Source organism: Mus musculus, chromosome 8 (genome assembly GCF_000001635.26).
Source record: "Mus musculus strain C57BL/6J chromosome 8, GRCm38.p6 C57BL/6J".
In the NCBI taxonomy this organism is placed as follows: Eukaryota; Metazoa; Chordata; class Mammalia; order Rodentia; family Muridae; genus Mus; species Mus musculus.
This window is the reverse complement of record NC_000074.6, coordinates 18,902,531-19,046,709: the sequence shown is the minus strand read 5'-3', so window position 1 is coordinate 19,046,709 and position 144,179 is coordinate 18,902,531. Positions and strand designations below refer to the sequence as shown.

General features: G+C 42.6%; 4 protein-coding genes, 2 long non-coding RNA genes and 1 pseudogene across 11 annotated transcripts; 5 read left to right on the top strand and 2 right to left on the bottom strand.

Moving 5' to 3' along the window:
• The first annotated feature begins 1,277 nt into the window (after window positions 1–1,277).
• On the top strand, window positions 1,278–11,489 carry Gm15366 (annotated as a pseudogene).
• An 8,652-nt stretch (window positions 11,490–20,141) lies between these two features.
• Window positions 20,142–23,306, top strand: Defb38 (defensin beta 38). Its single transcript, NM_183036.2, has 2 exons — window positions 20,142–20,241; window positions 23,116–23,306. Exons 1-2 carry the CDS (start codon window positions 20,181–20,183, stop codon window positions 23,244–23,246), a joined length of 192 nt encoding a protein of 63 aa, NP_898857.1. The 5' UTR covers window positions 20,142–20,180; the 3' UTR covers window positions 23,247–23,306.
• A 24,750-nt stretch (window positions 23,307–48,056) lies between these two features.
• Gm39138 lies at window positions 48,057–57,674 on the bottom strand. The gene is made up of 2 exons (XR_870174.3): window positions 57,336–57,674; window positions 48,057–48,470 (listed from the first exon to the last, which is right to left on the bottom strand). It is a non-coding gene; the product is annotated as a predicted gene, 39138 (long non-coding RNA).
• Window positions 55,655–60,477, top strand: Defb37 (defensin beta 37). The gene is made up of 2 exons (NM_181683.2): window positions 55,655–55,797; window positions 60,269–60,477. The coding sequence occupies exons 1-2, from the start codon at window positions 55,737–55,739 to the stop codon at window positions 60,394–60,396; spliced, it is 189 nt and encodes a 62-aa protein (NP_859011.1). The 5' UTR covers window positions 55,655–55,736; the 3' UTR covers window positions 60,397–60,477.
• Window positions 60,478–68,488: 8,011 nt separating this feature from the next.
• Defb40 (defensin beta 40) lies at window positions 68,489–71,796 on the top strand. The gene is made up of 2 exons (NM_183039.4): window positions 68,489–68,654; window positions 71,583–71,796. Exons 1-2 carry the CDS (start codon window positions 68,594–68,596, stop codon window positions 71,741–71,743), a joined length of 222 nt encoding a protein of 73 aa, NP_898860.3. The 5' UTR covers window positions 68,489–68,593; the 3' UTR covers window positions 71,744–71,796.
• A 4,229-nt stretch (window positions 71,797–76,025) lies between these two features.
• On the bottom strand, window positions 76,026–96,443 carry Gm40464. The gene is made up of 3 exons (XR_870173.3): window positions 96,280–96,443; window positions 76,667–77,278; window positions 76,026–76,123 (listed from the first exon to the last, which is right to left on the bottom strand). It is a non-coding gene; the product is annotated as a predicted gene, 40464 (long non-coding RNA).
• Window positions 95,605–122,558, top strand: Xkr5 (X-linked Kx blood group related 5). 6 transcript variants are annotated; one of them, XM_006508818.4, is made up of 7 exons: window positions 95,605–95,834; window positions 97,968–98,151; window positions 104,581–104,765; window positions 105,888–106,097; window positions 107,473–107,642; window positions 109,372–109,483; window positions 121,865–122,558. In XM_006508818.4, exons 1-7 carry the CDS (start codon window positions 95,777–95,779, stop codon window positions 121,873–121,875), a joined length of 930 nt encoding a protein of 309 aa, XP_006508881.1. In that variant the 5' UTR covers window positions 95,605–95,776; the 3' UTR covers window positions 121,876–122,558. The 6 variants fall into 6 exon arrangements, with proteins under 6 accessions (XP_006508881.1, XP_011240367.1, NP_001106821.1 ...); XM_011242065.3 differs by lacking the exon at window positions 121,865–122,558 and adding an exon at window positions 112,133–112,544; NM_001113350.2 differs by lacking the exon at window positions 121,865–122,558 and adding an exon at window positions 112,105–113,981 and having other exon boundaries at window positions 95,735–95,834.
• Window positions 122,559–144,179: the final 21,621 nt, after the last annotated feature.

Sequence of the window (144,179 nt, the reverse complement as noted above, 5' to 3'; positions counted from 1 at the left end):
TCATGGCACATAACTAAACATAATAGAAGCAATATATAGCAAACCAAAAGCCAACATCAAATTAAATGGAAAGAAACTAGAAGCAATCCCACTAAAATCAGAAACAAGTCAAGGCTTCCCACTCTCTCCCTATCTATTCAATATAGTACTTGAAGTTCTAGATAGAGCAATTAAAGACAACAAAAGATAATCAAGGGGATAGAAATTGGAAAGGAAGACGTCAAAGAATCACTATTTGCAGGTGATATAATAGTATACCTAAGCAACCCCAAAAATTCTACCAGAGAACTACTTACAGCTGATAAACAACTTCAGCAAAGTGGCAAAATATAAAATTAACTCAAACAAATTAGTAGGTTTATTTTATACAAATGAAAAACAGGCTGAGAAAGAAATTAGGGAAACAACACCCTTCACAATAGCCACAAAATAGTATAAAATATCTTGGTATAGCTCTTACCAAGCAAATAAAAGATCTGTAAAACAAGAACTTCAAGTCACTGAAGAAAGAAATCAAAGAAGACCTCAGAAGATGGAAAGCTCTCCCATGCTCATGGATTTGTAGGACTGACATAGTAAAAATGTCCATCTTATCAAAAGCACCCTACAGATTCAATACAATTCCCATCAACATTTTAACACAATTCTTCTCAGACATGGAAAGAGCAATTCTAAATGTCATATGGGAAAAAAAAATCCAGGATAGCCAAAATAATTCTCAACAATAAAAGATCTTCTAGGGGAATCATCATCCCTGACTTCAAGCTGTACTACAAAGCAATAGTGACAAATACCACATGGTATTGGTACACAGACAGGTTGATTAATGGAATAGAATTGAAGAACCAGAAGTAAACCCTCACACGTATGGACACTTGATCTTTGGCAAAGCCAAAAACATACAGTGGAAGAAAGAGAGCATCTTCAATAAATGGTGCTGGTCTCACTGGCAGTCTGCATGTAGATTAATGAAAATATTTATCATTTTGCATACACCTCAAGTCCAAGTGGATCAAGGACCTCAACAAAAAACTAGATACACTGAATCTAATAAAAAAGAAGGTGGGAAAGAGACTCAAACTCAATGGCTCAGGCTCTAATATCAACAATAGATAAATGGGACCACATGAAACTGAAAAGCTTCTGTAAGGCAAAAGACACGGTCAGCAGGAAAAATCGGCCACCTACAGATTGGGGGAAAAAAAACTTCACTAACTCGGAACATGCGCAGACAGAGCTTGTCGCCATACAGGAAACTTCCGCCCAGGGTTGGCAGAAGTCGGGAGTCTCCAATTCAGTGCCGGATCCGGTTTTGTACCTCACTTAGGAATCAGTAAACCATGGCATCTAAGAAATTTGCCGTTAAATGTGGGAACTTGAGCAGCAGCGGTCGCCATCTTGGTTCCGGGACTCAGCAGAACTTAGGAAATTAGTCTGAACAGGTTAGAGGGTGCGCCAGAAAACCAGACAGCTTCTGGGACGGGCAGAAGCACAGAGCCGCTGAGGCAGCACCCTTGGCGGGCCGCAGACAGCCGGCCACCGCCCGGACCAGAGGACAGGTGTCCGCCTGGCTTGGGAGGCGGCCTCAGCCTCAGCAGCAGCGGTCGCCATCTTGGTTCCAGGACTCAGCAGAACTTAGGAAATTAGTCTGAAAAGGTTAGAGGGTGCGCCAGAGAACTGGACAGTTTCTGGGACGGGCAGAAGCACAGAGCCGCTGAGGCAGCACCCTTGGCGGGCCGCAGACAGCCGGCCACCGTCCGGACCAGAGGACAGGTGTCTGCCTGGCTTGGGAGGCGGCCTCAGCCTCAGCAGCAGCGGACGCCATCTGGGTTCCAGGACTCCGCGGGACCTAGGAAATTAGTCTGAACAGGTTAGAGGGTGCACCAGAGAACCGGACAGCTTCTGGGACGGGCAGAAGCACAGAGCCGCTGAGGCAGCACCCTTGGCGGGCGGCAGACAGCCGGCCACCGTCCGGACCAGAGGACAGGTGTCTGCCTGTCTTGGGAGGCGGCCTCAGCCTCAGCAGCAGCGGTCGCCATCTGGGTTCCGGGACTCCGCGGGACCTAGGAAATTAGTCTGAACAGGTTAGAGGGTGCGCCAGAGAACCGGACAGCTTCTGGGACAGGCTGAAGCACAGAGCCGCTGAGGCAGTACCCTTTGCAGGCTGCAGACAGTCGGCCACCATCCGGACCAGAGGACAGGTGTCCGCCTGGCTCGGGAGGCGGCCTCAGCCTCAGGAGCAGCGGTCGCCATCTTGGTTCCAGGACTCCCGGGAACTTAGGAATTTAGTCTGCACAGGTGAGAGTCTGCACCACAGAAGCTGACAGCTTCTGGGAACTGCCAAAGCAACACAGCTTCTGAGAGAGCCTTTGGGCCTTCTTCTTTGACCAGGAGGAGGTCCAAAAACAAGATATCTGCGCACCTTCCCTGTAAGAGAGCTTGCCAGCAGAGAGTGCTCTGAGCACTGAAACTCAGAGAAGAGAATCTGTCTCCCAGGTCTGCTGAGAGACGGTAACAGAATCACCAGAAGAACAATCTCTAAACAGAGTCAACTATAACTACTAACTCCAGAGATTACCAGATGGCGAAAGGTAAACGTAGGAATCCTACTAACAGGAACCAAGACCACTCACCATCATCAGAACCCAGCACTCCCACTTTGCCCAGTCCAGGGCACCCCAACACACCCGAAAACCTAGACCTAGATTTAAAAGCATATCTCATGATGATGGTAGAGGACATCAAGAAGGACTTTAATAAATCACTTAAAGAAATACAGGAGAACACTGCTAAAGAGTTACAAGTCCTTAAAGAAAAACAGGAAAACACAATCAAACAGGTAGAAGTCCTTACAGAAAAAGAGGAAAAAACATACAAACAGGTGATGGAAATGAACAAAACCATACTAGACCTAAAAAGGGAAGTAGACACAATAAAGAAAACTCAAAGTGAGGCAACACTGGAGATAGAAACCCTAGGAAAGAAATCTGGAACCATAGATTTGAGCATCAGCAACAGAATACAAGAGATGGAAGAGAGAATCTCAGGTGCAGAAGATTCCATAGAGAACATCGGCACAACAATCAAAGAAAATGGAAAATGCAAAAAGATCCTAACTCAAAATATCCAGGAAATCCAGGACACAATGAGAAGACCAAACCTACGGATAATAGGAGTGGATGAGAATGAAGATTTTCAACTCAAAGGACCAGCAAATATCTTCAACAAAATTATGGAAGAAAACTTCCCAAATATAAAGAAAGAGATACCTATGAACATACAAGAAGCCTACAGAACTCCAAATAGACTGGACCAGAAAAGAAATTCTTCCCGACACATAATAATCAGAACAACAAATGCACTAAATAAAGATAGAATACTAAAAGCAGTAAGGGAAAAAGGTCAAGTAACATACAAAGGCAAGCCTATCAGAATTACACCAGATTTTTCACCAGAGACTATGAAAGCCAGAAGAGCCTGGACAGATGTTATACAGACACTAAGAGAACACAAATTCCAGCCCAGGCTACTATACCCAGCCAAACTCTCAATTACCATAGATGGAGAAACCAAAGTATTCCACGACAAAACCAAATTCACACATTATCTCTCCACGAATCCAGCCCTTCAAAGGTTAATAACAGAAAAAAACCAATACAAGAACGGGAACAATGCCCTAGAAAAAACAAGAAGGTAATCCCTCAACAAACCTAAAAGAAGACAGCCACAAGAACAGAATGCCAACTTTAACAACAAAAATAACAGGAAGCAACAATTACTTTTCCTTAATATCTCTTAACATCAATGGTCTCAACTCCCCAATAAAAAGACATAGACTAACAAACTGGCTACACAAACAAGACCCAACATTTTGCTGTTTACAGGAGACACATCTCAGAGAAAAAGATAGACACTACCTCAGAATAAAAGGCTGGAAAACAATTTTCCAAACAAATGGTATGAAGAAACAAGCTGGAATAGCCATCCTAATATCTGATAAGATTGACTTCCAACCCAAAGTCATCAAAAAAGACAAGGAGGGGCACTTCGTTCTCATCAAAGGCAAAATCCTCCAAGAGGAACTCTCAATTCTGAATATCTATGCTCCAAATACAAGGGCAGCCACATTCATTAAAGAAACTTTAGTAAAGCTCAAAGCACACATTGCACCTCACACAATAATAGTGGGAGACTTCAACACACCACTTTCACCAATGGACAGATCATGGAAACAGAAACTAAACAGGGACACACTGAAACTAACAGAAGTGATGAAACAAATGGATCTGACAGATATCTACAGAACATTTTATCCTAAAACAAAAGGATATACCTTCTTCTCAGCACCTCATGGTACCTTCTCCAAAATTGACTACATAATAGGTCACAAAACAGGCCTCAACAGATTCAAAAATATTGAAATTGTCCCATGTATCCTATCAGATCACCATGCACTAAGGCTGATCTTCAATAACAAAAAAAATAACAGAAAGCCAACACTCACGTGGAAACTGAACAACACTCTTCTCAATGATACCTTGGTCAAGGAAGGAATAAAGAAAGAAATTAAAGACTTTTTAGAGTTTAATGAAAACGAAGCCACAATGTACCCAAACCTTTGGGACACAATGAAAGCATTTCTAAGAGGGAAACTCATAGCTCTGAGTGCCTCCAAGAAGAAATGGGAGAGAGCACATACTAGCAGCTTGACAACACATCTAAAAGCTCTAGAAAAAAAGGAAGCAAATTCACCCAAGAGGAGTAGACGGCAGGAAATAATCAAACTCAGGGGTGAAATCAACCAAGTGGAAACAAGAAGAACTATTCAAATAATTAACCAAACGAGGAGTTGGTTCTTTGAGAAAATCAACAAGATAGATAAACCCTTAGCTAGACTCACTAGAGGGCACAGAGACAAAATCCTAATTAACAAAATCAGAACTGAAAAGGGAGACATAACAACTGATCCTGAAGAAATCCAAAACACCATCAGATCCTTCTACAAAAGGCTATACTCAACAAAACTGGAAAACCTGGACGAAATGGACAAATTTCTGGACAGATACCAGGTACCAAAGTTGAATCAGGATCAAGTTGACCTTCTAAACAGTCCCATATCCCCTAAAGAAATAGAAGCAGTTATCAATAGTCTCCCAGCCAAAAAAAGCCCAGGACCAGATGGGTTTAGTGCAGAGTTCTATCAGACCTTCAAAGAAGATCTAATTCCAGTTCTGCACAAACTTTTTCACAAGATAGAAGTAGAAGGTACTCTACCCAACTCATTTTATGAAGCCACTATTACTCTGATACCTAAACCACAGAAAGATCCAACAAAGATAGAGAACTTCAGACCAATTTCTCTTATGAATATCGATGCAAAAATCCTCAATAAAATTCTCGCTAACCGAATCCAAGAACACATTAAAGCAATCATCCATCCTGACCAAGTAGGTTTTATTCCAGGGATGCAGGGATGGTTTAATATACGAAAATCCATCAATGTAATCCACTATATAAACAAACTCAAAGACAAAAACCACATGATCATCTCGTTAGATGCAGAAAAAGCATTTGACAAGATCCAACACCCATTCATGATAAAAGTTCTGGAAAGATCAGGAATTCAAGGCCCATACCTAAACATGATAAAAGCAATCTACAGCAAACCAGTAGCCAACATCAAAGTAAATGGAGAGAAGCTGGAAGCAATCCCACTAAAATCAGGGTCTAGACAAGGCTGCCCACTTTCTCCCTACCTTTTCAACATAGTACTTGAAGTATTAGCCAGAGCAATTCGACAACAAAAGGAGATCAAGGGGATACAAATTGGAAAGGAGGAAGTCAAAATATCTCTTTTTGCAGATGATATGATAGTATATATAAGTGACCCTAAAAATTCTACCAGAGAACTCCTAAACCTGATAAACAGCTTCGGTGAAGTAGCTGGATATAAAATTAACTCAAACAAGTCAATGGCCTTTCTCTACACAAAGAATAAACAGGCTGAGAAAGAAATTAGGGAAACAACACCCTTCTCAATAGTCACAAATAATATAAAATATCTCGGCGTGACTCTAACTAAGGAAGTGAAAGATCTGTATGATAAAAACTTCAAGTCTCTGAAGAAAGAAATTAAAGAAGATCTCAGAAGATGGAAAGATCTCCCATGCTCATGGATTGGCAGGATCAACATTGTAAAAATGGCTATCTTGCCAAAAGCAATCTACAGATTCAATGCAATCCCCATCAAAATTCCAACTCAATTCTTCAACGAATTAGAAGGAGCAATTTGCAAATTCATCTGGAATAACAAAAAACCTAGGATAGCAAAAAGTCTTCTCAAGGATGAAAGAACCTCTGGTGGAATCACCATGCCTGACCTAAAGCTTTACTACAGAGCAATTGTGGTAAAAACTGCATGGTACTGGTATAGAGACAGAGAAGTAGACCAATGGAATAGAATTGAAGACCCAGAAATGAACCCACACACCTATGGTCACTTGATCTTCGACAAGGGAGCTAAAACCATCCAGTGGAAGAAAGACAGCATTTTCAACAATTGGTGCTGGCACAACTGGTTGTTATCATGTAGAAGAATGCGCATCGATCCATACTTATCTCCTTGTACTAAGGTCAAATCTAAATGGATCAAAGAACTTCACATAAAACCAGAGACACTGAAACTTATAGAGGAGAAAGTGGGGAAAAGCCTTGAAGATATGGGCACAGGGGAAAAATTCCTGAACAGAACAGCAATGGCTTGTGCTGTAAGATCGAGAATTGACAAATGGGACCTAATGAAACTCCAAAGTTTCTGCAAGGCAAAAGACACCATCAATAAGACAAAGAGACCACCAACAGATTGGGAAAGGATCTTTACCTATCCTAAATCAGATAGGGGACTAATATCCAACATATATAAAGAACTCAAGAAGGTGGACTTCAGAAAATCAAATAACCCCATTAAAAAATGGGGCTCAGAACTGAACAAAGAATTCTCACCTGAGGAATACCGAATGGCAGAGAAGCACCTGAAAAAATGTTCAACATCCTTAATCATCAGGGAAATGCAAATCAAAACAACCCTGAGATTCCACCTCACACCAGTCAGAATGGCTAAGATCAAAAATTCAGGTGACAGCAGATGCTGGAGAGGATGTGGAGAAAGAGGAACACTCCTCCATTGTTGGTGGGATTGCAGGCTTGTACAACCACTCTGGAAATCCGTCTGGCGGTTCCTCAGAAAATTGGACATAGTACTACTGGAGGATCCAGCAATACCTCTCCTGGGCATATATCCAGAAGATGCCCCAACTGGTAAGAAGGACACATGCTCCACTATGTTCATAGCAGCCTTATTTATAATAGCCAGAAGCTGGAAAGAACCCAGATGCCCCTCAACAGAGGAATGGATACAGAAAATATGGTATATTTACACAATGGAGTACTACTCAGCTATTAAAAACAATGAATTTATGAAATTCCTAGCCAAATGGATGGACCTGGAGGGCATCATCCTGAGTGAGGTAACACATTCACAAAGGAACTCGCACAATATGTACTCATTGATAAGTGGATATTAGCCCAAAACCTAGGATACCCAAGATATAAGATATAATTTCCTAAACACATGAAACTCAAGAAAAATGAAGACTGAAGTGTGGACACTATGCCCCTCCTTAGAAGTGGGAACAAAACACCCTTGGAAGGAGTTACAGAGACAAAGTTTGGAGCTGAGATGAAAGGATGGACCATGTAGAGACTGCCATATCCAGGGATCCACCCCATAATCAGCATCCAAACGCTGACACCATTGCATACACTAGCAAGATTTTATTGAAAGGACCCAGATGTAGCTGTCTCTTGTGAGACTATGCCGGGGCCTAGCAAACACATAAGTGGATGCTCACAGTCAGCTAATGGATGGATCACAGGGCTCCCAATGGAGGAGCTAGAGAAAGTACCCAAGGAGCTAAAGGGATCTGCAACCCTATAGGTGGAACAACATTATGAACTAACCAGTACCCCGGAGCCCTTGACTCTAGCTGCATATGTATCAAAAGATGGCCTAGTCGGCCATCACTGGAAAGAGAGGCCCATTGGACACGCAAACTTTATATGCCCCAGAACAGGGGAACGCCAGGGCCAAAAAGGGGGAGTGGGCGGGTAGGGGAGTGGGGGTGGATGGGTATGGGGGACTTTTGGTATAGCATTGGAAATGTAAATGAGCTAAATACCTAATAAAAAATGGAACGAAAAAAAAAAATGTGGGAACTTCGCAGTCCTGGTGGATCTTCATGTATTGCCACAAGGTTCAAACAGAGACTCCAGTTGGTTTTCTGAAAAGAAGAAAGAGGGAGTTTGTTTGCTGTTAAAAGAAACCATTGATTCTAGAGTTAAGGAGTACGTGGGCATTTATAAGCAGCGCAAGCCATCAAGTGCAGAATTCACAAGATCCAGTCCCTTGTCCTTAAAAGGTTATGGCTTTCAGATCACAGCTTATTTCCTCAAGAGAGGAATACACCTTCACTGTATCCAGAGCTCCCAGAATACTGTGTGAGAAGAACTAAATCAAAAGGCACTGATGTAAGCAAACCACAGCCCGGCAGGGACCTCGTGGGAAGATCTAGTGACTCAGTAATTACTGTGGTACCATGGAGGAGGGATGCCTCGGCCATTCTCCTGTCAGAATCTGTGGGTCAAGCACAAGATGACATAAGAGCAGCCAAGAGCCACCAGGAGCTTCCTGTTCAAAAGTTGGAAAATGTTTCTCAGACTCAGCCAGGAGACACTCGCAGCCAGCAGCAACTTCATCCTGGGGAGTGGTTAAAGACGGGGCTTCTAAGCAGGAGCCCTGTGTATAACTATGAGTCAGCATCACCAGGTCCAAAGCAAAGTCTGAGAGCAAAGACACAGCAGAAACACAGGAATTGTGGCTCTGTGGAAGACTCTGACCACCGCAGAAGAGTTTCTCTTGGAAATGAAGGATTAGTCCCGAAGGACTCGGCCGGGTAAAGGAGCGTACCTGTCAGGGTTTTGCCCGTCTTAGAGTTGTCAGATCCTGGGTTGCTTTTGAAACAAGATTTGGCAAAAGCCACAGCTAAGGAAGAACTACATGCTTTGGAAAATCTCTCCTCCAGACATCTTATGACAAACAACCCGGGGCAGGCACAGCAGACCGACTCAGCTGCAATTACTGAACGATTAGCTACAGATCAGGGCGGCCCCAGCAAGAAAAGAAAGAAACTGCAAAGTTACAACAGAGGATGTAGTGGCAAAAAAACGGAGGATACAGTACCTGGAGTACTGGAAGGAATTAGGGCAATTACTTTAAATAAATAAATATTTAGGAGCTAGAGTTATGTCTCAGCTTTTAAGAGCACTTAGTGCTCTTGCAGAGGACCCAAGTTTAGGTTCCAAGCACCTAGAAGGTGACTTACAACCATCGTGAACTCTAGACCCAGAAGACCCAATACACTCTTTGACCTCCATGGGCACCAGGCATGCGCATGGTAATCTTTTTGTAAAATTGAAATGGACTAAAGTTGAAAACAGCTCCCTAGAACTTACATCCTACAGCCTAGTTACCATGGTTTCCATCAGCTGGGGACACATGTGGAAATGTACACCCCCGTGCTTCCTTCAGACTTGGATTTGGGGTGTGAGTCACTTTGTTCCCAGGTTCATATACTATAGAATGGACACAATGCCTAAGTCGCTCTTATATCTGGAGTTACCAGAAATGTATGCGTAATTCATCCCAGTCTGAGATGAAGACATGGAAGAGGTGTGTCCTGTGTAGCACAAGTTCGACCCTGTCCTTGTCCACACCCCCCATATTCTGGTTGCAGTTAAGACAGACCAGAATCCAAAGCTAGGGCAGTGGCCATTCCAGTTCCCAATTTGGAAAATTTCCCAGGGCATTTAAATGTCCTCTTCAGTTGTGTAGTCAGTCCTCAAGAAAGACAGGAAGCCAGAGTTATCAGCCTGGACGCTTCATCTGCTCACCCCAACCTCAAAGGACCAGAAACTGCTTGCTGGTGTCCCTCTCCTTTCCCGCCTAGCTTTTTTTGTTTTCTTGAGAGCTGATTCCAAGATGTTGAGTCCTCAATGTAAGCATGAGTAGTCACCATTGTACAGAGCTAAGATATTCTGACCTGGAATAGACGGGATTTGAATTGTTTAAGGGCTAAGGTCATATTCTGTACTTAATTGTACTTATACGAAGAATGTGCTTTCAAGAAGTGTTTTGCTTTTCAAATCTGTTCCATTATATTATAGGAAAGAGTGATTATTGTGACCAATGATTTATTAAAAAGAAAAAGTATGTTAGGGTTGTAGATAGATGTGGCTTTGTAGCAGCCTTCATACACAATGGATTTTAACAGGATTAGCAGAGCTCTGGGCTTCCATACTCTGCCATATGTTTAAGGAATTTTGCCCTTAATCATTTTCCTTCAGCATGTTTGAAACACCTCTCCATGTCCTGTTTCTTGGATGATTTTACAATTCCTTGAATATATGCATAAAGGGGCAAATTAATCCCCAATGTTTTGTTACTTATCAGGTGGGACATGAATTATTGTCTCCTGTTGGGAATGGTATGAGTTTTTATATTCTTAATTACTGTAACAATTTAGCATTTGAAAGTCTGAGGCAGTGTCAGGATTGATAGTCAAAACCAAGTTCTTCAACCCTTTCATCCTCCAAATTAAATGTATATTTAGGTTCCTGTGATTCTGATTCTGAGAGGAAGTATTCACCCAATCCGTGGATAACTGAACTCAAGACTCCTCAGTACCTGCGATGCTAAGCCCCTCCATGTACTATCAAATGACATTTCAATAGATGAAAGCTAGTGAGGTCCTTTTGTATTTTCTTTCTTTCTCCCTCCTCCCCCAATTTAAAAACATGGAAAAGGTGGCCTGGTGGCACATGCCTTTAATCCTAGCACTTGGGAGGCAGAGGCAGGTAGATCTCTGAGTGGGAGGCCAGACTGGTCTACATAATAAGTTAGTGAACAGACAAAACTACATAGTGAGACCTTGTCTCAGAACAAACAAACAAATCAGTATGGGAATCATCTGTGATTTTTCTTGCATACGTGCTTTTCTTTGCCACTGGAGGTTAACTCACCAAGACATGCATATGACTTGTGCAGTGTAAAGAAGCACTTGGTGCTGGAATAGTATGGAAATGTATTTAATTTTTTAAAAAACAAGACCCATGAGTCTTGAATACTTGGTGAAGGGGGTGTTCTGCATGTGCAGTGACCACTAAGACACCAATAAGAAAGAAAAAGACACAAAAAGTCTCCGTATTTTGATGTTTGAAGAATCCAGTTCATCTCTGGATGGACCTTCTCAAAGTGGATCTTAGTGGTGATGATGCAGTCTCAGTATAATTGTTTTATGTTTGATGTCATGTTTTGATTTCAGCTGAAATTGTACCTCTCATTGGCCTTTGACTTCAGAAAAAGCCCCGACTAGGACAGACACATAGGGAAGGAAGCATCTATGCCCAAGAGAATGACCTAGGATCAGTGTCAGCCTTCGTAGTTTTTTTAAGCTCCTTGGCAGGTCGTACTGTAATATTTCCACAAAACAGTAGTGAATGGCCCTCTGAATAATAAGCAACTTTTCAAGAGCCAAAACACTCACTGTGCAGCATGCTGGGGCTGGAATATGGAAATTGTTTTAATTTCTTCTTTTCTCTTATGAGGAAATCACTGCACTTGGTTTGTCAAGACAAGACAGTTCATTCCCCTGTACTGAAACAGTGATGAATTGAAACATGTTGGAGCAAGTTTTTAAAGAAAATCAAAATTAAACTGGTTTTTCTTAAATAGCTTAAAGCTTTCCACAGTACACAATAAATGAAGCATTGTAAAATGAAGTGAATGCAAATAACCACTTAAGACAGAAGTCTAAGCAGATACATATACATATACATATACATATACATATACATATACATATACATATACATCATCAGCCTTGCAGTTCCAGGCTATAATTCATTCTCAGAAACCTGCTGAATTCCCTTTAATTTTGTTTCTATATATACTTAAGACAGGGAGCAAATGTGTGTCAATATGTAGCATGACAAAGAGAACTTGGGTGAAGTTTTCTACTTTGAGGACCCATTGGGACTGGGCTTGAAATATCTCTGGGTAAGTCTCATATGTGGCACAGTGTCCCCACACTACATTAAGGCTTCCATAACCATTCTAAGCAAAGACTGAGCTTTTGTTTATTGAAGTAAAATCAGTAAAAGCGTGCAGTTGGCTCCCCAAGGCAGATGACCGGTGCTAACATTCTCAGAATGAGTTTCCAGATGGAATTAGACAGTACCACAATCTCCAGGAGAGCCCTGGTCCTCTCATTCAAGTATGTTTAATAGACTGAGCGTCCACAGAATAAAAACACTTTTGTAGTGAAAATGTACCTGTTTTATGAATAAACGTGGGTTTTGTGAATTTAAAAAAAAAAAAAAAAAAACCTTCACTAACTCTACATCGGATAGAGGGCTAATATCCAAAATATATAAGAGGTTAAAAAGTTAACCTCCACAAAGCCCCAAATAACTCAATTAAGAAATGGGATTCAGGCGGGCAGTGGTGGCTCATGCCTGTAATCCCAGCACTTGGGAGGCAGAGCCAGTCAGATTTCTGAGTTCGAGGCCAGCCTGGTCTACAGAGTGAGTTCCAGGACAGCCAGGACTGCACAGAGAAACCCTGTCTCGAAAAACCATTAAAAAGGAAAGAAAGAAATGGGGTTCGGAGCTAAACAGGAAATTCACAACAGGAGAATCTTGAATGGCTGACACACACTTAAAAAAATGTTCAAAGTTCTTAGTCATCAGGGAAATGTAAATCAAAACTACACTGAAATTCCACCTTACATCAATCAAAAGGGCTACAATCAAAAACTCAAGCAACAGCACATGCTGGTAAGTATATGTGGAAAGAGGACCACTCCTCCATTGCTGATGGGATTACAAACTGGTACAATCACTCTGGAAATCAATGTGTGGGTTTCTCAGAAAACTGAAAAGAGTTCTACCTGAAGATCCAACTATACCACTCTGAGCATATACCCAAAATATGCTCCACCATACCACAAGGACACATGCCCCACTCTGTTCATAGCAGCCTTATTTGTAATAACCAGAAGCTGGAAACAACTTCTAAGTTGTTGATGGGTGAGGAAGGGTGGTATGTGAGCTTTAATAGAAAACATATGAGGCTGTGGGTGGTTTGAATAAGAATGGCCCCCACAGTTTGAATATTTGGTCATAGGAAAGGATACTATTAAGAGGTGTGGCCTTCTTAGAGAAAGTGTGTCACCATGGGGGTGGGCTTTGAGGTCTAAGAAGCACAAGTCTGACCAGAATGGCAATCTTCTGCTGCTGCCTGTGCATCACCAGCTCTGTGACCTGCACACCACCGTGCTTCTTGCCACGAAGACAATGAACTGAACCTCTGAAACCAGAGCCAGGCGCAGCAAAATCTTTCCCTTTGTAAGAGTTGCCATGGTCATGGTGTCTCTTCACAGCAATAAAACCCCAACAAGGCAGAGATCCTTCTCAGAAACCAGACACTGCACGGGCACAGAGCTTGTCTTCTGCTGTTCTCAAGCTTCCTTGTGCCATCTCACCTACAGCTCTCAGGCTGCTCTGAGCCTGCTCTGTAACCTCATCAATTTATCCTCTCTCAGGGCTGGCCCCAGATACCCAGCTGGGTGGTTGTTACATCGATATATACATATCAATTGTGACGGTGGAAGTCAGCCCCATAACACACCTGTGCCCCTTGAGCTGTCTCTGAGTATTCTGAGGAGGAAACTGGCAACAGTTAGCTTCTCTTCCTCCATCCAGGGCTATACTGGTTGGTCACCCAGTTCCACAGAGGAATTACATTCATCCTTAATGGTAGAGTTTCAATTATGTAGTTAATATGGCATGTGGGAAAGAAAATACTATTAAGAGATCAGAGACAAACATACATCAAGAAATCATCATCACCCCATTATTTCCTTTTAACCCTTTTTACCATAAGCTCTATCTCCCCTCCTTTGAAGTCCCCTCCTCATGGCCCCTAAGTAATTTCCTGGGCTCTAGGGTTATCCCAAACATCCCAAATGAAGCACATGACTGAAGATTCAAAGCTGACATCCACAAACAAGAGGACATATGTGATGTTTGTCTGTCTGGCTCTGGGTTTGCTTCCTCAGAATGACTGCTTCCAGATCCATCCATTTACTTGCAAATTTCATTTTCCCTACTAACTGGATATTACGACATTATGTAAATACAATACATTTTAAGTGTCCTTTCATCAGCTGGCGGAAATCTGAGCTGTCAGTCCCTCAACTGAAGAATGGATACAGAAAATGTGGTTCATTTTCACACAGGAATACTATTCAGCTATTAAAAACGAAGACATCATGAATTTTTCAGGCAAATAGATAAAACTAGAATATATCAACCTGATTGAGGTAACCTAGACCCAAAAGGACATGCGTGTATGTACTCACTGATAAGTGGAAAATAGCCAAAAAGTACAGATTACCCAGGGTACAACCCACAGACCTTAAGAAGTTTTACAAGCAGGAAAGGTCAAGTGAGAATGCTTCAATCCCAAGTAAAAGGGGAAACAAAATAATCATGAGAGGCAGAGTGGGGAAGGGACTTGGGTGAGAGAGCAGGGAGGGGAACAGGATAATTTATCCTGGAGAGGACAGGAAAGAAGCTCAGAGAACCAGAAGAGTGAATGGAAATATGCCATCTCTGGGGGTAGTAATAGAGGGAACCCTCTAGAAAGTCCCAAAGAACTGGGAGGTGAGAGACTCTCAGACCTTATCCAAAATGCCCAACAACTCGGCGAGAGGAAACTCAAAGAGTCTAGTAGATAGACAGGGCCTCAGGTGGAAGGACAGGGTTACCAAGCCATAGTCAAAATTTCTGACCCAAAATCATTCCTGTCTTAAAGAACTGCAGGGACAAAAGTGAAGAATGCACTGAAGAAAGGCAGTCCAGTGACTGGAACAACTTGGGAGATCCATCTCATAGAGAGGATGCACTACTGATGCTATGTAGTGCATCCTCACTTGGGCCTCATTTATAGACAGGAGCCTAGCATAACTGTCCTCTGAGAAACCCTACCAGCAGCTGACTGAGACAGCCCTCTCAGAATGCCAAACCTCAGCTGCCTTCCTTGACCCTTTCATGTCACTGAAACCAGTAACACCTGTGTGATTCCTACACATCACCAAGACCATCTTTCAACCAAAAGTCTATATCTGGAACATACCTTCTTTGTGCCCTCAGAAAACACTTCCCAGAAAATTTCATCACAGTGGCCCAGGTCTCTTCTTAATCACTGCTAATTTCTTAGCCCCCACCAAGCAGCATCAATTATCCAAGTAACCCCTCCTTTTTTACTCTAAAGCCAGAGCCATGTGACTGAAGCTTCTGAGTTCTGCTGCTTGCTAAGGCTGGAACATGGCCCCTTGTTCTATTACATCATCACTATCTTTCTGTGTTCAACAATTTCCTTCACTGCACAAGTTTGGCTGTCCTGGAACTTGCTCTGTAGACTTAGCTTGAACTCAGAAATCTGCATTCCTCTGTCTCCTTAGTGCTGGCATTAAAGGCTCTTCGTCTGAACCAAAGTTTTTCTTTAATTCCTTTACACAAGATCTTTATAAGCTTGTCCAATGTGCTTCATTATTTGGATCCCAAGTGTGCCCTCCATTTCTGGGTTCCGGTTCATTCCAGGTCTTTCCAGATATAGTCAAGGTGACAACGAAGAATAGCCATCAAAATAGAACTCTTGTCAATTTGACACAAACTTATATCTCCAAATGAAAACAATTATCAGCTCATAATAATGCTCAACATGATGTGCCTTCCTAGTGCAAAAACAAATAATAAGCTTCAGTGGGAAAAATCTGACCCAAAATCCATCACTCCCTTAATTCCATTTAGTATCCTTGCATACTGGATTTAGCTCCATTCCACTTCCTGGAGCCTCTTTAAATACTTGAACCACACATTTTGTATTTATTCTCTCTAAGCTTCCTAGGCTGGAAAAAAAATACTCTTCATAACAGTGAACCACAGGATAGAGGCTAAGAACTAGGATATTTTTATATTTCCTTTGCCAGCAATCTAAATCTCTTCACTTTAGCCTCAGGCAGTCTCTTCAAACAAGGGCAAAAAAACAGCCACATTCTTTAAAAAATTATATCACAAGAAAAATCCCTAGGCCATATACCAAAATCCTTCTCCTGTGGAAATCTCTTCTGTCAGGCTTCCCCATTTCAAATTGACCTGAGCAACACTGATTTCCATGTTCCTACTAGGATTGAACCCCATTTTAAAGCATTCAACTGATTTTCTAATCCATAGTCCCAAAGACATATTCCTCCAAACAAAAACATGGTCAACCCTATCACAGCAATAACCCGGTCTCTGGTATGAACTGTTTCAGTTAGGATTTTAATCCAGGAAAGAGACAATATAACAAGGCAACTCCTATAAAGGTAAACATTTAATTTCAAAGCTTACTCCATTATCATCCTGGTAGGAAGCATGAAAACGTGCAAGCAGACATGGTCTTACAGGAATCAAGAATCTACATCTTGCTCTAAAGGCAGCCAGGAGGGGACTGGGCACACTGGGCAGAGCCTAAGTATAGGAGGGCTCAAAGCCCTCCAGAGTGACACAAGTCTTCCAATAAGGCCACACCTCCTAAAAGTGCCATGCACTATGGCCAAGTATTTGAACACATGAATCTCTGAGGGTCAAGTTTACCAAAACCACCACAAGGGGACAGAAAAAAGAATGTAGGAGTAAAGTAGAAGACATCTGCAGGAAATAGATATTTTCTTAACATGGCATAGCTGTTTATACATGAAAACACACTAACTTAAAAAAAAAATGCCTAAGCCATGCACAAGATAAAACCCAGCAAAATATCAACATGAGTGGAGGATCAGAACATGAAGTCCCACTCCTAGCTAAGATGCTTTTGGAAATTGATGGCAACTGGTGAAAAGGGTCAGATTTTGTCTCATGGATATGGCTCTCATACCCATGCTGTGGGAGATGGCCCTATACCCACATACATATGTGTGACACTATGTGAACTCAGAGTGGGCTTCTTTAAATGGACACACAAAGTTGGGGAAGCAAAGTAGTTCCTGGGTTGTAATCAGAATTTAAGGGGAAGGAATTTGGAGTGGATTTAATCAACACACATTACATGTTATGCTATATACATGTTGTTGCTAGGTAGAACTTTTGATTGATTCCCCTGTGACAGCTTGCATAACACCAAAAAAAGGACCTAACTCTCTCCTGCTCCCTCTCTTCCTCTGTCCAACTCAGAAGTCCCGGCTACTAGCCCAGTAATTGGCTCCTTTGTTCATTAGGGGATTGGTTCACAAGAAGCCACCTGGTACATGACTCACACCTTGTCTGCAACCCCTCCCAGGAGAGTGGAATTAGCATCAAAATACAAACAGAACCAGGTCTATCTACAAAAGGTCTAGCAGTTAACTAGGAGAAAAGGCTCACTGGAGAAGGGATGACATCATAAGTAGGCCTTGAAATATGATAATATACACTCTTACTGCCTGTTGTGTATCTGTGTTGCAATGTATGTAAGTATGTGTGTTGCATGTTTGAGAACCTATGTTAAGTCACAGATCCCAGAGAAGAATGGTAACTCTCCGACTCTATCACACTCTGCTCTTCTGCCAGAATCTCTCACTGAACTTGGAGCTCATTGTTTGCTTCCTTCCTTGCTTGCTTGCTTGCTGGATTATTGTTTGATAGATTGAAGCTGCTAGCCAGCTCTTGTGCGCACCCGACTCACCAGCAAGAACAATGCTGCAACAGGATCCTTCTGCACACATTTATTGGGAGAGCTTGATTGCAGAGGCGAAGAAACCCCAAGCCCAGAACTGGTGCTGCTTATATAGGCCTAGGAGAGGTGTGTCTCACACCCGGATTGGTTATGCATGGGTTATACTTACCACCTCATTTGCATGCCTACATCTGATTGGTTAACTTCTCTCTCATCTGATTGGTTAACTTCTCTCTCATCTGGTTGGTTAACTTCTCTCTCAAAACCTCATCTTGGCAAAAAGCTTTACTGCCTTTGTATGCGTGGTGGCCAGCGATAGCCAGCGCCACCCTGCAATGGCACATGTGGCTTCCCACAGCCAGCAAGTCCCAGTAATCCTATTGTTGTCATACAGCCCCACCCCTCCTAGCAGTAGGCTTACAAGCAAGGCAAGTAAGTCCATATACAGCTTTCAAGTGGGCACTGAAGATATAAACCCAGGTCCTTGTGCTTATACAACAATCGTTCTCCCTGACAGAGCCTTTCCCTGGTCCCTTCTGTGTTTCTTGACTATGGATTCAATGTGATTGCATGCTCCTTCATCCACACCATCTGTGCCATCACAGACTGTGTCTCTTAAACTATAAGCCAAAATATTCCCATCTTTCCCTGAGTTGTCATAGCTACAAGAAGAAAAAACACAGCATGTCAACAAAATACTCATCATATAAATGTAAGATCAGGACAATTTTCAAACATAATTAAACTATAAGTATTTTGTCCTATATACCCGATTCTTGGAAATGCCTAATGAATATTCTTTCATCATGTTGATATACTATTTCAAAAGGAAAGTATACTGTGATGAACTCGGTTACTTGATGTTGGGTGACGTGGATTTCTCAATATGGCTTAACAACATTATCTGCATTCTATCTCTATTAAAATTTGTCATAGCAAATAGGCATCAAAGAAGTAAAGAGCCAATATCATTTTATAACTCTGAATAAAATCACCAATATAGAACAACACCTGACTGTTATGAGGCCAATCTATATAAAATTCATGCTACAATGGAATAATAGAGGAATAGGCTAAGACAAACCACACCAGCCTTGGCCTTACTGAAAGATACAGTCACTACTGCACTTCCTCTTGTGAAAGACACAGACATGCTATGAAACACTCTTGCCCAGAGGTGACATTGAATATAGTTGACTTTCCAGATCTTCTTGCTATCTACAGATAGCAGGAGTGATAGAGAGCAGGAAATGATTCCTAAGACAATCAGTTCAATAGAGAGTAGGAGTCATCACAAAAAAAAAAAAAAAAACCCTAGATTTTTGTACAACCTAAAGTTAAGAGAAGGGTGAAGTATTTCACACTACAAGACAGAAAAGAGCCAAAACCAGGATGTGGCCATGTTTGGATCCACAGTAAGGTATCTGATTCTGTAGTCACCAAGGACATTTATACTCAGGGACCAACAGCATTACAATCTTAGTCATCTATAATGATGGGTTACTTTAGACAATATCAACAGCTTGACATCTGAACTGGAAAAAAGTACCATATATGGGAATCAAAAATAAATATTTTTATATTTTAAGTATTTTCATTTTGTTAGTTACTTAAACATCTGTGATAACTGTTTAGTGCTGTCCTCAGAGGTTGAAAGCATAGACAGTTGTGTGTCAGTGAAACCATAGGGACAATGGCTGACAGAAAGGGAGACAGGAGACAGGCTCCTGGTTTCCACCCTTTAGTTGGCTCTGACCATGATTTAGAATGCTACATTCATAGCAAGTTCTTGATATATATGAACATTTTTCATGGTCTTTTTCCCTCTAAAAGTTTGATATATCCACCATATTTTTTTCAATGATGGCATTTAAATCATAAAAATATGAAAGTCTGGGGAAGACGTCTCCCTCTGCCTCCTATCCATGCCTTGCACTGTAAAACAACCAAGGGACAAACTATGAGTAAAGTCAACCAAATGTGTGACTAGGATGAGTTTTAAAACCTTGGCAATAAGCATAATTTTTAAAAGTTGTCTGAGTTTCCTATGGAACATTTATGAGTCCTGTTCAGACAAGTAGCACTTAGCATTTTCAGTACGAAAACAAAATCTAGGTCCAGGCAACAGAGAAAGAATGCCTTCAGGATTTGACTTTCCTCTGGATAAACACTGTGAGGCTTAGCTATTGGACATTCACTCTAGGTTGCCACTCCTCCTTATGTCACCTCTCAGAGGTTACTTATTCCTGCCTCTCTATTAGGCCAGCTCTGGCCTTGTCTTTAATCTGCTTTGTGTGCAGCAATCATGAAGATCTCCTGCTTTCTGCTACTGATCCTCTCTCTATATTTCTTCCAGATCAACCAAGGTAAGTACCAAGACCTGCTGAACCCCTGACCAGAACTAAAGACACTGGGTCAAAGATCTGGTGATGAATGAGTTTAGGGTCTGAGGAACAATCAGCATGAGAGTATTCCTAGGGTCAGCATCCTGTGGACAATGGCCATCAGGGACTTCAGCCTGGGGCACAGTTATCAGGTCAATGAGCCTAACCAGAATGAAGAGCTAGAAATAAAGATTTCCCAAGATCTTCAACCACCTTCTTGTCATGGTCATCTAGAAAATATTTTTTGTAGAAACCATTCTTTGTTACCCTAGGAAGGCATAGCTCATCAAGAGGCAAGATTTCTATCAAGAGTCAGGCTCCTTAACAACCTTTCATGAGCCCATTTAACACATGACTGCAATGCACTTGGCTAATGGGGAATATGAACTTGATGTTTTTGATTAGGTAACTTCATGACAGATGATGCATGTCTTGAAAGAACATGTGTAAGAAGCAGAGATTTAGAATGAAGTACAAGAGCTCTCATTTTAAATTATTCCTCACAGTGTCCCTGTGAATGAAAAGGAGCCATATGCCTATTTCTTGGATAGATAGTCTACTCCAATCACATAACTTAAGTTCAGTAGGTCAAGAGGCCAATCCAAGGGATGAGGAGTCAAGTTAGCCATCAGTACTGCACAGCAAAATCTTGAATTGCTAATATAACTGAATTACTTCACACAAAACCCATTGCTAATTCTTTCTTGTGATTAACACAGTCCAGTAAAGGAAAAGTCAGAGTTTCATTCTATAGATTAGCAGAATAAGATGGCCAGCCAGAGGTGTACGTAGGAAGAATGAAAATCGAAAGAAGGGCAGGAGATTCCATCATGGTCCAAGCATTGCTTTTGTGGACTTTTTACTCTGTAAAGACAATAGACACATTTGTCATCTGTTAGATCAGGGAGACATTGAATGGACTGAGTTCTTGGTCTATCCTTGGCTCTAAAATAGTCCTATTCTGTTAAACCTCTTTTGCTTATCAATTGCTTTGGTTTCTTTTTCTGATGTGATATAATATTCTGAAAAAAAAGAAAACAACAAATGCAGAAAGTCTTTATCTCCTAGCTCAGCATATGATACACTGTGTCAGGGAAGCCAGGGCAACACACTGAATCCACCTGATGGATACTGTTGTCTTCTTGACACAATCTAGAATGGCATGGGAAGAGAATATCAATTGGGGATTGTCTAGGTTATCTATAGGTGATTTTCTTTGTTGCATTAACTGGGATAAGAAGACATGCCCATTAAGAATGTCACCATTTCCTGCTTTAGGGCCTGGATTGTAAGTGAGTGCAGAATGAGAGCTAAGTAAGCACAGGCATGCAAGTTTGTTCTCTCTCTCTCTCTCTCTCTCTCTCTCTCTCTCTCTCTCTCTCTCTCTCTCTCTCTCTCTCGCTTTCACTCTCTCTTGCTATTACACTCTCACTGTCTTGCTCTCTCCCGCCCTTGCTCTCTCCCGCCCTTGCATTCTCTCTCACACTCTCTGTCTGTCTTTTTTACTGTCTCTCAGACTGTCTTTATCTATTTCTTTAGCTTTCTCTGTGTATCTATATCTGTCTGTCTGTCTCTCTCTCTCTCTCCTTTTTATTGTGCTTATGACAAATAACTCTTTAACTTCCTGCCACCTTGATATTTTTGTACTGATAAATTGTAGCTTGTAATTATGAACTAAGCCCTTTCTCTTATAAGTTGTTTTTCTCAGGATATTTTGTCATAGAAACTATAAAAAAAATTGCAATAAGCCACAGTCCAAAATCGGAGAACAATGAATGAGTACATTATTCCTCAGTTTCTCCATTTATATGATCCATGACGCCTGCCTGGGAATGGTCCCATCCACAATTAAAATATGTTATCTCAAACTGATTAACAAAATCAAAATAATCTCAACAGGCATAACGGAGGCCCTTTTCCCAAGTTACTCTAGACTCTGTCAAGCTGATAATTTAAAACAACAGTTAAAATCAATCAAAAATAAAGAGGGGAAACATATATATCAATACATACATTAATGATGCCATTTAAAAAAACAAACACAGCAATATGCTTTCAATTTTTGATTTCTATTGCTCATCCTAGTGCCAATCAGCTGCAAGTATTTCACCAGGGAACATAGAATACACGAAGCATCCTCTTAGAGTCATGCCAGCATCTGACAGCTCAAAAAAAAAAAAAAAATCTGGAGATGGTCACTTCTGAAGAGTCTGACTACGGATGATCATTGTAGAGGCCAAGGTTAGATTTAAGGCATTGCTCTTTCAACAATCATACACAAGAGAAGACAGAACCCCCAAAATGTAGAGAAAGGCTATGAGACAGAACTCAAGAAGATGGGTTTAGTGTGAGCATGTGAGGGGCTTAGGCTCTGGTGCTTCTCAGAAATTTCTGGGGTGGGAAAGCTGAGTGTCACTCCATTTCCTCCCACTACCATAGCACCACTGTCCCACTGAACAGTTTGTAGTGATGAGAATTTTCTACAGCTAGAGATCATGATTCTTCCTTTAATCCCAACATCTAAGAGGATAAATCAAAGCCAGCATGAACTAAATAATGAATTCCAAGCCTATAGAATGAAACCATGTCTCAAAATGAATAGAAAAGAAAGTATTCTCCATTTGTTTTTTTCTAATGTAATAACCGCAACCTATATGACTATTTAGCTGTGGGACTCTCCCTTGTATGTTAGTTAAAGACAGCTCATATTTTATTACATGTCCAGAATACAAGTTATAAAATGTTTTCTTTCGTATGTACTTTCTATAGAACTCTTGTATGTTCATCAATGTGCTAAAGGTGACCGCAGCAATAGCCAAGAGACTAAGGTTTTTCTGTTCTTTTCTTTTCTAACAGCTATTGGCCCTGACACAAAAAAATGTGTCCAAAGGAAAAATGCCTGTCACTACTTTGAATGCCCATGGTTGTATTATTCTGTTGGCACCTGTTATAAAGGAAAAGGCAAGTGTTGCCAAAAACGCTATTAGTATACCAGAAGTCACATGAACAATGTGTAATCATTGCTTTAATAAAAGAAAACACGCTAAGGTGTTGCTTCTTTATACTAAAATAAGTCTCCTACAAATCAATATTGAATTAAGAAAACGTGGGTTATTTTAGGGCTGCTGCAGTGAAGGACAGACCAGTCTAAATCCCTGTCTGATAAAGTAGAAATCTGGCCATGAAATCAGCAAATATGATTCCATTTCACTTTTTCAAGAAATCTGCTAATGAGGACCACTTTACTCCAATTCATCTCAAGTGGCAAGAGGACAGAGCAGAGGCACAGAGCCACTTCTTCCTAAATTCGTTTATGGGCTTGTTCAGATCGAACCATCACAACCGCCCTGCCACCTCCTTCATATTTGTAGTTTCCAGGCAGCCACAAGGTACCTGCCCCATTTGCTTCCAATTATAATCATTGTATTTGTGTTTCTGAATCTAGTAGCCACTATTCCCACCCCAAGTTGGGACCAACAAAATGACTATGGCAACAGTCTTCAGAGATAAGGATAGCTTTAAACCTTTAATCTACTAACTTGTTTCTCACATGAATATGAAAAGACTTTATACATAACAGGCTTCCAGAGACATTGAGCAGAGAGTAAGAGTAATTTTGTGTGCTAATGTGAAGGGACAACAGATCCTTTTTAACAGTGACTACTTCTTAAATAGTGAGTAAGCTGGGCTTTGGATGTCTATCCTAATAACTACACAAAGAATTTGAGACCTTTCTGCATCACTGAGTTATAACATTAAAGGTAAAAATATCCACTAGCTAAAACTAAATTATGAAACCTGACCTTGTCCAAACTTGCATGGAAGGGCTACAGTTCTTGACAACCTTAAAATTCATTCTGATACACTATATCCAAATTAGTTTCTATGAATCAGGGAATGAGAAGAGTGTTTAAGAAGACAATGCATATCATCATGAGTTACACTTTGTGATTCATCTTGTTCCACTAGTTAGAAGTCAAGGCCTCTATGCATACTAAAGTACAAAAGATATGAGAAGGTCCTACAAAAGCCCAGGAGAGGCAAGGCCTTTACCAAAAAGTGGCCATCACCATTTTCTTAGCCAAAGAAAGAGATTTTCTCAGAAGCATTTAGAGGTTGATTCTCGGGGCTATCACAGATTTGAATTTTCCAGCTTCACAAAGATCTACATGAAGGAAAGTTTTTTAATGTACAAAGAGCTTAATCGCCTTTTCTAAACTTACTCAAGGTCTTCATAATTTAGAAGCAGAACAGCTCTACCTACCTCAAGTCTAGCATTAGGATCAAATTGTTTACCCATTAATACCCTCATTGTAATCATAGACATATTATGATACAAAAATTCAATGCAGCCTTTAACCCAGCCACACACAGGATGAAATCCTAGGTTTTTGGTTTCAGCCCTTTGTCTCTTATTATATACAAAATCAACAAATAATCTATTGAAAACTTCAATGTGAAAACACAGACTATAAAAAAAGAAACAAATATGGTACAAAATCTCTACAACACTGCTTGGAAAGATATTTCTATAGCTATGGCCCAAGAAGAATACACATTTATAGAAAATAAGCAAATGAGGGTAAATCAAACTAAAAAACATTTTTGTCACATGAAAGAAGAAAACAGTAAGAAGAATGTGAGGCCTTTTCCCTTCTGATCTCCACCTGAGCCCAGGCTGACTTGCTTGTCTGTACCTCTCTCTCAACACTACAAACCTGCAGATCTCCCAGGAGCCCTGATGCAGCCAGGAGTAAGACATCCACCAAAATAACCACAGGAGCTTAGTCCCCTGAGGAGCCCAATGGATGTGGAATCCCCTCCCCTCTGCAAGAACACCATTTCCCTTCTGGTTTGTACCTACAACTGGGCAGATCTGCTAGTGTGGCCCATTCTTTCAACACCACAACTCCCAGGAGATCTGCTGCAGACAGGGCCACAGAGTTCCCAGGAGATCTGCTAGAACCCAGAGACACATGGGACAAGCTTCAGACAGAGACACCCAGGGCAGCTAACCCCAAAGAAAACCAGATGGTGAGAGTGGTGAGAGGTAAACACAAGACAAGAACTAACCGAAAACAACATACTTTCACATTACCAGAATCCTGCTCTCCCACCCCAAAAAAAAAAAAAAAAAAAAAAAAACCCTGGATACTGCAACACACCTGAAAAGCATGATACTAACCTAAAATCCCATCTCATGAAGATAAGAGATCTTAAAGGAAGATATACACTTTGACCTAGCTGCCACTAAGGAGATTACCTAGGGTGGAGCCTCCTGCCTAGATAGCTCTATGGTTTTGCCACCTGCCACTGCTCCTCCAAGACACTGCTACCTGCTGAGAGGCCACTGAGATATTCCAGAGGAACATCCTATCATGCTGGTCGCCTACTGGCTGGCTCCAGACACCAAGAATGGACTGGCTGGGGATGGGCCTTCCCCCTTATAAGCACACTCTCTTAGTAAACTCGTGGGCCTTGAACAGAATCGTGACTTGGTCTCTATTAAATTCTCTCGCAGTCTAGTCTCTTTCAGCCCCAGCCTGCCTCCCAGGTGTACCTGGTTCAAGTAGGCCTCGGGCCGGTATACAACAACTATGCAGCTATTTAAAAACAATGAATTTATGAAATTCTTAGTCAAATGGATGGATCTGGATGATATCATCGTAAGTGTAGTTACCCAATCACAAAAGAACACACATGATATGCACTCCCTGATAAATGGATATTAGCCCAGAAGCTCAGAATACCCAAGATACAATTTGCAAAACATGAAACTCAAGAAGGTAGACCAAGGGGGCTGGTGAGATGGCTCAGTGGGTAAGAGCACCCGACTGCTCTTCCGAAGGTCCAGAGTTCAAATCCCAGCAACCACATGGTGGCTCATAACCATCCGTAACAAGATCTGACTCCCTCTTCTGGTGTGTCTGAAGACAGCTACAGTGTAGTTACATATAATAATAAATAAATCTAAAAAAAAAAAAAAAAAAAGGTAGACCAAGTATGTATACTTTCATCCTTCTTAGAAGGGTGAAACAAATACGCATGGAAGGAGTTACAGAGACAAAGTTTGGAGCAGAGACTGAAGGAATGACATTCCATAGGCTGCCACACCTGGAGATCTATCCCATAAACAACCACCAAACCCAGACACTATTGCAGATACCAACAAAATTTGTGGATAGGAGCCTGATAAAGCTGTCTCCTGAGAGGCTCGCCCAGTGCCTGACAAAAACAGAAGTGGATGCTCACAGCCATCCATTGGATGGAGCACAGGGTTCCTAATGATGGAGCTAGATAAAAGACCCAAGGATCTGAAGGGGTTTGCATACCCGTAAGAGGAACAGCAATATGAACTAACAAGTACCCCTAGAGCTCCCTTGGTCTAAACCACCAATCAAAGGAAATACATAGTGCTACTCATGGCTCTAGCTGCTTATGTAGTAGAAGATGGCACATTCATCAATGGGAGGAGGAGCCCTTAGTCCTGTGAAGGTTCTATGCCACAATATAGGGGAATGCCATGGCCATGAAGCAGGAGTGGGTGGGTTGAGAAGCAAGGGAGTGAGGAGGGGATAGGGGATTATCAGAGGTGAAACTAGGAAAAGGGATGACATTTGAAATATTAATAAAGAAAATATCTAATAAAAAAAAGAGACGAGGTGAGAGGAGGGAAGTTGGGAAAGAACTGTGAGGTGGGAAGGGTGATGAGGTGAAGTGAAGTGAAGCGATGTATAAGGAAGGGATGGGAAGACAAGAAAGAATAAAGAAAAGAAAAGGAATAAAAGAGAAAAGAAACTCCTCCTGTGACATAATAATCAAGACACTAAATGCCCAGAACAAAGAAAGAATACTGAAAGCTATAAGGTAAAAAGGGCAAGTAACATATAAAGTCAAATTGATCAGAATTACACCAGATTTATAAACGGAGACTCTAAAAACCAGAAGATCCTGGACAGATATAATCCAAACCCTAAGAAAACACAAATGCCAGCCCAAGTTATTATACCCAGGAAAACTCTAATTAATCAGATGAAAAAAAAATATTCCATGACAAACATAAACTTAAAACACTATATATCATTTTAACTTAGTTATTAATTTTTACTGGATGTTTTCTTTATTTACATTTCAGATGCTATCCCCTTTCTTAGTTTCCCCTCTGAACCCCCCTCCCCATCCCATCTCACCTCCCCCTGCTCACTAACCCACTCACTCCTGCTTCCCTTTGCTGACATTCCCCTACACTGGGGCATCAAGCCTTTACAGGACCAAGGGCCTCTGTTCTCATTGATGTCCCATAAGGCCATCCTCTGCTACATATGTAGCTGGAGACATGGGTCCCTCCATGTGTACTCTTTGATTGGTGGTTTAGCCCCTGGGAGCTCTAGGGGTACTGGTTGGTTCATATTGTTGTTCCTCCTATGGAGCTGCAAATCCCATCAGCTCTGTGGGTCCTTTCTCTAGCTCCTCTATTGGAGGACCCTTGCTGAGTCCAATGGATGACTTGAGCATCCACCTCTATGTTTGTCAGGCACTGGCAGAGCCTCTCAGGACACAGATATACCAGGCTCCTGTCATCAAGCACTTGTTGGCATATACAATACTGTTTGAGTTTGGTAACTGTATCTGGGGTGGATCCCAGGTGGGGCAGTCTCTAGATGGCCTTTCCTTCAGTTTCTGCTCCATACTTTTCTCTGCATCTCTTCTCACAGGTATTTTGAGCCCCCTTCTAAGAAGGACTGAAGAATCCATACTTTGGTCTTCCTTCTTCTTGAGCTACACATGGTCTAAGAATTGTATCTTGGGTATTCCAAGCTTTTGGGTTAATAGCCACTTATCAGTGAGTGCATACCATGTGTGTTCTTTTGTGATTGGGTTACCTCACTCAGGATGATATTTTCTAGTTCCATTCATTTACCTAAGAATTTCATGAATTCATTGTTTAAAACAGGTAAGTAGTACTCCATTGTGTAAATGATCCACGTTTTCTGTGTCCATTCCTCTGCTGAGGGACATCTGGGTTCTTTCCACCTTCTGGCTATTATAAATGAGGCTGCTATGAACATAGTGGAGCATGTGTCCTTATTACATATTGGAGCATCTACGGGGTATATGCCCAGGAGTGGTATAGCTAGGTACTATATCCAATTTTCTGAGGTAATGCCAAACTGATTTCCAGAGTGGTTATACCAGCTTGCAATCCTACCAACAAGGGAAGAGTGTCCCTCTTTCTCCACAACCTCACCAGCATTTGATGTCAACTGAGCTTTTGATCTTAGCCATTCTTACTGGTGTGAGGTGAAATCTCAGGGTTGTTTTGATTTGCATTACCCTGATGAGTAAGGATGTTGAACATTTTTTAGGTGCTTCACAGCCATTTGGTATTCCTCGGTTAAGAATTCTTTGTTTAGCTCTGTACCCCATTTTTACTAGGGTTAGTTGGTTCTCTGGGGTCTAACTTCTTGAGTTCTTTGTATATATTGGATATTAGCCCTCTATTGGATGTAGGGTTGGTAAAGACCTTTTTGAAATCTGTTGGTTGAAGTTTTTTCTTATTGACAGTGTCCTTTGCCTTACAGAAGCTTTGAAATTTCATGAGGTCCCATTTGTCAATTCTTTTTTTTTTCAACTTTTTTTATTAGATATTTTCTTTACATTTCAAATGTTAACCCCTTTCCTAGTTTCCCCTCCAAAAATCCCCTACCTCTTACCCCCTCCCCCTACTCCCCAACCCATTCACTCCCATTCCTAGTCCTGGCATTCCCCTATACTGGGGCATAGAACATTCACGGGACCTAGGGACTCTCCTCACATTGATGACCGACTAGGCCATCCTCATCTACATATACAGCTAGAGCCACATGTCCCACAATGTGTTTTCTTTGATTGATGGTTTAGTTCTAAGGAGCTCTGGGGGTACTGATTGGTTCATATCGATGTTCCTCCTAAGGGGCTTCAGACCCCTTCAGCTCCCTGGGTACTTTCTTTAGCTCCTTCACTGGGGACCTTGTGTTCTGTCCTATGGATGATTGTGAGCATCCATTTCTGTATTTGCCAGGCAGTGACAAAGGCCCTCAAGAGACAGATATATCAGGCTCCGGCCATCAGACTCTTGTTGGAATCTGCCATTAATCTTAGAGCATAAGCTATTGATGTTCTGTTCAGGAAATTTTGCCCTGTACCCATGTGCTAGAGACTCTTTCCACTTTCTTTTCTATTAGTTTCAGTGTATCTGGTTTTACATGGAGGTCTTTGATCCACTTGTGTGGGAAGCCAACTCCAAGATGGCGCCTGTTTCCAGTTGAGTTGTCATAAACAAAACCACTGTGCAGGCGTCAATTCGAATTTGGCACCAACCCCTCCCGAGCAGGTGCATGCAAATTGGGTGCCGGCAGACTGACCAATCCCAGGGGGGCACGGAGCCTTCTCCTATGCTGGGGTGCATATAAGCAGGGCTCTCTGGGCACCTGGGGTCCCCATAGAAGCATCGAGGCGTTCCTGCAATAAAGGCTGTTGAGAAGAATCCGACTGTGTCGTGTCGTTCTTGCTGGTCGAGAGCAGATGCAACACACTTGGACTTGAGCTTTGTACAAGGAGATAAGAATGGATCAATTTACATTCTTCTGCATTCTGACCACAAGTTGAACAGGCACCATTTGTTGAAAGTACTGTCTTTTTTCCACAGGATGGTTTTAGCTCCTTTGTCAAACATCAAGTGACCATAGCTGTGTGGATTCATTTCTGGGTCTTCAATTCTATTTGATCTACCTAGCTGGCTCTGTACCAATGCCTTGCAGTTTTTATCACAATTGCTCTGTAGTGTAGCTTGCAGTCCGGGATGGTGATTCACCGAGTTCTTTTACTGTTGAGAATAGTTTTTTATATCCTGGGGTTTTTATTATTCCAAATGAATATGTGAATTACTCTTTCTAACTCTATGAAGAATTGAGTTGGAATTTTGATGGGGATTGCATTGATTCTGAGGGTTGCTTTCGGCAAGATGGCCATTTTTACTGTATCAATCCTGCCAATCCATGACCATGGGAGATCTTACCATCTTTTGAGATCTTCTTGGATTTCTTTCTTCAGAGACTTGAAGTTCTTGTCATACAGATCTTTCACTTCCTTAGAGTCACACCAAGGTATTTTATATTACTTGTGACTATAGTGAAGGGTGTGGTTTCCCTAATTTCTTTTTCAGCCTGTTTATCCTTTGAGTAGAGAAAGTCCATTGACTTGTTTGAGTTAATTTTATATCCAGCCACTTTACTGAAGCTGATTATCAGGTTTAGGAGTTCTCTGGATTTTTAGGGTCAGTTAAGTAAACTATCATGACATCAGTGAATAGTGATATTTTGACTTCTTCCTTTCTGATTTGTATCCCTTTGACCTCCTTTTGTTGTCTAATTGCTCTGGCTAGGAATTCAAGTACTATATTAAACAGTTAGGGAGAGAGTGGACAGCTTTGTCTAGTCCCTGATTTAGTGGATTGCTTCAAGTTTCTCTCCACTTAGTTGATGTTGGCTACTGGTTTGCTGTATATACCTTTTACCATGTTTACATATGGGCCTTGAATTCCTGAGCTTTCCAAGTCTTTTATCATGAAGGGGTGTGGGACATTGTCAAACCATTTCTCACCATCTAATGAAATAATCATATGGATTTTTTTCTTTGAGTTTGTTTATATAGTAGATTACATTGATAGATATCCATATATTGAAACATCCCTGTATCCCTGGGATGAAGCCTACTTGATAATGATGGATGATCTTTCCGATGTGTTATTGGATTCGGTTTGTGAGAATTGATTTTTTTAGCAATGTATTTTTAAATTTGGTATTTTCTTTATTTACATTTCTAATGCTATCCCAAAACTCCCCCATGCCCTCTCCCCCCTCCAACTCCCCTACCCACCCACTCCCTCTTCTTGGGCCTGGCTTTCCCCTGTACTGAGGCATATAAAGTTTGCAAGACCAAGGGGCCTCTCTTTCCACTGATAGCCGACTAGGCCATCTTCTGATACATACGCAGCTGGAGACACAGGCTCCGGGGGTACTGGTTAGTTCATACTGTTGTTCAACCTATAGAGTTGCAGTTCCCTTTAGCTCCTTGGGTACTTTCTCTAGCTCCTCCATTGGGGTCCCTGTGATCCATCCAATAGCTGACTGTGAGCATCCACTTCCGTGTTTGCTAGGCCCCAGGATAGTCTCACAAGAGACAGCTATATCAGGGTCCTTTCACCAAAATCTTGATAGTGTATGCAATGGTGTCAGGGTTTGGAGGCTGATTATGGAAAGGATCCCCAGCTATGGCAGTCTCTAGATTGTCCATGCTTTTGTCTCAGCTCCAAACTTTATATTTGTAACTCCTTCCATGGGTGTTTTGATCACAATTCTAAGAAGTGGAAAGTGTCCACACTTTGGTCTTCGTTCTTCTTGAGTTTCATGTGTTTTGCAAATTGTATGTTATATCTTGGGTGTTCTAAGTTTCTGGGCTAATATCCACTTATCAGTGAGTACATATTGTGTGAGTTGCTTTGTGATTGGGTTACCTCACTCAGGATGATGCCCTCCAGGTCCATCCATTTGCCTAGGAATTTCATAAATTCATTCTTTTTAATAGCTGTGTAGTACTCCATTGTGTGAATGTACCACATTTTCTGTATCCATTCCTCTGTTGAGGGACATCATCTGGGTTCTTTCCAGCTTCTTGCTATTTTTTTTTTCTTTTTTCGAGACAGGGTTTCTCTGTGTAGCCCTGCCTGTCTTGGAACTCACTCTGTAGACCAGGCTGCCCTCGAACTCAGAAATTCACCTGCCTCTGCCTCCCGAGTGCTGAGATTAAAGGCGTGTGCCACCACACCCGGCACTTCTTGCTATTATAAATAAGGCTGCTATGAACATAGTGGAGCATGTGTCCTTCTTACCGGTTGGGACATCTTCTGGATATAGGCCCAGGAGAGGTATTGAGGGATCCTCCGGTAGTACTATGTCAAATTTTCTAAGGAACCACCAGACTGATTTCCAGAGTGGTTGTACAAGCTTGCAATCCCACCAACAAAGGAGGAGTGTTCCTCTTTCTCCACATCCTCGCCAGCATCTGCTGTCAACTGAATTTTTGATCTTAGCCATTCTGACCAGTGTGAGGTAGAATCTCAGGATTGTTTTGATTTGCATTTCCCTTATGATTAAGGATGCTGAACATTTTTTTCAGGTGCTTCTCAGCCATTCGGTATTCCTCAGGTGAGAATTCTTTGTTTAGCTCTGAGCCAAATTTTTACTGGGGTTATTTGATTTTTCTGGAGTCCACCTTCTTCAATTCTTTATATATATTGAATATTAGTCCCCTATCTGATTTAGGATAGGTAAAGATCCTTTCCCAATCTGTTGGTGGCCTTTTTGTCTTATTGATGGTGTCTTTTGCCTTACAGAAGCTTTGCAATTTTATGAGATCCCATTTGTTGATTCTCAATATTACAGCACAAGCCATTGCTGTTCTATTCAGGAATTTTTCCCCCGTGTCCATATCTTCAAGGCTTTTCCCCACTTTCTCCTCTATAAGTTTCACTGGCTCTGGTTTTATGTGGAGTTCCTGGATCCACTTAGATTTGACAGGAATGGATCAATTCACATTCAATTCAATTCACATGATAACTGCCAGTTGTGCCAGCACCATTTGTTGAAAATGATGTCTTTCTTCTACTTGATGGTTTTAGCTCCCTTGTCAAAGATCAAGTGACCATAGGTGTGTGGGTTCATTTCTGGGTCTTCAATTCTATTCCATTGGTCTGCTTGTCTGTCACTATACCAGTACCATGCAGTTTTTATCACAATTGCTCTGTAGTAAAGCTTTAGGTCAGGCATGGTGATTCCACCAGAGGTTCTTTTATCCTTGAGAAGACTTTTTGCTATCCTAGGTTTTTTGTTATTCCACATGAATTTGCAAATTGCTCCTTCTAATTCGTTGAAGAATTGAGTTGGAATTTTGATGGGGATTGCATTGAATCTGTAGATTGCTTTTGGCAAGATAGCCATTTTTACAATGTTGATCCTGCCAATCCATGAGCATGGGAGATCTTTCCATCTACTGAGATCTTCTTTGATTTCTTTCTTCAGAGATTTGAAGTCCTTATCATACAGATCTTTCACTTCCTTAGGTAGAGTTACACCAAGATATTTTATATTATTTGTGACTATTGAGAAGGGTGTTGTTTCCCTAATTTCTTTCTCAGCCTGTTTATCCTTTGTGTAGAGAAAGTCTGTTGACTTGTTTGAGTTAATTTTATATCCAGCTACTTCATTGAAGCTGTTTATCAGGTTTAGGAATTCTCTGGTGGAATTTTTAGGGTCACTTATATATACTATCATATCATCTGCAAAAAGTGATATTTTGACTTCGTCCTTTCCAATTTGTATCCCCTTGATCACCTTTTGTTGTCGAATTGCTCTGGCTAGGAGTTCAAGTACAATGTTGAATAGGAAGGGAGAAAGTGGGCAGCCTTGTCTAGTCCCTGATTTTAATGGGATTGCTTCCAGCTTCTCACCATTTACTTTGATGTTGGCTACTGGTTTGCTGTAGATTGCTTTTATCATGTTTAGGTATGGGCCTTGAATTCCTGATCTTACCTAGACTTTTATCATGAATGGGTGTTGGATCTTGTCAAATGCTTTCTCCGCATCTAACGATATGATCATGTGGTTTTTGTCTTTGAGTTTGTTTATATACTGGATTACATTGATGGATTTCCGTATATTGAACCATCCCTGCATCCCTGCAATGAAACCTCCTTGGTCAGAATGGATGATTGTTTTGATGTGTTCTTGGATTCGGTTGACGAGAACTTTATTGAGTGTTTATGCATTGATATTCCTAAGGGAAATTGGTCTGAAGTTCTCTTTCTTTGTTGGGTGTTTCTGTGGTTTAGGTGTCAGAGTAATTGTGGCTTCATAGAATGAATTGGGTAGAGTAACTTTGGCTTCTATTTTGTAGAATAGTTTGTGAAGAACTGGAATTAGATCTTCTTTGAAGGTCTGATAGAACTCTGCACTAAACCCATCTGGTCCTGGGCTTTTTTTTTGGTTGGAGACTTTTAATGAGTGCTTCTATTTCTTTAGGGGATATAGGACTGTTTAGATCATTTACTTGATCCTGATTTGACTTTGGTACCTGGCATCTGTCTAGGAAGTTGTCCATTTCATCCATGTTTTCCAGTTTTGTTGAGTATAGCCTTTTGTAGAAGGATCTGATGGTGTTTTGGATTTCTTCAGGATCAGTTGTTATGTCTCCCTTTTCATTTCTGATTTTGTTAAATAGGATGCTGTCCCTGTGCCCTCTAGTGAGTCTGGCTAAGGGTTTATCTATCTTGTTGATTTTCTCAAAGAACCAGCTCCTCATTTGGTTGAGTCTTTGAATAGTTCTCCTTGTTTCCATTTGGTTGATTTCGCCCCTGAGTTTGATTATTTCCTGCTATCTACTCCTCTTGGGTGAATTTGCTTCCTTTTGTTCTAGAACTTTAAGGTGCATTGACAAGCTGCTAGTGTGTGCTCTCTCTCTAGTTTCTTTTTGGAGGCACTCAGAGCTATGAGATTTCCTCTTAGAAGTGCTTTCCTTGTGTCCCATAAGTTTGGGTATGTTGTGGCTTCATTTTCATTAAACCCTAAAAAGTCTTTAATTTCTTTCTTTATTCCTTCATTGACCAAGGTATCATTGAGAAGAGTGTTGTTCAGTTTCCACGTGAATGTTGACTTTCTATTATTTATTTTGTTATTGAAGATCAGCCTTAGTCCATGGTGATCTGATAGGATGCATGGGACAATTTCAATATTTTTTTATCTGTTAAGGCCTGTTTTGTGACCAATTATATGGACAGTTTTGGAGAAGGTACCATGAGGTGCTGAGAAGAACGTATATCCTTTTGTTTTAGGAAAAATGTTCTGTAGATATCTGTTAAATCCATTTGTTTCATAACTTCTATTACTTTCACTGTGACCCTGTTTAGTTTCTGTTTCCAGGATCTGTCCATTGGTGAAAGTGGTGTGTTGAAGTCTCCCACTATTATTGTGTGAGGTGCAATGTGTGCTTTGAGCTTACTAAAGTTTCTTTAATGAATGTGGCTGCCCTTGCATTTGGAGCATAGATATTCAGAATTGAGAGTTCCTCTTGGAAGATTTTACCTTTGATGAGTATGAAGTGCCCTCCTTGTCATTTTTGATAACTTTGGGTTGGAAGTTGATTTTATTAGATATTAGAATGGCTACTCCAACTTGTTTTCTTCAGACCATTTGCTTGGAAAATTGTTTTCCAGCCTTTCATTCTGATGTAGTGTCTGTCTTTTTCCCTGAGATGGGTTTCCTGTAAGCAACAAAATGTTGGGTCCTGTTTGTGTAGCCAGTCTGTTAGTCTATGTCTTTTTATTGGGAAATTGAGGCCATTGATATTAAGAGATATTAAGGAAAACTGATTGTTGCTTCCTATTATTTTTGTTGTTAGAGTTGGCATTCTGTTCTTGTGGCTCTCTTCTTTTAGGTTTGTTGAAGAATTACTTTCTTGCTTCTTCTAGGGCATGGTTTCAGTCCTTGTATTGGTTTTTTTTTTTTTTTTTTGTTATTATCGTTTGAAGGGCTGGATTAGTGGAAAGGTAATGTGTGAAGTCGTGGAATACTTTGGTTTCTCCATCCATGGTAATTGAAAGTTTGGCTGGGTATAGTAGCCTGGGCTGGCATTTGTGTTCTCTTAGTGTCTGTATAACATCTGTTCAGGATCTTCTGACTTTCATAGTCTCTGGTGAAAAATCTGGTGTAATTCTGATAGGCTTGCCTTTATATGTTACTTGACCTTTTTCCCTTACTGCTTTTAATATTCTATCTTTATTTAGTGTATTTGTCATTCTGATTATTATGTGTCGGGAGGGATTTCTTTTCTGGTGCTGTCTATTTGGAGTTCTATAGGCTTCTTGTATGTTAATGGGTATCTCTTTCTTTAGATTTGGGAAGTTTTCTTCTATAATTTTGTTTAATGGTCCTTTAAGTTGAAAATCTTCTTTCTCATCTACTCCTATTATCTGTAGGTTTGGTCTTCTCATTGTGTCCTGGGTTCCTGGATGTTTTGATTTAGGATCTTTTTGCATTTTGCATTTTCTTTGATTGTTGTGCCGATGTTCTCTATGGAATCTTCTGCACCTGAGATTCTCTCTTCCATCTCTTGTATTCTGTTGCTGATGCTCCCATCTATGGTTCCAGATTTCTTTCCTAAGTTTTCTATCTCCAGCGTTGCCTCACTTTGGGTTTTCTTTATTGTGTCTACATCCCTTTTTAGGTCTAGTATGGTTTTGTTCATTTCTATCACTTGTTTGGATGTGTTTTCTTGTTTTTCTTTAAGGACTTGTAACTCTTTAGCAGTGTTCTCCTGTATTTCTTTAAGTGAGTTATTAAAGTCCTTTTTGATGTCCTCTACCATCATCATAAGATATGCATTTAAATCCAGGTCTAGCTTTCCAGGTGTGTTGGAGTGTCCAGGACTGGCTGAGGTGGGAGTGCTGGGTTCTGGTGATGGTGAGTGGTCTTGGTTTCTGTTAGTAAGATTCTTACGTTTGCCTTTCGCCATCTGGTAATCTCTGGAGTTAGTTGTTATAGTTGTCTCTGGTTAGAGCTTGTTCCTCTTGTGATTCTGTTAGCCTCTATTAGCAAACCTGGGAGACTAGCTCTCTCCTGAGTTTCAGTGGTTAGAGCACTCTCTGCTGGCAAGCTCTCCTCTTGCAGGGAAGGTGCACAGATATCTGGCATTCGGACCTGCCTCCTGGCAGAAGATGAAGGCCCGAAAAAGGGCCTGTACCAGAAGCTGTTAGCTTCTATAGTCCACACTCTCACCTGTGCAGACTAGTCTTGGCGAGATCTGGGAACCAAGATGGCTCTCCCGGGTGCTCTGGCAAAGTCCTCCTGGGTGGGGTGGACACCTCTCCTCTGGCAGGGAAGGTGCCCAGATGTCTTGGTTTGTGAGAATTTTATTGAGTATCTTTGCATTGATATTCACAAGGAAAATTGGTCTGAAGTTCTCTTTCCTTTTTGGGACCTTGTGTGGTTTAGGTATAAGATTAATTGTGACTTTATAGAACGAATTGGGTAGTGTTCCTTCTGTTTCTATTTTGTGGAATACTTTGAAGGGTATTGATGTTAGGTCTTCTTTGAAGGTCTGATAGAATTCTGCACTAAACCCATCTGGTCCTGGGCTTTGGTTGGGAGACTTTTAATGACTGCTTCTATTTTTTTAGGGATTATGGGACTGTTTAGATAATTTATCTGATCCTGATTTAACCTTGATACCTGGTATATGGCTAGATAATTGTCCATTTCATTCATATTTTCCAATTTTGTTTAGTATAACCTTTTGTAGTGGGATCTGATGTTTTTTTTTTTTTTTTTTTGGTTTTCCTCAGTTTCTGTTGTTATGTCTCTTTTCATTTCTGATTTTGTTGATTTGGATACTATCTCTGTGCCCTGTGGTTAGTTTGTCTAAGGGTTTATGTATCTTGTTTATTTTCTCAAAGAACCAGCTCCTGATTTGGTTGATTCTTTGTATAGTTCTTTTTGTTTCTACTTGGTTGATTTCAGTCCTGAGTTTGATTATTTCCTGCCTTCTAGTTGTCTTCTAGTTCTCTATTTGCTTCTTTTTGTTCTACAGCTTTCAGTTGTGCTGTCAAGCTGGTAGTGTATTCTCTCTCAAGTTTCTTTTTTGAGGCACTCACAGCTATGAGTTTTCCTCTTAACACTGCTTTCATTGTGTCCCATAAGTTTGGTTATGTTGTGGCTTCATTTTCATTAAATTCTAAAAAGTCTTTAATTTCTTTATTTATTTCTTCCTTGACCAAGTTATCATTGAGTAGAGTGTTCTTCAGCTTCCACATGTATGTGGGCTTCTATTATTTTTGTTGTTATTGAAGACCAGCCTTAGTCCCTGGTGATCTTATAGGATGCATGGGATTATTTCAATCTTCTTGTATCTGTTGAAGCCTGTTTTGTGACCAATTATATGGTCAATTTTGGAGACAGTAATGTGAGGTTGTGAGAAGGTATATTATTTTCTTTTAGCATAAAATGTTTTATAAATATCTGTTAAATTCATTTGGTTCATAACTTCTGTTAGTTTCACTGTGTCTCTGTTTAGTTTCTGTTTGCCATGATCTGTCCATTGATGAGAGTGGGGTGTTGAAATCTCCCACTATTATTGTGTGGGGTGCAATGTGTGCTTTGAGTTTTAAAGTTTCTTTTATGAATGTGGGTGCCATTGCATTTGGAGCATAGATGTTCAGAATTGAAAGTTCATCTTGGTAGATTTTACCTTTGATGTGTATGAAGTGTCCCTCATCTTTTTTTGATAACTTTAAGTTGAAAGTTGGTTTTATTCAATATTAGAGTGGCAACTCTAGTTTGCTTCTTTGGACCATTTGCTTGGATAAATTTTTTCCAGCCTTTTACTTTGAAGTAGTGTCTGTCTTTGTCACTGAGGTGGGTTTCCTGCATGCAGCAAAATGTTGGATCATGTTTACATATCCAGTATGTTAGTCTATACCTTTTTTTTTTTTACAGAGAATTTCCTTTTATTTTAGAGAGTGTTGGGATCATTTTTATGCAGCAAGTGGCAATTAGTGCATTGATAAAGTTGACTGTACAGAATAGAATGTGCCAGGGAGTTACAAAGATGGTTTCTTTTAAATAGAGGAATTCCAGTTCTTGGCTCATGAACAATCTTTAACACTTCCAGAATCATCATGCCCACCCCGCCCCTCTTGTTTCTGTCTTCTCACTACTTGCTTGAGACATGGAGACAAATGGGAAAAGAAATCAAAACCTATTTCATTTGATTCACTATATAAATACAGCCAAGTTACCCTGAGCCACTTTCATCACTTGAGAAGTGAGGGTAGAAATGTCTTTCCCACCAGAGAACAGAGGATACCACAGTGTTGAGACCATACAAGATACCATACATATAAGACCATACAAGATTCACAGAGCATCTGGAACACATAAAGCCAGCAACAAGTGTTGGCTCCAGTCCTTCAGAGCTGGTCTACCATGTTTTAAAACTAGAATTATAACCATCATCTCTTTGGTATCTTCCATAGGGAAATAAGTCCAAATGTCTTATCTTATCACACACCCAGAATAAAAAATGTCCATCATGGAGGTCTTGCAGGGTGGATGACGAGTTGTTGAAGTATCCACGGAATGGCAAATTCTAATTATGGGTGATGTTTGAAAGTTTGAGCCTATGCAACAGTTTTCCACAGTCACATTCTGAGGACTGGCGTACAACTTGCTTTGATTTGAATATGAATCATATTTGGGGGATTCAGTCCATTGATATTAAGAGATATTAGGGAAAAATGATTGTTGCTTCCTACTGTTTTTGTAGTTAATGGTGGGATTATATTTACTTGGCTACCTTCTTTTTGGTTTGTTAAAAAGATTATTTTCTTACTGTTTCTAGGGTATAGCTTCCTTCCTTGTTTTGGAGTTTTCCATTTATTATCCTTTTAATGGTTGGATTTCTAGAAAGATACTGTGCTAGTTTATTTTGTCATAGAATACCTTGGTTTCTCCATCTATATTAATTGAGAGTTTTGCTGGGTATAGTAGCCTGGGCTAGCATTTGTATTCTCTTAGAGTCTGTATAATATCTGCCCTGAATCTTCTGGCTTTCATAGTCTCTGGTGAGAAGTCTGGTGTAATTCTGATAGGCCTGCCTTTATATGTTACTTGACCTTTTTCCATTGCTGCTTTTAATATTCTTTCTTTGATTTGTGCATTTGGTGTTTTGATCATTATTGATAGGAGGGATTTTTCTGGTCTAGTCTATTTGGAGTTCTGTAGGTTTCTCATATGCTCATGGGCATCACTTTCTTTGGGTTAGGGAAGTTTTCTTCTAGAATTTTTTGAAGATATTTACTGGCCCTTTAAGTTGGGAATCTTCACTCTCTTCTATACCTATTATCCTTATGTTTGGTCTTCTCACTGTGTCCTGGATTTCCTGGATATTTTAGGTTAGGAGCCTTTTGCATTTTGCATTTTCTTTGACTATTGTGTCAATATTTTCTATGGTATCTTCTGCCCCTGAGATTCTCTTTTCTATCTCTTGTATTCTGTTGGTGGTGCTTGCATCTATGACTCCTGATCTCTTTCCTAGGTTTTCTATCTCCAAAGTTGTCTCCCTTTGTGATTTCTTTACTGTTTTTACTGCTATTTTTAGATCCTGAGTGATTTTATTCAATTCCTTCACCTGTTTGATTGTGTTTTCCTATAACTCTTTAAGGGATTTTTGTGTTTCCTCTTTAAGGGCTTCTACCTGTTTACCTGTGTTCTCCTGTATTTCTTTAAGGGAGTAATTTATGTCCTTCTTAAAGGCCTCTATTAGAATCATGAGATGTGATTTTAAACACAAATCTTACTTTTCTGATGTTTTGGGGTATCCAGGACTCGCTCTTGTGGGAGATCTAGGTTCTGATGATGCCAAGTAGCCTTAGTTTTTATTGGTAAGGTTCTTGTGCTTCCCTTTTGGCATCTGGTTATCTCTGGTGTTAGTTGGTCTTGCTATCTCCGGCTTAAGCTTGTCACTCCTGTGGGCCTGTAAGCCTGTGTCAGCAGTTCTGGGAGACCAGCTGCTCCACCACTCCTGGACCCTGTGTACTCCTGGCTGGTCCTACCTTAGATAGTCACTGGAGAGAAAATGGTGATCTCACTTCCAAGCCCAGGAGTCAGAGCACTCCCTGGAGACCAGCTCTCCCATGGCAGGACCTGTGCACAGAGGTCTGTTGATCGGCCCCAGCTCTTAGGTGCAGATGGTGGCCAGAAGGACCAATACATATCAAATATCCAGCTCTATAGAGGATTCTAGAAGGAAAACTCCAACACAAGGAGAGTTTCTACACCAAAGAAAAAACAAGAAATTAATCATCTCACAACAAACCCAAAAAGAGAGAATCACACACATATAATACCACTTCCAATAACAAATATAACAGGAACTAAGAATTGTCTGTCTTTAATATCTTTCAACATCTACAAACTCAATTTCACAATAAAAAAAAAAGATATAGGCTAACAGACTGGATCCAACATTTTCCTGTATACAAGAAACACACCTCAGTGACAAAGACAGCCACTACCTCAGAGTAATAGGCTGGACCCAAGCAAATGGTCCAAAGAAGCAAGCTAGAGTTGGCATTCTAATAACCAATAAAATAGCCTTTCAACCAAAAGTTATCAAATGAGAGGAGGAAGGACACTTTATATTCATCAAAGGAAAAATCCACCAAGAGGAAGTCTCAATTCTGAACATTTTTGTCACAATTGCAAGGGCACCCACATTCATAAAATAAACTTTACTAAAGGGCAAACACACATAGACCCTCACACAATAATAGTGGAAGATTTCAGCACCGAACTCTCACCAATGGACAGGTAATTAAAACAAGATCTAAACAGAGACATGGTGAAACTAATAGAAGTTACGAACCAAATGGACTAACACATATCTACAGAACATTTCACCCCCAAACAAAAGACTATACCTTCTTCTGAGCACCTCATGGTACCTTCTCTGAAACGGACCATATAATAGGCCACAAATAAGCCTCAACAGTTACAAGAAGGTTGAAATAATCCCATACATCCTATCAAATCACCACAGACTAAGGCTTCAATAACAACAACAACAACAACAAAAAATAGGAAGCCCACATACCCATGGAAACTGAACGTATCTGCCCAATGATACCTTGGTCAGGGAAGAAATAAAGAAAGGAATTAGAGACTTTTTAGAATTAAAAAAAACAAAGACAGCGTATCCAAACTTATGAGGCACAATGAAAGCAGTGCTAAGAGGAAATCCATAGCATTAAGTGCCCTCATTAAAAAAAAAAAAAAGATGGTGAGATCCTACATTAGCAACTTAGCAGCCTACCTGAAATTCCTAGAACAAAAAAATATACTCAAACACAGTCAAGAGGAGCAGACTTCAGGAAATAATCAGTAGATGACAGGAAATAATCAAACTCAGAGCAATAATTATCCAATTAGAAACAAAGAGAATGATGCCAATAATCAGTAAAACCAAAAGCTGGTTCTTTGAGGAAATCAACAAGATAAATAAACCCTTAGCCAAACTAAGAGACACAGAGACAGTATCCAAATTAACAAAATCAGAATTGAGAAAGGAAACATAATAACAGAAACTGAGGAAATTCAAAAAATCATCAGATCTTACCACAAACGCATTTATTTAAAAAACAAAACAAGGAAGTGAAAGATCTATATGATAAAAACTTCAAATCTCTGAAGAAAGAAATTAAAGAAGATCTCAGAAGATGGAAAGATCTCCCATGCTCATGGATTGGCAGGATCAACATTGTAAAAATGGCTATCTTGCCAAAAGCAATCTACAGATTCAATGCATTCCCCATCAAAATTCCAACTCAATGCTTCAACGAATTAGAAGGAGCAATTTGCAAATTCATCTGGAATAACAAAAAACCTAGGATAGCAAAAACTCTTCTCAAGGATAAAAGAACCTCTGGTGGAATCACCATGCCTGACCTAAAGCTTTACTACAGAGCAATTGTGATAAAAACTGCATGGTACTGGTATAGAGACAGACCAGTAGACCAATGGAATAGAATTGAAGACCCAGAAATGAACCCACACACCTATGGTCACTTGATCTTTGACAAGGGAGCTAAAACCATCCAGTGGAAGAAAGACAGCATTTTCAACAATTGGTGCTGGCACAACTGGTTGTTATGTAGAAGAATGTGCATCGATCCATACTTATCTCCTTGTACTAAGGTCAAATCTAAGTGGATCAAGGAACTTCACATAAAACCAGAGACACGGAAACTTATAGAGGAGAAAGTGGGGAAAAGCCTTGAAGATATGGGCACAGGGGAAAAATTCCTGAACAGAACAGCAATGGCTTGTGCTGTAAGATCGAGAATGGACAAATGGGACCTAATGAAACTCCAAAGTTTCTGCAAGGCAAAAGACACCATCAATAAGACAAAGAGACCACCAACAGATTGGGAAAGGATCTTTACCTATCCTAAATCAGATAGGGGACTAATATCCAACATATATAAAGAACTCAAGAAGGTGGACTTCAGAAAATCAAATAACCCCATTAAAAAATGGGGCTCAGAACTGAACAAAGAATTCTCACCTGAGGAATACCGAATGGCTGAGAAGCACCTGAAAAAATGTTCAACATCCTTAATCATCAGGGAAATGCAAATCAAAACAACCCTGAGATTCCACCTCACACCAGTCAGAATGGCTAAGATCAAAAATTCAGGTGACAGCAGATGCTGGCGAGGATGTGGAGAAAGAGGAACACTCCTCCATTGTTGGTGGGATTGCAGGCTTGTACAACCACTCTGGAAATCAGTCTGGTGGTTCCTCAGGAAATTGGACATAGTACTACCGGAGGATCCAGCAATACCTCTCCTGGGCATATATCCAGAAGATGCCCCAACTGGTAAGAAGGACACATGCTCCACTATGTTCATAGCAGCCTTAATTATAATAGCCAGAAGCTGGAAAGAACCCAGATGCCCCTCAACAGAGGAATGGATACAGAAAATGTGGTACATCTACACAATGGAGTACTACTCAGCTATTAAAAAGAATGAATTTATGAAATTCCTAGCCAAATGGATGGACCTGGAGGGCATCATCCTGAGTGAGGTAACACATTCACAAAGGAACTTACACAATATGTACTCACTGATAAGTGGATATTAGCCCAAAACCTAGGATACCCAAGATATAAGATACAATTTCCTAAACACATGAAACTCAAGAAAAATGAAGACTGAAGTATGGACACTATACCCCTCCTTAGAACTGGGAACAAAACACCCTTGGAAGGAGTTACAGAGACAAAGTTTGGAGCTGAGATGAAAGGATGGTCCATGTAGAGACTTCCATATCCAGGGATCCACCCCATAATCAGCATCCAAACGCTGACACCATTGCATACACTAGCAAGATTTTATCGAAAGAACCCAGATGTAGCTGTCTCTTGTCAGACTATGCCGGGGCCTAGCAAACACAGAAGTGGATGCTCACAGTCAGCTAATGGATGGATCACAGGGCTCCCAATGGAGGAGCTAGAGAAAGTAGCCAAGGAGCTAAAGGGATCTGCAACCCTATAGGCGGAACAACATTATGAACTAACCAGTACCCCAGAGCTCTTGACTCTAGCTGCATATGTATCAAAAGATGGCCTAGTCGGCCATCACTGGAAAGAGAGGCCCATTGGACATGCAAACTTTATATGCCCCAGTACAGGGGAACGCCAGGGCCAAAAAGGGGGAGTGGGTGGGTAGGGGATTGGGGGTGGGTAGGTATGGGGGACTTTTGGTATAGCATTGGAAATGTAAATGAGCTAAATACCTAATAAAAAATGGAAAAAAAAAACAAAACAAAACTGGAAATCTACATGAAAAGGATGACTTTTTAGATAGAAAGCATGTAGCTAAATTAAACCAGAGGCAGGTAAATTATCTAAACAGGCCCATATCTCCTAAGGAAATAGAAGTCGCTAAAAACCTTCCAACCAAAAAAGCCCAGAGCCAGATGGCTTTAGTGCAGAATTCTACCAGACCTTCAAAGAAGAGCTAATACCAACACTCATCAAACTGTTCCACATAATAGAAACAGAGGAAACACTACCTAATTTAAAGTTATTCTGACACTTAGACCAAACAAAGACCCCCCCAAAAAAAGAGAACTTCAGACCAATTTCACTTATGAATGTTGATGCAAAATTACTCAATAAAATCCTAGCAAACTGAATCCAAGAACACATCAAAACCATCATTCACCATGATCAAGGGATGGTTCATCCCAGGGATGATGAGATGGTTCAATTTCAAAAATCCATTAGCAAAATATACTATATAAACAAACTCAAGGGGGAAAACCACATGATCATCTCATAAAATTCTGGAAAAGCCTTCAAAAGTCTAATACCCCTTCATGCTAAAAGTCCTGGAGCAATCAGGAATTCATGGCCCATACCGAAACATAACAAAAGCAATATACAGCAAACCAACATTCAACATCAAGTTAAATAGAGAGAAATTAGAAACAATCCCACTAATATCAGGGACAAGACAAGGCTGCCCACTCTCTCCCTGTCTATTCAGTATAGTACTTGAAGTTCTAGCTAGAACAATAAAATAACGAAGGGAGATCAAAGTGATATAAATTGGAAAGAAAAAGTCAAGGTGTCACTATTTGCAGATGATATGATAATATACATAAGTGATCCCAAAAAATAAAAAATAAAAATCTCCCAGAGAACTACAGCTGATAAACAACTTCAGCAAAGTGGCTGGATATAAAATTAACTCAAACAAATCAGTAATCTTCCTTTATACAAAGAACATATGGGCTGAGAAAGAAATAAGGGAAACAACACCCTTTCACAATAGCCACAAATAGTATTAAATATCTTGGTGTAACTCTTAACAGGCAAATAAAAGATCTATACGACAAGAATTTCAAGCCTCTGAAGGAAAAAATCAAAGAAGACCTCAGGAGATATAAAGATCTCCCATGCTCATGGATTGGTAGGATTAACATAGTAAAAATGGTCATCTTACCAAAAGCAATCTACAGATTCAATGCAATCCCCATCAAGATTCCAAAACACATGAAAAGAATAATTCTCAACTTCATCTGGAAAAGCAAAAAACCCAGGATAGTGAAAACAATTCTTAACAATAAAAGAACTTCTAGGGGCATCACATCCATGACCTCAAGCTGTACTACAGAGCCATAGTGATAGAAACCACATTGTATTGGTACAGAGACAGACAGTTAGATCAATGGAATAAAAGTGAAGACCCAGAAATAAACCCATACACCTATGGTTACTTAATCTTTAACAAAGAAGCCAAAACCATCCAGTGGAAAAAACAGCATCTTCATCAAATGGTGCTGGTCTAACTGGCGGTCTGTTTGTGGAAGAATGCAAATTGATCCATTTTTATTTCCTTGTACAAAACTCAAGTCTAAGTGGATCAAGGACTTCAACACAAAACCAGATAACGCTGAATCTAATAGAAGAGAAAGTGGGAATAAGCCTCAAACACATCTGCACATGGGAAATTTTCTTAAACAGAACACCAATGGCTCAGGCTCTAAGATCAAGAATTGATAAATGGGACTCATGAAACTGAAAAGGTTCAGTAAAGCAAATAAACTGTCAATAGGACAAAATGACAACCTACTAAATGGGGAAAGATCTTTACCAACCCTACATCCTATAGAGGGCTAATATCCAAAATATACAAAGAACTCAGGAAGGTAGACTCCAGAAAACCAAATAACTCAACTAAAAAATAGGATACAAAGCTAAACAAAGAATTCTCAACTGAAGAATCTTGAATGGCCAACAAGCACCCAAAGAAATGTTCAACATCCTTAGTCTTCAGTAAAACACAAATCAAAATGACCCTGAGATTCAACCTTACACAATTCAGAATGGCTAAGATCAGAAAGTCAAGTAACAGAACATGCTGATAAGGATTTGGAGAAAGGGGATCACTCCTCCATTGCTGGTGAGATTGCAAACTGGTACAGCCACTTTGAAAATCAATCTGGCAGATTCTCAGAAAATTGGAAATAATTCTACCTGAGGACCAAGCTATACAATTCCTGAGCATTTACCCAGAAGATGCTCAAACATATAACAAGGACACATGCTCCACTATGCTCATAACAGCCTTATTTATAATAGCTAGAAGCTGGAAACAAAATGGATGTCCCTCAATGGAAGAATAGATACAGAAAATGTGATACATTTATATAATGGAATACTGCTCACCTATTAAAAATGACTTTATGAATTTTGTAGGCAAATGGATGGAACTAGAAAATATCCTGAATGAGGTAACCCAGACTCAAAAGGACATATATAGTATGCACTCACTGATACGTGGATATTAGCCCAAAAGTTCAGAATACCCATGATACAACTCACAGACCTTATGAATCTTAACAAAAAGGAAGGCAAAAGTATAGATGCTTCAGTCCCACTTAGAAGGGGAACAAAGAAATCACAGGAGGCAGAGGAGAGAGGGACCTGGGTGTGAAAGGAAAGGGGGTGGGAAAAAGGACCAGGTACGGGAAGAAACAAGAGAGAAGTCCAGAGGGCCAGGAGAATGAATAGATATAAGTAGCAGTTGGAGGTTGGGGGATGGGGAAACCCATTAGAAAGTACCAGATGCTAGGAATGTAAGGAATATCCCAGGATCTAAAGGGGTGACATTTGCTAAAATACCCAATAGTGTGGAGATAAAACCTCAAGAGACCATCTCCAGGTGGCCCCCAGTGGAGGGATGGGGCCACCCACCCATCTCAAAAATGTTAACCCAGAATTGTTGCTGTCTAAAGAAAACTCAGGGGGAAAAAATAGACTAGAGACTGAAGGACAGGCCATCCAGAAACCAACCCACCTTGGAATCCATCCCAACTGCAGACACCAAACCTCCACACTATTTGGCATAATCGAAATCATCCAAATATTACAACTCTGAAAGGATGTATTCAGTGGAGCAGTCATCTAAGGCTAGTGGCATATTTCTAAGAGCAGGTTAATAAATCTTTATGATCAATTATTGTTTAATATCTAATGCCTGATTTTTATACATCTTCAGTACATAAATTTAAACTATTTTAATTCTTTTTATTTAAGGCTTCCTTTACCATATACCAAAGCCCACCTCCAATGACACATGTGTAGCCATATGAAATTTTATTGTTGGAAAAGTTTTTCTCTATCATAATACTGTTGTATAAATTTATAAATGATTTATGAAGTAAAGCATTGGTTTCCCCAGAGATAAGGTCATGTTAGTGACCCCATCTCAAGGGATGGTTTCTTACCCACTATTCTTGCTTAAAATCTTGACCTAGGCTATGAGGAACATGTTGTAAATAAGAAAAGGAATAAAAGAAAACAAAACAGATAAATTGCCATGAGAACTACAGCTCAATATTTGTTCCAGGCAAGAGTTCCACAACCGGTTCCAGGAGGCCTCCTTCTTTTGAAGTTTTCTCCTCAGTCTGTAGATCTTGTCATACAGATTCTACTGGGGTTGGTGTGACATTCACATCAACGGAATGCATCTTAGAGCATCACTTCTGCACCTGTGGATTAAGAATAATTGCAGTAGATGAGGGACAGAAAGATTGCTGAAGACCAGAGAATTGGGAAGTTGATCATGAGTTGTGTCATCTAGAAATGACAGGGACACTACCCTCATAATACATCAACCATATGGCTGTCTAAATAAGAACTGGAAAAGGACAAAAGTAGTTGCCATGTGAATAAAGAGGCAAATCTCAAAGGACTCCACCTATGAACAAAGCACTACAACCTACTAATGAATACCAAGAGATTGGAAATAAGTCTTCCTGAGGGATGAAACCTTAAATGATTATCCAATACCAACTGGTCATCCCTGATATTATACACTTACATGTAACACTAAATTAACTCAACCAGTTTATTAATATATGTATGCATTATTATTCTTGTTTTATATACACACATATATATATGCACACACATATGTGTGAGTATATGTACATATTCATATATGTATGTTAGAGAGAGAACAAAAACAAGCATAAAATATCATACATGAATTATGAAATTCTCAACAATAAAACAAAATGAACACAAATAAAATGTATTACTATTTGGGTTGGGCATAGTTTCACTGAAAAACCTTGTTTCTTTGCTTTGATTTAAGTCTTCAAGTGAGTAAAGGAAAAGTGTGACTGCATAGAAACTAATGAAAGGAGACCTTGAGACGGACTGGTTTCTCCTTGTGCACAGCTTGTTTATTTCTCTTTCTGACCTGTAGCCTACCACTACTGTTGAGTCTGCTTTTCTCACAAATGTTCCTTAAGCCTTTAGTGGAAAGCTTCTAACACCTACTTATTTCTGTTCTTTGTCTCCTTGAGACAATGTTATATTTCCACTATTCACCTCAATATTCACTTCGACAGTAGGTGCCTAAGATGACTTCCATAAGAATGCAGGATGTGTGCTCATCAAACAGATATAAATATAGCAAGGTTTTATACTATACTGTTTTTACTATGATATGTATCTAAGAAAAATTTTTATTGTCTGTTCTCCTGATATAGTTATTTGATTTAAGCCTTTTTCACCTGCTGTAACAGTGATTGGTTTTCCTAGAGACAAATTCTCATGTAGTCCTGCCTGGCCTGGAAATTTTTCTTTTTTCTTTCTTTCTTTCTTTCTTTCTTTCTTTCTTTCTTTCTTTCTTTCTTTCTCTTTCTTTTTTTTTAAGAAAAAGATTTATTTATCATTATATCTAAGTACACTGTAGATGTCTTCAGATGCACCAGAAGAGGGTGTCAAATCTCATTATGGATGGTTGTGAGCCACCATGTGGTTGCTGGGATTTGAACTCAGGACCTCTGGAAAAGCAGCTGGTGTTCCTAACCGCTGAGCCATCTCTCCAACCGATAATTGGTTTTCCTATCCCCATGATCTCTTAGTTTCTGAGTTCACTGAATGAAGCTAAGGTTACATCTTTCTTTAGCACACACTTTCCTTTTAGAAAGGGAACAGTTATCCACTACCATTGAACTTTGTCATGATGTCATTCGTTGTTATTCTATTACATGGACTCATACTTTAAAGATTGCTTTGAGTCTCAACAGAAACATGAACATTGGACTTTTGAACAGTGCATGCACTATTAAACAGTATAAAGAGGTTTGAACCTGGAATGAGTAGATTTTGTATTATGATATATCCAGTAGCCTATGAAGCCAGCGGTTAGTTAGGAAGGAGAGGCTAACTAAAGAAGGGATGATGCCAGAAGTATGCCTTCAAATCTGATAGAAATAACCTTCTTCCTGTCTGGTGTGTGTGTGTGTGTGTGTGTGTGTGTGTGTGTGTGTGTGTGTGTGTGTGTGTGTGTGTGTATGTGTGTTGATGTGTTGGTGTTGCAATGTATAAATGTGTGTGTGGTGTATGCTTGACTATCTATGTTAGGGCACAGAGCCCACAGAAGACATTAGCTGTCCTGCACTATCATAGTTTGCTTTTCTGGTAGAATCTCTCACTAAGCCTAGAGTTTGTTGTTTGCTTTTTTGTTTATTTGGGTGAAGCTGCTAGCCAACAAGTCCCAGTGGTCCTATTATTGTGATACAGTCCCATCCCTCCTAGCAGTGGGGTCACAAGCAAGGCAAGTAAGATAGCTCTTAAATAGGTGTTGGGATACAAACCCAGACCCTAACCCTCATGCAACAATCCCTGGTTCGTTCTCTATTTCTTCACGGTGTATTCAATGTGATTACATGCTCCTTCCTCCACATCTTCTATTCCACAATGGACTGTGTCTTTTAAACTATCAAGCCAAAATACTCCCATGTGCCCTTGGATGTCATAGCTACAAGAAGAGAAACATAGCATGTCAGTAATGGACTCATCATATAAGTGTAAGATGAGGACAGTTTTCAAACATAATGTAACTATAAGTCTTTTGACCTATATACTCCATTCTTGGAAATGTCTGGTGAATATTCTCTCATCACATTGACATATTTTCAAAAGGAAAGTATACTGTGATAAATACAGTTACTTGGTATTTGGTGGTTTGGGTCACTCACTATGGCTTATTAGCATTGTCTACATTCCATCTCTAATAAAACTTTTTTCATAGTAAGTAGAACTAAAAGAAATAAAGAGGCAGGACCATTTTACAACTCTGAATCTAATCAGCAGTATAAACTATCTGATTTTTCTAAGGCCAGTCTGTAAATAGTTCATCCTAGAATGTAAGAATAAAAGACTAGGCTAAAACAAACCATACCAGAGGATCAGTTTCAGCCTGAGAAACACAGGTACTACAGCACACCCTCTGTGATAGACAAATAAGGACATGGTATGTGATGGTTTGTATATGCTTGGTCCAGGGAGTGGCACTATTAGGAGGTGTGGCTTTGTTGAAGTAGCTGTATCACTGTGGTCCTGGACTTTAAGACCCTCATCCTAGCTGCCAGGAAGCCACTCTTCTCTTAGCTGCCTTCAGGACAAGAAGTGGAACTCTCAGCTCCTCCAGCCCCACGTCTGCCTGGATGCTGTCATGCTCCTGCCTTGATGATAATGGACCAAACCTCTAAGCTTGTAGGCCAGACCCAATTAAATGTTGTTCTTTATAAGACTTGCCTTGGTCATGTGTGTCTCTTCATAGCAGTAAAACCCTAATTAAGACATGTTATGAAACACTTTTGCCCACAGATGACATTGAAACTAGATGATATTCCAGATCTTACTGCTAATCTACAGATAGCAGGAGTAAAAGAGACCAGGAGAAGCAGTCCAAGACACAGTAGTAGTCTTAGAAAAAGGACCTAGTGTTTCAAACAACCTAAAAGTAAGATAAGGGTGAGGTATTTTACACTACAAGACAGAAAAGAGCCAAAATCAGAGTGTGGTTATGTTTGGATCAACAGTGTACAGATCCCTGCATTTGTAGCACAGAGAACATTTATATTCAGGGACAAAGAGTATTAAAAGACCTAGAGTCATCTATAATAATAGGTAACATTAGAAAAGATCAACAGTCTAACACCTGAGCTTGTAAAAAGTACCCTATCAAAAAATAAAAAATCTTATAATACCCAAGATACAAGATACAATTTGCAAAACACATAAAACTCAAGAACAAAGACCAAAGTGTGGACACTTTGCCCCTTCTTAGAATTGGGAACAAAACACCCATGGAAGGAGTTAACAGAGACAAATTTTGGAGCTGAGACAAAAGGATGGACCATCTAGAGACTACCATACCCAGGGATCCATCCCATAATCAGCCTCCAAACACGGACACCATTGCATACACTAGCAAGATTTTGCTGAAAGGACCCTGATATAGCTGTCTCTTGTGAGGCTATGCCGGGGCCTAGCAAACACAGAAGTGGATGCTCACAGTCAACTATTGGATGGATCACAGGGCCCCCAATGGAGGATCTAGAGAAAGTACCCAAGGAGCTAAAGGGTCTGCAACCCTATAGGTGGAACAACAATATGAACTAACCAGTACCCCTGGAGCTCGTGTCTCTAGCTGCATATGTATCAGAAGATGGCCTAGTCAGCCATCATTGGAAACAGAGGCCCCTTGGTCTTGCAAACATTATATGCCTTAATACAGGGGAATGCCAGGGCCAAGAAGTGGGAGTGGGTGGATAGGGGGGGGGGGTAAGGGAGGCTTTTGGGATAGCATTTGAAATGTAAATGAAGAAAATACCTAATTAAATAAAATTAAATAAATAAATAATTTTTTTTAAAAAAAGAAAAACAAAGCAAAACAAAACCCATCAAACTGTACCCAGATAAAAGTATTTGTATTAATATTATTGATTCCCTTATTATGCTACCAAATTCATCCTGATCATGAGACCGGCTTTGAAGTGTTTGATGTATCTGGTGTTTTCCATTGGAGAAAATGTATTTGGTCTATTGAGGACCATAATGTTCCACATTTCTATTTAAGAGCTCTTTTTAACATATCACTGAGATATCCAGGGTGATCAGTTCCAAAAATAAGAGGATAAATGTACATAAAAAATTAAAATTCAAATCCAGAAAAAAATAAACAAACAAAAATTCAATATTTCAATATTTGATATTAGCATTTTGCTAGCTATTTAATAGTCTGTGATAAATGCCTAGTGCTGTCCACAGAGGTTGAAAAGCATAGACAGCTGTGTGTCAGTGAAACCAGACTGACAGGGGCTGACAAAAAGACAAGAACCAGGCTCCTCATTTCCAGCCTCCTTTTAGTTGCTTCTGACCAGGATTTAGAATGGTACGTTTGTAGCAAATTCTTGATATACAGGGACAATTTTCTTACTACATTTATCTAAAAGTTTGTGATGTATCCACAATATTTCTTTATTAGCTGTTTTCCTTATTGACATTTCAAATGTTATCCTCTTTCCTGAATTCCCCTCCAAAAACCACCTATCATGTCCCTCCTCCCCCTTCTCAGCAACCCACCCACTCCTGCTTCCCAGCCCTGGAATTCCACTACACTGGGGCATCAAGCCTTTACAGGACCAAGGGTCTCTCCTCCCATTGATGACTGACTAGGCAATCCTCTGCAACATATGCAGCTGGACACATGGGTCCCTCCATGTGTACTCTTTGGTTGGTGATTTAGTTCCTGGGATCTCTGAGGGTACTAGTTGGTCCATATTGTTCTTCCACCTATGGGGATGCAAACCCCTTTAGCTCCTTGGGTCTTTTCTCTAGCTCCTCCATTGGATACCTTCTGCTCAGTCCAATGGTTGGCTGAAGGCATCTACTTCTATAATTGTCAGGCACTGGCAGAGCCTCTCAGGAGACAGCTATATCAGACTCCTGTTAGCGAGCTCTTGTTGGCATCCACAATATTGGATGCCTTTCTGTATATGGGATGGAGCCCCAGGTGAGACAGTCTCTGGAGGGCCTTTCCTTCAGTCTCTGCTCTACACTTTGTCTCTTTATATCCTCCCATGGATATTTTGTTCCTCCTTCTAAGGAGGACTGAAGTATCTATCCTTTGGTCTTCCTGCTTCTTGAGCTTCATGTGGTCTATGAATTGTATCTTGGGTATTCTGAGGTTCTGGTCTAATATCTACTTATCAGTGAGTGCATACCATGTGTATTCCTTTGTGATTGGGTTACCTCACTCAGGATGATATTTTCTAGTTCCATCCATTTGCCTAAGAATTTCATGAATTCATTGTTTTTAATAGCTGAGTAGTACTCCATTGTGTAAATGATCCACGTTTTCTGTATCCATTCCTCTGTTGAGGGACATCTGGGTTCTTTCCAGCTTCTGGCTATTATAAATAAGGCTGCTATGAACATAGTGGGGCATGTGCCCTTATTACATGTTGGGCATCTTCTGGGTATATGCCCAGGAGTAGTATAACTGGATAATTTCATTAGATACTGAAAAAGCATTTGACAAAACCCAACACCCTTCATGATAAAAGTCTTGAAAAGATCAGGAATTCAGGGCCCATACATAAACATAGTAAAAGCAATATACAACAAACCAGTAGCCAACATCAAACTGAATGGAGAGAAACTTGAAGCAATTCCACTAAAATCAGGGACTAGACAAAGCTGCTCACTCTTTTCCTATCTAGTCAATATCGTGCTTGAAGTTGTAGCTAGAACAATTAGACAACAAAAGGAGATCAAAAGGATACAAATTGAAAAGGAAGAACTCAAACTATCACTATGTACTAATGACATGATAGTATACTTAAGTGATCCCAAAATTTCCACCAGAGAACTCCTAAACCTGATAAACAGCTTCAGTGCAGTAGCTGAATATAAAATTAACTCAAACAAGTCAGTGGCCTTCCTCTACTCAAAGGATAAACAGGCTGAGAAAGAAATTAGGAAAACAACACCCTTCACAATAGTCACAAATAATATAAAATACCTTGATGTGACTCTAACCAAGTAAGTGAAAGATCTGTATGATAAGAACTTCAAGTCTCTGAAGAAAGAAATCCAAGATCTCAGAAGATGGAAAGATCTCCCATTCTCATGGATTGGCAGGATTAATATAGTAAAAATGGCCATCTTGCAGAAAGCAATGTACAGAATCAATGCAATCCCCATCAAATTCCAACTCAGTTCTTCACTGAGTTAGAAAGGGCAATTCACAAATTCATCTCAAATAACAAAAAACCCTGGATATCAAAAACTATTCTCAACAATAGAAGAATTTCTGGCGGAATCATCATCCCTGACCTCTACATACAGAGCAATCGTGATTAAAAACTGCATAGTACTGGTACAGTGACAGGCAGGTAGATTAATGGAATAGAGTTGAAGACCCAGAAATGAACCCACACACCTATGATCACTTGATCTACAATATTTCTTAAATGGTGATATTTATATCATAATAACATGAAAGTCTGGGAAAGACATCGACCTCTGCCTCCTATCCATATCCTGTCCTGTAATTATACCAGGGAACCAACTATGAGTGATACCTACCAATGTGTAATTACTAGAAGTTTACAATCCTTGGCAATAACTATTATAAAGAAATTGTGTGTTTCCTATGGAACATTTATGAGTCCTGTTTAGATAAGAGGTAATTAACATTTCTGGGATGGGAGCAAAACGTAGGCACAGGCAATAAAGAAAGAACGCCCTCAGGGTTTGAGACACCTGGATAAACACTGTAGAACTTAGCTATTGGTGGAGAGATTGCCACCTCTCTTGTAATGGTCAACTTTGAGGTTACATATTCCTGCCTCTCTATTATTACAGATGCACTCTGTGTTCTGGGTTCATCTTTGAGCTAAGCTTTCTAGCTCTGGCCTTGTCTTTAATCAGCTCAGTGTGCTGCAATCATGAAGTTCTCCTACTTTCTGCTGCTGCTCCTCTCTCTATCCAACTTCCAGAACAACCCAGGTAAGTATCAAGACCTGCTAAACCCCTGACCAGAGCTGGGTGCACTGGGTTATAGAACAGGTGAAAAATGAGTATGGGATCTGAGGAGTGATTGGCAGAACATAATTCCAAGGCTCAAAAGCCTGTAGCCAACTGACAACAGGGGCTTCAGCCTTTGTCCTAGGTATCAGGAAATGAGCCTGGCCAGAATGAAGAGCTAGTAATAGAGATTTCCAAGTTCTTTAACCTCCTTCTCATGGTCATCTAGAAAGTATTCTTTGTAGAAACCATTCTTTCTTACCCCCAGGAAGGCATAGCTCACCAAGAGGCCAGATGTCTATCAAGAGACAGGCACCCACTCCTTAACGACCTTTCACAAGCCTATTTAACACATGACCGCATAAACTTGACTAATGGGGAATGTGAACTTGATGTCTTAGATTATAGGTAACTTGGAGAGAGATGATGCATGTCTTTAAAGACCAAGCGTAGGAAGCACAGACTTAAAATGATGTACAAGGACTCTCGTTTTAATTTATTCCTCAGTGTCCTTGTGAATAAAAAGGAGTCACAATCACGTGACCAGTGTTCAGTAGGTCAAGGCCCAGTAGCCATGAGTTGTGATGTGGCTATGTGGGAACTCTTAAGGTCTGGTTTTGGCACAATGCTGAAAGGAGGGTACGGAGAGGATCATGAAATCCAATGAAAAAAAACTCAAGAATTGCTTGGTGTGAGATCAAAAGGCTATATACACATAAAGTTAGAAAAAAACCTACAGGTTTTCAAGTACTGCAGAGACAAAATGGAAAGTGGAATGTTCAAATATTGATGTATTTGGGGGGAAGGATCACAGGCCAATGAGGGGTGAGCAAGAGTAGAAAAGCTGATCCACTTGGCATTCTCTCTAGCAAAAATTTTTGCCTCTCTCATTAACTGTACAACATGGCTCTAGCAAAGGCATTTTTAGATCTGCATACTCTTTCTTCCTTTCCCTAAAGGTTAAACATGCATATCATTAAGACTAAGTCCATTTTCTCCCTTGAAAATGAGTCAAAGATGAGGATTCCAGGACACAGGAGTCTGTGGCTCCAACTCCCACCTTCCCTATTCACTATGCCTCTCAACATGAGATTTCCCCATGACCTGGTCAGGCTGTCCTTCAGTTACAGGTTTCTGACAGTGGAGGACTGGAGAGGAACAAACAAAGAAGAAAGAAAATTTCAGGTCAATTGGTCTTGCATGAGCTGATGCCTCATGCCAAGCAACTTTATTAAGAAGTATAACATTTGCATAGGGTTTGCAGGAGAGAGAATCAGCAGAAAGCTATCATGAAATGTAACAAAGTTAGCAGGAAGCTAACCAATCATTGTGGCACAAAGGGATCGCAGACTATCTCAAATGTGTCACAGACTCAGCACACAGTGTCCTTGAGACTGATCAAAGCCTTGTTCTTTGAAGCCCTAACCCCCAGTGCTGACTTTGCTTTGGTCAAGAACACAGCTTTCCCTTTTATCAGAGTCTGTGAAAAAGCCTTGATTAGCCTGGCTCCCAACACTGACCTCCGAAATATCCACCAAGAATTCAGAGTCCATCTGGAGACTGTATGCCAATTTTGTAAGACCATAGCACTCCAACCTTCCATTGGTCAGGCCAGGGCAGCTGGTTAGAAGGACAAAGGGAGGTACAAATGTTGTTCATTGTGATGTCTTAACAAGAATTTCTTTCTTCCTTTCCAGTTGACTAATATCAACGGCCCATCTTCTACACACAAATTTGAGTCACCTCAAAAATAGAATTAGGAGAAGGAGAGACATGGCACTTTGAGTGCCTCTGAATACAATATCAATATTTACCCCAAGTTTCATAACAGTAAGGCAGATGTATCCCTTAGGCTAAAAACTGTTGGATTAAAGTCTACAGAAAGACATCAGATGTATAGTGACCAATCATAAACTTTCCAAGAAACCAACACATTTTTCAGGGATTTTTTTTTTCAGAAAACTAGATTTTAAACTCAGCAAAATGTGGCTTCTCTTTCATGGGCTAATTGAAAAGCATTCACTCTCTTATTCAGTCTCTGTGGTACTCATTTTATTTTTCTGCAAATAAAGAAAAAAGAAAATGGTTCTTGGAGAACAAAAGTCGGAAAAAAAAATGTCTAGTTGTCCACCAAGGAAAAATGATCAGAATTAGAATGTGAGAAATGGCTGAGATCAATCCAGCCCCTTCCTTGATAAATATGGGATGCTGCAGCCCAGACAGGCTAAGAGCATAACCAGCATCACTGCATAAGGAGTTTTGAAGCACAGAATGTAACTGAATTACTCCACACAATGCCCATAGCTATATCTTTCTTGTTAATAACACAATTCAGTAAAGGAAAAGCCAGAATTTGACTCTTTTGAAGCAGCAGGATACAGTGCTCAGCCAGGAATGTGCTTAGATAGAATGAGAATTAAAACAGGACTGGGAAAATCCATCCTTGTCCGGGCTCTGTCTTTGTGGGGTTTCTGCTCTGTGAAGACAATGGACACATTTGTCGTCTGTTAGATCAGGGAGACATGGAATGAACTGGGTTCTGAGGCTCTGCTTGGCTCTAAAACAGTCCTATTCTGTCAATTCTCTTCTACTTAGCAATTAACTTGGTTCCTTTTCCTGAGTTATAAAGTATTCTGAAAAAAAAAAAACAACAAAGGAGAAAGTCTTTATTTTATCTCCTAGCTCAGCATATGATGCACTGTGGCAGGGAAGCCAGGGCAAGGAGAGCTGAAGTAGCTGATCGCACTGTATCCACCTGATGGATACTGTTGCCTACTTGACACAATCTAGAATGGCTTGGGAAGAGAATATCAATTGGGGATTGTCTAGGTTATCTATAGGTGATTTTCTTTGTTGCATTAACTGAGAAAAGAAGACATGCCCATTAAGAATGTCACCATTTCCTGGTTTAGGGCCTGGATTGTAAGCGAGTGCAGAATGAGAGCTAAGTAAGCACAGGCATGCAAATCCCCCATCCTCTATGTCTCTATCACTGTTTGTCTTACTCTGTCTGTCTCCATTTATCTCTCTGTCCTTCTATATCTGTTTGTCTACCTGTCTGTATTTGTCTGTCTCTGCTTCTGTCAGTCTTTGTCTGTCTGTCTGTCTGTCTGTCTGTCTATATCTGTCTGTATCCTTTTGGTTGTGGTCATGACTACTAAATAATTCAAGTTCCTGCGACCTTGATCTCCTTGTAATGATGGACTGAAACTTTGAATTATGAACTAAACCCTTTCTCTCCTAAGTTGTTTTGGTCAGAACCTTTTGTCATAGCCACTGGAAAGGAAACTAAAATAAGCCACAGTCCAAAATCAGAGAGCAATGAATTAGTACATGCTTCCTCTGCTTCTCCATTTTATATGATCCATAATGCCTGCCCAGGAAATAGTCCTATCCACAGGTAAATGGGTTATCTCATATAGATTAACACAATCATACAATCTTCCACAGGCATAAAAGAGGCCCTTCTCCCAAGTGTCTCTAGATCCTGTCAATCTGAAAATGTAAAATAGACATTAAAAATGATCAACAAAGAGGAGAAGCATTATGTGTGTGTATGCCTATCAGTACTTAGATTAATGATGTCATTTAAAAAAAACACAACAATGTTCTTTCAAAACTTGATTTCTATTAGTCTCCTAGTACTAGAAAGTCAGCTGCAAATATTTCACCAGGGAACATAGAATACATGCAGCGTCCTCTTGAGTCATGCCAGCATCCAACAACTCCACAAAAGGAAGCAAAATCTGGAGGTGGTCACCCCTGGAGGGTCTGACTCGGGATGATCATTGTAGAGAACAAGGTTAGATTTAGAATATTGCTCTTTCAACAATCATACACAACAGAAGTCAGAATCTATAAAATGTAGGAAAAGGCTGAGACAGAACTCAGGAAGATGGGTTTACGGTGAGCAAGTGAGGGGCTTAGGCTGTGGTGCTTCTCTGAGAAAGTGCTGGGGTGGGAAAGCCGAATGTCACTCCATTTCCTCCCACCACCATAGCACCACTGTCCCACTGAACAGTTTGTGGTGATGAGAATGTTCTACAGCCAGAGATGGCAGTTCATCCTTTACTCCCAGCACCTAAGAGGATGAGGAAAGAACATTTCTGCAATTCAGAGCCAGCACGACCTAAATAATGAATTCCAAGCCAGTAAGGTCTATAGAGTGAGACTCTGTTTCAAAATAAATAGAAAAAAAGTATTCTCTATTTGCCCTTTCTAATGTAGTAACCACAGTTATATGACAATGAGGAATCTCTCTTGTTAGTGAGTTCAGAAAAAAAAAAAAAAACGTGATTTTTATTAGAAGTCCTAAAACTCAATTCTGGAAATTTTTCTTTATATGATTTTTTAAAATGTATTTTATGTAGAACTCTTGCGCCTTCCACAAACAGTCTAAAATCACTGCAGCTACAGCCAAAAGTTTGAAGGTTTCTCTCTCCTTTTCTTGCAGTTGCTATGCTTGACACAATAGCATGTATTGAGAATAAAGACACCTGTCGCCTCAAGAACTGCCCACGCCTTCATAATGTAGTTGGCACCTGTTATGAAGGAAAAGGCAAGTGTTGCCACAAAAACTGATGATACGTCAGAACTTGCAAGAAGAAAGTGAAACCATTGCTGTAATAAAGGAAAACATACTGAAGTGTAGTTTCTTCATGCTAAATTGAACTGTCTATTGATCTCTATTGAGTTAAGAAAATGTGGGTTATTTAAAGGCTCCTGCAGTGAAGAACAGGCCAGTATAAAATCCCTGTCTGGTCAAATAGAAATATGGTCATGAAATCAGCAAATATGATTCCATTTCACTTTTTCAAGAAATCTGCTAATGAGGACCACTTTACTCCAATTCATCTCAAGTGGCAAGAGGACAGAGCAGAGGCACAGAGCCACTTCTTCCTAAATTCGTTTATGGGCTTGTTCAGATCGAACCATCACAACCGCCCTGCCACCTCCTTCATATTTGTAGTTTCCAGGCAGCCACAAGGTACCTGCCCCATTTGCTTCCAATTATAATCATTGTATTTGTGTTTCTGAATCTAGTGGCCACTATTCCCACCCCAAGTTGGGACCAACAAAATGACTATGGCAACAGTCTTCAGAGATAAGGATAGCTTTAAACCTTTAATCTACTAACTTGTTTCTCACATGAATATGAAAAGACTTTATACATAACAGGCTTCCAGAGACATTGAGCAGAGAGTAAGAGTAATTTTGTGTGCTAATGTGAAGGGACAACAGATCCTTTTAAAATAGTGACTACTTCTTAAATAATGAAAACACTGGGCTTTGGATGTCTATCCTAATAACTACATAAAGAATTTAAGTCTTTTCTACATCACTGAGATACAACATTAAAAGTAAAAATATCCACTAGCTAAAACTTCATTATTAAATCCTACCTGATCCAAATTTGCAGGGAAGGTTTCTTAAAACCTTAAATTTCATTCTGACATTATATAGAAATTAGCTTCTATGAATCAGGAGTTTTTTGGAAGATATTGCACATCTTCATAAGTAACACTGTATGATTCATCTCAGTGCACTAATTAGAAGTCAAGGCCTCTATGTATACTGAAGTATGAAGGAGCTAAGGAGTTCCTAAGAAAGCCTAGATCAAGCAAGGACTTCACCTCAAAATGGCCATCACCATTTCTTTAGCCAAAGAAAGGTAGGTTTCCTTAGAACTGCCTAGATGTTGGTTTGAGAGGCCTAAGTGAAGTGGAAATTTCTGGTTTCTTTGGAAACTCAGTTATGTCATACGATGCTTTGCTGGGGCTGAACGGTGAAAGGATGTTTTCCTGAAGCAGACATAGGAAAGAACGTTTTGCTTTAGCAGATACAGGTGAGAGAATGTTTCACTGAACCAGACATGTGAGAGGACACATGGTGTTTAGAAAGAATATAAATATGACCCCACAGACAGTAGGAGGAGGCTCTGGCATTGGTTTGTCTTGATGTGCCTAGCTAGTCTTGTCTGCCAACACTCTTGTAATTGGTTCATCTTGCATTGTGTTGCTGATCTTCACTTATTGTGATTTTGTAGAGAGTAAGACACCAAAGACTTTGTGATATTCCAGTGGTTTCTCGTGCCTCTCACTGGCTGACTCAGGCCAATTGATCACAGTTTATTCTGGATCAAACTGCTCTGAACGGTGATTGCCAAGTGTAATGGACTGCTGACAAAGAAGAATGGAATAGCCCCAAAGAACTATTTCTAAACAGGTCCACCACCCACATTTCCTTTCTTTTCTACTACCTCTGGTGGGTAATGGGCTAGAAGAGAGGTTGAAGCATTTAAGAACACTTATTAAAGCAGGTTTTGAAAAATCTAAACCTACACCTAAGTTTAGGAGTTTCAAGTTTCCAGTCTCAGAAAGATCAACGTAAAGGCAGATCTTTTTGAAGATACAAAGACTTCAAGAAGCCTTTGTAAACACAACAATAGGCTTCATAATGTAGATACAGAATAACTCACCTACCTCAAGTCTAGCATTAGAATCTAATAGTTTTCCAGTCAATACCCTTGTTGTAATCAAAGATGTATCATGAGTCAAAAGTTCAATGCAGCCTTTAACTCAGCCACTCCCAGGTTTCAGTTTCAGACTCTTGTCTCATATTATATACAAATTCAACAAACAATAGGTGAAAGACATCAATGTAAAAACTCATACTATAAAACGAGAAAGAAATATGTTCAAAATATCTGCAACACTGCTCAGAAAGACAATTCTAGGAATATGAGGGATATAGAATAGGCAGTTACAGCAAAAATAAACATATGAGCATGTATCAATCTAAAAAATATTTTTGCACAAGAAAGGAGACAACAGAGTAAGAATAATGGGAGAAACTAGTCAAAATGGAAGTAATTCATATATCTAATAAGTGTGCAACATCCTAATTATAGTACAAAATAAGACAAGAAAGAGAAACACAGAATGCCAATTAAAACAATGCCAAAGAACCTGGACATGTTTATTCATATACTGATTTGCAAATAACAGTTGTCAATGAAACAGTGATCAGCATCACTAATCACTAGAGAAATATTAAAATACAAATGAGAGCCACCTCATTTTTATTAAAAATACCATCATCAGAGAAACAGGATGATACTAGATGAAGATGCACAGGTTGATGATAATTTCCACACTGTTCCTGGCAGAGAACATCAGCACAACTATTGTATAAACATTAGCTCTCATGTGGGTTTCCTAAGAACAAGTTCTGGGCTATATGCTACTGTAGTAGCATTGAACCAATAGATGCATACTCAAAATAACTGAAAGGAGGGCTGGAGAGATGGCTCAGCGGTTAAGAGCACTAACTGCTCTTCTAGAGATCCTGAGTTCAAGTCTCAACAACTACATGGTGGCTCACAACCATCTGTAATGGGATTTGATACACTATTCTGGTGTGTCTGAAGATAGCAAGTGTACTCATATAAATAAAAATAAATAAATAATATTTTTTAAAGAACTGAAAGGAAATATTCCCAAAATATATCTGCACTCATTCACTAGATTTTAATAATTCCTAATAATCAAAACATGTAATTGACTTCAGTATAGCTTGATTGAATAAGAAACAAGAAAAATATGGAATACATATATACCAGAATACCATTCCAACATTAAAAATAATAGATTTCTGCCAGTGTCAAGCAGATGAATGGTTCTGGAGTATATTAATCTAAATGAAATTTACCAGACATCACACACACACACACACACACACACACACACACACGCACGCACGCACGCACGCACGCACACACGCACGCACATGTGGACATTGTCACACTCATAGAAACAATGAATGAAAAAAGTCAGTTACTAATTGCAAGGCCATGTAGAAAGTGAGAAGCTAGTGGCCATGAAATCTAATCTTTAAATTAGACAGGAGGAATATCACAAAATATGTGGCAGCTGAGTGAATATATGCAGTGATGGTAATACAAGACAATCGAGATAATGAATCTCAAGGTCACAGTCCAGACAATGGTGATAACTGCTACTGCAATCTTGATTTAATAACGAATTCTATGCTATGAATTTACATTAAACTTTGCATTCTTCCAATCAAGTATGAAATTCTGGACCTTTTAATTTGATATATGTATATTATAAAATGTAGTAATACCTACTCCTATCCATCCACTTCTAACTGCACTATATCTACAAATCTGAACCATAGGAGATCTGAGACTGGAGGCAGGTCTCTTAGGGGTGGATACTGAACGCTACCATTCAGTTCTGCAAACATTTACCAGGAAAGTGGGTTTTCTGAGGTGATGTTTTCAGGTTTCCATTTTGACAAGTGAACTAGGAGTAGACCTCTACTCTTCTTAACATTTGAAAAGTATTCCAAAGTTATGAGATACTTGGCCATCACATTCTGACCTCCTTAAGATATTAACACTGGTCAGTGTGCCACACACCACTAGGGCTATGTCAGTTCTCTCTAGAGTCCTTGACATCTATGAATTCATAAAATATAGGTAATTCTAGAAATTTTTGAGACAGTAAAGAAAACGCATCTATAAAAGATTAAGGGGAAATAATGGAATGGAAAGATTTAAATTATGTTAGAAAATATAGAGCAGGATAAAGGAGGAATATGGAAAGGGATAAAGATTTTTTCAGAGAACTCAGGTGCAAACCTGCTATTTTAAAAGCACCATTCTGTATATATCTATGGCTACATGTTTACATATAGGTTTTCGGAGCTACAAAGAGAACCATAAGATGGTTAAAGAGAAGTTTCAAGGATGAGTGAAGTTTGATTAAAATGAAGCATACTAAAAGTGGAATGGTAAAGGAAGTATTAACCATGAAAGGGTATGAAGAGAAGAAAGGCGGAAGAGGATCATTCGAAAAAGTGTGCATGATTATGGTGTCTTAGTTAGGGTTTTATTGCTGCAAACAAACACTATGACCAAAAAGCAAGTTGAGGAGGAAAGAGTTTATTTGGCTTATACTTCCAGATCATTGAAGGACGTCAAGACAGGAACTAAACAGGGCTGAAACCTGGAAACAGGAGCTGATACAAAGACCAACTATGAAAGGATGTTGCTTACTGGCTTGCTTCTCATGGCTTGCTCAACTTACTTTCTGATAGAATGCAGGACCACCAGCCCAGGGATGGCACCACCCACCATGAGCTGGCCCACCTCTCATTGATCAGTAGTTGAGAAAATGCCTTACAACTGGATCTCATGGAGGCATTTCCTAATCTGAGGCTCCTTCCTCTCTGATTACTCTAACTTGTGTCAAGCTAACAAACAAAACCAGCCAATACAAATGACCCCTTGTTAACTTGAAACACAAATACATCACTATTAAGCTACAACCCTACCCTTCTTATTCATCCCCAACATCTCATATTTAAAAACATAAAATAACCTTAAAAGTCTAACAGTCTTTACAAATTAAAGCATATTAAAACTTCTATCTGTTTTAAATATCCAACCTCTCTAAAAATCCAAAATCTCTTAAAAGATCAAACTGTGGACACCTGCAAACGTTAAGATTGAATTAAATACCTTCTTCAAGACAGAAGATTCAGGGCACAGTCACAATCTGGACCAAGCAAAATTAAACTGCAACACTGTAAATAAATCAGTGTCCAATGTCTAGAATCCAGGATCCACACATCATCTTCTGGGCTCCTCCAAAGGCCTTAGGACATTTCTCTACCTCTGCCCTCTGTAGCAAACACACCTTGTCTTCTAGGCTCCAGAATGTTTCACTCCACTGCTGCTACTCTTTTGGTGGTCATCCCATGGTACTTGCATCTCTGCAGCACTAGGATCTTCCTCTACAACTAAGCTTCACTTTCACTAATATCCTCTCTTATACATGTGTCATGGTGCCAAGCCTCAACTGCCACTGAGGCTGGAACTTCACCATTGGCCTTGCCTGGCCTCTCCCCAGTGCCAAGGCTCAGCTGCTCTCCATGATACCTTCATACCTTTGCAACCATTACCACCTAGGTGATTTTTAAATCACCAGGCTGTGACCAAGATGTTTATCTCTGGAACACAGCTTCTTTATGCTCTCAGATAACATTTCCCAGAAGATTTCACATCAGTGATGTTGGTCTCTTCTTAATCACTGCTAATTCCTTAGCTCCAACTAACCAGCATCAATTGTCCCAGTAACCCTGTCTACTCTTGACTCTTAAGCAAGAGCCACCTGACTGAAACTGCCAGGTTCCTCTGCCTGCTGGGACTGGAATATGGCCCCCCTTGGTCTATTAAAATTTCACCAGCTTTCTGTTTTCACTGACTTCTTCACTGCCTTAAGCTTTGCTGTCTTGGAACTTGCTCTGTAGTCTCTGTTTCTTCAGTGTTGGGATTAAAAGCTTCTCACCTGAACCCAAACTTTAATTTCTTTTCACAAGGTATTTATAAGCATGACCACTATCACTATGCTTCAATATCTGGATCACAATTGGGCCCTCCATTTCTGGATTGCAGTTCCTTCCAGATATGGTCAAGTTGACAACCAAGACTATCCATTGCAATACATACCTTGTCAATTTCACAGGAAATTATGTTTCCAAATAAAAATAATAATCAGGTCATGTTAATGCCTAATGTGATATTACTATACTTCATAAAGCTTCAAAAACATAAACAAAAAGCTTAGCTGGGAGGGATATTGCCCCAAGGTAAAAACTCCCTCAGTTCTTCTTACTATCCTTGCATGTAGGACTTCACCCCACCTCTCCTAGCAGTGGGGTCACAAGCAAGGCAAGTGAGTCCATATACAGCTTTCAAGTGGGCACTGAAGATACAAACCTAAGTCCTTGTGCTTATGCAACAATCGTTCTCCCCAACAGAGCCTTTCCCTGGTCCCTTCTGTGTTTCTTGACTGTGGATTCAATGTGATTGCATGCTCCTTCCTCCACACCATCTATGCCATCACAGACTGTGTCTCTTAAACTATAAGCCAAAATATTCCCATCTTTCCCTGAGGTGGCACAGCTACAAGAAGAGAAGCACAGCATGTCAGCAATATACTCATCATATAAATACAAGATCAGGACATTTTTCTAACACAACAAAACTGTAATTACTTTTCCTACAAATACCCCTCTATGAAATGACTGATGAATATTCTATGGATCTCTCACTATAACTTAACTACATTATCTGCATTCCATCTTTATTAAACTTTTCATAGTAAATAGACATCAAAGAAGTAAAGAGCCAGGATCATTTTACAACTCTGAATATAATCACCAATGTAAAAAAAAATATCAGATTGTTATGAGGCCACTCTAAATAAAGTTCATCCTACAATGGAAGAATAGAAGAGTAGGCTAAGACAAATCACACCAGAGGATCAGCCTCGGCCTTACTGAGAGATACAGAGGCTACTGTACTTCTTGTGAGAGACAAAGAAGGACACAGACATGCTATGAAACACTCTTGCCCACAGATGACATTGAATCGAGTTAACTTTCCAGATCTTACAGATAGCAGGAGTGAAAGAGAGCAGGAAATGATTCCCAAGAGAATCAATCCAAGAGAGAATAGGAAAGAGTCTTAAGAAAAACCACCTAGGCTGGGTATGGTGGCGCACGTCTTTAATCCCTCGGGAGGCAGAGGCAGGCAGATTTCTGAGTTCGAGGCCAGCCTGGTCTACAAAGTGAGTTCCAGGACAGCCAGGACTATACAGAGAAACACTGTCTCGAAAAAAAAAAAAAAAAAGAAAAAAGAAAGAAAAGAAAACCCACCTAGTTTCTCATACAACCTAAAGTTAAGAGAAGGGTGAAGTATTTTACACTACAAGACAGAAAAGAGCCAAAACCAGTGTATGGCCATTTTGGATCCACAGTGAAAGGTGTCTGATTCTGTAGTCACTGAGGACATGTATACTCAGGGACCAAGAGCATTACAAGTCTTAGTCACCTGTATGTATGGGTGACATTGGATATTATCAACAGCTGACCACCTCAGCTGGTAAAGAGTATTCTCTAAGGGAATCAAAATAAATATATTAATATTTATATTTTGGTATTCTCATTTTTCCAGTTACTTAAATGTCTGTGATAACTGTCTGGTGCTGTCTCTGGACAGAAAGCCCTATATTAGTGAAACCGTAGGGACAAGGGCTGGAAGAAAAGCAGGCAGGAGCCAGACTCCTGGTTTCCACCCTTCCTGTAGTTGACTCTGATCAGGGTTTAGAATGCTACAGTTGTAGCAAATTCTTGATAGACATGGACATTTTTTATGGTCAGTTTTCCTCTAAAAGTTTGTGATGTATCCACCATATTTTTTAAACGATGTCAATTAAATCATATAACCATGAAAGTATGGGGAAGACACTTCCTTCTGTCTCCTATCCATGTCCAGCACTGTAAAACAACCAGGGTGCAAACCATGAGTGAAACCATCCAATGTGTAATTACGATAAATTTAAAAGTCTTGGTGGTAAACATAGTTTAAAGAAATTGTGTGTTTCCTATGGAGCATTTATGAGTCCTGTTTAGACAAGTGGCACTTAGCATTTTCAGGGTGAGAGCAAAATCTAGGTCTAGGCAACAGAGACAAAATGATCTCAGGATTTGAGATGCCTTGGATAAGCGCTGTAGAGCTTAGCTATTGGGCAGTCACTCTAGATTGCCATCTCTCCTTAAAGCTCAACTTCGAGGTTACTTAGTTCTTCCTCTCTATGACTGCAGATACACTCTGTGCTCTGAATTCACCTTTAGCTAAGCTTTCCATCACTGGCCCTGACTGTAATCAGCTCTGCGTGCAGCAACCATGAAGATCTCCTGCTTTCTACTGATGATCTTCTTTCTATCATGCTTTCAGATCAACCCAGGTAAGTACCAAGACCTGCTGAACCCCTGACCAGAGATGGATACAATGGGTCAGAGACCGGGTGAAAAATTAGTTTGTGTATTTGAGGAGCGCTCAGTAGGACAGCATTCCAAGGTTCAAAAGCCTATAGCCAACTGGCAACAGGGGCTTCAGCCTTTGTCCTTGGTATCAGGCAAAGAGCCTGGCCAGAATAAAGAGCTAGTAAAAGAGATTTCCATGTTCATCTAGAAAATAAATCTAGAAAATATTCTTGGTAGAAACCGTTCTTCTTTACCCCCAGGAAAGCATAGCTCACCAAGAGGCCAGATGTCTATCAGGAGACAGGCACCCACTTCTTAACGACCTTTCACAGGACCACTTAACACATGACCACGATAAACGTGACTAATATGAAATATGAACTTGATGTCTTAGATTAGGTAACTTGGCGAGAGATGACACATGTCTTGGAAGGCCAAGCGCAGGAAACATAGACCTTGAATGAAGTACAAGGGCTTTATTTTAACTTATTCTTCACAATGTTCTTGTGAATAAAAGGGAGTCACAATCACTATTTCTTGGACAAATAGTTTACCCCAATCATATGACTAGTGATCAGAAGTCAAGAGCACAGTCTCTGATATCAGGAGTCAAGTTAACCATCATCAGTGTATAAGGAGTTCTTGAACTCAAAATGTAACTGAATTACTTCTGGCAAAGCCCATAGTCACTTCTTCCTTGTGATAAATACAATATGGTAAAAGAAAGCCAGAAATTGATTCTTGTGGAGCAGCAGGATGCAGTGGTCAGCTAGGGGTGTACTTGGATCGGATGAGAATCGAAATGGGGCTGGGAGAATCCATCCTGGTCCAAATTCTGTCTTTGTGAACTTTCTACTCTTTGAAGAGCAATGGACTTCACATTTTGTCATCTGTTACATCAGAGAGGCATTAAATGTACTGAGTTCTGAGTCTTTCCTTGGTTTAAAAAGGTCCTACTCTGTTTAACCTTCCTTTGCTTAGCAATTGCCTTCAATTTTTTTTTTTTGATACGATGTAATGTTCAGAAAAAAACAAAGGGGAGAAAATGTATTTATCTCCAAGTTCAGTATATAGTAGACTGTGGCAGGGAAACCAGGACAATATGAGCTTGAAGTAATTGGTCACATGGCATCCACATGATACTTGACACAATCTTAGAACATTATAGAAAAGAATCATGAATTGTCTAGATTATCTATAGGTGATTGTCTTTGTTGAATTAAGTGAGGTAAGAAGGCATGCCCACTTCCAGGGTTTCAGGCCTGGACTGTAAAAGACTGCAGAAAGTGATCACTCTGCTTTTGATTGTGGTTGTGATAACTAACTTCAAGTTTCTGCCACCTTGATGTCCTTGTAACGACAAACTATAATTTGCAATTATGAACTAAGCCCTTTCTCTCATACGATGTTCTTGTCAGAATATTTCATCATAGCAACTGGAAAGGAAACTACAATAAGCCACAGTCCAAAATCAGAGAGCAATGGATGAGTGCAAGCTTCCTCAGTTTCTCCATTTTCACTTATTCCATGATGTCTGTCTGCAGAATGGTCCTGTCCACACTTAAAATGGGTCATCCCACATCAATTAACACAATCAAGATAGTTTCCTGCAAGCATAAAAGAAGCCTATCTTTCAAGTGATTCTAGATTCTGTCAAGTTAATGATTTAAAACAAGAAATACAAAACAAAGAGGAGAAACACATATAGGAATATCTAGATCAAAAACAAAGAGGAGAAACACATATAGGAATATCTAGATCAAAAACAAAGAGGAGAAACACATATAGGAATATCTAGATTAATGGTGTCATTAAGGAAAACAAGAAAAACAAACATAGCAATGTGGATCTCTAGCCACTAACTTTTAAAACTGAATCTTTGCCAGGCGTGGTGTCACACGCCTTTAATCCCAGCACTTGGGAGGCAGAGGCAGGCAGATTTCTGAGTTCAAGGCCAGCTTGGTCTACAAAGTGAGTTCCAGGACAGCCAGGGCTACACAGAGAAACCCTGTCTCGAAAAACCAAAAAAAAAGAAAAAAAAAAAAAAAGAAAAGAAAAGAAAAACATAATCTTTACTGCATGTTCTAGTACCAGAAAATCAGCTGCAAGTATTTCACCAGAGAACATAGGATATACTAAATATGCTCTTAGAATCTTCTCAGCCCAGACAGCACCACAAAAGGAAACAAAATCTTGAGGTGGTCACCTCTGGAGGGTCAGACTCGGGATGATCATTGTAGAGGCCAACATTAGACTTAGAGCATTGCTCTTTCAACAGTCATACACAAGAAAAGTCAGAATCTATAAAATGTAGAGAAATGCTATGAGACAGAGCTCAGGAAGATGGATTTAGTTGAGCAAGTGAGTGAGTTAAGCTCTGAAGCTTCTCTGAGAAAGTGCTGGGGTGGGAAAGCCGAGTGTTGCTCCATTTCCTCCTACCACCATAGCACCACTGTCCCACTGAACAGTTTGTGGTGACAAACTGTGGTGGCTGTAGAACAGAATGGTCTACAGCCAGAGATGGTAGTTCATCCTTTACTCCCAGCATCTAAGAGGATAAGGAAAGGGCATTTCTGTGATTCAGAGCCAGCCTGACCTAAATAATGAATTCCAAGCCAGTAAGACCTATAGAATAAGACCATGTCTCAAAATTAATAGAAAAGAAATTATCCTCTATTTGCTCTTTCTAGTGTAATAACCACAAATATACATGGCTTTTGAGGAGTGGGATTCTCCCTGGTAAGTTAGTTTAAGACAGCTCATATTTTATTGGACATCCAGAGTATCAGTTGTGGAACTTTTTCTTTAAATAATAAAATTTGTGTAGAACTCCTGTGCCTTCATCAAGCATGCTAAACGTCACTGCAGCTATAGAAAGAATCTGAGGTTTTTCTGTTCTTTTCTTTCAGTTGCTGTTCTTGACACAATAAAATGTCTCCAAGGAAACAACAACTGTCACATTCAGAAATGCCCATGGTTTTTACTTCAAGTTAGCACCTGTTATAAAGGAAAGGGCAGATGTTGCCAAAAACGCCGTTGGTTTGCCAGAAATCATGTGTACCATGTGTAACCATTGCTTTAATAAAGGAAAAAACCCAGAGGTGTAGCTTCTTCATACCAAAATGACTTTTCTATAAATCTGTATTGTGTTAAGAAAATGTGAATATTTCAGGGCACCTGCATCAAAGAACAGCCCAGACACCCCTGTCTTCTTAAGAAAAAAATATGGCCAAGAATTAAGTTAATGTGATTCCATTTGATTTTTCAAGAAATGTACTATTGAGGTCCATCTTACTCCAAGTAGGAACTTAACTCAGGTGGCCAAAGTAGGGAGCAGGGGCATGGATGGAGCTACTGCTACCTAAATTATGTTACGCAGTCAGGGCTTGTTCATATCAAACCATCACAACCGCCCTGCCACCTCCTTCATATTTGTAGTTTCCAGGCAGCCACAAGGTACCTGCCACACTTGGCTCCAAATACCATCTTTCTATTTGGGTTTCTAAATCCACGGCCACCATTCCCACCCCAAGTTGGGACCAACAAAAAGCCAGTCTTCAGAGATACTGGTAGCTTTATACCTTTAATCTACTAACCTGTTTGTTGCATGAATATGAAAAGACTTTATACACAGGAGGCTCCCAGTGTCAGTGAGCAGAGAGTAGGAGTAAGTCTGTGTGCTAACATGAAAGGGAAAAGACACACTGCTACTTTTTAAGTAGTGAATACTCTGGGCTTTGGATGCCATCCTAATAACTACACATAGAATTTGAGTCTACATCACTGAGGTACAACATTAAAGGTAAAAATATCAACTAAAACTATATTATTAAATAGTACCTGATCCAAATTTTCAGGTAAGGGTTTCAACAACTTATGCCCTTATTATTCATTTCCACATATTATATCCAAATTAGTTACTATAAATCAGTAACTGAAAAACAGTGTTCAGAAAGACAGTGCACATCTTTATGAGTAACACAGTATGATTCATCTTGATGCACCAGTTATAAGTCGAGGCTCTGTATATGCTGAAGTACAGAAGAGCTGGGAAGGTCCTAAGAAAATGCAGGACAAGAAAGGCCTTTACCTAAAAGTGACCAGTACCATTTACTTAGCCATAGATTTCCTCAGTAGTGGTTAGGGAATGATTCTATGGGTCTATGTTCAAAAACATGCGCATACATGTAGGCCTTTTTTGAAGGTACAAAGACTTCAAGAAGCCTTTGTAAATTCACCCAAATTTTTCATAATTTAGATACAGAATAACTTCACCTACCTCAAGTCTAGTATTAGGACCTAATTGTTTTCCAATTAGTACCCTTATTGTGATCATAGATATATTATGATCCAACAAATCAATCTAGCCTTTAACTCAGCCAGTCACAGGATGAAATCTTAGGTTTCATTTTCAGTTTCTTGTCTCATACTTTATACAAAATTAACACATAGTGGATTGAAGACTTCAATGTGAAAACTCAGACTATAAAACAAAAAAGAAATATGGTACAAAATCTCTGGAACATTGCTCAGAAAGACAGTTCTATTACAATGACCCAAGGAAAATGTGCATTTATAGCTAAAATAAGCAAATGAGGATAAATCAAACTAAAATCTCTTTCATAAGAAAGGGGACAACAAAGTAAGAAGAATACCAGGAACTAGTCAAAATGTAAGTAATTCATATATCTAATCACCTGAGGAACAAGCTCTAACCAGAGGCAACTATAACAACTAACTCCAGAGATTACCAGATGGCGAAAGGCAAACGTAAGAATCTTACTAACAGAAACCAAGACCACTCACCATAATCAGAACCCAGCACTACCACCTCAGCCAGTCCTGGGCAGCCCAACACACCTGGAAAGCTAGACCCGGATTTAAAAGCATATCTCATGATGATGGTAGAGGACATCAAGAAGGACTTTAATAACTCACTTAAAGAAATACAGGAGAACACTGCTAAAGAGTTACAAGTCCTTAAAGAAAAACAGGAAAACACAACCAAACAGGTAGAAGTCCTTAAAGAAAAACAGGAAAGCACACCCAAACAGGTGATGGAAATGAACAAAACCATACTAGACCTAAAAAGGGAAGTAGACACAATAAAGAAAACCCAAAGTGAGGCAACGCTGGAGATAGAAACCCTAGGAAAGAAATCTGGAACCATAGATGCGAGCATCAGCAACAGAATACAAGAGATGGAAGAGAGAATCTCAGGTGCAGAAGATTCCATTGGCACAACAATCAAAGAAAATGCAAAAAGCTCCTAACCCAAAACATCCAGAAAAATCCAGGACACAATGAGAAGACCAACCCTAGGGATAATTGGTATAGAAGAGAGCAAAGATCCCCAACTTAAAGGGCAGTAAATATCTTCAACAAAACTATAGAAAACTTCCCTAACCCAAAGAGATTTCCATGAACATACAAGAAGCCTAAAGAACTCCAAATAGACTGGACCAGAAAAGAAATTCTTCTGGTCACATAATAATCAAAATACCAAATGCACTAAACAAAGAAAGAATATTAAAAGCAGTATGGGGGAAAATGGTCAAGTAACATATAAAGGCAGACCTATCAGAATTATACCAGACTTCTCACCAGAGACTATGAAAGCCAGAAGATCCTGGGCAGATGTCATACAGACCTTAAGAGAACACAAATGCCAGCCCAGACTACTATACCCAGAAAAACTCTCAATTAACATAGATGGAGAAACCAAATTATTCCATGACAAACCCAAATTTACATAATATCTTTCCACAAATCCAGCCCTACAAAGGATAGTAGATGGAAATCACCAACACACTGAGGGAAACTACACCCTAGAAAAAGCAGAAAGTAATCTTCTTTCAACAAACTCAAAAGAAGATAAGCCACACAAACATAAAAATAACAGGAAGCAATAATCACTACTTTTTAATATCTCTTAACATCAATGAACTCAATTCCCCAATAAAAAGACATAGACTAATAGACTGGATACATCAACAGGACTCAGAATTTTGCTGCATTCAGTAAACTCACCTCAGTGTCAAAGACAGACACTACCTCAGAGTAAAGGGCTAAGGGAAAAATCATAGCTCTGAGTGCCTCCAAAAAGAAACTGGAGAGAGCATACACTAGCAGCTTAACAGCACACCTGAAAGCTCTAAAACAAACAAAAAAAAAAAAAAAAAGCAAATACACCCAAGAGTAGATGGGAGGAATAATCAAACTCAGGGATGAAATCAACCAAGTAGAAACAAAAGGAACTATACAAACAATCAACAAAGCCAGGAGCTGGTTCTTTGAGTAAATCAACAAGACAGATAAACCCTTAGCCAGACTAACCAGAGGGCACAGAGACAGTATCAAAATTTACAAAATCAGAAATGAAAAGGGAGATATAACAACAGAAACTGAGGAAATTCAAAAAATCATCAGATCCTACTACAAATTCATTACTTCTCCTATTGCAGTGGATCTTTAGAAAACACTCAGAAAAATGTTCTGTTTTTCATGTTTTCACTTAACATATGAATTCTTATTTGATCACATTAAAATTTGAGCTAACTTGTTCAAAAGAAAGAAAGAAAGAGAGAGAGAGAGAGAGAGAGAGAGAGAGAGAGAGAGAGAGAGAGAAGACCAACATTAGAAAAACAGATGATGGTAGATGAAGATGCATAGATAGATGAGTCTTTCCATACTGTGCCTGGCGGGGAATATCAACATAACTATTGTATAAACATTATCTCTCATGTGGATGTTCTTCAAAACAACTTCTGCACTATATGCTACTGTAACCTTGAACTAATAGTTACATACCCAACAGAACTGAACTGAAAGAAAATATATCCAAAATAAATCTGCACTCATTCACTAGATCATAATAATTCATAATAATCAAGACATGTAATCAATCACCATGTAGCTTGATTTGAAGAATGAAAAATTACTGGCCTCTTGTGAGAACATGAACTTTCACCTCGGAGCCCACCCCCTCCCATCTGGAAAACATACTTGAGAAAAACATTTTTTGGAACAACCACAGAATGTTTCAACAGGCCAGATGTATTGCCAAACACAAGATATGACTCTTTGGTTGAGTAAATTTGTGGTTGTTAAACTTCCCCTATTCCCTCCCCATTCCCCCTCCCAGTTTGTGGTTTTTTCCTTTAAAAGCTTGTGAAAAATTTGAGTCGTCGTCGAGACTCCTCTACCCTGTGCTAAGGTGTATGAGTTTCGACCCCAGAGCTCTGTGTGCTTTCATGTTGCTGCTTTATTTCGACCCCAGAGCTCTGGTCTGTGTGCTTTCATGTTGCTACTTTATTAAATCTTACCTTCTACATTTTATGTATGGTCTCAGTGTCTTCTTGGGTACGCGGCTGTCCCGGGACTTGAGTGTCTGAGTGAGGGTCTTCCCTCGAGGGTCTTTCATTTGGTACATGGCCGGGAATTCGAGAATCTTTCAGATTGAATAAATAACAAAGAAAATTTGGAATACATATATACAAGAATACCATTCCAAAATTAAAAGTAATAGATTTCTGCCAGTGGCAAACAGATGAATGTTTCTGGATTATATTAATCTAAATAAAATCTGTCAAACATCTCACACACACACACACACACACACACACACACACACACATACACACACACATACACACACAACCATAGGAAGACATTCACACAGAGAGTGAACCAGGAAGCCTGCCTGGGACTGATCTAGGCCCTCTGCACATATGAGATATGATTTGACTTTGTTCCATGCCCTTAGGACCTTTTCCTCCTGCTGGGCTGCCTCATCTAGCCCCATTAGGACAGGATGCACCTAGTATTACTGCAACTGGATATGGCAAGGCTGGTTAATATCCAGGGGAGACCTCCTCTGTTCTCAAGAGAAAGGAAGGTGTAGAGGTGAAGGAGAAAGACTGGAAGGAGAGAAGCGATATAAAATTAATCAGTTAATTAATCATTAAATTAAAAATACATCATGTCCAATTACCTGGGATTCACTCACAATCTTCTGAGCTCCTCCAAAGAGCTCTGACCTCTGCAGCACATACAGCTTGTCTTCTAAAGTCCAGCTGGCTCCTCTCCACTGTTCTTGATGGTTGTCTTATAGTATGGGCATCTTCACATTTCTGGGGTCTTCTACTGCAACTGGGCTGTACTTTCACCATTAGCCTTTCATAGACATTCTTCCTGGTGTCAAGCCTCCTCAACTTCGTTGAATGACACCTTCAGTCCTGGGCCTTCACCTGCCACTAAGGCTGCCCCTTTACCAATGGATTCATCTGCCTTCTCACATTGTCAAGACTCAATTGTTGTCCATGACCCCTTCATGTCTTCAAGACCAGTACCACTTGCATAATTCTTGTACTACCTAGTTCTGCTGCCAGCACAAGGTACAACCTCCAAAACTTCTGGAATACAGCTTATGTGTATCCCTGAGGAAACATTTCCTAGAAAACTTTTAGCTCAATGAGGCTGGTCTCTTCACAATTAATGCTAATTTCCCAGCTCCAGCTAACTAGCATCAATTGTCCCAATGATGTAAGGTTTTACTTCAGTGTTGTTGGTCTCCTGTTAATTATGGCTGAATCTTCAACCCCAGCTGACCAGAATAGAATAGAATCTCAATTCAAAATAGGAAACAACCTGATAGAGATTTTTAACTTCCTTCTGAAACTTCACATGCCAGGTCTCCATTCTTTGCATTGCTCTCAACATTCTTATCTTCCAAGCTCCCACAGAGCATCCTACTGAGCTCTTAATACTCAATTGCTTCTCTTGTCTAAAGTTTCAAAGTCTTTCCACAGTTTTACTAAAAAACATGGTCAGGTCTCTCATAGCAATACCCCACTACACTGGTACCAACTTCTATCTTAGGGTTTCTATTGCTGTAACAAAACATCATGACCAAAAACAAGTTGGGGAGGAAAGGTTTATTTGGCTTACACTTCCATATCATAGTTCATCACTGGCGGAAGCCAGGACAGGAACTCAAACAGAGCTGGAACCTGAAGGCAGGAGCTGTTATAGAGGCCATGGAGGGATGATGATACTGGATTGTCCCCCTATGGCTTGCTTAGCCTGCTTTCTCATAAACATAAGACTCAGGGGTGGCACCACTCACGATGGGCTGGGTTTTCTCCTGTCAATAACTAATTAAGAAAATACCTTACAGTTGGATCTTATGGAGGCATTTTCTCAGATAAGAAAACTCTAGTTTGTGTCTCAATCATAATACTAACCAGCATAACTCCTAATAATATTCTGCTATACTCATAGGTCAGTACTCTGTTCAACAATCATCAGAGAAGTTTCCTCCTACAGCAATGGGAACAAATATAAAAATCCACAGCCAGGCATTAAGCAGACAGGGAGAGACTTTGAAACACTCAACCCTAAATCTCTCCCCTCAGAGTTCAGGGAACCCTTTTGAAGAGGGAGTGAAAAATATGTAAGACCCAAGTGGAATGGAGGACACCAAGAAAACCGGGTCCTCTAAATCACCATGATCAAAGCTCATATGAACCCACAGAGACTGAAATAACATGTACAAGGGCATGCACAGATCTGTACTAGGTCCTCTGTGCTTTTATTATGGCTTCCAGTTTAGTGTTCCTATGGGATACCTGAGCATGCAAGTGAGTAGGTCTCTGACTCTTGAGCCTTCTCTTGGACTCTTTTCCTCCCCAAGGTTGGTTTTCCTTGTCCAACTTTGATATGATAGTTTTCGTTTCATCTTATTATATTATATTTTGGAATGAATGAATGAATGCCTAGCCACTAGGGTAAAAGTTAACAATTGAACTGTCACTTATACCTGCTGAGAGAGGGAAAATCAGTTTTTTCCATTGGAATGACATTGCATATACCAACCTCTCCAGGGCATGTCTCATGTTCAAGTGCAGTTGACCAACAAGCAATGGATTCCACAGTTTTGTGTGTGTATTTTTATTTGGTTACAGTTTGAGATTTTCTTGTTTTGTTTTGTTTTGTTTTCTAGGTTTGGAGAGCTTGTTGTATTGGGCTTGGGAGTTTTTTGTTTGTTTTGTTGTCGTGTTTTGTTTTTGAGAAAGAACTTAAAGTTCTATGGATGGGGGAAAGAGAGGATCTGGAAGGACTTGAGGGAGGTCCATGCCTTTAATCCCAATATTTGGGAGACAGGGGCAGGTGGATCTCTCTAAATACAAGAGCAGCCTGGTCTACAAAACAAGTTCCAGGGCAGCCAGGGCTACACAGAGAAACCCCGTCTTGAATAAAACAAAAACAAAAAACAAAAGAAACAACAACAAAAACCTAACCAAGGAAATGAAGGTACTCTACAATGAAAACTTTAAACATCTTAAGAAAGAGAGAGATACTAGAATATAGAAAGATATCCCACACTCAGTAGGATTAATGTTATGAAATGCATTGATAAAATACTCAAGAATTTCTGTTGTTCGAAGAAATAACAGAGAAGACAGGAAACAATGAGGGAATGAAATTACCAAAGAATACAGAGGGCATTTTCTCTGAGACAAAAAAAAAAAGTCATATAATTTCTAAATTGAAAGAATCTACAAAATTCAAAGTAGGTGTATAAAGAGAGAATAGTGCATCTGCATACTCACATACACACACACAAGCATATACACACACCCGCATGCCCATGCACATACACATACACTATGCTCTCCAATGGTGACCTAGTCTTCCAGATGCCTAAAATGTGCTTCAGCATCCCTTTATTAATGTAGCTCTCACTGCCCTCTGACCTCTCAGGTATCTCTGCCAGAAGATGTTCCTTTCCATCCCAGTCAAGCTTGGTGTTCTCTTCCCTGATCCTTGGTCCCTCAGTTTTAGCTCCTTACCCATCTAGAGGTATCTGATGTCAGAGGCCATGTTTATGCCATCAGTGATGAGGAAAGGGAGCCCTTACTCCATCTCTCTCCTACATAATGCCTTATGCTGAAAGAGATGCATCTGGACTTATGTGAGCACTCTTAGCACCCACCTCTGGAGTGGCCTGCATAACCAACTGCTCTATTCACGTCAGCATTCAGGATGGCCATAGCTACTGGCAAAATGGAAGGTTCAGGGAATGGTCTTGCTTCCCCATACACTCTGCTGAGGAATGCAAGCTGGATTGGGGGTTATCTTGTGAGAAATGAACCCAAAAATTGTCAGAGGGTGGTTGGAGCTCTACAAGCATAACCGTAAGAACCAAGCATCTACTAGACTGAGAGCAGGGAATTCCAATTCTCCAAGTCCCTTTCTGGGACAGAATTTCCTTTCATTTCATGATATGAAAGATCATGCCAAGCAGCTGCCTTCTGTGGGGTTTTAGTTCTTGTCTTGCTTCAGCTACATAACAACTGCCTAATGATAATGTCATTCCAGTTTTAAAGGAATAAACACTAGGTTGCAGAAATGTCTCTAGTTATAAAAGTAGGAAAAGGAAAAGATGGTATAATCTCCTGGACAGCCCAGTTCTTATGCTAAATGCCTCAGTGAAGGACAGGGATACAAACAGCACAAGAGAAAGCAGCAAATCTGAGATTGTATCTCTTTATCCCCACGATTAGACCTCACTCCACTCGTCTTCACAATTTTGAAGGGAATTGTGTCTCCAGAAAGCTTAGCAAGCCTCTGTGCTAAACCTTCCATAGATGCTCTAAACCTAGCCAGTACTATCCCCTGAAATCCAACACACCCTAAGGTCCAGAGCCTCAGGACTCCTCTAGGGCTGTCGCTTTCGAGCTCCTTCTAGTGGTCCCTGCATGACACCATAGAATCACCTATCCAGTCTTTTTCTAAGTCTTGGTTGCTCAACTGTATCCCAGAAAATGTGTTGATAGAATCCACTTTATGCTTCTCACTTCTCAACTCCAAACCAACAAAGACCTCTTCATATATATGAGAGAAAAATGAATATTCTAGAAACAACAATAAAAGAGTTAATGACCTGGAGAATAATAAACTTTCCAGTTTGGTTTGGTTCACCAGACTTAAGTTGTGTGTTTAAGGAATTTGCTATTGTAGAGCTCCGTGAAAGACACAAGCAACCTCTCAAGGTACTGAATGAACACCAAAGGGCTTTCTTTCCCAGACTCTCCTGTGATCTAACTTGTGACTGAGACTCCTCTCCTCTACTACCAGGGCAATTATCAAGTTTAGACATGTATCATGAGGCCAAATGATAGGGATTTTTGTTTCATTGTTGTTGTTGTTGTTGTTGTTGTTGTTGTTGTTGTTGTTGTTGCTTAAAGGACTAAGCCTGTGGGATAGATCAGCAGGTAAAAGCACTTGCTGTGCAAGCCAGACAGCTTTACTTTGATCCATGGAATCCACAGTACAAGGAGAAAACCCATGTCCAAAAGTGGTCTGTGATCACACACATGCCATGGTACATGCACATCTACAATCATACACATCTTTTTATGAAAGAAAGAGAGAGGGGGGAGGGAGGGGGGAGGGACGGAGGGGAACAGGAAGAAAGGGGACTCTGTCTCTATTGCTCAATCTTTGCTCTTATATGTTTGCCACACTCTTGTCTCAGTGAATCTGTCTCTCTACAATTCTGGATATCAATCTATTTTCAGTCCATGTCTCTATTTCCACCCATGTCTCTTCAATTCTTTAAATTTTTCCCCATCCTTTTCTCTGTGTTCTCATTCTCTCTCCCTCTCTTTCCCTCTTTCTCCTTCTCTCTCTTCTCCTCTCTCCCTTCCTCCATCTCATAGTGGTATAATGAATGTATCAAAAGATCTGAGAGGTACATGCCTTGGTACAGAGTGAAATTCGGCTGGTGGTAGCAGTGTTTGCTGTTGTGTATGTTCTGGTTTCTCATGCAATGGGAACTCCTCACTGAACCAGTTCTATAGCACAAGTTGAACTTTGTTCCTGGCAACTGACTCGTACTTTTTGTGACCTCTTGATGACTCTGAAGGTTGTTAATGCCTTTTACACACTCTCCCCTGTTTGTTTCCCATAACCAGGAATTACTGCTTGATACTGATAATGTAAAATGCTATTTACATAATCATAATCATTTTTAACAGTGAGGATCATACTATGAGCTTCATTGCCAGAAAGCCTTCAGTACCCCCTAACCTTGAGAACAAAGTAAGCCAGGCATGAGACAACAACTCGGGATACCCAAAATGACACAAAATCCATCCATACTGAGATACAGTACCCGCAAGACTGTAAATAACTTATGACAACTGACAGTAATTTTGATCATAGGAGATATACTCTGGATTCCAATGTCACCAAAGATTCCCTAATCTTTGGTAGCATGCAATCCTGATGCCTATAAATACAGCCACAATCAGGCCTTGGGGTGGCACTGGCTGCTCATCAGCCTAGAACTCCCATCTTCTCTGAACTCTGGCCCATGTGGAAATTGTGCAGCTCTACTTACTGATTCTGATGTTCTGCTGCTCCAAGATCATGGTTGGAAAGAAGCTGAAAAATGTGTCAAGGCTGGAAATATAGGGACCAAGGGTAGCTGATGCTAACTAGTCCTAGGCATGAGGGAGCAAAATGACAAGATAACATCCTGTGAATAAGTGGTCTTACCTAGCATTCTTCAAAGGTCTTCAGTATCTACCTCTGTGTGCCTGCCTCAGTCTGTCTCAGTAAATCCATCTCTATGTATTTCTGGGCATCTGTCTTTTTTGGTCTGTGTTTCTATGGCTATGCATGTCTAGGACAGACAGAGATGGAGATGCTGGTTTAGCCTCAAACAGTCCTTTGCATCTTTCAGCACCTCACCTCTGTTCTGAATGTGAAAGACATTTTCGATGTAGGAATGATTCTCTTCATCCTACAGGAAGGCTCCTCACACTAGAAAGCCAGCTTTCTAACCAAGACAAACTACTCACAGTGACTTGATAGTCACAGGGTTAAGGGATAGTAGCTCAGAAGGCCGCCTACTGCAGACAAGGTGCCACTAGTCCTAATCATCAAATCAATTCATCCAGAACCTAGAAAATAGCATTACATCAGTATCACCTGTCACTACTGTATGCTTTATCCACTTTCTAGAAATAGCAAACTAAAAGACATAGCTTATCTCCAGGGAGAAGTAGAGAGGCTCTGAAAGCCCCAAAGGCTCATGGGCTACTGATGTCTGAAATGTCCTAGGGTAACCTCAAGGAAGGGCACTAAGAAGTAAAGCGTTGTCCACGGGACTCATGTGCTGGTCAGAACCTTAATGTAGGAACGAGCTTTCTCATTGTTTTCTGAACTAAACATAAAGATTTCTACTGAGTCTCAAGGACCACTATGTAGCCATGCAAATCAATTTTAATTTCCCAAAACTTGTTGAGTTTCCAGTTTTATTTTCTACTAAAGTATAGATACATAAAAATAGACATAAGGAGGCGGAGGAGAAAGAGGAGGAGGAGGAGGAGATGAGAGTCTACATCTGCTGCAGACAGCAGGCAGAAAACTAGCTTAAACTTTTAAGACCTCAAGGCCCATTTCCTAGTAATACACTTCCTCCAACAAGACCACACCTTCTAATATTGGCACTCCCCATGGCCCAAGTATTCAAGCACATTAGTCTATGGGGGCCATTCTTACCCAAACCACCACATGTATCATTTAAGTCTTTCCTTTTCTTGAAAACACAGAAGCTTTGGTGATATTCCTACCTGGCCACAGTGAGTTGAAGATGACCAGGGTCTGCTTCTCCACTCACAGACCCTTATCCCAAAGCATAGTACCCACATCATTGTCAGCCCAGTGGATGTATAGCTTATACTTGAGACACTCACTAATGTGTCCTAGATTCATATTTTATTTTTGTTGCTGTGATAAAATACTCTGACTGGATAAAAGCAACATAGGGCAAGAAAGGGTTTATTCAGAGTAAAATTTCAGGTCACAGTCCCATCAGTGAAGGAACTCAAGACATGAATGCAAGACAGGAACTTGAAGGCAGGAATGATTTCTTGTTATTCTACTCAGTGTTACCTCTAACCAAAGAACTCACTTCACAGCAAAAGAAGTACAATAGGAACCATTGTCCTTATAGCTTTTTTTATATAGTTCAAGGGTGCCTGCCCCAGAAATGGTTCCAACCACAGTGAGCTGGGCCTGTCTACATTATTGAATAATAAAGAAAATCCCTGAGAAATATGTCCCACAGGCCAAACTGATGTACACAATTCCTCAACTAAGACTCTCCCCACAAGTTGTTCTAGGTTGTGGCAAGGGGACATTTGAAACTAACCATCACATACCGTGAACTGCCCTAACTAGGTAAACCTCTGGCATGTAGGAATGAGTAAAAGAATGAAAACTACAAGACGTTCTAGTAGTCCCTATGATGTTCCAGAGAGAAAAATTAAGTATAAATAGCAATTCCTGAGTCACATGGCCAGTGATTGGCAGCTCCAGGGATGGATCTTGGCCATTGACTCCCATGGAACCTACAGAGGTACTTAAAGGCCAAGCTATGGTGGGGTATTGAAAGAAGACAGTCCAAGATGGAATTTAAATATCAATGAGTTTTGTGAAAGCCTCGAGCTAAATCAAATGAGGCCTGGGGCAGGATGGACCTTTGGAGCTTATATAAGGGTTAGTTCAAAACTCATTGGAAGTGTCCAAGTATGTGGTCACAGTGGTCAATAGACCTACTTCTATAAACAAAGCCATGTCTCCTCCACATGTTCCAGTCCCCTCCCTGTACTGGTTGGCCATGGAGGAGAAATTCAGATGTCTGGAACACAACCCAGATACTCCCCAACAATGTTAACAAACTCTATAACTTTAGTATAAATTCACAGACCTTATTCATGGGCATGAACTAGAGACAAGTTATAAAACTTTAGCTTGCCAGAACACTAAAGTCATGTTAATTAGAGGAAGCCATTCCTCCCAATCAGTACACCTGCTAAGGTTAGCAAAAGCTAAAGCTGATCAAGTAGGAATCTAGAGGCAGTAATTGATGCAGAAGCCATGGAGTGTTGTTGCTTAATGTCTTGGTCCTCATTGCTTGTTCAGCCTCCTTTCCTAGAACAGCCAGGACCACCAGCCCAGAGGGGGCATAGTCCACAGTGAGCTGGACCTTCGCACATTAATTATCAATCAAGAAGTGATGCAAAGAGCCACCTAGGCTGCTGTGGAAGAAATACATCAATACTTTTAACCAACATTAGACCCACCATGCTACAATACTGATATACAAACACAAAACTTATATAATCCTGTTTATAAGGATAAACTTCAGCTCTCTTAACTGTAATTGAACCCATGGCTAGAAAGATCATAGCCCCAATGGGCCCATATTTTGCTAAGTAGTCATGTTGTTAAACTGCCTTCTAAATATTTATGCTTCATAATGATTTTGATGCCCCAATCTTTGTCAGAGAAGTTTCCTGTTGCAGAAGGTAGTAACCAATACAAAAACTCATAGCCATTTGAAGTGTTGAGCATAACAAGTGTGTAGGCTACTCTTGTGTCAACTTGACACTAGGTAGTTATCTGAAAGGAAGGAACCCCCATTGAGGAGAAATCTCCATAAGATCAGGTTGTAGGCAAGTCTGTATGGAATTTTCTTAATTAGTGATTGATGGTGGAGGGCCCAGCCCATTGTGGGTGGTGCCATCCCTGGGATGGTGGTCCCAGGTTCTATAAGAAAGCAGGCTGAGCAAGCCAAGGACAATAAGCCAGTAAGCAGCACTCCCTCATGGCCTCTGTACCAGCTCCTGCTTCTGAATTCCTGCCCTTCTTGAGTTCCTGTCCTCACTGCTTTTGAGGATGAACTGTTCTATGGAACTGTGAGTAAAAGAAACCGTTTCCTCCCCAACTTGCTTTTTGGTCATGTTTTGTTGAAGTAATAGAAACCCTAACTAAGACAGAAAGTGTAAGATAGGACATTGATACCAAATCCCTATCCCAAGGCTCAGTAGTGTCAGGAAAGAAGAGGTAGAAAGAATGTCCCCAGGGGATGAGGCGTGCAGTGAGGTGCTCTCCTCTAGATGTGACATGGCAGGTACACATATGAACTCACAGCATCTGTGGTTACCTGTACAAGACCCACACAAAATCAAGCCAGTAAAAAAAATTCCAGCAAGGACTGGGAACAGGCTTCTAAGACCTCAACCAAAACTAAGGAGCCTAAGCAGGGATCTGCTGGGGATGGAGTGAGTTCTTTCTTTTGGGAGTGGCCACTAATAGATTCCATGCTGCCCAGTAGATGCACTTGCTACACTCTGTGAGTTATAATAATAATAAAAAAAATGAAGACATGAAATTGCAAAAGAGATGTGTTTGGAGGTTTGAGGAGGAGTTACAGGGAAGGAGTAAGGGTGAATATGTTCAAGATAGAATTATACGTGTATGAATTTTTCAAAAAAATGAAAAAGGTGGGGTTGGTAGCATCAGGAGGAGGGGAGGAACATGAAGCTGCTGGTTACACAGTGTGTACACTCAGCTGGGCACAAGGAAATGTTCAAGTTCTGCTCACAGCAGGATAACCAAACTGAGTCATGATGTATATTTTTAAAATCTAAAGCCGGGGCTGAAGAGGTGGCTTGGAGACTAAGAGCATCTGTTGTTCTTCCAGAGGGCCAGGGTTCAGTTCCCAGCACCCATATGGCAGCTCACAACCATCTGTAACTCCATATCTAGGGGATCTTATGCCTCTGGCCTCCATAGGCATCCACAGTCACATGCACACATTCACATGCAGACACACACACACACCTATCTATACATAGTTAAAAATAGTTTAAAAAAATAAAGCTTAGAGAAGCCAAAAGGATGGACACTCAAACATCACACCACAAGCTATCATAACTGAAAAGACTGATTTAGTGATACCACACTACATTCCACCAATCAAAACTCTAAGTTGACCTTTAAAGGGGAAATGAATGATTTGGGGATATGGGGGAGGTGGGAAACACCTCGGGCTTGTGCTATTGCAGGTTAGGTATGAGATCTTTCCAGTCATTGATATAGAGATTTGTCTCAGTCACTATGTTATTGCTGTGAAGAGACATTATGACCAAGCAACACTTACAAAAGAAATCATTTAATTGGGGTCTGGCTTACAGTTTAGAGATTTAGTCTATTTTTATCATGGTGTCACATGTGCTGGAATAACAGCACAGAGAGAGACTGGGCCTAGTGTGGGCTTTTGAAACCTTAAAGTCTACCATCTTGTGTCTTAGTTAGGGTTTGCATTGCCATAAAGAGGCACCATGACCAAGGCAACTCTTATAAAGATAACATTTAATTGTGTCTGGCTTACAGGTTCAGAGGTTCAGTCCATTATCATCAAGATGGGAGCATGACAGTGTCCAAGCAGGCATGGTGCAGGAGGAGCCAAGAGTTCTACATCTTCATCTGAAGGCCATTAGAAGACTGGCTCCCATATGGTTAGGAGGAAGGTCTCATCTCCCACCCCCACAGTGATGCACTTCCTCCAACAAGGCCACAGCTACTCCAACAAGGCCACACCTCCTAATAGTGCCACTCCTTAGGCCAAGCATATTCAAACCACCACACCCAGTGGCACACTTCTTCAATAAGGCCACACCTCCTAATTCTTATAATCTTTTCAAATAGTACCACTTCCTGGTGACTAAGAATTCAAAGGGTTCTGCAACCCTATAGGTGCAACAACATTATGAACCAACCAGTACCCCAGAGCTCTTGACTCTAGCTGCATATGTATCAAAAGATGGCCTAGTCGGCCATCACTGGAAAGAGAGGCCCATTGGACATGCAAACTTTATATGCCCCAGTACAGGGGAACGCCAGGGCCAAAAAGTGGGAATGGGGGGGGCGGTAAGGGGGGGTAAGGGGGAATTTGGGGATAGCATTGGAAATGTAAATGAGGAAAATACCTAATAAAAAATATTTTAAAAAAAGAATTCAAAAATATGAGTCTATAGGGGCCATTCTTCTTCAAGTCTTCATCTGAGAATGAGTCTTTTGGTTCTCGTACTTTGCCCAATAACATTTTAAGCAGTTCCCTCCTCCATCCTTCTCACCATTGTTTTTGAGAAAATATTGCAAGATATGAGATATTTAGTAACCCAGGAACTGACTTCCTTATGACATTGGTTGGGACTGATCAGTATCTTACACATTTCTGAAGCCACATCAGCCTTCCCTTTTATACTACAAACACCATTAATACCTATGCATTCTCCAGGTTAGGACCAATCTCAGAAATCTTTAAAATTCCTGAACTCTGGAACAACTGAATCTTAGATTCCAAATTCTGTACCATTAAAGAAAATGTGGATGCACAAAAAAGCAATAGGTCAGTTCCAGGACGAGGCTCCTCTGGCTGTGGAGGCCAATGAACTGTGATATGGCAGGAGAGGCAGGCAAGTGAGTCCCCCAAAGAGAACTGTGCTTTGGCTCCAAGGATATTCTGATGGTGGCAATCCTTCTCCCGCAACCTGTCACTTTTTTCTCTCTCAGTGTTTGGCTGAATAGTATGGGGCTGTCAACACTACAAAGAATAACCTATTTCTGAGCCTCCACTGCCTTAACTGTTGCATTTTAGATTGTTCCTCATACATAGTGTGAGCTTCTGAGATTGTAAACTCTAAGAAAACAAAAAGCCTTTCTGGCAGAGAATAAAGTTCTTCTCCTACAGTCTTTCAGTACTTAGCGGGAGTGTGGACCCCACTAGAGGCCTATGACCTGAGGACCAGTGTGGAGCATCTTTCTCTATCATACCATACAGCCTACACACCGGACTGCTCTGCCTTGCTCCCCAGGGCCAAGCAAACAGGGGCTAATCTGCACTCCCAAAGTCCATAGAAACTACTCCATCTGGTCCCACCTCCAAAAAACTATACCCTACTTTATATTTTCTGAGAAACCATCCCCTGGCTTGAGTCTTTGGTCTGCACCCAGTATTCTCCAGAGTAACCATCAATACTGTGCTATGTCCCTGTGAGGACAGTATATTTGCTTTCTGAAAGTGTCCGCCATGCTCACCATCTTCCTGAATGATATATAAGTTTGGAAATTAACATGACACATGGCCAACCAGCAGTGTGGTAAGAAGGACTGAGAACCAAGATGGAGACAAGAGACTACACTGTGGTCCTGGCTCTGCCTTTGTGAGCTTTATTCCCCCTGAGTTTCAGGGAACCTCTCATGTATCCTCTGAAAGAGGATCAGGGAGATGCTTTGTCAAACTACATATTTTCAAGTATTATACTTAGCCTACACAAACAGAAAGGAAGATTCATACAAATGTGCATGTCTTAGTTAGGGTTTCACTGCTGTGAACAGACACCATGACCAAGGCAAGTCTTATAAAACACAACATTTAATTGGGGCTGGCTTACAGGTTCAGAGGTTCAGTCCATTATCATCAAGGTGGGAGTGTGGCAGCATCCAGGCAGGCATGGCACAGGCAGAGCTGAGAGTTCTACATCTTCATCCAAAGGCTGCTAGTGGAAGACTGACTTCCAGGCAACTAGGGTGAGGATCTTAAGCCCACACCCACAGTGACACCTACTCCAACCAGGTCACACCTATTCCAACAAGGCCACACCTCCAAATGGTGCCACTCCCTGGTCCAAGAATATATAAACCATTATAGTGCAACTTGGATTAGTTGAATTATTGGGAAAATTAAACAACATAAGCATTGAAGAACCACATGATAGCAATGCACTCTCAAATACTTCATTCATATGCTCTTTCCAGAACCGGATCATCAAGGGTATTCTATCCTGCAGTGCAGGATGCTCTAAACATCCTCTCCATACCCTGGCAGCATGAGAAGCCTTCCACTAAAGAAAACAAAACCTAGAACTACTAGCTTCCAGAGTGGCTATGATCCTAAATGAGGTCAACATTCCTCCCACTTAGGGTCATCATGACAAACATGAATCCAAATGACCCAGAAAAGGGATATAGATCTGGGTGTGTAGGTGAATGTCTGGCAGTCAGGGGACAGGTGAGTGCCCTTTGCCTATGGTGCTGCTCTGTGAAAAGTGTAAGATGGTTGAAACAGAGTGTTTTTCTGTTAGCTCCCAATCTCCATGATACCACCGCCCTCTAGGATGCTTCTTTGTGATCATAATGTTCTACAGTCCGGCACTACATTATATATGGATAATTCTAACATCTGGGAAACTGATCTGGGACATTTGTGAGGCTGAGGGGGTCGCAGACCGGCTAGGTGGAATACAGCCAAGGCTATAAGTAAGACTATGCCTTGAATGGATCAAACTTGAAAAGGAACTATGTATGCCCTTTCCAATATAATAATCCTGTATCATATATGGCTGTTGAACCATACTACTATCCTTGGGGACTGCACTCTATATGGGTCTCATTTCCTTTTGAGCATCACGAATTAATTGTTCAAAACCTCCTTAAAGGAGAAAATCCTCTGTGTGCTTTGTAGAGCCGTCTCTCCTGCCTTTGTTACATGTGTTAAAAATCACGGCAGCTACTACAAAGGAGTTGGGATGTTTCTCTTCCCTCCTTATGGGCTCTAATGCCATCCTGGCCTTTGTATCCCTTGCTAAAGATTGACAGAATATCAGAGGAAAATATTACCCCAACCCATGCTATGCATTTCAAAAGCAAATTAGTGCCTTGTCTTAGAGGAACAAGCCAGTTCTGCAAATAATGTGAAAGGTTCAAAAGGCCATGTAGAGCACTCACAATCACCCTCTCAATAAAGCCAACCATTCTTTGAAATACACCTTCTTGTGGCTAAAATGAGTTCTTTGTGAATTTCAATTCTGTTCTAAAAAGTGTGGGTATTTTGCAGCATTTGAAATAAGTCAGCAATGGCTGCTCAGTGAAGGATCGATCACCATTGATCAAAGATGCTGTCACTATGTATTATGGGCAATTCAACAAGCCTGGATTACCCTACTCTGGGAAAGAAGAAATGGAAGCTGATAGTGTGGAAACAGTAATGTGGGAATAGGCTACTTCTGCCTATGACTGGCATGTAACTTCAGGCTTACTTAGGCCCAACCCCAGTCACCACATCTACCTCACCTATGAAAGCTCCACACTGACACAAGGCCCCATGGCCATGAGATCCAAATGCTCACCCATCTCATTTTGGCTACAGATGTCAGTGGCCACAGTCCTCTGCGTAAGATGTGACTTACAAAGACCACTGCTGTGCTCTCCAAAGATGCTGATAGGGTAGTGTCTCCCCTGCATTTATAAAAGGACCATCTGGGGACACTTCCTGGAAGAACGAGGTAGAAAGATATGAGAAGTGAGTGTGATAGTCACTATCACATTCCAGTAACTCTAGGCTTCGGTGCCCTAACCCCCATGTCAACCAAGGGAGATGACAGTTTCACTTGCAATAGTGGGCACATAGAGCCAACACTCCATGTGTCGTCCAAACAACTAAGCACAGAAATGCAGGGACTACCTCACTGAGATACAATATCAAAAGGAGAATGGGTGGAAACTAGGCCAATATTGTTAATTATGACCTGCTCGAACTGGGGTTCTTGTTTTATTTCCATTGCCCCGTGTACATAAGACCCACTCCCACACGCTGCTCCCAGTTTACCTTTCTATTTGCTAGGAAATTAAATCAGCTCTTTAGAGGACTCTTCACCTCTTAGTTGGTCACACTGTGTGTCTCGCTTTGAGGAGACTGATGGGAGTCCAATATTGATAGGTATCTGGTAGGAATGTCCCCAAGAAACTCAAAGCCTGCCTGGCACCTGCTGCAGAATGGTGATTAGCAACTCCTTAGGCAAAGAGAGTTCACATTTTCAGATGCATGTATTATGCTGGTTCTCCTGGCAGAAACTTAAGAAACCAATGTCCCCTAAATCTTTTAAATGTTCAGAAACTCTCAGAAGGTATTTGTAAGCTTCACTGGGGTCGTTATAAGACATTTCCCCTGCCTATCAGCCACACATTAGAACCCTACTGATTCCTAGTTAGTACCCTCGTGTTACTAGAGTCAAAACTTTACATTGTAATTCAGCCAATCACAGCATGAACTCCAGAGACTGGGTTTCAGACCCGCAGTACTTGTCTGGATTCATATGTTAATACAAAATCAAGTTGGGTGAGATACTCGAATATAAACCTCAACCTGTTAGAGGAGAGGCAAACAGAAAGAGATGTTTCTGCTTACAGAAAGCCAGCGCATTGTCTTAAACTCAAAAGCACCAACTACAAAACAAAATTGAAAATGGGAGACTGTGAGTATCTCAAAGGAAAACGCTTTTACACAGAAAAAAAAAAGGGAAGGAAGGGAGGGAGGGAGGGAGGGAGGGAGGGAGGAAAAAGAAAGCTCAAGGATTGTTACGGAAAAGGGGCGGAAAGACCATGGAAGCCAAAGAATGGAGATGACACTAAGGAATGCTGTGCTCCAGACATGACAGGGCCATAGCACTTGTGAGCCCACAACAGCTATTGTTCCCTGCACCCAGCCTGAACAAGATCGTCCTAGTAAAAAGTTGAGCCTGGAAGGAAAGGTCCCAGGGGCCAAGTCCTAACCGAGGAGCTGGGGTAATTGATGGCTGCTGAGATAGGAGCATGCTTTTATCTGGGGGATGTGCCACTGGTGGTTTGTCCTTATCCTTAGAGGTAACCCAAAACCCATGTGCATACTGCTCTTAGTGGGCTAATTCTAACGAGTTTTAAATGCATGAATGTGGGGTGAACATGGGAAAGAGCATCCAAGGGAAGTTAGATAGAATAGGAATGGATAGATGAAAACGCACCGCATACACGATGGACTTCTCAAATGATAGATTTAAATATTATTTTCAAGTAGGGGGAATACGTGGAATCGTCGAGAACCTGTGGTGACTAACGGAATGACCAACTATAGTTACAGTTCTGAATGGGATGCGCGGCTGCCCTCTGCTGGCCATGCTGGGTGTTTGCGTTCTGAGCTGAAACCATTCAAGGATTACAAGTCTGTTTGCAAAAATGAAGCTGCTGAGACCCCTACTGGAAGAAAGTTATACAGCCCTGTGCAGCACAGGCCTGAACGCACACAGAAACTGGCTGATGGCTGACCCTCCACAGTCATGTTCTTTCCCCTGGAGCAGGAGGGGCCCTATTGTGGGAATCCTTGCCAGAATTACACAAACACCCCAGACTTGGAAACATAACAGGTCTGGAAGGAGATACTGACCTGGAGTATCCAGGATAAAAGCAAATCTAACCGTAAAGACATGCTGCCCACAGGATTGGAGACTCATCAGGGGACAGAGGGCTGCTTCTGAGGACTTCACTCTGCATTGCAATATCATATGATATCATGCACAGCTATAAAACTGTGCATTCCTGATCCATATGAATACAGCCAACACAGGGCTTTGGAACACCACTGTCCAACAGGCACCTCATATCTGCGTCCTAGACGTGGTAGAAATGATAGATTCCGATACTATCTGATCCTGCTGTTCGGCTACTCTTCTCCCAGGTCACCCAGGTCCCACAGAAGCTGAGACACCTGTCAAAGCCAGGGGTACAAGGCTCCAGGAGAATGACTGACGGTTCTAGGGAAATGACTAACAGTCCTAGATATGAAGGAACACCAGGAGAGCACATCCTAGCTCGATGGCTTAAAGTGGCAACCCTCCGAATCTGTGAGCTGTCCCCTGAGACACATGGGTAAGAGCCTGTCATACATAGGGCTTATTCACAGGCAGATTCTGGCATCTTCCACTTCCCATGTTTTATCAGCACATAAAGAACTCACCTGTGCTGAAAGTATTTCTAGCTTACAGGAAGGTCTTCTCACAGAGAGGCCACGTTCATATCATACCAAGTGAGATCTCTCCCCCTCCCCTTCCCCCTCCCCCTCCCCCTCCCCCTCTTTTCCTCCACCTACCTCTACCTCCCCTCTCCCTCTCCCCCTCCCCCTCCCCCTCCCCCTCTTTTCCTCCACCTACCTCTACCTCCCTCTCCCCCTCCCCCTCCCCCTCCCCCTCTTTTCCTCCACCTACCTCTACCTCCCCCTCTCCCTCTCCCCCTCCCCCTCCCCCTTTCCCTCTGCTCTGGGCCCTGTGGGAACCATAAGGATTCACTACCATCTCTTGCCAACACTTACAATGGCCTTCTTCCCCTGACCTTTATGATGGCAGGAAAGTCTCCGCACCAACTAAATACACAGGAGAGGTAGGGATGCAGGATTTAAAGGGAACAGAGAAGAGCTGGTCCTGTGCCTGAGGGGTCAGCAGGAGGACATACCCTGCTTGGGAGGCCTGAATCAGCAACCTTCAGAGTTACAAGCAGTCCTGTGGGAAACAAGGAGATGGATGGCCTATCACAGGCAGCTCCTAGCTCATTCTAGGACCCGTTTTAGTCCTGAGCACAGACACATCCTGTGCGTAAGAAGTTCTACCTACCCTAGGGAAGTCTTCTCTGGGAAGCTGGATTATTCTCCAGAGAGGCCACCAACAATCTAATCGGGCCATATCAGCCAGGGCCTGGGACTTACCAAGAGTGGGAATCTTGAGACTATAAAGGATCTCTCAACGCATCTACCTTACCCAGGCGAGATTTCCCCAGTCAGCTTGAAGGATAGAGAATACCAGCATTTCTGGTCTAATGCCATGTGGAGCCTGCAGGAGAAATCTAAACCCATGTCAGGGTGATCTCTCTGATGTTGCCGCTGCTTTTGAGACATCCCTGCTCCTTGTAAGTAATGAGTCCCCCACTCCAGTTAGTCACCACAGTAAATACTCATTGGTTCACCAAGCTGGACAAGGGTGCAGCCATTGCTTTTATCTGTCATGTTTTGTCTCTCCAGGAAGTCTGTCTCACAAGAGCCTCCCCTGAGTCAGGTCTAGAGACAGTGTCATTAGTCTAATGAAGGCACCTCACCTCCTGCCATAGCAGACTGGTAAAAGATAACACATTAGCCAAGGAGGAAACGTAACTGGATAAGTGCTGTGAAGAAAAGAAAGGTAGAGAGAAGGGAGGCTGGTGGCACAGGAGGTGTGATTATGAACCAACCACCTTTGCCACACAGCCAATCAAATAGAATAGAATCAGATAGAATATCCCAGCTGGAATCCCCAGTTGTGTCTTCCAGCTGACCCTTCTGCGATCTCCATTTATAGGATTCTGAACCTGGGGGGCCATGTCCCTCCACACTGGACACAGCACACAAGACAGACCAGAGAGGCAGCCAACGTCCTGATCCCCCACCTTGCCTGCCTTGGACTGTTTTTAACAAATGAAATATAGAATATGTTTTTATTTCTCAAACCGTACACCTAGGAATTTGGATGGGGAGTGTGGTGGGATGTTTTAAGGCTAAAAATGTTGAGAAATGTATTGAAATGTTCCCCACCCATCACTAATCATGAACAGCATTTATTTCCAGTCCTAATTTGTGTATTCTTATTCCTTCGCAAGAATTCTATGGGGCAGAATCGCTGTAGGCCTGACCTCTACTTAGTAATTTCCTGCCACGCCTGCTCAAGGGTTATAAAACATTTTTCCGCTGGGCATGGACGATTCAGAACAATCTTTGTCCCCACGTCCACAGTCCTGTGTAACCTCTACATCGAAACAAATGTCAGGGTGATGCTTTCCCATCTCCCAGAAAGACTTTCCGTGGGAAGGTTTACTTCTGGCTTTGGGGGATCTGGATTAACCCCTCAAGGATACCTGGGAGAAAGGTCTGAAAGCAAAGCGGCTATTAAAGGCTCAGATGCCATTTTAGGCGTGTTTCCTTTCCCTTTTCTGGACACACAACTGAAATTTTTCAAAAGTCCCAATCAGCTTTTCAAATTCCTCCTCCCATGATACACATACACACATACACCACTCTGACTAGTAGTTAAGTGGACTCTGTTTTGAGCAAACCCGCTGACTATGACCACCCAGTGACTAACCCATTTCGCTTCAGAACAAACCCATTGTGTCTTACAGCCGTTAGGAGGCTGGGACAGCATGCAAATCTGACACAGACCGCGAGACTGCCCCCTAAGAACCTGTCGGTTCCTCCTGCCCCCTGTCCCCGCCTTCACCCCAACCCTACTAGCAACTTGGTAACTGACTGGGAAGAAAAGCCTCCTGTCTTGGGGCCCCAAGCCGGAAGCCTCCCCAACCCGGTCCCGGGCAGGGGAAGGGGCGGGCACAGGCAGCAGCAGCTCAGAAGATGCACGCGGGGCTCCTGGGGCTCTCTGCCCTGCTGCAGGCGGCCGAGCAAAGCGCGCGTGAGTGAGGCGCAGCCCGCGAGTGCTCACCCCTCCAATACCCTACTCCAACCCAGTGTGCGGGGCACATCTACCACCGCTGTGCCTCCTCCTCCTCCGGCAGGCAGGCAAGCGGCGAACACTGCGCCGGTGCACGCACGATGATCTCCCGTCCTAGCCTGCAGAGCACTCCCTGTGTGATCCCCTCACCATGCATGATTTCCTCCATCCAGTTAGACATCCCTCCATGCATGGATCCTCCCCATACTCCAAACCCGGAGCCCTGAGTCCCTTCTCTCTCCTCTCGCTGGTGCTCTGCAAAGAGCTGCGTGAGGAGGCTACTTTGGAGCGCCAGCACTTGGTGAGGCGCCCTGGCTCCCTGGACACCCGGGCTCCGGGCTGGGGTGGCATGCGATCCAAGAGCTGGGAGAGGTGGAGGGGTGGGATCCCAAAGGACACTGGTTACCCTTTCGAGATTGTGACACAGCAGAACGCTGGTTTACTGAAGACAAGGGTCCTGTGGGTAGCGGAGATGAAGCAAGATGGCCATAGTTTTCGCGCCTTTCGCGTTTGAATTTGTAACCCTTTCAGTGCTGGCATAGAGTGCCTCCGCCCACTTCTGCCACTCTCCTACAAGGCCCGGTCCCTGGGGAAACTCCACCATCCGGATCCAACAAGGTTCCGCGTCCCTTCTTGGACATGGTATCTCTGAAATTTACCTCTGATTTACAGAATAATCCCTGCAGATTCCCGTCCCCAACACCCACTCAGAATCCCAAAGGGCGCTAGTTTAGGCCCTAAGAGACTAGGAAGTACACTGTTGCCCATAGTGGCCTAGTCCCCTAGCTTTCCAACAGGAAAAGAATGGATGTTTAGCAGGAAGCTTGTCAGTGCACTGAACATAACCTGGGACTGAGAAAGGAATAGTGGCTATTCTCTTCCCATAGCTGATGGGTTCCCGGCTCTGCCTCCAAGCAGTGAGGTTTGTGCCTACTGATCTACATTCCTTGGTAATCCTAGAAAACTCAGGACAACGGTAGTGTGAAAGGGTCCCTGAGTACCCTCCACAATCCCCCTCAGTAATCAGTAATACCAACACAGCTTCTCGCTGACATCCGAGGTTATATAGGTGGAGCCTGGTCTGATGGCATAGGCGTATAATCCAAGCCAATGAAGAGGTTGGGGGTGGATGAACGTGGTGAGTTCTAAACCTAACTAGGCTGCAGAAAGAGTTTAAAGCTAGCCTGTGCAACTTAGCAGAACATTGTCTCTAAATAAACAGAAAAGTGGACTCGGGGATAGCAGAGGCCTTACCTAGCACAGGAACTGCCCTGAGTTCAGTCCTTAGAAACACAAAACAAAAGAAAATCCAAAGCCAGCCTCACACAGAACCAGCTATGACTGAAGTCCAGCACATGCAGCCCTGGTTGGCTGTAACCGTGTGGTGACTCCAGGTCACTCCTGGTTGTTGGGTCCCCCAGGTACTTAGCACATATGCGGTGTAACCCCACAGACATACCACTACCACTATGCCTGTCTTATCGCTAGCAGGCCCTGTGGGCTCCTTGCTAATGGTAAGGATGCTGTGCTGGTTATGTTGAGACCTGGGTTCCTTTGAGGTTTGGTTTGGTTTGGTTATGTTTTGTTTTGTTTTGTTTTGTTTTGTTTTGTTTTGTTTTAGTTAAATGATCTGTTGGATAGAACAGACTTAAGAAAGATCACAGTTCCTAGGGATAAGAGGCAGGGCATACTGAGTGGGGCCATATGGAAAGACTCAGTTGATCAGGAGCCAGAACCTCTGCTGGAACTTCATCAAACAAGACAGGCTGACCATGGCGAATAGATTTGGAGGACTTGTTTTCTATGGGTACTTTTTTGTGAGCTTTGGGCTACAGATAGGTCCCTAGTCACTTGGCCCCTGACCTTGGACAGACTAAGGCAGAGAAATAGCATTTCCTAGGGTACATGGGTCTAAATCAGAAGCTCTGAGTTGGATAGAGTGCATACCACAGGCACATTCTTGGAAGAACACTGTGTTGTCTGTGGCAGAAAGGCTTCAGGCTGTCAGAGCACCGTAACATACAGAAGACACGTGTATATGAAACATTGCCTAACTCTGTCATTTCAACACCCCTCATCTTGTCTTTACCCCAGGCCTCTGCTCCATAGTTTTCTACTTTGCCACGGGTCGTCTCCTCTGGGGGTGGCTGGCCCTTTCTGTCCTCCTGCCCGGCTTCTTGGTCCAGGCCCTGAGCTTTCTGTGGTTCCGAGCAGATGGGCATCAGGGTCAGTGGTGGCTGGCGGTACTGCATCTTCTGCAACTTGGCGTCTGGAAGCGGTAAGAGCGCCCACCTCCCTTCCCTCTGATACAGTGGAAAAATTCCCCTATCCGTACACACTCTGACCTTAAAGCCAGGGATCTTCAGGGCCACAGCCGTGTCTGGCATTGGCATCCTAACACATACCCAGCGTCTGGGGCTCCTCCTCACTGCACCAATGACCTTTCGATGCTTTTTCTTGTCTTTAGCCAGATTCTACATCACTGCTGTTTCCACCCCTTAATGAACCTCTGGATCCACATAAATCAGCTTGCTTAAAGTGTTCCATCTGATAACTGCTACCTTGGTCCATGAAGGGGGCACAGACTTAATTGACCACAAGCTAGACAGTAAAGCCCACGTGATGACATTTGTTTTATGCATCTGTGGCAGGAAGAAGTGACCTGGGAGCCAGAGCCAGTGGTGGTTTTTTTGGTTTGGTTTGTTCTTCTTTTCTTTGTATAAAAGGTTGCCAGGTATGGACCTGGTGTAGGTGGCTTCCCTGTGCCCACAGTGTCTCCAGAGGTGACAGGGTATTGCCACCTGGAGACAGGAAGCTGTGCATTTGCAGACACAGCACACTTCCACTCCCAGCTGCCCCATAACCCTGGAGAGTTGAGAGGACTTTTCTAAAGCGGGGAAGAAATAAGGACCCAGACAGGTGAAGCCTGCGACTCAAGTGCTTACTAAATCACAGATGCTCAAGGTTTGAAGGGCATCCAAGGAACCATTGCCAAGTGCTGCTGTCTGTCCTGGTCACTTGCGTCTTCTTTCTCTACCCAGGTTGGACTTGGGTCAGAGTAGAAAGTGCTTCCAGGGAAACATGAAGTGACTGCCTCTTCTTCATGTTCCCTTCCAGCAGACCCTTGTCACATAGATGCATCAAAAACACGTGTGTTACACCAGTTCATCCTAAGCTGGGCCTTCCTGGCTGAGGTCTGTGCTCTTGTAAAACAACAGGGCTGGCACTGGCAGGGGGAGGAGTCGTCTCATAGAATTTGGGACTGCAGCCTTCTTGGAGCAGAACCTACTCTCTAAGCCCTCCTTTGCCTGGCCTTGTATAAGGGCAGAGGGCTCACTGATTGATAGATAGTTAGCTGCTGTATGTGGTGAGACCTCAAAGGCAATGGCGTATCAAACTAGTGAAATAGCTTCAACGTAAACAAGCATTTGATAGCTCAAAAGCAGAATTCAAAGTAGCCTTTAGAAAGAAGCATCCTTAACTATTCGCAGGTAAATCTGTCTTCTCGGGCTCTGTAGAGACCCTGGGGACCTTATAAGCCTTCAGGGAAGTGGTGTCAAAGACTGGTCCAGATTATGATATTTGACAGTGAACCCCCTGTCCTCTCAATATCACTACTAAGTGATGGCATGGTTTCTGGTACCTATTTAGAAATTAATCTGGATAAATTAAAGACAAGTGCAATTCAAAAACTGGGAGGAAGAAAAAGCCATGAATAGCTAATTGAGAAAAAAAACATTCAGGTGATTAAAAACTAATGTATACAGCCTTTATTCCTATCCCTTAAGATAAAAAGTCAGGCAGATCCCTGTGAGGTAGAGGCCAACCTGTGCTACATAGTTATCTCCAAGCCACTCAGGACTACATAATGAGACATATATGTCTCAAAATTATTATTATTATTATTATTATTATTATTATTGATATATTTATCAATTTATTATTTAATGTAAATATATTTATTATTTATAATAATTTATTTTATGTTTTATTTATTATATTATATATTTTATAATAATACAATAAATCAATGTAATAAATACATTAATTTATTAATATATAATTGTTGATGATAATAATGTGGGAGCTGGAGCCATGGCTCAGGGATAGAGAGCACAAACTACTGTTAAGCTCCCAGAACCCACATAAGATAGCTCACGACTGCCTCTAACTACAGGTTCAGAGGATCCGGTGCCCTCCTTTGTCTTTCATAGGTGCACATATGTGTGCGTGCACACACATACATACACACAGAGGCAAGCACACACATAAATAAAAATAAATCTGCACTTTTAAATTAATGTATAATTTTTAAAAGAGAGGATTGAGGGAAAGTAAGTCTAGATTTCCAGGAAGAGATAACGTTGCACATCCGAAGAGAAACCCAGATTGCGCAGGTCTTAGAACTTAGATCAGAGTCTTAGCTCTTAGCTTTCTGGCAGCCCAAGGAAGCCTATCCGACACGCCCTCCACAGTGTTTCGGAGACTGCTATGAGCCCAGCTACAGTCTGCCCCCTCAACAGAAAGCACTGGAAGTTGAAAGTGATGAATCCCTTTCACGCTCTGAAAGTGTCTCTCATAAACAAAACCAGGCAATAAGCCATTCCTGCAGATCACCTTTGGTTTGGTTTGGTTTGGTTTGGTTTGGTTTGGTTTGGTTTGGTTTGGTTTGGTTTGGTTTTGTTGCAGTTTGTCAAAGGCACCTGTAGGGGGAGCCAGAACAACTGTGTTTGTACAACCTCGACCTTTATCAAAATGAAACCCATTAACTGACTCCATAATGAAATGCAGACGAACGAACTAGCAACAGAAAAAAAAAATCAATAAAATGCAAACCCCTTGAGGTGAAACCGCTTATAAAAAATGCAAGGGCTGAAGACATAAATGGATTCTGGTTTTAATTCCAAACAACACAAACTATAATGTTAAGTCTACTGTTGAAGAGAACCTGGTGGTAGTTACAATTCATTTTACACCATGGCCGCTCTTTTTTTCATCTGAGCCCTTTGTTTCCACTCTAACACAGCATGTACTTGTGCCTCCTTCTTTTTAAAGAGCCTGCATATCTATTTAGAAATTCACCCTGAACGGAAGGGAGACTACCTAAGATGTCTCCTACTCAGCATGCATCTGAGCGTGGCAACTTTTCTTTAGTGAAGAGAAAGCTGAGACAAACTTTAAGAGCCTATAAGGCCAGCTTCACACATAGGTGCAGGTTCAATGTTTTTACGCAGGTAAAAGCACTTGCCTGGTGGGTGGAGGGAGAGAGCTAACTCCCAGAAGCTGTCCTCTGACTGCCATTGCACAGTACTCACCAACAAGAGTGTACACACACACACACACACACACACACACTCCATAAATAAATAAATAAATAAATAAATAAATAAGCAAGCAAATGAAGTACAGCTGTGCTCAAACCTGGCACTGCTGACTGTCTCAACTCTAACGTCACATTAACGTTAATGTTAAAATGTCCAATGTTAATGTTTAAAACATGAGCAGAAGAATCACTTATCCCCTAAGCTGTGGGCCCAGGAGAGACGATTCTAGTTGTGGTGGACATGGGTGACTTTTTTTCTTAGCCTGGTAAAATCTGAGAAGCATAATTCCAAAGACCTGTCCGGTATGGCGATTGTGCTTCCAGGCTTCCATGCAGATGCATGTTGCTTTTACTGCAGCTAAGACTCTTAGTCATCGCTGACACGGGCTCACATGGAGTACCCTGACGAGCTGCAGACTCACCTAATTAAGTACAGTGTCTGAGACTAACTTGGGAACAGCTGAAGGGAGCAGTGTCATCAGGAAGGGCCTGGAACAAAGGGGCAGACCAGGCCTTATAAAGATGGTAACAGGAACAGCTGGCACAGTCAAAAGCCCAGGATGGTTGGAAAGAGAAGGGGGCCTGAGGCAGCAGCAGCATCCAGAAGAGAAATCTGGTGCCTTTCGGGACCTCAGAAACAAGCTCCTACAGCTCCCATCTCATTCCAGATCCCCAGGGAGCTACCCCACCCCTACCCCATCCTACTCCCCTAGCTCCCCATCCCGACCCCCTGCAGCTGCCTTCTATCCTCAGCCTGAGTTCTTCTCTCTGACCACACAGCATTACAATGCCACTCCTGTTGCGGTAAATTTCCAATCTAAATATGCCCCGGCAATGAAAACACAACTCAATTAATATGAATACAAGCCTTGCGCCTAGATTGGGCAGATTTACCACTACACTACCATCTTCCACGTCTATGAGATCCCTTATAACTTGTGGTTTCTCCAGGCCGCTCTCTCGCTCTCTCTCCCCTCCTCTTTTCTCCCAAAACCTTCAGCTCTATCTTTCCCTCTTTCCCCACCCAATCACCAGCTCTAGTCTTTATTTATAAATTAAGGTGGGAAGCAGATTTACAGGAAATCACCTGAGTGCTGACTTATTCCTTGTTCAAAGCCACTCACAGGAGAAAAGAATTAACTTCAAATACAATTAGCTCCAGGGCTATCTGCAACACACTCCAACACCTCATTCCCAGGCATGGGCCCCATTCCAACTCCACTGTCCTATCCCACTAATCTCTCATATGCCCTCTCCCAACTCAGCTTCACATCCACAGCTTCCCCGGTCTCTCCAGGATGCACTCACTGGCCACCTTAGCCTCTCCAATGAGGAGTCTGCTACACACACACACACACACACACACACACACACACACACACACACACACTCTACTCATCTGATTCCCAGTTAAGTGGTTCCCAGATAGAACCACCCTGCCTCCTTTCTGTAGAGCACAGCCCCAGGGAGGATGTTGGTGGGTGAAAGTAAAACCTTACCCCTGTAGGCCCTCAAAGGCCACAGTGACCCTGGGGGGCAGCTGGTGTGGTTATTCAGGCTCTTGTGAAGAGTGGCCCATACCACTTCCTAGTTGACTTTCACATGATGAGAGTATCAAAACAAAGTGCCTACTGTGTGCTTGTGGAACCATAGACGAGGGCATGCTCTGGCTTCTTTCTAAGTTTTGATTCTTGTTGCACACTGAAAAGGTCACCTCATTGTGCCTAAGCTAATGTGTGACCCTATGGCCTTGCCCAGCCCACAGAGCCCTGCTTTCTAGCTGTCCCTCTCACAACCCAGCAACCTCTTGTTCCCCATGTGCCATGTGTCTGCACTTGACTTTGAGAACACTCCATGCTTTTTCAAACTTGCTGCCCTTACCGCCAACCACTTCGCTGCCTAACTCACTTTTTAGTGATTTCTTTTTCTTTGGGGTGACTAGTTCTGCCTGGGGGGGGGGGGGAGGATTATCTACACCACCTCCTCTAGCTACTTCCTATCCACTTGACCATGCCATTTGCATGGTCATGAATACTAATTTACAACCATTTGTCTCTGTCCATGAGTCCTGGTTTATAACCAAAAGCCCCAGATCCTTCCAAGGTGTGAGGGAAGGCTCCGCAGCTCCTCGCATTCCTCATTTCTAAAAACAAAATTTGTATTCTCCCCTGTCAATCAAGCAGCTGCTGGCAGGTGTCTTTCTGTTACATGTTAGCATTGCCACAACCAAGAGCTTAAGCTTGAAGTCTCAGAGTCATCTATAAACCCCTCTCCACCCTGCTCTCCGTATTCCAACATTCCCTGCATTCATTCCTTCCTTTCTATACCCAACACTTCTATCTCACCCAAACCTTCAGTACTTACTGCTTTATTATAGTAAAGTAAGAAAGTACAGGTTTCTTCCAGTTGTTCATGTCTACTGTGCACACATACACCTATACATGTATATATATGTGTATGTGTGTGTGTGTGTGTGTGTGTACATATATATACATTACTTGTATATGAATAATACATGTGTGGACATATGCACTGTAATATGAACTGCATGTGCACCTGTACCTGTGTAAAACTACATATATATGCATATGCACTGAGTTTGCATATGCTGTACACAGGCATATATGTTTGCACACTGCATATATATGTGTATGAGCATACATTTACACATGCATTCACTAATACACAACACAAATGCATATATTTGCTTTCTATCTCAAATGTAGCATACATAACTCTTCCAATTGCAGTTTTCCAGAGGAAAAAAAGCCAACTTTCATGGGCTGAAACTGAGAACTTTAGTGTGCTTCAATAGGACCATATCGCCCCTAGATTCCCCCATCTTGCCCCACCCATCTTGGTCTCTTGCTAGCCTCTGGTGAGGATCCTAGACCCATTTTCCCCAGCTGTTCCTAGAGGGTTCCAGGCTTAGGGTACTGGGAGTTCTACACTCTAAGGACAAAGGTGAGGGCTCCCTCATCTCTGTGCTCTAAAGAGATGATTACCCACAGTGCCTTGCAGTAGATCTCTATTAAAGGGGTTCATTCCCTTTCCACAAAGACCTGGGGTGAGGACACTGGTCAAGATTTCCTCCAAGCCTCATCAGGCCCAGCCTAGGTTCCTTAGCCCTGCAATAACTTCAGAGTCTCCCCACCCCTGGCCCTTCCAACCTTGGGGAAAATCGACTAGTGGCAGCCTGCTGAACACTTGAAATACGCAGCTTGGGCTCAGAGCTTAGCAACAGCCTAACTGGTGACCCCAGAGCACACAGTAGGCACAGAGAAGCATTCTTAAAAATGTCTCCTATCTCCATGGGAAAGGTTGTTGTGGAAGCCAGAGTTGCCAGCTTCGTGGTCCATGTCATAATGTCGTTGCTTTCTGTAGGCACTGGGACTCTGTGGCAACGGCTCTGTGGAAGGGAAAGGAGGCTCCCAGCTGGGGACAGCTGCACCTGCAGGAGGCTGACCTGTCAGCCCTACGGCTCCTGGAGGCTCTGCTGCAGACAGGGCCCCACCTGCTGCTTCAGGCTTACGTGTTCCTAGCCTCTGACTTCACAGACATTGTGCCAGGTAGGTGCCTTTCACCATGGTCTCATACCATCTGCTTCCAATAACAGGAACATGTCCGGAACATGTGCCAGACTTCGTAGGACCTGGTGTCCTCTCAAGATTTCTCCTATTTGGGAGATTTAGGGAAACTCCCAATTCTCACTGACCCAAATGATGGTTACAGCTGGCTTTTGCTGGGATCATGAGTTCAGAGAGAGCTGGTTTCTTGGGCATAAAGTATCTAAAGTCAATCATAAGACAGAAATTGGGCAGAGCAGAGATAACCTTGAAAACTACCTTGGGAAGCCCACATGTCCGTCTCTCTTGGGTCTACTCCTATTGCAGCAGACCTGACACCTGAAAGCCCCACAGAAAGCATAGCTCGTCTCCTGAAGATAATGTCCCCAGCTCCCATTCCAGCCAGGATGCCCCATTACTTCCTCTCCTCTTCCTCCCTCCTCCTTCCCCCTCTCCTTCTCTCTCCTGTCCCTACCCACCTTCCTCTCCTCCTTCCCTCTTTCCTTTGTTTTATTGTTTCCTTGGTTTGGTTCGGTTGTCAAGACAGGGTCTCTCTGTGCAACTGGCTATCTTGGAACTCATTTTGTAGATGAGGCTGACCTTGAACTCAAAGAGATCCTCCTGCCTCTGCCTCCTGAGTGCTGGGATTAAAAGTGTGCACGGCCATGCCCAGCTCCTCTCCCCTCTAAGTATCCAAACTTACACTAGAAGATCTAAGTGTTTAGCTGTGGTTGTGTACTCTACCATTCTTTCATCAAACTTCTTCATGTGGGGAATACATACTTGTAATAAACTGTGTCTAGGGGTCCTGTAGGACGTGTATCCATTTAATCATAGTTTAGACCTAGGCCTTAGAAGCTCAAGGGCTGGGACATTTTAAACGGGCATCCAGAGGAAGAGCATCTAGGGCCCTAGGCAGACATTTCCAGCCTCCCTTGTTTCCATGGGAACATATGTTCTTACACTGTTGTTAAGTTACCCACCACCAAGGGAATCAGTCCATGGTACATTGCCATTGGGCTAGTTTTTGATAAGAAGTTGGATGCTCTCAGAAAGGGATGTGGGGTGTGCATCTGTGTGTGTGCTTCAGAGCCTGTAGTAAGCTCTGTCTATTCAATCTTCTAGGAATCAGTGCCCTACTCTCCTGGTCTTCACTGTCCTGGGCTCTAGTGTCATACAACCGTTTCCTGGGCATCATGAAGCCAGGCCACCATACCATGCTATGGGCTGCTCTCTTGTGCCAGCAGCTCTGGAGGATGGGCATGCTGGGTGCTCGTGTGCTAAGCCTGGTTCTGTTCTGCCGAGTTTACCGTGTGTGGGTTTTGGTGGTTGGAGGTAAGTGGGGCTTCCACTCTATTCATAAAGCCTTAACAGTAACTATACATGGTTCTCTGTCCCAGATCTGTTGCTGGTTGGGTTTGGCAGAGAGTTTTATGGAGACAGTAGAAAAGCAGGTCTCTGTGTTTCCAAGAGAGCTCAGCAGGCTGGATACACAGATGTGGCCCCTCTCTTCAGCACAGTAACCTGGACTCACCTTTGTAATGACAGTTCCAAGAAAGAGGAAGTAGAAATGTCCAGTCCTCTTAAACCTAGAACAGCCACAGCATGGCTTCTGCTATGCTCTGTTAGTCTAACCGTTCTTGGCAGCCCTGACCCATGAACATAGAGGTCCAGAGTCTAGTTCCCACGAGTGTGCATCCAATGCAAGGGGTTGTAGTGAATGCTGGCCCTTTGGATATACTACCACAGAAATGTCAGCTAAAGCTGGAACCACAGTCCTCAGAAGACTATTGTAGATCACAAGCCCTTCCCATAGAAAGTTGATGCTCATATAGGAAAGGGCGTGGATCTCACTGCCCTGGCTGCACAGAGAGAGGTCCAGGTTCAAAAACTGTGCAAAACTGTGAAGTATATATGATGCTGTTCAGAACCTCCATAAGCACCCCATTTGCTTTGGTTATGGAACACTGTCTTTGTTTCACACAGGAAGGCTCTACTGAACCCCAGCCTTCTCAGAGCCAGCGGCTCAGATATGAATGTGATGACCAAGAGTCTGTCTAGCCCTTCAGACTCCTGAATGGGGCCTGTGTGTCCTTGCCAAGGACAGCAGTGTCCTCTGGTCATCAGTGAATACACTCTGCAAGAAGGAACAGTGTACTCTTGTTTTAAAAGAACCAAGAACACTGAGAAATAGCTGGCCCATGTACCAAGAGCAAACATTTAATACAATTATTGGCAGAAGAGAACATTATTTTGGGGGGAGAAAAAAAAAAGCTTGTGTTTTTACAGAGAAATTAACTACATTTTATTAGTCATTTTAAAATTCAACTTGTGATCCAGAATGAGGCTATTCATTTTAAAATATAAGACTAAAACTTGTAACTGGTCCACACGGACTTCTCTTTGGGTCTGGAGGGTTGGGGTTTGTAGATCAACAGTGTGAAAAGGGTAGAGAGTTTTATAACTGCTTCCTTAAGTGCTTGCTGGAAACAGAAGAGTACCCATCCATATGTAGGGTCTTGTGGGTGACACAGAAGCCAGTCTGTTTTCTTAGCTCCAAACTAGGTTAAAAGCCCCCTGTGAGGCTCAGAGAGATAAGACTTGCAAAGATGGAATGAGTGGCTTGTCTGTGCCCCTTGGTTCTCCTCTTGGTTCTCACCTCTTCCCGTCTCCTCACTGAACACTGAATTCTATCCCTTCCTCCCTCCAGGTGCTCACTGGCTAGTGATGACCTTCTGGCTCGTGGCCCAGCAGAGCGACATTGTAGAGAGCACCTGCCACTGGAGGCTGTTCAATCTGCTGGTGGGGGCCGTGTTCATCCTCTGCTACATCAATTTCTGGGACAGCCCTTCCAGAAGCAGGGTGGCCAGCTTCTACTTGGCAAGTGGCAATGGTGGTTTTCTTTAAGCTTGGCTTTCACATTGCCGGCTGCGTGTTTGATGGGAAGGTGCACATATGGGAGTGTGTGCCTGTACATCTATTAAAGAAGGGATATTAGACACTGGGGAATCAGCTTAGTGGGTAAGAGAACTTACTAGGCATGCATGAAGATCTGAGTTCAAATCCCCGGCAACCAAATGCGTTTGACCTCAGCCCTGGGGGCAGACGCAGGCAGATCCCAAGACCTTACTAGCCAGCCTTGCCAAAATGTCAAGCTTCCAGTTTTGTAAAAGACCCTGCCTCAGGCAATAAGGGAGAGCGATAATGGAAAGCACTGGATCTTCTACATGTCTGCACACTGTGTGTACATGCCATGCATGCAACACACACACACACACACACACACACACACACAGGAATAGCCTAACATAGGAGAAGTTATAAACAGTGATTGTTATAAACAGGTTGAAAATAGCCTAACAATCATCAGAAGCTTCAGGTGCAGCCAACTCCACAGACATCATTAGCAGATGCACTTAGGGACTTTTCCAAAGTGGAGAGTCCCAGGCCCTTCCCCTGAGACAACTTCAGGCGACATTGCTGGCCCACCTTTAATAATTGCAACGCATGGCCTCACCTTTTTTTTTTTTTTTGGAGGTGGTTACAGCTCTAGAAAGTGTGGCTTCACCCATGAGGGGTTGGTTCATCTCAGCATGCACACAACCTAAGAAGTATGTTAGAAATGAACTCCAGGCCAACGTGCAGCTCTTGGTAGCTACAGATATACAAAGGAATGCACCCATTGCTTTCAAGAGTCCCAGAGAAACAGAGAGCCTCTGAGGCCAAGACTCTGCCTTAAAAGAGGCTTGGAGGCATCTCCGGCAAAGCTACAGTGGTAGCAAAGGAAACACAGAGCACTAGGGGGTCCATGTGGTGCTGCCAGGGAGACAAAGGCAGAGACTAGTGTAAGGAGAGGTAACGTCCGGTCTGTAATGATACAACTGAACTCTGATTTATACCGAGGTGGTGGGAAAGTTTAGAAGGGAGAGGAGAGAGCAGGGAGAGGGAAGTATGAGGCTTGAGTCATAGAAATGGAGATGTGTAGAAATGGAGGGAGGGAAGGTCATTGATTGACTGTCTCACCTGGTGTGTTAACTGGAGTTGTCCAGAGCAGGGACAGATGGCGGGTATCTCTATGAGTGGCAGGAGACATGGGTCTCTTGAGTTAAAGAGCAAGTGCTCGCAAGCTGGGGGAGTGACCTCCTTGAATGTTTGTATTTCAAAGCGATGTTCTCAGGTCCTTGAGGTGGGTCGTTGTGAGGGTGGGGTAGGAGATGGATAAGAACAGTGAGGGCCCTAGTTATCTCTCATTGTGTTTCCACCCGGCAGCTGTGATTCCTCAGGCAGGAAGTTCAAGGGGCTGACAATTCACCCCAGGAATGTAGCCTTGGGCTGTTAGATCAGTGCCAGCATCTGTCAGCCATCTTAGTGTGGGCTACATAGAAACACTTGTGCCAAAGCTCAGTCTATTTTCCTGTGTCTGTGACTCTGGGGATGTTCCCATGAATGACGTCAGCAAGCCTTCCTGGGTAGAAACATTCCCCCTGGAGCCTAGCTTCTGTTCGGTGGAGGCTCCTTGGTTTGTGAACCCCAGCAGGTACTAGGGACAGGAGGGAAGAGGTGCAGATAGCAGACCCCCAGGTATGGTGACTCTCTCTTGTCCCCACAGGTTATGCTGCTGGAGAACTCCATACTCTTACTACTGGCCACTGACTTTCTGCAGGGAGTACCAGGGACCAGCCTGTGGACTGTGGTGGGAGTCTTGTCTGGATTTCTGATTGGTAAGACCTACTGAGCCTTCTTAGCCACACTTCCTTTCCAACTTGTATTTGTATTTTATGTTTATTCTTTTCATTTTCAAGTGTGTGCACATATGTTATATACATATGTATGGTATATATGCATGGATGTGCATATATTGGTATGTGTAGGGATGCTCATGTGTGGTGTGTATGTGGAGGCCTGCAGCTGATGTCAGATGTCTTCCTTAGCCACTTTCCACTTACTGAGTCAGGGGTTCTTACTGAACCCACAGCTCACTAATCCCTGATTGTCTTGCGTATAAGAAGAACAATTGTTTTGTTGTTGTTGTTTTGTTTTGTTTTGTTTTTTCTTATTTAGGAACCTAGTACTGGCTGTTGCTAGGCAACTGTTGGGCGGAGCCTAGAGGAAATGCTAACAGGAAGGACAGGGAACAGGTTAGGGGCAGTGGGCAGGGGATGGGACCCATGCTGTAGGTAAGTGCCCTAAGACTCTGAGCTTAGCTTTGTAGACCTGACTAGACTGATGGGGGCCTCAAGGAAAGGTAGGAGCAGCCACGTCTGTCCAAAATGCTGCCTATACATTGAGTGGCCGATTTCTAAGCAGCATGCTTGCAAGTGAATGGCCAAACAGCGAGGTGTCCAGGCAAGAGTTACTCCGCCACCTACAAAGTGGCCTCTGTCTAGTCATCTTCCTGCGGAGAGGGGATCCACTGGGATATGATGTGACAGTCCTCACAGCTGAGAGACCTAACCACTTCGTTCACAGGCGGTATGACCCAGTCCAGTAAACAGGATAGGAGGAAGTAAAACTGCCCTGTCATCTTAGAAAGGACTGGGCTGTGTCATGCTGCTCCGTTGCCCAACAGCAGGTGGCGCTGGACACATCTGTGACTCCTTTGGCCTCCTGGCAATCTCCAGCAGGAAAGGGAGAGTATGTCAAAAGACAGAACAGGAACAACCAAACTGAGTCAGTCCTTAAACTCGGGCATTATAGAAAATTATATTTAATACATGTTTAAAGTCATATCATCGTATGTTATTGACAGACATGATGGTTTGTTTCTATAACTCCAGTGCTTAGGAGGCAGAGGCAAGAAGAGCATTGTTGTGAGTTCTAAGCCATCATGGCCTACATAGTAAGTTTGTGGCAAGCCTGGGCTAAGAAGAAAAACCCTATTAAAATATATATATCCAGAAACAGATCATGGGTAGAGTGCTTGTTTAGCATTCAAGAAGCCCCAGGTTTCATGCCCAACACTATTATAAATGAACCGTACAAGCAGTGCGATCCAAACACTTAGCTGAGACAGGAGGATTGACTCAGGTTTGAGACCAGCCTGGGCTATGAATCAAGGCTTCATCTCAAGAAAACAAGTAATATTTTTTTAAAGAGAACTATAGTATCAAGAACACAGACTTGAGATAGTTCCTGCCCAAATCCAGGCTCCCTGTTTCCTTCTTTCACTGGACAAACGTGTATTGAGTGCCTACTACACACCAGCCTGGAGCTACAGCCAAGAATCCAGCAGGTGGCAGGATCCTACAGAAAATCAACACACCCGGTGCCTCTGGCCATGGCAGATCCCGCTGCCTAACTGGTGCCCGGGGTGCACAGGGTAGTGTTGGGTAACATCCTCTGGCTTGCTGTTCTTTCCTGACCTTGCTGGGATTTGTTTGCCAAAGATGAGTGACTGCATATTGCTAGGGCTCAGTGAGAATCCAAGGCATAGAAGCTAGTATGTGAGCTATGTTCAATGCAGACAGGACTGCTGGTCCTTGTCCCCACTTCTGATTTTCCACAAACCAGTGCCCTGCCCAGGGCCTGCTCTTGTCCCCAGAGTCACTGAGGGTCTGGGGGCACTGTCCTTTGGGCTCTTCCTACGGTCTGTCATGCTGCCATCTCCTGGTGCCTTCAGCCCCCCTCCTCACACTTAGTTCCCATCTTCTACTCGCCTAATGAACACCCCTGAACACAGGCACTTTCTCCAGTGCGACAGGAAACTGGAAACAACGTGGGTGGCTTACTGGAATGCTCTGGTAAAGAGATTATTGCAGCAGTCAACACTTCTGATCGACACAAATGAAACTGACAACAATGTGATTAAGCTGTTTGTGCACAGAGGAAGTGTTGTTGTTGTTGTTCATGGAAATGCCCCGACACGGCTCTGAGGAGCATGACTGACCTCTGCTTCGGGCTCTTGTTTTTGAGGCCGCTTTCTTACCTCCTGCCTGCCCTGGCTTTGGCATCTTTCCACACTGTGCTGGTGGTGGGATTCTGAAAGATTTTGGGAGATCTCTACCATGCCTCTGGTGCTCACTCGCATGCATGCACAAATCTGCAAGTGACGCCAAGCGGTCAATGGAAGATGCCCTCCAGGAAAATGGCTGAGAGACTCAAAAGAAGCGAAGCCATGGTGTACAGTTTCAAAACATTCCTAGCTGGTAGGTGCTGGGCCCTCTTTAAAATCTTGACCCATTGATAGGGTCAGTTCTGAAATCTCAGAACCTTGTTGTTGGTCAACATTATATTGTTCCATTCAAAGTAGCCACTGAACCTGTCACTCGCAGCAGGATGTGGGGTGTCCCGGAACATAACTCTATGTTATCCCTTTTGTGGTTTTTGTTGTCTTCTGTTTCAGGGTGTGCATCGCTGGTTATTTATTACAGCTTACTACACCCTAAGTCCTCAGACATCCAGCAGAGCTTCATGAGGAAATGCTGTGGCCCCATCGAGGATAACAAACCTGAATCAGAACCTCCTCCCAGGGCCGTGGATCCCACAGGGGAGATGCCAGACAGCTCAAGCTGGTGCCAAGAGGAAAGCTATGAGCTAACAAGTCTAGATAAGGCCCCCAGCCCAGAGCAGAACACTGCAGAGGTGGGGCTCGGGGAGCAGAGATCTGGGGAGTCCTCTTTCTTCAGCCACCACCACTGGCTGTTGCTGAAACTCGCTCTCAAGACAGGAAGTGTATCTAGGATCAACGCAGCCCTCGGAGGTGACAGCCCTGGCTGCTCCTGTCCCCCTCTGCTGGGGTCGAGTCAACACTGTGATCTGCAGAGGAAACCCCTGTTTTCCCATCAAGACCTCCCATCCTCTCCCTGTGACCCTTTGACCTTGGAGAAAGGGTCTGAGTACGTAGGGGCTCCGAAAGCAGAGATGGAGTCATTGGAAACTTCAAGCTATCTCTCCTTTGCCAGCGAGCTTGAGGACAATGCAACAACCCAGAAGCCACCAGCTACCCAGGAGGACAGTCCAAAGCTGGCTGGGTCCAAGGCTGACCTTGCAGCTCAGGGGAAGGAGACAGAAGGTCCCCTGCAGGGGAAGGAAGGACAGGAGAGCACAACACTGTATTTCAGTGCCGCCATGGACAGAACCACATCCCACCAAAGAGGCAGCCCAGTAGTTCTGCGGATATCCCACTCGGAGACTCTGGTAGAGAGCAGACCTGGGCAGCCTGCGCTGCCTCAGGCAGTCACTAAGCCCTTTCCTGTTACCGTGGCCAATATTAGTCCCATTCCAGGTAGAAACTTCCGCCCCAGTGCAGAGCTTCCTGGAAGAGCCCCAGATAGTTCAGAGTGTGAGGAGTGGAAGGACGCGGCAAGGGACCCGAGTATGCAGAGCTCATTGCCGAAGATGAGGCTGAAGGCAGCTGAAGAGCCCTGCTTCACATCTACCCCTAAGTCGGAGTCCATCCAAAGGGACTACAGCTGCAGGGACAGGGTGAGACAGGAGATGAGCTTTTTCATCTGACCCTAGCCGTGGTGGGATAAGACAACAGGTCAATACATCAGACTGGCCGCTCAGCATCATGGGAAGAGAAATCCCACACGCAACGCCTGAGTTCTTCTAATTCTGGCCTCCATCTGCATACCTGAAAAGACGAAGGGACGGGATTGGATGATGTCTAACCCCACACCCCACCCCACCCCCACCCCCGTACGCATCAGACTTGGCACTGACGCACAGCAAAACTCACGGACAGTGGGAAGAAGCGAAGGGGCCTCCAGGTCCCTTTTCGAGCTGCTTGAACCCTACCTAGTATGTCTCTTCTCGGCTTCCAAAAAATGCAAAGGAAAGAATCCACTTGCATCCTGGGTCCTTTAACCTTTTAACCGATCCTCACATTGGATGGCTATTAATCACTTTTTAAAAAATTGTCTCCAAGGTCCCTTGAGGCAACGTATATAGCTGTTTGCAACCATTGCACACCAAAGCCCCACGGGGAAAGGAACTTGGCCAGCTTAATCAGCTGCACTATTAATCACCTTTTTAAAAAATACTTTTGGGACTGAAGAGATGGCCCAGCAGTTAAGATCCTGCTCCTCCGGAGGACCCAGGTTCAATTAATTCCCAGTATTTATTTGGTAACTCATGACCACCTGTAACTTCAGTGCCCGGGAGACAACAGTCATCTTCTGGCCTCTGTGCACACGGCACACCCATGATTCATGTCATCTAGGCAGGCAAAATACCCCTACACCTAATAATTTTAAAAATAAAACCGTGTTTCCCAGATGCATTAGTGTTAGTATCTAATTATTAGAGAACACAAACTTTTTCTGAATGTAGATGGAAACTCTATGTTCAGAGTCAGCCTGACTGAAAATGTGGGCAACATTTTGAGTTCAGATCCCTTTGGCAGGACCAAAGCAACATCTAGGGACAGAGGTTGGTTGGTTGGTTGGTTGGTTGGTTGGTTGGTTGGTTGGTTGGTTGGTTCAGTTTGGTTGTTTTATGATGGAATCTCAATCTTCTACCTCTGCCATCTAGATATCCTTCCTGCAAACCAACCAGAGGCTCTTCGTCAGCTTTAGAACCAATTTACTTCATTTCCACACTTGGTTTTTTTTTTTTTTTTTTTTTATTTCATCCAATGTATGACAAGACAGTCAGCAGTGTCACTTTCTCAGATGCCTGACTCCTTTCTAACTCTTTCCCAGAAGGCATCCTTTGTTGGTAGGTTTTTCCTATCATTTCCCATAGTTTTCTTTCCCAACTAGTTAAGGAAGCCTAATCATTAACCATTGGGAAGCATGTGGTAGGGTGAGTGGTTTACCCTCTCCCAACACGTCTAGGTTCAGAGGCAGTCAGTGGACCTGAAGAAGTGTGGTACTGCTCAGATCAGCCTCAGATAGTGAGGAAGATGTGCAGTGTCTGCTGCAAGCTTTCAGGTCATCAACATCCTTGTTGCAAGCACACAAGCCAATCAGAGATGGCAGGAGGCTGTTATGACACATGCATAACCAAGATGGGAAGTAAGGAGAGTTTGTTACAAGCATGAAATCAGTACATTATAGTCACTGTGGCTCCACAGAGTCAGGCTCCTGCTCTACCTAGGCCTGCCACTTCCAACCAGAGGAGATCCGTGTGAGCATCTTTCTGCTTCCTAACAGACCCTACTGCCCATCCTTCCTACAGTTTCAACTCCAGCACTGCCTTGTTCTTCCAAGCTGACCTGGGCTGCACTTCATGTCGCTTTACCTCTTGTCAGTGATCTCTTCCTACACTTTAGGCTTCCATTGACACAGACACACACTCACACACATATTCTCTCCCTCTCCCTCTCCCTCCCCCTCTCCCCCTCTCCCTCTCTCTCATACACACACACACACACACACACTAAAGCTTGTTAAGGTACCATCTCACCTTTGAGCTCTAACTCCTAGGTCCAACAAGGGGGGACAATACGGGAATGAGGAATGAACTCACCATCCCTCATAAATGCTGTACAGAATGCAGCTTCTGTGTGGATCCTAGTGAACAGGAATCCCATGTTACCAGGAAAATAGGGAGGAGATGGAGAATGGGGGAGTAGAGAGAGGACGAGAAATAGAGAAAAGAGAATTTGTTCTTTCTTTACAAACTTCTCGCTTCTCAGACAAGCTGGAAAACTAGATATTGTCTTCCATGGTTAATCCTGATACCCTTAGCATAAGGGACACAAAGTAAGACCAGTCCTTGCCACTCCAGGTCTGTTTCGTGCTGGCCTCTGAATGCTGGCCAGCTGTGCCAAGGAGCTACACAAGGAAGAAATTTAGTGTGTGGCCATGGTACTCAGAAAAAACAAATGACGCTTTCCCCCATTTTCCTCTGAGACTGGCTGCCATCTTACAGGACTCGAAGGTTGCTCTAGAAAGGACAAACTTTATCTCCCTCCTCAGGGCTAATGTAAACCACCAAGAAACACTCCAGGGGTGAATTTAGGACCTTTAAGAAAATTGCCCCATAATAGACAAGGTTGTCTCTGTGTAAAACTAGGTGATGCAAGAAGAAACCCTTAGGCAGAAAGGTAGAGAAGCAACATCAAGGATTAGAAAACCCAGATCAGTGGCTTTTTGAGTGGTTGGCTTTGATGAGTGAGTGGGCAGTGGGGCGGGGGACTCTTGAGTCTCTTCTGAGAAATACTGTTCTGCAGTTAGACACTGCAAGTCTCATCTGTGGGAAGGCAGCTCCAGGAGGAAAAGCCGTGGCAGAGAAACAAATGCCACTATGCACTTTGTGAGAAAGGGGCTCCGTGGTGTCTGAAGAATCACATGATCTTACTTTTTGCCTTGCTTGACAAGGTCTCCAACTGGCCTTGCCTTGTGCCCTATACAATGGTATTGCCCAACTAGAAAATGCCTGCAAACTTCAGACCAGCTCCTAGAGACCCAAAACTACACTCTTCCCTCAGAACATTCCTGGTGACTAAATGGCTGTCCTCTTACCGCTTCCTGGATCACAACCCAAATAGTAGCCCTTTCAGAGAAAACAAGCCATCACTCTTCCCATGTCTACACCACAATGCGGGCTTTGCTCTGTCTTCACTAGGCTAGAGTGGATCTGAGACAGATAGGTTTCACACATGCCCAGGAAGAGACATAGAGCTGACCATAGAATCTCTTCGAAGCCCAATGTCATATGACTGCAACCCAGATAGGAAAAGCCGAATCAAGCCTGCACCATCTTGCCTGTGCCCTTCAGGCTTAGAAGAAGAAGAGGGTCCATCACTTTTCTCACAAGCATCCTTCCTCCTGGTGATGAGAAGCCCCACTATGGCCTTCTCTTCCCTCTATATAAGAGCTACTGGGAGGGTCAGCCAAGCCTGGAGCTGAGCCCTCTCCTAGATTCTCCCTCGTCTTCATCCACCCATGACTTATCCTGTCTTACAGCTATCCACACTCAGATGTTTAGCCTCCTCCACATTTCCTTGCTACTTCTTGAGCAGAGTCTCTGCACCTCTTAGATTGGCATCATGAGAAGGTGGAACTGGACCTGTGAGCCATGTCTGCCATACTCCATTCCACCCAGACTTCAGCAGAGGCAGCCATTACCCAGAAGTCCAAAATAGTCCACAGGGAATTTACATCTGCTGTTGGCGCTGCCTGGTGTCTAGTTTTCCTAGTCTACCTCACCTTCCCCAAGAAAGGGATACCTCGTGTGTCTGAAGACTACAGACTACACTGAACAAACATCTTCCCTGTCTAGCCTATCAAAAGGCAGGAGAACCTAGAGCTCTCAGACCTGCAGGAAATTAGAGTTGTTTTCTGTAAATGTTGCTATAACGAGCTCCCAAGGAAGGCTATTTTGCCCTGCTGTCTGCCCCTTATGACCCCTGGGCTGATGAATGGCCATGGTTGGCACTCAGCAGCTACTTCCTATGTGGAATTTAACTTGGAAGTTCCCTGAACAACTCCAGGAATAAAACTTCTAGGTTTTGGTCCAGACAGTCACCCCTCCTCTAGTACCTTTGTAAAAAGCTGCTGTTGGGGCAACAGAGTTTCTAAAACCAAGAAGGGACAGGAACATGGGTTAGTTTTTGCCACCTGAAGAATGAGGTACAGCACAGATGTGAGTCTCAACAGTTGACTCTCAATATCTTGAGTTGCCAATGACGACAACAGCCAACATGCAAGGGACCTGGCAGAAAGAAACCAAGAATGGCCACCCTGCTCCCTCTCATGAAAGGACCACATAGTAATACCTACCCAAAAGCTGGAGGCTACCAAGATCCCACACAACTGCTCCTACCACCTGGTACAGGGTCTCTATGGAGGAAGGCTGAGAATGACCAAAATGGTCGTCATAGGAGTGTTCTTGGGTCTCCATCATACTGAGCCTCAGCCTCTGAACTAAATGACTCATATGCTGTGTGTTTCTCCTTCCACACTCCTAGCATACATCCAAGTAAAAGCCAACTTCTGTGACCCACCCATCACATGCTGGTTACTGTCTTTCCGTGGCCCTGTAGGCATGGTAGTGCAACTCGATGCAGGCGCCTCCGTTAGGATGCAGGAAAATCAGAATGGAATTTTGTTTGTAGCTTTCCTGGGTGTGTAAGATTCTAGGGATGGAACCTTGGACCTTCCACTCAGTTGACAAGCATCTCGCCACCAAGCTGTATCCCTGCCCTGTTTGTGCTTTCTGTTTTGAGGCAGGTGCTCAGTGAGTTGCTCGTGCTGTGAGGATGGAATTTTATATCTTCTGCAGAGAGAAGAGTGCTTAGCAGGAAGGTGTTTGGGGGAAGCCTCTATAAGCCCTCATAGCACACACGGAAAGGCCCACCCGAAGATTTGGCCTGACACTAGCTGTCTGTACTCCTTTACAGACGGACACATCAGCTCTGACTGCAGCACAGGCAACATAGGCTCTCAGCAGTCCCAGCCAGCATGATTTATTACTGAGGGCTACGGGTCATCTCTGAGCTCTTCTGTAGCCTGTGTGTCTATGGCATGTCCATTCACAGTGTCCAGCATATTCACCAGGCCAGGCCTGGACTAGAGAGACTGAACGTAAAGAGATTCTGGGCTCTACCAGGACCACCTTCCATGGGAAGGAAGCCATGCTTCATTGGTGGAGGTACAGACAGACCCGTGTTCAGAGCAGGTCTGTGACTGCTCTCCAGCCCCGTGTCATTCCTCCTGACCCCGCAGTCACCATGATAAAATGTCTAAGGGAGGGAAGAGTTAATGCATGGTCACCAAAGGCTCACAATAGAAATAGGCTTACCATGCCCTCAACGGACCTGCTTTTATAAATTCTTTTTAAAAGGTTCAATACACATTTTCTATCACTGCTATGGAGTCAGCAGACAAGCCACGATCCAATACTTGTGGTTTTTACACTGTGAGATTTTAACCTTCGCTGGTTCGATATGCTGCTTCTTTTAGCCATGTTCTGCCTGCCAACTACCAAATGTCAGGGCTGATTGCAGCACTTAGAAAGGCAAACAGATGAGTTTAAGAGTCCTGTGTCCACCCTAGGCAGAACACATCAGCTCCTCAGATTGGCCCTGCATTCTTTCTCTTCTTTGTCTCTTTCATTTTTGTTTTTCTTAAGATGTATTCATTTATTTTATGTGAGTACACTGTTGCTCTCTTCAGACACACCAGAAGGGGGCATCAGATTTCATTACAGGTGGTTGTGAGCCACCATGTGGTTGCTGGGTATTGAACTCATGACCTCTGGAAGAGTAGTCAGTGCTCTTAACCACTAAGCCATCTCTCCAGCCCCTTTGTCTCTTTCATTATTGCAGAAAAATATATGTATATTGCAGCTAGGAAGGGCACAGCAAAGCCACACTTTGTACAGCAGCCCAGGATGCCAAGCACATAAGATGGCTCTGTGTGTGTGTGTGTGTGTGTGTGTGTATGTGTGTGTGTGTGAGAGAGAGAGAGAGAGAGAGGACAGGAGGGACTGGCTACAGTGTAATGCTGCCAAGCAGGACATAGCTCTTTGTAGTCTAGTGTACTCTCTCAAGTGTCGGACTGTAAGGCTCCTTCTGAGCCCTTTCCTGAGTTGGTTTCAGGCTAAAAGCTCATCAGTTAGCCATAATGGGGCCAGTTAAATTTTATTCTTTTTTTATTCTTTATAATTCTGTGCATGTGGATGTTTTGCCAACATGAATGTCATACACACCATATGCATGCAGTGCCCTCAGAGGCCAGAAGGAGGTGGCAAATCCCCTGGAACTGAAGTTGCAGATGCTTATAAATTGCCATGTGGATGCTGGGAATTGAACCCGGTCCTTGGGAAGAGCAGTCAGTGCTCTTAACCACTGAGCCATGGTGCCAGTCTGAACTTGACTTTAAAATTCAGCCCAATTGCTTTTTCATTGTTTATTTATGTTTTTGTTTTTAGACAGGGTCTTAGTTAGTCCAGGCTGAGGATATAGATATAGATATAGATATAGATATAGATATAGATATAGATATAGATATAGATATAGATATAGATATAGATAGCCAAGGATGGCCTTGACTTCTGATCCTCCTGTGTCCAGCTCCTCGGTGCTGGGATTTCGGGTGTGTTTCACTTCCGGTTTGTATAGTGCTGGGGAGCAAACTAGGGCCTCACACTTCTAGACAAGCATGGTACCAACTGAGCTTCATCCCCAGCCCACTCCGATAGACTGTTTGCTGTCTAAATTTGATCCTGACTTCCATCCTGCTTAGGATAACTGATTTTCCCAGTTCTCTGGGACTTCAGGGTTTCCTGAGATGGGGGATTTTAATGCTAAAAAGACCAAAAAAGGCTGGGAATTCACCAGAAGGCTAATTCTGCTGAATTTGTTTTTACCTTACTATAAGCACCAGTTCGGAAGACAAGGGAAATGCTTCCGGCTTTAAAAGTCAGGTGTGGTAGAGCATTTCTGCAATCCCAAAATGTTAGAGCCTGAGGCAGGAGCAATGTATATCAGAGCCAGGTTATAATTCGCAGTGAACCCTGTCCAAAAGAAAAAAGGAAGTAGAGGCCGTGGGTGTAAAGATAGCTTATCAGTTAAGATCACACACTGGCCTTACAAAAGACCCATATCCCGGATTGGTAACAGGGCTCACAGTCACCTATGACACAGATTCAAAGTGGATCCCATTCTGGTCTCTGAGAGCACCTGCATTTATGTGCACACAACCTCACACAAACATATACATAATACTTTTGTGTTTGTTTTTGTTTTTTGTGGCAGGGTTTCTCTGTGTATCCCTGGCTCTCCTGAAACTCTCTGTAGACCAAGCTGGCCTCAAACTCAGAGGTCTTCCTGACTCTGCCTCCTGAGTGCTGGAACTAAAGGCGTGCCCCATCACCACCCCAGCATCATACACATAGTTTTGAAGTAACAAACACAATATTTTTTAAGCAGTAGATGAGACAAGTTCTCTGGGCCAGCTCCTGTACTCCATCCACCCGGTCCATGATGACTAATGTCACAGATATCACTGGTTAAGCTACAGTGTGGCAGCTCTGAGAATGACAGCCCTAATCCAAAGTTTAAATTAACAGCTTGGAGGAGGAAATCCCTTGTGGAAAGGTACCGTGGAAAAGTCCACAAAGATACAGGTTCATTACAGCATCCCTGTCAGGGTTTCCAGGGCGCATGGAACCTGGGTCTTGGTGGAGCTCAATTCTTTCCAGCTGCCGTAAGAGACAGGTTTTGGGGGTTGTTTATACATTGGCAAGGCTGGGGTGGAGGAAGGGATGGGATGGGGAGGAGGGGTGGGAGCACCATAAACAACAGGATCTGCTCCTCGAAAGCCCCTTCAAACAGAAAAAGCAATGTGACACCGTTGTCACCAGCCCACAAATTCACGCTTTATAATTGACACTTTTTTTATAGGTGACATTGGATAAATTAAAGAGACTCCCTTTTTTTTTTTTTTTTTTCCCTTACGCCTGAAATTTGACCAAATAGTGAAGAAATGAGCTCAGGGCTCTCTGCTACTCAGTATTGTAAAAAGCAACACAGTAAAGGCGCCCAAGCCACTGCTACAGTCCCCAAGGCTAGAGCTTCCCCTGGGTTTCCCCAACGGTCTAACAGCCCTCGCTCTGGTGCCATGAGATCATGTACAGACACCTCACGGTCCTTGATGGCCCAGGAACGGCACAAAGATGGGAGGTTTTTTGTTTTTTTTTTTTTTCACAGTCCTGGGAAATGAAGACACAGTTCCTTCTCAGAACATGCAGGTTCTCAGGGAGCCCAATAAAAAGACCCCATAAAGCAAGCAACCGAACTCTCCAACAGGATGGGAGGGCCTAGGCACCAAAGGAGAAGGGTTTGCCCGTAGTTTGTTTGGTTTCCGTCACAGCCATTACAAAGTGGATGGCAGCGTCTCTCACTATTTAGGTGCAAACTAGCACTCTGAGTTGCAAAAGGTTGCAGGTTTTCAACACATTTGTTTGGTTCTGTGGTCATTGGAGAACACTGTGCAATAGTGGAAATAGCCGATTGTTCTGTATAAGGAAGTACACGGGCGCAGTTGAATGCTGTGCATTCAAGAGTGCGCTCACGATTGTAGTAACACATTTCCAATAACTTATAGCTGAAAGCTTTCTCTGGCTTAGCTTGACTTGGGTTTGAAATAAGCAGCCAGCTTGCTTCCTTCTCTTGTGTAACTCGTGGTAACACTGAGTCCTGATTCTAGGCTACAAATAAACCATTCTCATGTGGAGAAGGAATTAGCTGAGGTGTCAGCTCACCCTTGAGAGACCTAATTAAGACGTTCCGCGGTAAGCTGCTGAAGAGGGCTTTGGGTGTGTTTCAGTCAGTTTGCTCTCAGAGCTAAGGCTCCTCACACTCTTCTAAACTCGGATTGCTGGTAGCTTTACACACCATGGAGATTCTGAGCTAACAACAGGCCTGGTGCCATCTGCCACTAGGTGGCGCTCGCGCACCTCCCCTCTTGTTTCCCCTTCTAACTCAATTGAGGAGACCCAGGGCCTCTGAAGTGTAAGCTTGAGGGGCTGATATGTATGCTCAGAAATACCTGCGTGGATAGCACAAACGTCTTGCTAAAAGCTAAGCACTTGCAGGACAATTTGCATTTTTCCAGCAAGTTGCCAGCCCTCTCTTGTTGGGATCTGGCTCTAAAGGTCCATGAAGATAAATTAATGCTAGAACGTTAACATCCATTTTCCATAACATAACATCCATTTCTACCTCCAACAGCAATCTACCTGACAGTCAAAGTCAGCAATGAGACAATCACCCGGTTACTTTAACACCAAACTTAACTTAGTGTTCATGAGCTAGACTCCTTACTGGCTATGTACAGCAGAGTCCAAAAGCCCAGGTCTTACCAGAGCCAGGTTTACTGATGCACACAGCTCCTATTGCTGTGTTCATTAAGAAAAACAGTCGGGGAGCATAGCACTTACCTTTAATCCCAGAACTCCAAGACAAACGCATAGATCTCTATGAGTTTCAGTTTCAGGACAGCCTGGAGTTTCAGGCCAACCAGGGCTACATAGCAAGACCCGGGAGGGAGGGAGGGAGGGAGGGAGGGAGGGAGGGAGGGAGGGAGGGAGGGAGGGAGGGAGGGAGGGAGGGAGGGAGGGAGGGAGGGAGACAGTCTTGTTATGTCTTTGCAGACAGTGGGATGTTATCCAACACAAAAAGGAATGGGACCATCAAGCCACAAAAAGACATGGCAGAAGTGGACGTGCCAATCACTGAAGGAAGGAAGCCATAGGAAAGGCCTTCTGCTGCATAATTTCATTAGACATTTTAAGAAAGACAGGGACTGGTCCAGTGCCTGCAGAACGCAACACACCACCTTCTAGGCAGAGTGTGTAGGTAATCACACAATAGGGAAAGCATCTCGTGCTGTATTTGTGCAAAGCCTCGGGTTTATAATACTGAGAGTGACCAACACTACTGAAAACAGTGATTCTGAGATACTGTTGTGTCCAAAGACTGTGAGCCTCAGACGGAGATGTTCATAACCACAGAGGCTGTGTGTACAAAAGAAGAGGACTTACCTGTGCCCTTTGCATCTTTGGTCCAATTCTTCCATGAATCTAAAATTACCATAAATAACAAACTGTAACTTTTAAGAAACTTCATAATTAAGTTTTCTCAGCCATATCACACAACCTGCTCTTGTCCACTGAAGTGTGTGAGTGGGTGTCTTTGTGTGGGAGCGCTGGGCATGCCGTCCAGACATAGGCCATTCTTACTACTTTTGGTTAGAGGGAGATTCCCATAGAAAGGTTGATTCACATATTGGAGACAGAACAAGACGTGGAACTCAGGCCAATGAACTCCAGGGTAATGCATCGAACCCCAAGAATAGACTTCAGCAGATACCTGCATGCAGAGCCAACTCACTCAGGCTTGGCTCCAGACAAGCCCACATGTTTAGAGCTAACATGAACCATGAAGGTTGGAGACACCGCTGTGTCGTGTGTATACATAGATGAGCCTCATTGTCCTCAACAATGGTACATACGAGAGGGAACAAAAAGCCCCTACGTGCGTGTATCTATGTCCCTTTGGGCTCAATCAGGACACCCCAAACATGGGTTTATTTGAAAAGAAGTCAGGGTAAGTGGGGTCAAAATGATAAAAGCGCCTGAGACACCACACAGGACATCTCCCTACATCTAGTCCTGTGAGCCCACACATCACACCGAGGTTTGCTGGCCTGGGCTCACCACCCTACTCTGACCCTGACAAGGTCCATAACTTCAGCAAGGGTTGACGTTTCTGTGTGAAACTTCCCTTCCTCTAAGCTGGGATGATCATGACAGACACTGTCTTAGGACCATCCAAGATCCATGTCAGCTTTTTAGTGAAGTCTTTACTTGGCCCAGATTGAGACTACATTGTATTCACATGTATTCACCAGTGTCCCTCTCAGGCAGTAGGAAGGCCTCCCTCTGAGAGAGCTATGTGAGCTATGAGTGCATTGGCTTCACCATGTCATTTAAACACATATCCAGGACTGGAGATGCCGCTCAGTCAGTTGACTCCTTGCCTAACATGCACAAAGCTGTAGGTTTGAGCCCTGGGGATTGCATAATCCTAGAACTTAAGTGGAGATGGGAGGATCAGAATTTCAAGGTCATCCTTAGCTACATAGCTTGGGCTGAATGAGACCCTATCAGTTGGGGAAGGGGAAGAGAAGGGAGATGGGGAGGAGAAGGGAGGGGGAGGGGTGGGCGAAGAAAGAGGTTGAGGTCTCTGGACTGAAGGTAAACAAAAGGAGCCTAGAACTTTCTTCAGTGAAAAGCTATGGTTTCTTCAGAGAGTTCCTGACGTGCTTTTTCTTGTTTTCCTTCCTGGTTTGGGGGCAGGAGGAATGAAACATGGCCTCCCCATGATCTCAGGGCAGTCACCAGTCAACTATGATATATTTACTGAGAAATTTTTAATAAATAAACCACAGCCTTGAACCCATGTGGCCTTATAAACCAGCCAGTTCTCATGGGGCAAGTTCGGGGGCTTTTATGAAGCAGTACTCCGTTCTCATGAGAATTTTATTAGGAACTGGAGACTCGAAATGCATGGAGCAGGAAATTTATGAGGCTGTATCGGAGCTCTTCCTTTCATTTTGTCATCCGGGTTAATTTACTTTGCCATCCTATGTTGATTTACTTTTGTAAGTTTCAGTCCTGAACACCGTCCCGGATTTCTCAGCAAATTTAAGCCGGCTAATTGATTTCTTGAACTTTCTACTTTCCATTTCTTACCCTCAGAGTCAGATGGATAATTATTGATAGTCTATAAAAGAAAGTTCTCGGAGTCTATGGGAAACACAAATGACTAGACAAAAATATGGCCTCGGCAGGTCTTCCCAAACATCCAAGGGATAAACAAGAACCATGGTGGGAAATGTTTTTTACAACCGCAGACAATCCTTCACATCCCTAACTATTCTACTTGATCGTTTCTTCAAGTACTGTGTTAATTGTGCTTTTGCGAAAGTACCCAGTTAAAAAATCTCACTCGCTCCCCCTCCCCTCCAAAATCCCTATTGTTTATCATCTTGTAACCCAACTTGGAAACAGCCCAAACCCAGAATAGATGTTTGTCCTGCTGAAGTGTAGAGGAAGTGTCCCAACACGTTTCTGCTCTGGGCCTGTTCCAGTGTTTCAGAGACCTCCCTGTTAATGGTGTGAGGGACGACGCCAGGCCAGCTTGGCCTTGGCTGAAGTCTTTAAGTGTGAGTGAGTGACACAAGAACCAGCTCTCTATTAACTATCTGACCCCTGGTCATTGTTTGCACCTGATTCCTGGGTAGCATGCACACCAAAGGTGGCATTTCCCAGTTTCTGTATTTGTTCTTTGGCTGTGATGGTGTTTTTCCAACCAGATCCTTGCCTTGAGTTCAGGAAGTTGCTACAGTGACCTGGCTGGATTACTTTAATGTCTTCTAGCCAGTGCTTCAATGCTTAGACATAGATTTTAGAAAAGAAACTATGTATGTATGTATGTATGTATGTATGTATGTACACACACATATATTATATAGTTAATATTGTCAGTGTGGTAGGATCTAGAATTCCCTAGGAGACGAACCTCTGGGCAGGTCTTTGAGAGAGTTTCTATAATGAGAAGACCCACTATAAATGCAGTGATGCCCGCATCCCATGGGCTGAGGTCCCCGACTGAAGGAAGGAGAACCTGAGCCGAGTGTCATCCTTCAACTATGCTTCTTGATGGCAGATGCCATGTGACTAGCCACTTCAAGGTCCTGCTGCTATGCTTTCCCCATAGTGATGGGTTGTTCCACCCCCGCGAGTCAACACAAGCCCTTCCATGCCTACATCTTCTCACCAGGTATCTTGTCTTAGCAACGAGGAAAGGATCTAATTCAATCTTCTTAAGAGAAGTTTGGGCTGGAGAGATGGTTCAGTGGTTAAGAGCACTGTCTGCTCTTCTAGAGGTGCTGAGTTCAATTCCCAGCAACTACATGGTGGCTTACAACCATCTATAATGGGGATATGATGCCTTCTTCTGGTGTGTCTGAAGACAGTGACACACCTGACACTCACATACATTAAATAAATAAATAAATAAAAGTCTTTTTTTTATTAAAAGGGGGGGCTTTCAAGAAGGCACACATAGTGCTGAGTTTCGGGGCCCTCCTGGAGGGGCCCTCCTGGAGAGCACCATTGTATTGGAGAGATGCTTTGAGAGACAATTAAACCTACAAGAAGACACTCCTGGCCACAGGACAACTGGAAAAAAAGTGAAAGAGACAACAGGGATATGCCTTGACATGTCTCTTAGAACAGGCAAACCCAGAACACAGAGAGCACTGGGTAGTGCGGGCATGGACACTCCCACATTGAAGGCAGGAGAGCAAAATGAAGCAGACTCTTTGGAAGATGGGTTGGCAATTTCTCATACAACTAAGCACTTGTCAGCTTCAGGATCTGCACTTGTGTTTCTGGACGTTTACCCCAGGAATTGAGAACTACTGTGTACACGAAAAACCTACACACAGGGATGGAGTTACAGCTCAGTAATGAAGTGTTTTCCTAGCATGTGCAAGGCCCTGCAATTCCTTGCACCCCACAAATATACATGTGTGTGTGTATATATATATATATGTATATATATATATATATATGCATCATATACATATTCATATATATCATATACATTCACATACATATACATCATATACACATATACATCATATACATATACACATACATATACATCATATGCATATTCGTATACATCATATACATATTCTTATACATCATATACATATTTATATACACCATATACATATTCATGTATATCATGTACTATGTATGTGATAGTCATATAACATATACATCATATATATACATCATATACATATACATCATATATATATCATATATACATATACATCATGTACAGGTACATAGAGAAAGGGGGAACTATATGGAGTGAACTTAAAGCATATGAACGGAGGATCTTAAAAGGATGCATGTCTATCCATTATGATTTCAAGGACCTAACATTGAAAATGCAAAACTACTGATACCGTGGAAAGCCGGTGGTTGCCAAATGGTTGGGGCAGAGTCATGAGCAGACAGATCAGAGTGAGTTTGGGAGCAGACACGCCTGTCTCCAGCACTCTGGTGGGTAGTGTCACACACTTGTCTAAAGTCAGAGAAAACATGCAATGCTACAAATGAGCTGGGGTAGGCACCGGGCTCTGGATGACAGTGATGTTAATGCAGCTCAAGGATGATGACAAACACACCCCTCTGGTGTGGTGGGATGCTGAGAGTGCAAAGACTTGTGGGTCAGAGGGGGACCCGTGGTGTATCAGAGAAATGTGTGGTTTCTGCTCAATTATGCCGTGAGCCTAAAATGTATTTGTTTACAGCCCCTGAAAGAATAAAAACTCAAAAGCAATAACCACAAGAGACAACCTGTGTTTAGGAAGCACGCCCCAGATCTTCTGGATTAGAGAACTCTGCCACAGGGTGAGTCACTGTAACAAGCATAAAGGCAAATCAATCCCATCGTCCCATTGGTGCTGAGCACACACTCCACCCCACAGAAGAAAGGGTGTTGCTAATAAGATTGAGGACAACATGGAGGGTTTCCTGGAGGAGGTGGCTTAGCCGGGACTGAAAGAGAGTGAGTGCGCATGTTTGACTCCTGGTAGGATAGTGAAAACATAGCAGAGGCTTGAATTCACATCTTTGCTGGGGATTTTGACTCTTAAGTCTTCCCGCAGCTGGCCTCCTATTCCTGAGAAGTTAACAAACCGGTTTTCTTCTACCTCTGCATTTTGATGGCAAGTCAAGGAAAGCGTGCACTGAATGAAAACCAGCCCAACTGAGCACAGCAAACCCACGTTCCCAGCAAGCACCTCCTCAAACAGCCTTCCTCATGGTGGGCAGGAACCCGAGTGGTGGGTTTCAACATTCCACGGGGCCAATTAGTTCAGCCTCTGCGGGGCTTCTGGAAACAATAGGCAGGTCTGGCAAGGTCTCTTCCAACGCTGGAACATTTCCAGCTACCACACACAGGCCTGGGAAAAAAACCTCCGTCCCCTGGGACAAGCCCCAGAGGGCAATACCCTCCCCATCTGAGGCAGGAAGTCGTGGGCAGCCCCAAGTAAGAATGCCCTAGAATAAACATAGTCCAGGGACTCGGGCTTAGCTCATAACCCTCGCGGCATCACAACGCCCCATTGGGTGGATTACACCCATCCTGAGGGAAAGGACGAAATTTACCCTTCACATAGGGGATTTCAAATGGGCACCCAACTGGGTAGAGCTGGAGCCTACCAGCCCTCATAGCCAGGTCTCACATAATTCAAGGGACCTGATTCATTGTCCTATGTAATGGACAGGTTTGTATGATGCTCTTCAAATCCTTTCATTGAAACTCTTACTCCTCGTGTGCCGTCTTTGGGTAGCAGACCCTTGGGAGGTAATTACATCATTAAGAGTGGGGCTCTTGTGAACAGGCTTGCTTACTGCCCTTATAAAAGGCTTGGAGAGCTACCTTGCCTCTCATGAAGTTACATCCATGGTACTCAGACTAAGGCTGGGTCTGAATGGCCTTGACCTTGGTCTTTGTAGTTTACAAGCTACTGACCTCTAGCACAGCAGCATCTGAATGGACCAAGATACTCTCTCTTCTCCTGCTCTTATTGGAGCTTAGCTTGTTGAATGTTGCCCAAAGTAGATGTTTTTGTCTTCTAGACAAAGAACTCTGAAACGTTTAGATAGACTGCAGAGCTAGAGACAAGGGATGAGCCATTATGGACTTTCTTCAAAAAAACAAAAAAACAAAAAAAAAAAAGAAAGAAAGGAAAAAAAAAATTGATGAGTCAGGCAAGCAGAACCAAGCATCACCGTCCTAAGATGACCCGGATATTCTAGACCTCTGTGAACCTCTCCAGGCTCTGCCAGGACTTCACTTGAGAACATTGCCCAGAATGTGGGAGGCACAGGTCAGAGTCAACGTGCCTGGAATCTCTGAGCATGATCAAAATAGAAACCAGCTTCGCCTTTGAGTTAGAGCAGAGAAGCGGCTGGAGGCCAGCTGGCCAGTAGAGCTCTCCATTGCTGAAAGAGAACCTATCTTTTTAAAGATGTCCCTGCACCAAACCGTCTGCTGTTTGACCACTTATGGCAGTGGGGTAACGGATCACTGAAATGTGAGCTCTTGGGAACCAGGAACCAGGCTCCTGTCCTCGTGCCCCTGGTTCTTTGGGCCGCTATCTGAGACCGCCACAGACTGGGAGACTGACAAAGAGCAGAGTGTCTCTCTCGCATAGTTTTGGAAGCTGGAAAGGTCAAGGTCAAGATGCCAGCAGAAACAGTGTCTGATGAGGACTGGGTCATCTTGTTACTGAAGTTGTTAGGGTCAGAGCCTGGACCCTGGCAGCCCCAACAAGCTGGGTTCAGCCAGCCATCCTCAATAGGCCAATTAAGGAAACTAACAAGTGAAGAGAGGAGAAAGGAGATTTATTCAGTGTGGCCACACTGGGACAGGACAAAGAGCTCTGGGGACACAGTGCCCCCAGGCCATCTTGGGGGATATTTGGATATTTAAGCCCAGGATATTCGGGCCTAAATAGAAAGCTAGACGCATCCATAAGTGAAAGTGTGGTCCTTCCCACCCTTAACCTGTGATTGCCTTGGTTCCCGTCTCTCTTGCAAAGTGGCCTGAACCAAATGAGTTCCCTTTCGGGAAGACTAGCTCCCCTCTGGCTGGCACCGGGGCCCCGCGTGTTTCTTCTCCCAGCATGAGAGAGTCCTGGGAAAACTCCTATTCCTTTGGTCTATTGCTTTAATAGTGTGAGCACTGAAAAGACCCAAGAGTCTGTTGAGAATGTCCTTATTCCTGCCAGGACAGTTACACTCTGGAGGGGATGGGTGTTGTCTTTACAACACAGAGGTGGTCTGATGTGGAAGTGTCTTTATTATTGTTGTTGTTATTATTATTATTTAAAGATGTATTTATTGTGTGTACTACATTCTACCTGCATGCCAGAAGAGGGCGCCAGATCTCATTACAGATGGTTGTGAGCCACCATGTGGTTGCTGAGAATTAAACTCAGGACCTCTGGAAGAGCAGCCTGTGGCTCTTAACTGCTGAGCCATCTCTCCAGCCCAGGGTCTTTTTTTTTTTTTTTTTATAGCAACATTTTTAATTGAAACAATTGTTTTCCTCAATATATCCTGACCATGCTTTTCCTCACCTCTTCCCAGACCCTCCCATTGTGTTGTTAAGTTCCTTTAGAACAGTGGTTCTCAACCTTCTCAATGCAGCGACCCTTCAAAACTGTTCCTCATGTTGTGGTGACCCCCACACACACATCATAAAATTTTGCTCCTATTTAAAACTGTAATTTTGCATAAGAGGTCTAGCTGGAGCTGTTCCATTTAGATTCCTTTCATATATGTACACATTTTAAAAACATCTTCAGTGGCAAGTTTGCATATGGACCCTCAAAGGGCCCTTAGGGTTTATTGTCCCTCCCTCACATCGTGCGTCCCCCTCCTCATTTAATCTTCCCATTCTGGTTTCTCCCACGTCTCTCCGTGATAATGTAGCTGTTTCTCCTGGTGGAAAGGCCTTTTTTTTTTTTTTTTTTTTTTTTTAAATAATTGAGGCAACAGAAACCATTTTTTTAAAAAAGATTTAGTTATTTTATGTGTGTGAGCTCACTGTTACAGTCTTCAGATACACCAGACGAGGACATCAGATCCCATTACAGTTGGTTGTGAGCCACCATGTGGTTGCTGGGAATTGAACTCATGACCTCTGGAAGAGCTGTCAGTGCTCTTTTTTTCAAACCCAGAGGGTTCTTTCCCCCACCCCCACCCCACCCCCGAGGCAGGGTTTCTCTGTGTAGCCCTGGCTGTCCTGGAACTCACTCTGTAGACCAGGCTGGTCTCGAACTCAGAAATCTGCCTGCCTCTGCCTCCCGAGTGCTGGAATTAAAGGTGTGCACCACCATGCCTGGCTGCAGTCAGTGCTCTTAACCACTGAGCCATCTCTCCAGTTCCTGGAAAGGTCTTAATAAGAGCTTTTATACCACTGGCTAGGGAGGTCCCTCCCGGCCTAATCAATTCTTCAAGGCCTCACTTCTCGCCGCTGCCACATTCTGACACAATGTGGAGAAGACACGTTGACACCTCCAGAACAGTGCCTGTGAAACCATAAGTAACACCTTCATGTCTCAGCACTGAAACACCAGTGCCTCTCAACGTGTGGTCTCACTAAGACCATGTCATCAGAATGTGAGAATCTAGCCAAGGAAAGTGACGCTATGTGAAGTTCCTCCGGATGGACACACCAGGCGAAATGCTAGATAGAACGGCATGCCTCACAATAGAAAAGCCAAGACTCACCGTGATGATCTCAAAGCCCTGTCCACTAGCAACAGCATCCAGACCTGACCCACAGATATGACCTGTGATGGCAACATTAACCTCAGACCTGAGCAAAATAACTACTTCACAGAGCTAAGGAGAAATCAGCTCAGCAGAAAATGAACTTCATTATAAACTGACACTCTGTTCTATGTGGGGTTTGTGTGCTTTTATGGAAATGCCCACCAGCTGCATCCTTACCTCCAGACACTGACACTTTAACCGAATTCCCTGCTTTGCAGGAAAGATGAGGCTCACCTAAATAAGAACCCCTTAGTGTTGCATCTGTAGAAGAATTCAAGTTTCTCTTCATCCTCTTCTGTCCTTTTCTTACAAAATCCTGTCTCGTGGCGTAGAATTCTCAGATGTCACCCCATCCATCTCCTCCCTTGAAGGTGGAAGAAGCTGAAGGCAAAGAAGGCGACACACCTGCTAACGTCGCAATTACATTGGATTTGGAATCAAAATCCTAGTTTCTCCTTCCTGTTCACAATGCTCTCTTCCCCCACACCACATCCCTATTCCTAACAATGAATGAAGGAGGGAAGTCCTTTCCCGGTACCAGTCTGGCAGCGCCCCAGCCTGACTGCACATTTTAGCATGAACAACTTTCTTCCCCACATCTGTCATGGTTCTCCTATCTATGATCTCACCCAAGAAGACACCTTTGTCCATCAGCGCCTCACTCCTCACTACCTCTGTAGCCATTAATCAGCCTTTGACCTCCTAGAACCCAAGGCATGGGACTTCTGCTCTTCACTTTCACATTGTGCTCTGAGTGTTCCAAGACACACTAAGAGGTGAGTCTCCTCTAGTGTTTCCTCTCTGTGGCAATTACAAAAGTAGGATGCATAGAAAGACCCATTGCTCCTCAACCAAGTGTGGGGAAAGACCATGCAAGGGACATTTTAAAATATATTAGCATTGATTATTACTTTATTATAAGTGAAGATTTTCACAAATATCTGTAAACTGGACCTAGATTCCTCTCCAGAGAGCAGAAGTCAGCACTCCACATCAGAATCGCTCCTCCCACAATACTAAGTCCAAGGCCATCCCTACTCTCTGAAGAGTTTGTCCTATAGAAGACACAGATGCAGCTAAGTCTACTTGACAGTAAGGATCAAAACTCTCAAGCCACTGGTCAGTGGCACATCAGTTTGGAAGTCTATTTGATTAAAAAATTAAAAGGTAACAGACTACCATGTGGAATTCTTTGTTTGTTTGTTTGTTTGTTTGTGTTTGTTTTTGTTTTTGTTTTTGTTTTCAAGACAGGCTTTCTCTGTATAGCCCTGGCTGTCCTGGAACTCACTTTGTAGACCAGGCTGGCCTCGAACTCAGAAATCCGGCTGCCTCTGCCTCCCAAGTGTTGTGATTAAAGGCAAGAGCCACCATCGCCCGGCCCACGTGGAATTCTTCTTTTTTTCTTTTTTTTTAATTAGGTATTTTCCTCGTTTACATTTTCAATGCTATCCCAAAGGTCCCCCCATACCCACCCCTCCAATCCCCTACCCACCCAGAATTCTTATACCTATATATCTTGGTTAATTCTTCCCTTCCCCCGCCCTTCCCTTCCCTCTCACCCCACCCCCATTCTCTGCTACACTCTTTTGTCCCAGTCTCCCCAGTTGCACACTGTTCTGTCTTCCCTACCCCTGCCTTAAAGCCTTTTTTTTTTCCTAGTCTCATTGGCCTCCTTCCAGTTTCCTGGTCTTTACCCATATTTCCTCCCACACACAGTTAACAAACTAGGATCCTGGTATAAGAGAACATTCGCAATGTGTCTTTCTCAGTCTGGGCACCACACGTAATGTCACGTTCCTCGGTTCTGTACATTTTCCTGCACATTTCAATGTTTCATTTTACAGCTGAGTAAAACTCTGTTGCGTTGTATGTACCACTACAGCCAGATGCCTGCCACCAAGAAAGCGAATGACAACAGGTGCTGCCATGGGTGTAGGAGAGGAGTCCTCCAGATCCTCAAAGCTGGTACAACCACTGTGGAAATGAGAGTGGAAGCTCCTCAAGATGCTACCATGTGACCCAGCTATACTGCTCCTGCATCTACCTAAAGAACGATACAACCTACTACAGAGACACACGTGCATACACGTCTAGTACTTTAGTAATAAGTGTTCTTTCCACAATAGTAAGGAGTTGAGTCAGTCTAGATGTCTATCAACAGACAAATAGCACCTTTTAATAAGAAAATTCTGCCCAAGGCATGGACGTTCACCAAGGACACTTGGGGTTTCCTTTGCTTGGGGACTCACCATATAAACCCCTTTCTTCCTTGTCAATCACCATGTAAGTCCTAGAACAAACCAGAAAAGCAATTCTAGGACACATCTGCATCTGGATGACAGGTGGCAATCACCTAGAGAGATGCCGAGTGACAGAACCATCACAGACGCCATCTTTGTGATACTTCTTAATGTTCAAGGTATCTTGTCACCTCTACTTTGCCATTTCGCAAAAGATGCCGTTCTCATTTGGGACAAGAGAGAAAACAAAACTCCACAATACTAAGAAAAACAGTATGGGAAATAAAAACACCCCTGAGCATGGCTCCAAGAAGAGTGGAGTGAAGTCAAAACACACCCTGTTAGTTCTTCCACCTCTGGTGAGGTTCCTCTGGCTCTGGCTCCCCATGATAGGCCTGATGCCAATGCAGGGGCATAGTTTTGAGATTACGTAAGCACCTAGTATGCTGTCACCATGTTAAAAACCCTCAGTGAATTTTCAGTTTCAAGAACCAAGCAAGAATGAATTTGCGGAAACACTACCACAGAGAGCACCCTGTCCGTCACTCTTTCTTCCCCTGTATGCAGCTGATTTCTGAAAGAAGTGGCTTATATTTTACTGGTTTCTGTGCCCCAAACACTCAGTGCATGGCCACTGCTCAGGATCCAGCCATTGCTGCGTTCTTAGACCCCTGTATACAGGTCACAGGCAAAAGGTTTCCCTGGCTGAGTGAAATTTATCTTCATCTGTGCCCTCTGCCAGATGCTTCACGAAAAGCAGAACTCGGACATCTGTGCATGGTGTCTCTGGCCTTCACAACTGCTCTTAACTAATGAGGCCTGGGTCCATGGCTAGGGAGAGAACTGTCAGCAAAGTGCTTGCCTTGAGATAAAGAATTCTCAGTGCCATCCAATCTACTCCCTCCTTTGGTGGTCAAGGAAGCTGAGTTCCATCTACAGAACTTATTTTTGTAGTGGAAAATAGTGCTTGTAACCCCAGCACTGAGAGGCAAACATAGATCCTTTGTGCCCACTGGCCAGACAGCTTAGACAACTTGGGAAGTTCCAAGCTAATGGGAAACTCTATCTCACAACAATAACAAAAAGATGGCACCTAAGGAATGACAACTGATGATGTTCTCCGGCCTCCGTGTGTACACTATGTACATGCTGGGTCTGGAAGGATGGCCCAGTGGTTAAAAGCACTGGCTGCTCTCCCTGAGAACCCAAGTCAATTCCCAGCACGCACACAACAGCTCACAGCTGTCTGTAGCTCCAGATCCAGGGGATGTGGCACCGCCGCACAGACATACATGCAGGCAAAACATCAATGCACGTAACATTTTAAAAAATAAATAAATATGGCTGGAGAGATGGCTCAGTGATTAAGAGCACTGGCTGCTCTTCCAGAGGTCATGAGTTCAAATCCCAGCAACCACACGGTGGCTCACAACCATCTGTAATGAGATCTGATACCCTCTTCTGGTGTGTCTGAAGACAGCTACAATGTCTTTATATAAAATAAATAAATAAATATTTTAAAAAGGAAAAATAAGTAAAGAAAATCTTTAAGGACACGTATACGCATGCATATACACCTGTACACACATGAGCACACATGTACATGTGCTCAAGAAGAGTAAATGCAAATGACCTCCTCAATAAATGACCTCCTCAATCTCTGCTAAGGATGTGAACGTTCGGTTCTCTAGCAAGTTACTTATACTCTCTGTTGCTGAGTAGCTACATATGGGGCTTAAGTTTTCAACATGTCTTCATTTTAAAAATCCTCCAAAGACCTCTGGCCTCAGAAGTTTTGCTAGCCACTCATACCTAAGCCTTTAATTTTTCTCACAAAAGTCAAATAAAAGTTCTTCCTAACCCAGCTTGAGAACTCCCGGAGTACTGTTCGTCTGGGGGAGGATGGCGGATCTTAGGAAATGTGACATCAACTGGAAAAACTTTGAGAGGAGGTGTTGCTGTGCTGGAGTCACTGCACCGTGCCAGGAGGAGAGAGGAAGCAATCTCTCAGAGCTGATACCACAAGGGAGGCAGCTCAAGGAGGTGTTAATGCTCCTGCAGTCATTCAGGTTTCCAGCCCCCTCCTTAACAGCACCTCAATATGCATCCTGTCTCCCCTGAGAAGCCTGTAGGTGCAGTATTGTGTGGCTGCGGCCTCTGCAAAGTGTTTTGGAAGGTCTGTTAGTTCATCTTGGCCTGGAAAATGGAAAATTGGAGCTGCAAAAACATACCACGTGGTCCAGTTTCGTGCCTGGAATGGTATACAAGGAAAAACCTTACAGGGTCAAGATGTGGGTGGCTGTGGGCTCCAGCCAAGTAGAGAGTTCATTGGTCCCCATGGGGGAAGGAAAGGGGAGACAGAAACAATTAAAACTTTAGTAGTTATGGGTTTGGGGGAAAGGAGGTTAAGTTACTAGATATAAGTGCCTTAGACTCAAATCATGGCTCTCAATGGCATAATCAACCTCGTTGTTATCGATCGATCCACTCATTGAGAAGATAGCTCAGTTAGCAAGTGTTGATAATTTTTAGGAATCTGCCTCTCTATGGGTGAAATAATATGTGCATGCACACAGGCTACCTTGTCTAGTGATATGCTAACCCCAGGTCACATGCTGCCTGTACAAAGACTAGTGCACTTATTTATCTGTTATCTATTTGTCTCATAGGTCCCACAGGGGAAGAAGTCTTGGCCATCTTTTTATCTCCATGCCATATCCTAGAACCTTACCTAGACACATATCTCATTGGACATAATGATACACCTCCTGTTGTGGCAGGTAAAGGCAGGAAGATCATGTATTTGAGGTCATCTTGGATTATATAATGAAATGAAATGACCCTCAATCAAAAGACAAAGTGTTGTCTTGAGGGAATCCACAACTGGTCTTACTACCTTCCGTTTACATACAACACACTGTTCTTTAGACTCCTTTGCCATTCATCCCTCATCTTAAGCTGAATGTTGCTATGGTTACGTAAGTCCCCACCACCACCACCACAGGCTATTTCCCCCAGAATTCAAGCATTGTCTCCATTCCTACCACCAAGCCTTGGACACTCAGTCCTCCAGATGTTTGTCTACCCTTCGGTTCCCACAGCTATGATCCTCTCTGTAGGTACCTAGACCTTCTCTTGCTGGCATTCATCATGTCTCACTGGTCTTTTGAAACTCATTTGGAAATCTGCCTACCCAAGCTGAAACACCTCGTAGCCCCACATACAACTTAACTGTCACCACAAATATGCCTAACTCCTCAACAGGAAAGCACACATCAAAATGCTACCAGGGCCCACGGTTGACAGAGAATACATAGGAAGCTCTAAGCTTTAGCCAAGGGCCGCAGCTACTCTCTCAGTTTGTACCCTCAAGACAGAGCTGGTGCTATTGTCTATCAGGAGACAGAGAACAGGGGTGCTGGGAGTCAGATCAGCTGTGGCTACCCACTCTACACAAGGTCGCTCACTCAGCAGACATCCCAAGCTTGCTGTATCTCAGGTTCTTGGATAAGGCACGGAGATACAAAGACGGCCAAGACAGTGTCTTCCTCAGTGGGACTGTGCCTAGATAAATAGATAACAGATAAATGTTTCTGTACACTAGTCTTTGTTCAGACAACACATGACCTGGGGTTAACAGATCATTTAACAAGGTAGCCCGTGTGCATCCACACATTATTTCACCCATAGAGAGGCAGACCTCTAAGAACACCACCTCTCACGTATCAAGTGCATTCCTTGTGAGATGCCTTCCAGAGTAGGGTAAGAATATGACATTAGATTGGACCACTGGGATCACCAAGGGGGAAATCTGGTCTGGAGATTCAAAGCCAGAGTTCACTGTGCCTGAGGTCTTTGAGGAGCAAGGGATGGGCCAAGTCCCCATTGAGTTTGGGGATAAGAGGAAATGCCACACATGAAACAGAGGGATGGCTAAGTGTTAGGACACCAGGCTTGAGTGTGTACCAGAAGCAAGTGTACCAAGACCATGAAGTACCAGGGAACAACTGTACCAACTGTGGCAGGTGAGCCAAATCCTACGTGGACTGGGGAAGTTATCCAGTCTAACCACACAATGCCACTGCATTGTGACCTTTGCAAGGTTGTTTCACAGAAATGTCTGGAGCTGATCAATTCTGAACGCCCACAAGAATGGGAGGAGGGTGGAGGTACTGAAGACAGGGGCTCCCTCAGATGAATTCTGGGTAAAGTAGAAGCAGACCCATAGTAGTTTGAAGTAAAAAATAAATAAAAGCTTGGGCTTTGGACTTTGTTCTGGGTTTAATGCTGTTATTGTCGGTGGTGGTTGTGGTTGTGATTGTGGTTGTGGTGGTGGTGATGGTGGGTGAATGGGAGGTAGGTTAGTTTATTGCTAGAAATCTTTTTCTGTAGCTCAGGCTGACCTTGAACTCACAAGAGTCCTCCTGACCCAGCCTTTGAAGTGCCAGGATTGTAGATGTGAGCCACTACTCCCAGTAGGTGTTTTTAATATCCAGGTAGGATGGAGCCCAAAGAAATGGGAATCTGGTAATGCAAAGGAAAGCCTGGCAGTTGAAAAGTGAAGGCACACAGGTGATGCGGGGTGGGGCTAAGCAAGGAGCCTCGGCTGATGCTCCACAGGAGCAGAGATGGGGATGCAGGCACAGAGGGGAGTGTAGGTGATGGACATATAAATATTCCCTTTGGATTGCTACAGGGAGAAGGTCGATTTATGTGGTACTAGACTCGGCTAGGGATACCCCCACCCCATAGCTGGTGGTACAAGCATTATTTCTGTGCTCCATATCTCTGAGTGTGTGTACAAGTGTTTGTGTTTTGTATATGTCAAGGAGTATGCTTAGGAATGTTTATGTGTTAATGTGTGTGAATGTATACAGAGGTGGGGGGAGTCTGAGTGTGTGAATGTATGCTTGTGTTGATGTGTGAAGTGTGTCACTGTAGGTGTATTTGAGGGTAATGACTGGTTGTGTGTATCAATCTTTGAGTGAGAGGATTGGGGGTTATTTGAACATGTATGCTCATGCAGGGATATATCTCTGTGTCTGAATGTTCGGGTGTGTTCTATCTGACAGTATTAATTGCATTTGTGTGGGTGTGTCTATATGTGTGTCTGTGTGTGTCTATGTGTGTGTTTCTGAGTATTTGCTTGAGTGTGTAGATTTATGTCTGTGTATGTTTGAATATGACTGTGTGCTTATGTGTCTGAGTGTAGGAATAGGTCTGTTTGAGTATATGTAACTGTGTCAGAGCTGGTCCAGAGGACATTCAGGGTTAGTGGAGTAGAGGGGCTGGGTGTCGAGAGGTAGGAGAGTACCTCATGGAATTCCATACCTCCCACGCGCTGTCCGGGAGGGACACTTAGAGCACAAACATGGGAAAGGCATAAACGGCAGGAAGGGCAATTGTGCCTGGCACAGGAGTGTCATGCAGAAGTAGTGGGGTGATTAAGGAAAGGGAAGTGCAAGCTGCATTGTCCAGTAAGTTTCCTGACCACCTCAGCCCACCGTGGGCGTCTGCGGCACCCTCATCCCAGGCCAAGCAAGAGGGATGGAGGACCTAGAGGCCACGCCCAGCCTAGCCTAGCCTCATCCCCAGACCTGACTGAGAAGTACTGCTCTGTGCTGTGTGGAGGCTCTGCTGGCTGCTTGGAGAAGCAAAAGCTTCCACAAGAGGCAAATGAAGCCAAGATACCACCATCCTGCCACAACCTGCCTTGGCCAGCTGGTTCTTTCCCTTGAAGGGAAAACAAAAACAAAAAAATAGGCTAACTCCTGAGAAGGGCCCCAGGAATCCAGTGTCTCATGTCTGAACAGCTGTACCTCCCTCCACAGTGGTTTTAAAGTACAATGCTGAATCCATCCTGTCCCATTTGATTGCTACATAAAAGGCAATGATATGATCCAGGGAATGGCTAAGCCAGGATAATTGTCTGTGCCTTCGTGCTCCCTGCCTCTACCCTCACCACACCACACAAGAGACTTCAGGCTTTGACTGTGTTTAGCATTCCCTTGACAGGCCTCTTTCTAATTGCATGAGATAAAATAAGTTTTAGGGATGAAGGCATTGCATCTATATATTTATTTATTTGTTTTTCAAGACAGGCTCTCGTCATCTATCTTAGATCTTTCTTTAAGGACTATGCTAGCATCAAACTCAAGGGATCTGCCTCTGCCTCCTGAGTGCTGGGATTAAAGGTGTGGTCCACCACACCCGGCTTAAGGCATTGCATATAAATGGCAACTTTAGACTAAGAACTTCCTGTACATGAGTTCAGTTAGCTGGAGCCTTGGAAACACACCACAGCTTTTTCATGGCACTTCCCAGGCCATTGGCTGTGTCAAGATGAAGCTGAATATCTCCCTCCCAGCTACCAGCTGTCAGAAACTCATCAAAGGAGATGATGACCTTAAGGTTCATTGAAGCAAATGGACACAGAAGTAGCTGCTGGTGCTCTGGATAAGGTGTGGGAGGGCTGTGTGGTTCAACCAGTGGTGAGAATGACCATTAAGCAACATGTCTTGAGCCTGGCAGAGTGAACCTGCTGTTGAGTAAGGGACACTCTTGTATAGACCAAGGATAACTGGGGAGAGGAAGCACGGGTCTGTCAAAGATGCATTCTGCATGCCAGCCTGAGAGTTCTCAACTCGATTATTGCAGAAAGGGAAAAGAGAAAGGAAGGAGGGAAGGAAGAGAGGAAGGAAGGAAGAAAAAAGGAAGATAGAGAATAAAATAGTATGATGGTTTATATATGCTCAGTCCAGGGAGTGACACTGTTAGAAGGTATGGCCCTGTTGGAGTAGGTGTGGCCTTGTTGGAGTAGGTGTGTCACTATGGGTGCAAGCTTTAAGACCCTCATCCTAGCTGCCTGGAAGCCAGTTTTCACTTCAAATGAAGACATAGAACTCTCAGCTCCTCCAGCCCCATGCTTGCCTGGATACTGCCATGCTCCCACCTTGATGATAATGGACTGAAACTCTGAACCTGTAAATCAGCCCCAGTTGAATGTTGTCTTTATAAGAGTTGCCTTGGTCACGGTGTCTGTTCACAGCAGTAAAACCCTAACTAAGACAGAAAGAATAGAATAGAATAGAATAGAATAGAATAGAATAGAATAGAATAGAATAGAATAGAATAGAATAAAGGAGAGGAGAATAGTCCTGCCTGACAAGTACTGCTATGCCTCATTGGTTGGGGCCAAAAGAGCTAGCAGTATCTATAGGTTTTTCAAGCTCTCTAATACATCATTAGAAAGCCCCCAAACAAAGAGGGTAGGAAGCTCAAGACTAAATGTCCCAAGATTCAGCATTTTGTTACTTCATGTCCTGCAACACAAAAGCTGACCAAATGCTCTGAGGAAAGAATGAGTAAGAAAAATGAGGAGGTTGCAGAGTGTGCTAAACTTTGGGTCAAGAGAATGAAGGAAGCCAAAGGAAAAATGCCAGGAACAGATCACCAAGAGACATAGGTTGCCCTTGCTGAGAGCTTCTACTTCATGTCTGAGTCAGGTCAAAACAAGGCTTTAAGAATAACAAATAAGTCATCAGACATTGAAAATAAACAACAGTCAACAGATAGTGTATATGCAAATGAAGGATCAACAGGGAGGTTTGGCTTAAGCTAGAAGGGTCTGTCTATAAATGAAATATCATTGACCTTAATAAGAACAGGGAGGATACTGCCTGCTATCCCAACACCCATAGGACCAAGAAGGCTGAGGCAAGAGGGGTCTAAAGAGGGAGGAGTATGGTAGAACATGTGGTGTGCCCTAGTGAGATCATGCTGGTCATATAGGGGCAAACGCTCTTCTGAAGGAAAGTCTATAACTGATCATGAAGTGTTTTGTTCTCTGCCATAGTCTATAGGCAAAGTGCATATTCAAGATAGTGAGTCCTGATTGTCCCCTTGACAGGCTTAAGGAGCTCATGAGATTCATGAAGAAAGCACACCTTTTCATGTGTCTAGAGAAGCTAATACAGACTCACATAGAGTTTTACTAAGGCAAAATTACATAAAGTTTAGCTAAGACAGACTCATGTGGTGTTTTACTGAGGCAAGACCCATGGAAGGACATATAATGTTTGGAGGGAGCATAAGACTCAACAGAGACAACTGACTTACATATCTAGATTTACAATGCTTTGTTGGTCCTATGTCTTCACTGACCTGCACTTCATTGAAAGAGACTCACAACAGAGAGCTTCTCCTAGCATCCCTGCTGGTCCTGATAGCTCCTACCAACACATGCCAATTCGGCAGATGCCAGGCTGTTTTTGCTGGGTCATGCCACCACTGCCAATTCATGTTTACTACCCTGACACCACTAAACTAGACTACTGATATCCTGACAATTAGAGATTAAAATCCCCCCAAACTATTTCTAAACAACAACTAAGCCTTACGACTTTTTCTAGATTGAGCTGCCGCTGCTATTTCACGTAAACTAAAATGCTAATATCCAGACAACACAGATTAGATTGCCCACCACCCAAAAATTATTTATAAATAGGTCCACTTTCCCCATATCCTAATAACCTTTCTTTTCCACTACCTATAATAGATGACAGACTAAAAGAGGGGTTAAAACATTATAATAAAAAAAAAACCCTTATTAAGTTTTTAAAAATCTAAACTTACACCTGCCTTTGGGGTATTCTCCCCCTCCCCCCATATATCCAGACAGACAGACAGACAGACAGACAGACAGACAGACAGATAGATAGATAACTGTCTTTTAGAGACAGGTATTCTCTGTGTACCCTTGGCTGTTCTGGTACTCACTCTATAAACAAGGCTGGCCTCAAACTCAAAGAGATATACATTCCTGCCTCTGCCACCCAAGTGATGGGATTAAAGGCATGTGCCACCCGCAGCTGGTCCCTTTGGTATTTATTCTTGATAACTAACATTTTCCCCTGAGATATTGGCACTTAGTCTCAATACTTAATTGATGGACATAAAGAGACATTAAAATTCAAATGTTGATCAGATTCCCCTTCTTTTCTTTTCTCTAGATGAAGCCAACAGTCCACTATCGGAATCTTAAATCATCACCGTCCTTACTGCTTAAAGACATCCTGGGTGTTTTACAAGTGAACAGCTCCTATTCAGAAAGGAAATGTTACTTCCCCAGTCTATCCAGAAAACTGTGTGTATAAACACTACTACTTTAAAAATTTAGGTCTGCAACAACAGCTTTCCTGTAAATCCAATTAAAGGCCTTTGGCAGGCAGTAGGTTTTCACTATGGTCCAACAAATTTGCTACAAGTAATAGTTCATCAGACCTAAGATGAACTTCACCTCACTCAATTTTGTTCTTGAAAGCGTTTTAAGCACTTTACTGAAGTAAGCCTTCTTTCCAAAAATCTGTGTTCATTCCCAAGGGCTGCCTAAACACCCTATCACAAAGTTTCAGACAATGTGTTTAGTGTCTCACAGTTCTAGATAGTTCAAGTCCCAAGTCAAAGTGTTGGCAGGGAACGTGTTCCCACATTCTCCTGGGGAAACTAATTAAGAATCTTTTCTTGGTCCCTGTTACCTTCTGGACACTGCCTACAAGCTTGGCTTGTGGATGCTTGGCTCCCAGCCACAGTACCCACATGGCATCCCGCCCTGTGCCTTTTTCTGATCCTTGCCCCTGGTACTGTGTTTGTTATGTGGATAAGCTGCAGTTGAGAGCTAAATTTAACTTTATTTTATGTGTGTGTTGCCTGGGTGTATGTAGTTACCCTACTGAAAATAGAGTCAGAGGGGTGGGCTGCCATGTGGGTGCTAGAAATTGAACCTGGGTCCTCTGCAAGAACAACATGCTCTTAACTGCTGTGTTGTTTCTCTGGCCAAAGGGGATTGCTCCTCAACAGGGTGGCCCTCTTTCATGAGCTGGGATCCTGAGTTGAATACAAAGAAGAACCACCTGAATTTATTCCTCTGTGAGTCCTGACTACAGATATCACATGACCAGCTGCTGTACAATCCTAGCACCATGCATTCCCCACCTTGATAGACTACTACTCAAACTGTGGACCACAACAAAGCCTTCCTTCAAGCTGATGTCCTAGGCGAACTGTCAACTTGACACAGTCTAGGGTTATCTGAGAAAAGATGCTCAGCTGAGCGATTGCCCAGATCAGATGGGCATTGGAACATGTCCTAGGAGGGGGCAGTCATTTTGTTAATTGATAAAGGAGGACCCAGCAGGCTTCCAGCAGTACCATCTCCTGGACAGGTAATCCTGAGTTGTAAAAGGACGAGGTTGATCCAGCCCGCAAGCAGGGTTCTACTATGGTTTCTGCTTCCTGTTCTGGTTTGAGTTCCTTTGCTAACTGCCCTCAGGGAAGGGCTGTGACC

Excerpts from the sequence above, each read along its gene's own strand:
- Defb40 (NM_183039.4), top strand. The coding sequence starts at position 68,594 with ATGAAGATCTCCTGCTTTCTACTGATGATCTTCTTTCTATCATGCTTT. Across the intron at positions 68,655-71,582 it reads ATGCTTTCAGATCAACCCAG|TTGCTGTTCTTGACACAATA; the intron begins GTAAGTACCAAG and ends CTTTTCTTTCAG.
- Defb37 (NM_181683.2), top strand. The coding sequence starts at position 55,737 with ATGAAGTTCTCCTACTTTCTGCTGCTGCTCCTCTCTCTATCCAACTTC. Across the intron at positions 55,798-60,268 it reads CAACTTCCAGAACAACCCAG|TTGCTATGCTTGACACAATA; the intron begins GTAAGTATCAAG and ends CTTTTCTTGCAG.
- Xkr5 (NM_001113350.2), top strand. The coding sequence starts at position 95,777 with ATGCACGCGGGGCTCCTGGGGCTCTCTGCCCTGCTGCAGGCGGCCGAG. Across the intron at positions 106,098-107,472 it reads GTGGGTTTTGGTGGTTGGAG|GTGCTCACTGGCTAGTGATG; the intron begins GTAAGTGGGGCT and ends TCCTCCCTCCAG. Across the intron at positions 107,643-109,371 it reads GGGTGGCCAGCTTCTACTTG|GTTATGCTGCTGGAGAACTC; the intron begins GCAAGTGGCAAT and ends TTGTCCCCACAG.
- Defb38 (NM_183036.2), top strand. The coding sequence starts at position 20,181 with ATGAAGATCTCCTGCTTTCTGCTACTGATCCTCTCTCTATATTTCTTC. Across the intron at positions 20,242-23,115 it reads TTTCTTCCAGATCAACCAAG|CTATTGGCCCTGACACAAAA; the intron begins GTAAGTACCAAG and ends CTTTTCTAACAG.